General features: G+C 55.1%; 8 protein-coding genes across 10 annotated transcripts; 4 read left to right on the top strand and 4 right to left on the bottom strand.

Moving 5' to 3' along the window:
- The first annotated feature begins 270 nt into the window (after positions 1-270).
- Positions 271-3,067, top strand: SLC7A4 (solute carrier family 7 member 4). Its single transcript, XM_065889884.1, has 4 exons — positions 271-1,374; positions 1,787-2,427; positions 2,683-2,791; positions 2,895-3,067. Exons 1-4 carry the CDS (start codon positions 393-395, stop codon positions 3,065-3,067), a joined length of 1,905 nt encoding a protein of 634 aa, XP_065745956.1. The 5' UTR covers positions 271-392.
- A 2,424-nt stretch (positions 3,068-5,491) lies between these two features.
- Positions 5,492-14,139, bottom strand: P2RX6 (purinergic receptor P2X 6). The gene is made up of 12 exons (XM_065889489.1): positions 14,006-14,139; positions 13,186-13,336; positions 11,282-11,353; positions 8,341-8,416; positions 8,057-8,150; positions 7,868-7,948; positions 7,649-7,790; positions 7,451-7,560; positions 6,044-6,137; positions 5,910-5,975; positions 5,664-5,741; positions 5,492-5,575 (listed from the first exon to the last, which is right to left on the bottom strand). The coding sequence occupies exons 1-12, from the start codon at positions 14,137-14,139 to the stop codon at positions 5,492-5,494; spliced, it is 1,182 nt and encodes a 393-aa protein (XP_065745561.1).
- A 788-nt stretch (positions 14,140-14,927) lies between these two features.
- LRRC74B (leucine rich repeat containing 74B) lies at positions 14,928-25,561 on the top strand. Its single transcript, XM_065889490.1, is given in 13 exon segments — positions 14,928-15,141; positions 15,733-15,889; positions 16,261-16,388; positions 17,217-17,423; positions 20,552-20,582; positions 20,584-20,660; positions 21,862-21,933; positions 21,936-21,975; positions 23,003-23,031; positions 23,034-23,074; positions 24,625-24,720; positions 25,428-25,500; positions 25,503-25,561. Coding segments are annotated over 13 exon segments (1,224 nt in total).
- Positions 22,777-35,140, top strand: LOC136133315 (tubulin alpha-3 chain). Its single transcript, XM_065890564.1, has 5 exons — positions 22,777-22,785; positions 30,331-30,553; positions 31,083-31,231; positions 31,527-32,207; positions 34,844-35,140. Exons 2-5 carry the CDS (start codon positions 30,433-30,435, stop codon positions 35,138-35,140), a joined length of 1,248 nt encoding a protein of 415 aa, XP_065746636.1. The 5' UTR covers positions 22,777-22,785; positions 30,331-30,432.
- A 646-nt stretch (positions 35,141-35,786) lies between these two features.
- On the top strand, positions 35,787-38,045 carry THAP7 (THAP domain containing 7). The gene is made up of 5 exons (XM_065890011.1): positions 35,787-35,821; positions 35,994-36,073; positions 36,391-36,546; positions 37,025-37,165; positions 37,365-38,045. The coding sequence occupies exons 2-5, from the start codon at positions 35,994-35,996 to the stop codon at positions 37,927-37,929; spliced, it is 942 nt and encodes a 313-aa protein (XP_065746083.1). The 5' UTR covers positions 35,787-35,821; the 3' UTR covers positions 37,930-38,045.
- Positions 38,046-40,240: 2,195 nt separating this feature from the next.
- LZTR1 (leucine zipper like post translational regulator 1) lies at positions 40,241-53,505 on the bottom strand. The gene is made up of 21 exons (XM_065889371.1): positions 53,306-53,505; positions 52,816-52,878; positions 49,418-49,474; positions 47,994-48,073; positions 47,513-47,621; positions 46,930-47,013; positions 46,080-46,137; positions 45,534-45,673; positions 44,875-45,076; positions 44,325-44,480; positions 43,833-43,943; positions 43,472-43,564; positions 43,289-43,384; positions 43,052-43,217; positions 42,711-42,880; positions 42,457-42,613; positions 41,684-41,810; positions 41,447-41,596; positions 40,774-40,879; positions 40,613-40,693; positions 40,241-40,357 (listed from the first exon to the last, which is right to left on the bottom strand). Exons 1-21 carry the CDS (start codon positions 53,503-53,505, stop codon positions 40,241-40,243), a joined length of 2,523 nt encoding a protein of 840 aa, XP_065745443.1.
- Positions 53,506-54,768: 1,263 nt separating this feature from the next.
- Positions 54,769-65,246, bottom strand: AIFM3 (apoptosis inducing factor mitochondria associated 3). 3 transcript variants are annotated; one of them, XM_065889373.1, is made up of 20 exons: positions 65,216-65,246; positions 61,593-61,806; positions 61,315-61,424; positions 60,984-61,093; positions 60,849-60,893; positions 60,505-60,601; positions 60,318-60,430; positions 59,891-59,977; positions 59,435-59,526; positions 59,221-59,351; positions 59,020-59,135; positions 58,859-58,930; positions 58,718-58,781; positions 58,066-58,142; positions 57,843-57,960; positions 56,527-56,625; positions 56,197-56,272; positions 55,654-55,758; positions 55,017-55,037; positions 54,769-54,808 (listed from the first exon to the last, which is right to left on the bottom strand). In XM_065889373.1, the coding sequence occupies exons 1-20, from the start codon at positions 65,244-65,246 to the stop codon at positions 54,769-54,771; spliced, it is 1,818 nt and encodes a 605-aa protein (XP_065745445.1). The 3 variants fall into 3 exon arrangements, with proteins under 3 accessions (XP_065745445.1, XP_065745446.1, XP_065745444.1); XM_065889374.1 differs by lacking the exon at positions 55,017-55,037; XM_065889372.1 differs by lacking the exon at positions 55,017-55,037 and having other exon boundaries at positions 61,593-61,839.
- An 11,043-nt stretch (positions 65,247-76,289) lies between these two features.
- CRKL (CRK like proto-oncogene, adaptor protein) lies at positions 76,290-104,513 on the bottom strand. The gene is made up of 3 exons (XM_065890445.1): positions 104,203-104,513; positions 92,837-93,302; positions 76,290-76,424 (listed from the first exon to the last, which is right to left on the bottom strand). Exons 1-3 carry the CDS (start codon positions 104,511-104,513, stop codon positions 76,290-76,292), a joined length of 912 nt encoding a protein of 303 aa, XP_065746517.1.
- Between the last annotated feature and the right edge of the window lie 7,759 nt (positions 104,514-112,272).

The following is a 112,272-nucleotide window of genomic DNA, read 5'->3' on the forward strand; positions in this document are numbered from 1 at the left end:
CTACGCCCGGGGCTGCAGCTCCGCTCCCGTTCCGCATCCTGGAGGCCTGGCCCAGCTCCCGGAAAGCCTCGGGTTTCCACCTCGCTCTGGGATCCCAGATCACAGGGGCTTGGTTCCCAGCCATGCTCCCTGGGGCTGCCCCCTTCTCACCCTCAGGGTCCACCCCCACCCCCACCAACAGGCCCAGATTCGGCTCCACCATGGAGCCCCTGAGGCAGAGAGGGCCTCCCACCCACCCCTGTCCCAGCCCTGCCCTCTGGCAAGCCAGTGTTAAGCGGCTCACTACCCCTGGGTGGGATCAGAGGGAGGACGGAAGGCTGGGCAGCCGGTGACTCCCCTCTGGCCCTGGTAGGTGCCAGCAACTGGCTTGGTGCTCCTCTCAGCTGCCTGCAATGGCTTCAGGACTGCCCAGCACTGCTGGCCTGGCGCGCTTCTGCCAGAAGCTGAAACGGCTGAAGCCGCTGGAGGAGGCCACCATGGAGACATCGCTGCAGCGCTGCCTGTCCGCGCTAGACCTGACCCTGCTGGGAGTGGGGTCCATGGTGGGCTCGGGCCTCTATGTGCTCACTGGTACCGTGGCCAAGGAGATAACCGGCCCGGCCGTGATCGTGTCCTTCACTGTGGCCGCGGTGGCCTCCCTGCTGGCGGCCCTGTGTTACGCTGAGTTTGGGGCACGCGTGCCCCGCACAGGCTCTGCTTACCTGTTCACCTATGTGTCCATGGGCGAGCTGTGGGCCTTCCTCATCGGCTGGAACCTGGTGCTCGAGTACGTCATAGCTGGTGCTGCTGTGGCCCGCGCCTGGAGCGGCTACCTGGACGCCATGTTTGACCACCACATCCGCAACTTCACCGAGGCCCATGTGGGCATCTGGCAGGTGCCCCTCCTGGCCAGATATCCTGACTTCCTGGCTGCCGGCATCCTACTTTTGGCCTCCACCTTCGTCTCCTGCGGAGCCCGTGTCTCCTCCTGGCTCAACCACACCTTATCTGCCATCAGCATGGTCGTCATCCTCTTCATCATCATCCTGGGGTTTGTCCTCGCCCGCTCACACAACTGGAGCAAGGAGGAGGGCGGCTTTGCACCCTTCGGCTTCTCCGGTATCATGGCCGGCACTGCGACCTGCTTCTATGCCTTCGTGGGCTTTGACGTCATTGCCGCCTCTAGTGAGGAGGCCCGGAACCCGAAGCGAGCCGTGCCCCTGGCCATTGCCATCTCGCTAGGCCTCGCAGCCAGCGCCTACATCCTGGTCTCCACGGTGCTCACCCTCATGGTGCCCTGGCACAGCCTGGACCCTAATTCAGCGCTCGCTGATGCCTTCTACCAGCGGGGCTACAGCTGGGCTGGCTACCTCGTGGCAACTGGCTCCATCTGCGGTAAGTGGGATCCTGCCCTGGCCTCCCGGGGAACACATCTCCAGCTGGGCCTCAGTTTTACCAGTTGTATAATGGACCCGGGAATGGGCTACTTATTAGACTCCACCCAGGCTTGTTGGCAGAGACCTACTCAACCTACTCCCCGTTGTACATGGTATGTCGGTCTGGGCGTGTGCTTCTGTGTCCTTTCCTGGACAGAGGTACTCAGCCTTCACCAGATTCCCCAGTGGCCTGTGACCTAAACTGAGGTGTCCCACTCCTGGGTTGGGGTAGTGACAATCCTGCACCCTGTAGGCACTCAGGCTCACTCTGAGAACCCAGACAGACTCGTGCGCATGCTCCCGAGGTGCCCCAGCTGTGGCCCGTGGGGTGTCTATGTGCCATGCTGACCAGCCCCCGCCCTCTGCTGCAGCCATGACCACTGTCCTGCTCAACGGTCTCTTCTGCCTTCCCCGCATCATCTACGCCATGGCCGCCGACGGGCTATTCTTCCAGGCATTTGCCTACGTGCACCCCCGGACACAGGTGCCTCTGGTAGGCATCCTGGTGTTCGGGGTTCTCACGGTTTTGGTGGCGCTGCTGCTGGACCTCGAGGCATTGGTCCAGTTCCTGTCCATTGGCACACTGCTGGCCTACACCTTCGTGGCCATCAGCATTATCGTGCTGCGATTCCAGAAGGCCCCTCTGTCCAGTTCCCCAAGCCCAGCCAGCCCCCGCCCTGCGGCCAAGGAGTACAATTCCTTCTCAGACCACATAGAGCTGGTGGGCACCGAGCAGGTCCCAGCCCCCGAGCCTGGGCAGCTGCGGCCAGCCCTGAGGCCCTACTTGGGCTTCCTGGATAGGTGCAGCCCTGGAGTGGCCGTGGCTTCAGCGATCTGCGTCCTGGTGGCCTCAGCCATCACCCTGGGCTGTGTGCTGATCTTCGGGGACTCAGCCCTGCACCTCCCTCGCTGGGGCTACATCCTGCTGCTTCTGCTCTGCAGCATCATGTTTCTGCTCAGTCTCCTCGTCCTGGGGGCCCACCAGCAGCAACGCCAGCAGGACACCTTCCAGGTACCTCTTTCCACTCCCAACACCCACTTGCTGTCAGCCCACCAGCTCCCTTCTCCCCCGCATCCTCTGCTGCAGCGGGATGACCACGGCTCACAGGCTGGGGAGGCAGCATGCACATCCACCTGTGTCTGTGAGTGGGCCCTGGTCTCCAGAATCTCCAGAGGCAGAGAAAGGCTCTGAGGCCTCTAGAGCAGTTGGGCCCTGGGCCAGCAGCCTCCCCTGCAGCCCAGCCCAGCCCTACCCTTGCCCCTTCAGATCCCCATGGTGCCCCTGATTCCAGCCCTGAGCATTCTTCTCAACATCTGTCTTATGCTGAAGCTGAGCTACCTGACCTGGGTGCGCTTCTCCATCTGGCTGCTGGTCGGTGAGTGGGGGGCCAGGCTGGTGTCCTGGGCCGGCTGCAGGAGGAGGGTGAGGAGGGCGAGCAGGGCTGAGACCTGCCATTCATGCTCGCGCCACCCCTGCAGGACTCTTGGTATATTTCGGCTATGGCATCTGGCACAGCAAGGAGAACCAGCGGGAGCTGCCGGGGCTGACCATCACACACTATGTGGTTTTCTCTAGCGGCAGCCTGGAGGAGACAGTGCAGGTTGTGCAGCCCCCCAGCCAGGTGCCAGCCCAGGACCCCAGCAGTCCATGAGAGCTGCCTGCCCTCCATCCAAGGCAGCTCCGGTTTGCGGGCCTGCCCACGCTAGGGGGGTCCTTTGGACTGTAGTTCAGGGGCCGAGCTTTGAGTCTTTGGAGCCGGTGTGGCCAGCGCTGGTGTGGTGGACTCTTTGTGCAGTGCCTTCCAGTTTATGTCCAACTCCAGCAACCTGGGCAGCTGGGGTAGGGCGGGTGGGGAAGAAGCCCCAGCCTCAGGAATCCATGATAATAACTGCTTAGCCAGCCATGTGGCCTGTGTTGTGTCCATTGTTCTTTGCGGCACTGAGTCCTCACCTGCCCCCAGGAACCACACGCGATTGTCCCCAGTGCAAAGCAAAGGTGCAGAAGTTCTGCAAGGGGGAGATGCCAGCCCTGGGACAGCCCTTAGTCGAGGACACTCAGGCCAGTGCCCTCTGCCCTGCTCAGAAGGCACTATACATACACCCATATGCACTAGGTACAAGAGGGGCAGTGTCAGGCTCCCCTCCTCTGGGGGATGGGTCCAGACAGAAGTGCCCGGGCCCCAAGGAGGCCACCTAGAAAGGGCAGCAGAGTTCGGGGTCCCCTTGGTTTCTCCAGAGCATGGCATGTGCCTGAGGCCTGCCTAGGGAGGCAGAGGCACACGCACACAGGCACACACACAGCTTCAAGCATATATCCACGTGCCCGCGCGACTACCCTGGGGTGCGCACTGTGTACAGACTGAGGCAGCAGCTGTTTCCAATCTCAGACCCTGGTGCTGCTCTCCAGCTGCCCCAGGGGATGCGTGCGCAAGAGCCTGAACCTGCCCCAAGTGCCTTCCAGCCCCCCTGGTCCTTGGGGTGGGGTCCCCAGGCCCACCCTGCACTGCCCACTCGTCTCCCAGGTGATGCTGTGCCCACCACAGGCACCACTAGCTCCCGTCTCTGCCTGTAAGGAGCACGCAGGAAGCTGCTGTCAACAGGCTTTACTCCTGGACCCTGAAGCCATACATCAGCTTTCTTTGGGCCCCGTACATGGGACCCCACCCTGGTAAAGACCTCAGGGCCATGTTCTCTCACCCTGACCTTTGTGGCCTGCCTCCCCAGAGACACTGCTCTGGGGATTGCGAGGCAGCAGGGACCCCAAGGCTTTGCTGTGGCTCCAGATGCCAGATGGTTCCAGATGCTAGCCCAGCCTGAACCCCAACCCTGCCCTCCCCAGCTGGCCCATGTCACTGCCCCGGCAAGCGGCCAGCATGACTAGTCACCGGGCCCCATGAGAAAGCAGCCCCTCGCCTCCCAAGTGTGCACTCCCAAACCCCTGCCGCTCTCCTGGGGCCAAGACAGGGTCAGACCCCTGCAGCCAGTTCCTCCCTCCCAGCTGTAGGCTCCCTGGCGCATGGGGAGTTCTCCAGTGGGCAGGACTCACACCCTGTGAGGACGTCACAGCCAGATCCAGGCCAGCCTGCCGGGGCCTCTGGAATTTGTTTGGGGCATTCCTTCTGGCCACTGGGCTCCACCCGAAGCGAAGGACAGGGCCTCCTTCGAGCAGTTGCCTCGGGCTGGTTCTTAGGTGTGTGACCTTGGGTAGCAGTGAATTCCAGATATACATTCTCCCCACCCCCACAGTTCCAGAAGGTTGAGCTGGGTGTCACCAAGGAGCACACAGATGGTCCCAAAGGACCCAATGACCACTAACTCAGCTTCTCCATTCTCTTCTCCCAATCCCAGCCCTCCACAGTCTGAGGGCTGCCACCAGGAAGGGCTGGTGCATGCGCCATTGCCAGGTCCTAGTGGGTTGGGTCATCTGCCTGCCCCAGTCTGAATTCCATGGATGACCCCCCCAAACTGGGTGGGGACGAGCCCCAGGTACCCAGCACCAGAGCAGCGGAGACAGCCAGCCCTCTTGTCAGACCTCTTTCTACCCTGCCCTAGACTACAGCAGCACAGACCCTGGAACGGCGCTGAGAGGGTGGGGGCTCTACCTACAATGGGGGTGCTGCCAGGGGAGAGGGCTAGAGCCTGCACAGCCAGTGGAGGGTCTGTGCTGACCACTGGTGAGTGAGCCGTTGCTGGAAGCCCTGGTGACAGAGCTAGGAGAGAGTTCTCCAGACACAGCTGGAGCCCTTGTGACCAGCGCCCTGGGACATGTTCCGCTGCAGGTGTCTGTGCAATAGTAGCTTCTGCTGCTCCCTGGGCAGTACCCTGCCGAGGCCAGAGTCAGGGTAGGGACAGTGTGCCTGGGAGTTGAAGGATGGAATTCTCCCACTCCCTGCCCTGGTCCTGCTGGGGCTCCATCCATGAGGCTCCCAAGGCGAGGCCCCTCCCTTCCCAGCCCCGACCCCTGACAGCAGGGAACAGGCCTCAGGAATGGGCCAGCAAGCAGGCGCCAGGGCCAAGGCTTTGGTGTCCAGCTCCTGGTAGCAGCCCTGGCTGTTGGGACAGGCGCTGGGGCCCCTCTAAGGAGCCTGGGCAGCCAGATGCAGGGGTGCAGATGCCAGTTTTGTCTGCTCAGGGCTGGCGGTCACCTTTGGAGCTTTTGCCTGCAGATAAGGACAGCAGGTCGGGGCTCAGGCCGACATTCCCCAGAAGTGTAGCAGAGCCCAAGCGCCAGGCAGGCCAGCAGCTTACCTCCTCATACTTGGTCCTCCAGTAGAAATGAGCTTCTCCATCCACGTACAACAGCAGCAGGTCACACAGGAAGGTGATCTGGGAGAGGCAGGACTGACCTGTGTCCCGGCCCCCAACCCGCCCTCCTGCCACCTCCCCAGACCTCCCCCCAACTAGACCTAACGTCAGGGGGCTCGGCTGTGCCATCGGATGGGCCTGGGCCCACATTCACCGAAGCCAGAGGGAGCACACTTTAGCCAGACTCACCACGCCCAGCCAAGCTGCTCCTGTGCCCAGAGTGATGAGTGTGGGGATGAGCCCGAACTTCCCTGCCTGAGAGACCTGGGTAAGCCTCTAAGCTGTGCCTGTCACCCCCCACCCACCCGCCCCTGCCCACCTACCCGCCCAGTGACGAGGATGTCAAAACGGATCCCGTAGAGCTTTAGCAGACTCCGGACCTCCACACCCGAGGCCTCCCACCAGTGAGTGGCCGTCCTGGGGACAGGAGAGAGTCTGGTGGCCTGTTCTGCCCGCTTCCCGGCCAGGCTGGCCCTCCCAGGCCTCCATCTTACTCACCCACTGACTCCACAAACCCCCAGCCCTACCCTGAGTCCTGGGTTTTTTGTTGAGGATACAGGGAAAGAGCAAGCAGGACCCGCCTCTCAGGAGCTCCCTGCCTGCTGAGGGGATGGGGTAGAGGGGTCTCTAAATAGACGCCTGCAGTGGGGGCAGGGGGAGCTGGGGGGCAGGCCCAGGGCTGTGAGGGTCCAGAGGGGGTAGCTCACTCTCCCCTAGGAACCAGGGAAGGCTTTCTGCAGTGGGGACATGCAGGTTGGTTTTCCAGGGATCAGGAAGGAGTTCTAGACAAAGCAGTACCAGCGAGAGCACAGAACTAAGGGGAGCAGAGCACAGGTGGGGGCCAGCTCCACATAGCTGCAAAGGGCAGGGGAGGTCAGTGAAACCAGTCCAGGCAAGGTCCGCTTGTGTGTGTGTGCACGCAAGTGACGAGGTGACATGAGGTGGCAGAAACATAGGATCCCACTGGGCAGCAGCAGGGGAAGGTCTGCTTGGGAGACTCAAAGGCATGAGAATAAATGCAATGCAAGTTCCTTGAGTACACCCTGGACTGGAAAATAAAAAGATTTCGGACTATTATTGGCACAATTGGGGAAATTTAAATATTAGATTCATTCTGCCAGTGTTAAATTTCTTGAATGTGACAACAGGACAGCGGTCACTTGGGAAAGGTCCTTATTCTCAGGACAGCCTGTGGAGGGGTGAGTGTCTGCCGGACATCTCCTTACTTTCAAATGGTTTGGTCTGAAATCTATCTAAATATATCCAGCTCAGTCTAGAGAGGAGAGAGAAAGCAAACGTGTCAAAATGGTAAAAACAAAAAAAACCCTGGTGAGCCCAGATGACAGCTATATGGGTGTTCACGGTACTAATCTTTGAACTTTTCTATAGATTTTTGTAATTTTTTGGATAAAACCTTAAGGGAAAAGTAAAAAAGAAAGCACCCCGTGCAGTGGAGGGAGGTGCTAGAGGCAGGATGGGGGAGGAGGGGCTGGGGGAGGGGTCCCAGCAGCAGCAGGGGTGCGGGGTGGAGGAGATAGGGCTCAGGAGGGAGGCTGGATGGAGCCTGTGTTGGGGGTCGTGGAGCTGAGACCACCTCCTCCTTCCCCTGGGCCGCCCTCCCACATACAGTGGGCATCCAGAGTTCTGGGAGGGGTGGTCTGTCCCGGCCACCACAGGAGGACAGGCAGAGAAGAACCTGGCTCGGAGCAGGTGGGCAGTGGGGGCCGCACCTGAAGTTGTAGCTCCGCTCCTGCAGCTGGAAGGAGTAGTGGGGCCAGCAGTCAGAGGCCCTGGTGTCCAGGTCGCAGTTCCAGTGGACGTGGATGCCCATGGCACCGCCCTGCACACGGCACAGCACTGCTCCACCGGCTTGGGGCCCGGGGCCCTCTCCCAGCCCTCCCGGAACCCTGCCCCCTCCACAGACGCACCAGCAGCGCCAGGTCCTCAAAGACCCCTCCAGCTGCGGCCATGAGGTCCCTGATGCGGAACACAGGGCAGGAGGGGCTGGAGCGCGGGTCGTAGCGGCAGCGCTTGAAATATGTTGGGTCCTGGGTGTCCAAGGCGTTGGACCTGAAAGGGGTGGGCGAGGGTCAGGCCAGGCAGGGAACACAGAGGGTCTTCGACCAGCCAGGACCCTCCCACCTTACTTGGAGAAGTTAAACTTGCTGAAGGTGACGGTGTTTTTGATGAACAGCGTGAAGTTCTCGGCCTGGACCAGCAGGGGCTTCCTGTGGGGCAGGGGACAGGGCGGGGGGGGGGGGGGGGGGGGGTGGGCGGCGGTGAGTGGCAGCCTCTGTGGTCCTGGGGCAGGGATGGAGGATGCGGGGGAGACTTACACAGGCACAGCACCACTCTCCACTGGGCACCAGCCCCGGATCTCACAGGTCCTGTGGGTCCCATTGAACACTACGCACTGGCCCGTTTTTATGCCTTGAAAATGCAAGACAAACTCCAGGCCCTCAAATCTCCATGGGGCCTGGGGAGGGGTGGGGAGGGGGCCGTTGACAGAGAGACGCAGAGGCACCATGTGCACTGGTGAGCCACCCAGGGTCCCACCAGGCCCCCGGAGCCCCCACTCCAGTGGAAGCACTGCAAGGTGGGGGTTGGGGGGGCCGGTTACCGTGGCTGTGGGTCCCTGTCTCCCCTTCAGGACAGTCCTGGTCGGCCCAGCAGGTAGCCAGCGGGATGGAGGGGTGCTAGGGGTGAGAGAACAGACTTGTCAAGGGCTGAGGGATGCCTCCTCCGTGACCTGCCCTGCAGTCCACAGGGACACGCCCCTCCCTGCCTTAGCCTCTCAGGGATCCCTGAGTTTGGGGGCCCAAGAGAAAGCTGGAGGGTGCAAATGAAAGGGGGGTGCGAACAGCCCTGGCTGGGTAGGGGTGCAATTGCTGTATTCCAAGGCTGAGCAAGACTCCTGCCCTGCTACTTCTGTGCAGGCAGAAGTGGTTCATCCAGGGGGACTGCCCTGGTGGTGCAGTGGATAAGACTCTGCGCTCCCAATGCAGGGGGCCCAGGTTTGATCCCTGGTCAGGGAACTAGATCCCATATGCCGCAACTAAGAGTTGGAATGCCGCAACTAAGGAGCTGGCGAGCCACAACTAAGGAGACCGCCTGCAGCAACTAAGACCCCACACAACCAAATAAATAAATATTTTTTAAAAAAGAAGTGGTTCATCCAGGCCTAGCTCCTCTGGTCCAATTCAGAGGACAGAACAGGGAAGATGGCAGGATGGTGGGGAAGGTGAGTTCATGCCAGGGCGGAGGTGCTGGGGGCTGACCAAGGGGGCAGCCCTGGTGGGAGGGGCCTGGGAAGTACACAGGCTCCTCCCTTCCCTGCTGGTTCTTCTGTAAAACAGGGACATAGGTGCCTGCACACAGCGACAGAATTCTGGGGATCAGCCAAGAGGGGAAGGTGGTGAGCTTTCCGGGGGTCCCAGGCCTCGAAAGAAAGGCACAGCCCACGGACGCAGTTCTGTAGTTCTGTCCCGGCTGAGGCTTGACGCTGCTGCCCAGGGCACCCAGTTCAGGGGCAGCAGGGGGGACACAGCATCTGGTGGTAAAAAGGGCTCAGGGGCTCTGAGCCAAATGTGATTAGAGGGCAGAGGACAGTGTGGAGCCACCTGCTCTGCCTTGCTGTCCCTACCTGTGTCCTGAATCTGCCCCTCTTCTCCACCCTGGCTGGGCCACCATCTCCTTTGTCCAGACCCCATGGTGACCAACATGGGTCCCCATCTCGGCCTCATTCTCCTCCATCCAGCAGCCTGAATCATCCTTCCCAAGGCACAGAAGATGAAGCGCCCCTCCCCTGAGCCCCTCTGCGCTCCCCATGCTCCTGTGATCAAGCTCAGCTCCACAGCAGGGCTCTTGGGGCCCTGATATCTTGGGCTCCACCCTTCCCACTCCAGTCCAAACAGGCTCCAACCCCACTGAGCAGCAGGTGACCCCAGAGATGCCTCACCCCATACAGCAGGGGCCTTTGCCCACGCAGCCCCCTCTGCCTAGATAGCCTCAAGATCCTGACTGAGTCTCTGAGTCCAGTGGGAAACCCTTCCTGAGGCCCTGAGCTGGCAGAGGAGGCGCCTCCCTGGGGCTCCCAGCTGCAGCCTCTGCCCCTGTCGCAGGACCTGGCATCGTGGCTGGGCTGTCTGTGCAGAAGCTCCTTGGCGTATGCGGGCTGGACTTCTGCAGCCCCGGGGGAGGCTCAGCAGGTTTCTGAAGCTGTAACACTACAGGGAGCGCGGTGTGCTGGGAGGGACCAGACGACCAGGACCCTCAGAGGAGCTGCTCTCAGGAAGCCGGGTGGTCAGATCTGGTGGTCAGTTTCATGGGACAAGCCAGAAGCTGGGACACAGGGCAAAGAGGAATCCCATGGATTCCAGAAAATGCAGAACCATGGCCCCAGAAAAATTTCAGGACAGTCCACACACTGAACAATAAATAGGCGTCATCTGAGCATTTGGAAAGGGAAGGACATCATGCGTTTGCCCAGTGCACACACATCACCTCCTCTGAGGATGGGGCCGACCAGGGGCATGTGACATCCCCAGCAACTGTGGTGGGACCAACGACCAGGACTTAGGGGCAGGGACCACACAGTTACTCTCCAGCCCAGCAAGCAATTAACTTTTAGCCTCGATTAAAGAAAGATGTCACCATGGAGGTAGGCTTCCAAGGCTATGTCCTGGTTCCTGACTGTTCAAACAAAATCCACAGCTAGGAAACTGTACACTTAAAAATGGTTAAGATTGTAAATTTTATGTTACATGTATGTTATCACAATTTTAAAAATTGGAAAAAAATCCACAGCTGGAGAGAAGAGTCAGTGGGCTCTGTGACAGAGGCTGGATCCCTGGGACATCCCTAGGCAAGGGGAAAAGGTGAGATTTCAGGGGGAGGATCTGCATTTCTGGATAAGAAATGGATCTGAAGATGGCAGGAGACGGGCTTGACCACAGTTGTAGTGAAAAGTACCCAGAGACCATAAGGGACCCTGAGTGCAGCATGAGCAGGAGTGTGCTGTTTGCGCACAAAAATGGAAGCTGCCCCAGCACACATTAATAGAGGCTGTGCGTAGAAAAGGGCTTGCCTGGTTTTTTTTGTTTCCACTGGGTCTTCGTTGCTGCGTGCGGGCTTTCTCTAGTTGTGTCGCGCGAGGGCTACTCTTCATTGTGGGGCGCGGGCTTCTCATTGTGGTGGCTTCTCTTGTAGCAGAGCATGGGTTCTAAGCACATGGGCTCCAGCAGTTGTGGTGCGTGGGCTCAGTAGTTGTGGTGCAGGGACTTAGTTGCTCTGCAGCTTGTGAGACCAGGGATCGAACCCGTGTCCCCTGCATTGGCAGGCGGATACTTAACCACTGCACCACGAGGGAAGTCCCCCAGCTTGCCTCTTGCTATTATAAGAGCCCACCTGAGCACTGTGCCCCATTCTGGGTGTTACCCTGACAACCTCCAGAATGCCCAGAGGTGGGACCAGGATGTGGAGGGGCCTGGACACCTCATGGGGGACAGCAGCAGGAGATTCTGGAACTAGGAACCCGCTGGGAAGCCCTCAGGCAGCCTTACCTCTGGGCATCTGCCCTGAACTTGTTCTGGCGTCACAAGGAAATTGGTCACCAAGAAGAACACGTTCTCTCCCTAGAAGACAAGTGTCAGGGTTGGTCTCTGCTCCCCGCTCCCATCGGGAGATGCCAGAAGCCGGCAGCTTGGCTTGTGCGGGAAGGGGCCCTGGCCCCATAGGGTCATCAGCCCTGAGCCCCAGGAAAACGCTCTCCAGTGAGGCAAGGGAGGCAGAGACAGGAGGTTGGCTGGGCTGCTGGCCATTTCTGAGCCCATGTGTGCCTCCCACATTCATTTAGTTGCTCAACCAGAATTTTCCAAGAGCCTCCTGCTTCCAGGCACTGAAGATCCAGGCTAGTGGGGAGGTGTGCCCCTCACTGCAGGCATGGCCAGGGGCCAGGGGAGCCGGAGGTGTGCCCCTCACTGCAGGCATGGCCAGGGGCCAGGGGAGCCGGAGGTGTGCCCCTCACTGCAGGCATGGCCAGGGGCCAGGGGAGCCGGAGGTGTGCCCCTCACTGCAGGCATGGCCAGGGGCCAGGGGAGCCGGAGGTAAGCTCTGTTTGGACAAAAGATGACTGGAGCCTCTGTGCTGCACACGAGAGCTCAGTGGGTGTGGGGGATGCACACCCAGGAAGGGGAGGCGAGGGCTGGGCAGAGGCAGAGGCAGCGGTATGGTGGTAGTCAGGATCTAGAGGGGCTTCGTGGCCACCATCATGAAAGGAAGCCTCCTAAGGGTCAAAGGTAAGGGCTGGCAGGCTCAGCCTGGATGCCGCATGGGGACCCACCAGAGACCTCAGCCATTCAGGGATGGTGTGAGCAGTTGTGAAAGCTGTTAGGAAATGGTATGAACAGGAGGGAGGGACGGTAAGGCATCCAGCAGGTCCAGCCTCGGCACTGGTGGATGTCATTGGATGACAAAAGGCCACACTGGGAGAGGGAGATGATTTCTCTTTGGATGTGGCGGGTGTGCACCCAGGAGGCAGCTGTGCTCAGGGCAGGTGGTCACCGGGGTTAGAATTTGGGCACCGGCAGGACAGAGGAGGAAACTAAGGTTGTGGACAATCGGGTGGAAGGAGAAGTTGCCGGAAATGCAGCATGGGAGGGGCAGAGGAGGAGCACTCGACAGCAGTGTTCCAGGTCAGAGAGGAGGCGTCCAGGAAGCTCCAGGTCTCGGCACCCTGCACGCCTCTCACCCCACCCTCAAGCTCAAGCCTTGAGCTCCTAGACACTCCTCTCCTTTCCAGATGCAGACTTTTAATTTATTTCTTTTCCATTATGGTTTACTACAGCATACTGAATATAGCTCCCTGTGCTATACAGTAGGACCTTGTTGTTTATCCATCCTGTATATAGAAGTTTGCATCTGCTAATTCCAAACTCCCAATCCATCCCTCCCCCACTACCCTCCCCCTTGGCAACCACAAGTCTGTTCTCTATGTCTGTGAATCTGTTTCTGTTTCACAGATAAGTTCATCTGTGTCATATTTTAGATTCCATATATAAGTGGTATCATATGGCATTTGTCTGTCTCTGCCTGACTTACTTCACTTAGTATGATCCTCTTTAGGTCCATCCATGTACCTGCAAATGGCATTATTTCATTCTTTTTTATGGCTGAGAAATATCCCACTGTATACATGTACCACATCTTCTTTATCTACTCCAGATGCAGACTTTGTAAATGCATCCCTCTGGTCTGGCTTCCCAACACATCACCTCCTCTGCACGGAAACCTCTTACACATCCCTGAAAGCCCTGTCCAGACACCACTCCTCTGTAAGGCCCTTCTCGAGCGTGGCCCTGTGACAGCACCAGCACCCCCTCTGGCATCACATCCCTCTCTCACACACACTCGGTGCAGGGGTGGTATCAGAGGTGCCAGTACCTGGCAGCAGCACCAAGTCACCCACCTGTGGTGGCTTCACGAAGTCAGCCACATCCCACAGCCGGTTCCCCAGCTCCTTGATCTGGGTTACGGAAACCCCTTTGAGTTTGGTGATGACAGAAATCTGGGGGTCCAGGTCCTGCTCCTGGTAGCCTTTTTTGGCGAGGAGGGCCCACCTGAGGAGGAGGCAACAGGTGGTATGGTATGTCCCTGGCACACGGCAGATCTGGGACCACCTGCTCAGTCTCTCCCCCGATACCCTCCAGGCTCCCACGCCAGCATTCAGGGGCCCCACCTCCTCCCCACCTCATTTCCCACACCAAACACCCTGCATAGGCCAGAGGCTCTGGCCATGCATAGGAGAGCCAGTACCCTCACCAGGCACCCATGGGCTTGGAGATGCCCACCACCACCTCCTTCACCAACCAATCCCCTCCTCCTGCCCGGCCTAGATCCAGCTTCCTCTTTAAAGACTACCCTGACCCAGCTTAAACTGGTGGTCTCTACTGGAGGCCTTAGTGCTTCAGCTCTCACAAGTGTCAGGGACTACCTCCTGCCGGCCGGGGGCCTCCTGTGCAGGGATGGGGGCCCATCCTGCTCTGTGCCCAAGCCCAATATGGGTCTGGGAACAAGGCACAGGAAAGAATGCAGGTGGGCACCCAAGCACACAACCTGCTCTTACACCCCACTGGCCTCTAGACAGATGGAGAGCCTTCCTTCTGCCCACCTCCTGACCTGCTCCACAACCACCAGCCCAGCCCCTGAAGAGTCAGACCTTCACCCCTCAGCCCAGCAGGACCAGTCGTGATCCCTCCGGCTAGCATGCCCAGGAGCCGTTCTCTTACCCCACCACGTAGACCATGACCCCCAGCTGCAGCAACCTCTGCAAGGCGCCCACCCGCCAGTTCCGGGTCCTCACATACTTTTCCGTTTTGTAATCCAGAAGCCCCCAGCCTACCACGGCCCCTGGGGAGCCCATGCTCCCAGATCCTGCCGGCGGCTGGGGCGCGTGAGTCAGCACAGCAGCTGCAGCCACAGCTGAACGGGAGGTAAAGCAAGAAGCAGGCGCCAAGCCGGGCCAGGCCAGCAGCTATTAAAGGGACACTCAGGACAGGATTCAGCCTCCACCTCCCAGGCCCAACCCCCAGTTGCCCTGGGCCTCCCATCCGCTTCAGACTCCCTCTGCTGGGCCCCAGACACACAGAGAGGAGCAGTCTCTGTCCACTGCCCTCTGGCCTCACCTCCTTGGGGTGATGACAGGTGGGATAGGTATTGTGAGAGGGCCAGCAGGAGCCCAGAGGAGGACAAGGAAAGCTTGCGGAAGAAGCAACCTCTGAACTGACACTTGCAGATCTTAAGTTCAACAAGAAGCATTGGGGAGGAATGTTCTCGGTGGAGGGAGCAACATATGCGACGCTAAAGCGTGTGAGAGCTGGGACTCAGAATGGGAGCGAGACCCTGGCTCCAGAGAGGAGTGGCCAGGCCCTGCAAGGTCCCCCAGCCTCCTCTGCGACGCCCCCGAGGAGCTGCCCCTCCCCCAGTCTCTGGAGTGGAAAGGGGGCGATGCTGGAGCCGCCTAGGGCGACGGGAAGACAAGCCCGCCACGCGCCAATCGGTCCTGGCTGCGAGCGGGTCAAGGTCAGCCCGGGGCTGCAGTGTTGTCCGCAGCAACCAACAACTCGGGGTCGCCTGGGCAACTGCCGCCCGGGAGGCTCTCTATTGGCTGCAGCGGACGCCTGTTCGCCATGAGTCGCATCCGATAGGTCGATGCACCGGAGGGTCCGCCCACATCCCCTGGCTGCGCTCCCGATGCAGCCCTCGCAGTCCCGGCCTCGGTGTCCGCGAGTGCAGAGTGGAAGTAACCATGAGGGGAAGGAAGAGGTGGAGGAAGGGGCGGCGGCGGCCGCTGGGCGTCCTGCAGGGGTCCCGGAGGCCCAGAAGGGTTCGGACGCGGATTCGAACTCCGACCAGGAGAAAGAAGGTGCCTACGGGTCGGGGGGCAGGCTGGGGCCAAGTAGGCAGGGGACCCTGTCCAGCAGGAGCGCATCCCTCCGTGGACACCTTCGGGGCAGCCGGCGGCCGCTCCAGCCCTGTGCCATCTCCGTAATGTTCCTGGAGGCATCAGGAGTTCCACGATTAGAACAGGCTTCCAGAATGATGTTAAGATGCAAAAATCCTGCCAAACAGTCTAAGAAGGGCTGTCCCACCCTGACATGGGATCAGGGCTGGGTTTTCCCAACCCTCAGGAGAAACTAAAGTAATGGATGTATAGAACTTAGAATTGCTTCAGCTTCCTTCCCCATAAAATGTTCATAAAGCGTATGTGGTCTGCAATCCAGCGGAAGACACAGCATGCACTTTGGTGTCAGACAGGCAGGGTAGGGCCAGGATCAGCTGCTATAAGCTGCATGACTTTGGGGAAAGGATTTGCATTCTCTGAGCCTCAATGTCCTTGTCTGTATGTGGGGGCAACAGTCCCTACTAGCAGGAGGAAATGCCTCTAGAAGGAAAACAAGGCTGCGTAGTGATGGAGGCAGGGGAGGGGTCCACATCCATCCCTGTCTCCTATCAGGCACCCATAAGCTTGGAGAACTGGGCAAGGACACCCTCTACCTGAGGTCTTGCTGGGCCCACAGCGTCCTGCCTGCTTCCTGCTTTCTGCACCAAGGGAGCACCCCAGAGCTCAACCTGCAGCACCGTGGCCTGGGGCCCCAGCTACCCCTGGAGGGATCCTGGGGCCAGGCTTGGAGGGCAAGGACCTGGGAGCAGCAGCCATGGGTGTGGTCCCTTCCTGAGCCCATCCACACACTCCTCGGCCTTGCTCTGTACCAGGCATGTCCCATCCCCCACAACGGGTGACAGATGGGATCGGGGCTATGACAAAGTTCAGTACAAGGGCTGGGGAGCCTGCAAGCGGCCCATAACTTGCTGGAGAGTCAGCGAAGCTCCTGGGTGGAGCCTATAAGGAGAAGCAGGTGTCCCTGGGCCTGTGGGAAGGGGAGGTCCTTCCAGCTGGAGGGCACTGAATGGGCTGAGCCCTGCAAACAGAGCCTGGGGCCCTCAGCTCTGGGAAGGGCTCAGGCCCTTCTCTGCCCCAGACTGCCCAGGCTCTGGCTTCTGTGTTGACCTCCAATCCCTACATCCAGCGGCTGGAACTTCGGGACAGTGGGCTCTGTGGGGCCGGCACGGAGGCCCTGGCAGGTGCTCTGAGCAAAAGCAGTATCTGTGGTAGGTGCCGTGCCTGGGACAGGGGGGCAGGCTACCCCCACACCGGGCCTTGTCACCCCCCGACCTGCCGGTGTTGCTGGGGGCAGAGCCTCATCACAGGGTGGGGAGGGTGGGGTGGAGTTAGACCCTCTGTGGTGCACCCAGTGCTGGACCCCTCCTCTACCCTCTTCTGCTAGCCAGCACCCCTGCATACGTCATCCTCCCAGTGCCTGAAGGCAGGTGGGAGAGTGCGGCACAGAGGGTCAGGGGCCGGGCAGTGCGGGAGGCAGGGTGCTGGAGTTTGTCAGGGCTGGATTCAAATGCCGCCTCTGCGGCAGGGTGACCCTGGGCAAGGAGCCAACCTTGCTGAGCCTGTTTCCAATCTGTGAAGTGGGCCCAACAATGCCACTTAGACCTTGGGTATGTGGGAAACATATGCTCAGTGGAGTGTCTGCTCACATATGAGCTCCACACACAGCCACCTGGGCTGTCACTGCCAGTCCCCGGAAATATGGCAGTGGGGGCTTCTGTGGGTGGGCTGTGTTATGCCACGCACAAATCATCAGCGGGGTGGCTGCATCTACATCGCAGACGTCCTCCACAGCCCCACAAAGTAGGTGGTTTTAGCCTCTTGACAAAACTCGTGGAGACATGGAGTGGGGGTTGAGGTCTGGGAAGCTGCCTGGGGCTGGAGGGGACCCAGCTGATGGGTGGCAGACTCACCATCCACCCCTGGACAGTCTGACTGCAAGGCCCCTCCTGCTGTGTCAGGCCTGGAAGGTGTGCGGGAGTGAGGAGGGTGATGCCTGGCTTTGGATCCCACCACTAAGGAGTGGTGCTGGCCCCCAGATGTGGACCTGTCGGAGAACCAGCTGGGAGCGGTGGGAGCCTGGGTTGTCTGTGCCGCCCTGGCGGTGAACCCGGCTGTGCAGAAGGCACAGCTGGCAGGGAATGGCCTGGAGGAGCAGGTGGCCCAGTACCTTGCTGAACTCCTGCTGGCCCACACAGGCCTGAAACCCCTGGACCTGAGCTATAACCAGCTGAATGACCAAGCAGGTAACATCCGGCCACTGGCCAGGGAGACCATGGTGGCACTCATGTCCATCTTCCTGGGGCAGGGTGGGTGGAGTAGGCAGGACCACTCTGAGCATCCATGCTGTGGATCCTGCTCCCCACCCATCCCCGTACAGAACTCTCGGCCCATTCCCCGAATGTCTTACTGCCCACCACTGCATATGCTGGGTGCTGACAGCCACTAGGGATCCAGCCATGAAGTATATTAAGTCCCTGCCCTCAAGGAACACACATTAACAAGATAACTCTCCATAATTATTGTGTTACAAAAGAAACAAACAGGGCTTGATTCTAGAAACGAATGTGGAGCCCCTCCCCGCTTTAGAGAGGTGACCACTCCGGAGGACTCTGTAAGGAGGAGATGTTTAAGCTGAAATGTGCAATGGGGGAGGAATCAGACATGGCAAGACCAGAGGGAGAGCATTTCAAGATGAGGAACTATTTCCCAGGCACACAGACACCAGTGTGACTGGGCTACTATGCCAGGAGAGAGGGTCCAGCTGTGGGATGGAGAGACAGCAGGGCCACAGAACTACAAATCATGGCAAAAGGCATGAGGATTTCATTCCGAGTGCTGTGGAAGACATCAGTGGAATTCCTTGATCTTACCACTTTTGTTCATGCCCCAGGGCCTTTGCATGGGCTGGCTGCTTTGCCAGGAACATGCAGTTCTACCTGCCTGTCCTCAACCACCCCAATTGATTTTAAGAATCACCTGGGACCCTGGGTTAGGAATACAGATTCCGTGGGCCTGGGCCTCCTGAACCTCTGTATCCTCTTGGGGGAGATGTGGGTGCATCTGCATTTTAAAAAGAGACCCAGGAGATTTGTCTGATCCAGAAAGTTCGGGGATCACTGTTCTGACTGCTTAGTATGAGTGGGGGTGGCACCAGCCTTGGCTTGGGCGAATCAGCCCTAGAGTTTAACCGCCAGAGAGACAGTCTGCCTTCTAAGAAAACTGTTGTGAAATCAGTGAAATTAAAAGAGAAACTCTCGGGCTTCCCTGGTGGCGCAGTGGTTGAGAGTCTGCCTGCCGATGCAGGAGACACGGGTTCGTGCCCCGGTCTGGGAGGATCCCACATGCCGCAGAGCAGCTGGGCCTGTGAGCCATGGCCGCTGAGCCTGCACGTCCGGAGCCTGTGCTCTGCAATGGGAGAGGCCATAGCAGTGAGAGGCCCGCGTACCGCAAAAAAAAAAAAAAGAGAAACTCTCCTTGGTGGTTCAGCGGTTAAGAATCCGCATGCCAATGCAGGGGACACGGGTTTGAGCCCTGGTCCAGGAAGATCCCACATGCCGCGGAGCAACTAAGCCCGTGTGCCACAACTACTGAGCCTGTGCTCTGGAGCCTGTGAGCCACAACTACTGAGCCCACTTGCCACAACTACTGAAGCCCATGTGCCTAGAGCCCATGCTCTGCAACAAGAGAAGCCACCGCAATGAGAAGCCTGCGCACTGCAAGGAAGAGTAGCCCCCACTTGCCACAACTACAGAAAGTCTGCATGCAGCAACGAAGACCCAACACAGCCACAAAAAAATTTTAAAAAAGGTAACTATAAAAACATTAGTTCAAAAAAAAAAAAAAGAGAGAAGCTTATTTAAGACTTTCAACAAACTAAGGGTAGGCGTCCCTCTGGGCTTGCACGGTCAGAGCGTTAGCACAGGAGAGGCAGTGAGGATGGAGGGGCTGGAAGGCAAGGCCCCACGAAGACTGCATGGCAGAGATGGGCTGTTTCCCCAAATGGGGATCTGTGGGAGGGACAGACTCCCTTAGGGGTCTCAGTCTCCCCACCTGACCCAAGGCAAGGGTGGCACCTACCTCATGGGTTGGCTGCAGGGGTCATGAAGAACAAGCATTGGAACTACAGGAGGCCAATTCATGCGTATAGAACTTTCTCACCCTCCAGCTGTTCAGCAATGTGGCGGACCACTGCCCTCCTCTCCCAGCCCTGGAGTGTCTGAGGAAGAGCAATGTACATGTCTGAGAACCTGCGGGTGTCATATCCAGGGCTGGGTGCAGGGTGTGAGCCCCCTTCTCTGGGAGGTTCCCTGGGAGGCAGCCCAGGGAGTCCTCACTGTCCTGCAGGGAGCTCTCCTAGGTGCTAACACTTCTGTGGAACTGGTGGCTGAGCCCTCTGCTCTGGGCATTTCTTCAAACCAGCCTGTGCTGGGTGCCGGCACCATGGACAGGGGTCAGATTCAGATCCCTCCAGGGGCTCCCAGGTGTGTGGGAGAGACAGGCCAGGCAGAGAGGTCTAACAGCCAGAGCCTGGAAGGATGGAAGCACAGTGGACATGGGGTCCACAGTGGCCCGGCCCAGCGGAACAGGCAAGGCTTCCTGGGTGAGGATGAGGAGCTCTTATCCAGGTGAAGAAAGGGATCAGCAGGTCCACACGGGGGGGCAGCTGGAGGCTGAGAACTGGGACCAGGTCAGACCAGCTAAGTGTTGACAGAGTGGAAAGCGGGGTGGGTGGGTAGGACTTCTGCCCATTTTATATGTAAAATATCTCTCAGCTTTCTTACCCACCCAGCCCTGCTCTTTCCTTTTCTACACCACTGCCTCCTCACTGCCACAGCTGTGCTGGCCCTGTCACCTCTTGTGTAGACAGTGGCACAAGCCATCCAACTGGTCCCCTGGCCTCTTGTCTCCGCCCCCTCCCACCCACCTTCTCACTTCTTAACGCATCTCTCGAGTGCCCGTCACTCCCACCTTCCTCCACTGGCTTACCTGGCCAGCCCAGCGCCAGGCCTGTGTGCATTTCCACAAGCACATCCGCTCCTCCCCAGATCCACTCTCCACGGTGCCTGCCCACGTGCACAGTGTGTCCCTCAATCTTCAAGGTTCTCTCTGCTTTCTTGACCCCCTAGGCAGGGTTGGCCCCCACTCTGTCCCCACACCTCCCTGTTGTGGTCTGTAATAGCTAACATCCCATTAACTTATATTTATAGCTTCTCCAATAAATGTGAATTCCTTGAGGGCAGGGCAGGCCCACGTGGGGTTCAACGCCCTGACGCTGGTGCGCAGCAGAGACCCCAGCCCACAGCGGGCATCGGTATCACTTTTTGAAGGAATGAACAGAGTGAATAAAAAGTCTGTCTTGGTGTTTCTGAAGGGGAGATGCTTGGACCAGCCCTGGCAGAAAACAGGACTCACTGAGCTTAACATAAGCTGGAATCACCTGCGAGGCCCAGGAACTGTAGCCTTCGCCAGGGGACTAGAGGTTATGAGGCCTCGCCCAGTAAGCCCCTCCGGCCTGTCCTTTGGGGGCAGGTCTCCCAGACGCCAGCCCCCCATCTTTTGCAGCTCTTCAGAAATGAGTCTTGGATCTTTTCAGCAGAGCTCAAAGAATGTGTTTTGTTTTGTTTTGTTTTTTGTGGTACGCAGGCCTCTCCCGTTGCAGAGCACAGGCTCCGGACACGCAGGCCCAGCGGCCATGGCTCACGGGCCCAGCCGCTCCGCGGCATGTGGGATCCTCCTGGACCGGGGCACGAACCCGTGTCCCCTGCATCGGCAGGCAGACTCTCAACCACTGCGCCACCAGGGAAGCTCTCAAAGAATGTTTTTTCAGGTGATTTTCATTTTCCTGGCTCTACTTAAGGACGACAACATGTGGTCTCCCTGTGCCCACTCTCATGTCACTAAGTGAGGCGTCCACAGCTGAATGTCACACACCTTCTGAGACATCACATACAGGCGGCCGGTGGGGACACTATGCAGTCCAGTGACACATGCTCACCGCTGGGCAGATGCAGATGCTTCCCTGAGATGACAGCCTTGCGCCCTGGGATCCCAGCACACACTCTCAAACACCCTGCCTGCTCCCTTGGGTCTTGTGGTTCGTAGGCCTTGGGAGTGGGCAGCACAGGCGCCTGTGATGCTTCTGGTGGCGGCTGCCTCTGTGGGATCCTCCTCAGGGAACAGCAGCCACTGCCTTGCCCTCTGACAGGGCTGACCTGGGGTCCTGCCCCACAAGGTGACAGATCAGGCTTTGTGTCCCCAGGGCACCCACGAGCTCCCACCCTCCTCCCCATCACATTTTCCTGGGTATGTTTCATCCAATAGCCCTTCACTGGGGTGCCCTCTGGGCCCTGGGCTGTGCTGTGCCTTGGGGGCCCTGCCCTTGAGAGGTCCCCACTCGGGGCGGGGGGAGCTTGATCACTGTGTCTCTGGGGCCTGCTACCCAAGGAAGATGGCCCAGTCCTGAGGCTCACTCGCATCCACACCCACCCTCTGTGCTTGCTTCTGGTCTTTCCACTCTGCCAGTCACCATCGTCCAAGCCCCAGGGCTCTCTTCTGGAACCTCTGTGGTCTTCTGTTCTCTGTCCACGCTCTTTGCTCCTCGGGCCTCCTGGGCTCGGAGGCTGGGGACTGGCTTCCTCCACCTTCACATGTGGTCCCATGGGGTTGCTGCTTTGCGTCCGTCAAACATCTTCCCGAAGGTCTTGGACATCTCGTATAATGGCTGTGGGGATCCGGGAGCCTCCGCGCTGGGGGAGGGCTCAAGACCAACAACATGTTGGAGGAGGTCTACATGAGGTGAGAGCACGGGGTGCCCCGCCCCTGCCTCCAGGCCCGCAGCCACCCAGGGACTGGGGCTTATCTTGCTGCTGTTTACCACTTCGTGCCCAAACCTGCCACACGCACTCATGGTGGGGCTGCAGCCACAGCCCAGCTCCATCCTTCTCACTCAAGTTCCTCCTTTGTAATTGGGACTCCTAACGTGTACTGTGAGGCCAGGGGCTGGGAAGTACAAACTAAGGCATCTTCAGCAGAGCCTGGTGCGGGGGTGGGTGGCGTGTGTGCTCCACACGAGTTTTCCTCCATTTCAGGAGGAGTGGTCTTCTTTGCCCAGCACACGGCTGCTGAAGGGGCCTGCCATGGGTGGGCTGCTCCTCCAGGCCCTGGCAGGGTCCCAGGCCTCTTGGGAAAACCAGAGCGGGAGCCACAGCCCAGAGGGAACGGAAGATGCCAGACAGGTCATGGGCTACTGCGGCTGAGTCTCACACCAGGGCTGCCGGAATGAGCTGGGCCTGCCTGCCATTGGCAGGGACATGTGCTCCATCCTGCCCACTTTTCCTCCTTATGGAAGGAGCCATGGCCAGAGGAGAGATGCTGAAATTCAAGGTCAAGCTGGGGTCTAAGTTAGAGGGACATGGGGCTGACTGTGGAAACAGAGTGGCCGAGAGCAGTGCTGAAGCCTGGAGTTTGTGCCCATCAGGAGTAGGAAGAGGTGGGGAGGGAGCTGGGTGGCTGTCATGGGGATAGAAATGGGGTGCCAGCTGGGGCAGGATGCGTGGGAGTACCTGCTGAGTGCTGAGGGCCAGGGAGCAGCAGCTGGTGCAGGAGGTGGGGGGAATAACACTCTAGGTGTGTTTGCTGGGCAATCTTGAACACCGAAGCCCTCTGATGAAGCTTTTACACACTGACCTGCCCAGGGCCCCTGGCGTGTGCGTGAAGCTGGACCTGGGGGCTGCACCAGCAGCTCCAGCCAAGACCCTGGGGGCAACCTGGCTCTGCACAGTTGTTTGCAAGGCAGTACCATGCACACGCCTTTCTGTTGCAGCAACAACCGCATCTCTGCAGTGGGAGCCCTGACCTGGGCCTGCACGTCAACCAGACACTGAGGATTCCTGCTGTGAGTGCTAGCCTGATGGGGAAGGCCCCGGCACAGACCTGCCTGTGCCTGTCCACACAGACCCTTCCCCCACTACATCTCCTCAGCCCAGTGGCAGTGGGTACATGGGTCCCAGAGCCCAGGTGGGGTAGGGGGCCCCCTGGCTTCCTCATGTGACCACTTCTTCCCCTTGTCATTCACTCACCCATCTCTGGCTTGACCCAAGAACTCCTTCAGACTCCTCCCCCTCCATCCTTCCCTCTCAGCTGCCCCTCCCCCTCAGCCCACTGGAGTTGTGCTCTGCTGAAGATGGCCAGGGCCACCTGGCTTCCCCTCACCTTACCCTGCTCTTCCCCTGGCTTTGCTGGAACCCAGGGGCCATCCAGGTATTCTGTCTCCAGTGGGGAGGGTGTGGCTGATCACTGAGAGCAGAGAACAGAGAAGGGAGGGAGGAGTAGGCCCACAAAGACCACTGTACCAGCAGCTCTGGGGGCATCCAGCCCTGCGTGGCCCTCTGCTGGCACAGGAGCCCCCAGCAGCACCCCCTTCCCCAGCCTGAGGCTCACTCCTCTCCTAGCTCCGGCTGAAACCCAGACCTCTCTCTAAGCTCTGGGTCCCCATTTCCAGCCACCTGCTGGACCATCCCCCAGATGGGAATAGGCACGTTGGATTCTGGGAGTCGAACCTGAACGTGTCGTCCCCCTGAAGGGCTGCCTCTAGGTGGGGGTTCCTTCCCACTGAGTCAGAAGCTGGGGGCTCGGCACAGACCTGCCTGGGGTCCAGTGCTGAACCCTCCCTTTCCACATCTTCCCTCCATCTCACCTCCTGAAGAACAGTGTGGGGAGGAGGGGGGAACGGGGCTGCCTGCTTCTCCTTCTCACCTCCTCCTGTTCACTGTCTTGGCCCTTCCTTCCCACCTGCTTCCAGGTGATCTTTCTACACCAGAAACATGCCCCTGCTTTAAATCTGTTGGGCACTCCCCTCTGGACAAATCCAAGCTTAGCGTGTCATTCACAGCATGTGGGCTCTGGGCTCTGCCAGCAGACCCCCCACCCCCCCGCCTTGAGGCACATCATTCTCAGCCCAAGCTGCTTGCAATTCTCCTACCACACAGTGCAATTTCTCAGCCCTGCTTTGATCCTGAGGCTCTTCTTACTGAAATGCCCAGCTCCACCCACCACACCTGTAAAGCTCAGCTCAGGGGTTTTATCCCCGCCCACCCTTTACCTCCCAGGGAGGGTTGGTGCACCCGGTCTCATGGCACTCTTCACATTATACTTTTATGTTTCCTTTCCTCTCCTCCCTGTACCGGTGAGCTCTTTAAGGGCAGGGTGTGTCTTGTGTATCTATGTCTTTGGCTCCCAGCACAGAGTGGGTGAAGGGTGGGGGCTCAGTCAGTGTCCACTCCCTTCCTTTCTTCCCCGACTCCAGTCTCACCATGGGCATCATGTCTGAGGGAGGTGCCTTCTGAGCTGAGGGAGCGGGGCCACCCAGAGCCACATCAACAAAGATGAGGGACCCCTCCCGCCTCCCTGGGCTCATCGTCTCTCACCTGTGTGTGTATTTCTCAGGTGTCCAGGAATCCCATGCGAAGTGAAGGCTGCTTTGGTGTTCTCAGGTCTGTCCAGGCTAATCCACTGTCTGCCCTAGAGCTGCTGGATTTTTCTGTAAGAACTTCCCATAAAACTCATCTCTGATCCTCCCAACAGCCCTAGGAGGTATAATTTCCCCCATTTTAGAGGAAAAAAAGTGGGGATTAGAGAAAGAGTGCCCAGTGCAGATACATGGTGTGGCCACATCCAAGTTCAACCTGGGTCATGATGCCACTCGGACTCGCCTCCCACTCCCGTGTGGGGTATCACGGTGGTCTCACCTCAGACCCCTGCCTGGGTTCTTCATTGGCCGAGAGAGAATAGGTGGCTTAGGGGCACAATGCTCACTGCTCACCAATGTTTGGATTTGCAGGTTCAGCTCTTGCAAGGTGGCCCCTCTCCCTGTCCAGTACTGGCTGCAGGTGCTGGAAGATTCACTTGGGGAACTGCACAGGAGATGAGAACCCCTTTTCACTCAATTTTGCCTTTTTAATATAGAAAAAATGTCACTCTTTTCTAAGGTGGTTAAACATTAAGGAGAGAATCCCCAAATACAAATTATGAAAAGCGTCTAGTCACAAATCACTGCTTATTCTACCTCTGATTTTTTTCAACCCAGGCCTGAGTCAAAGCCTTTCCAGAGATGTGTTTACAGCTTCAATCCTTCAGGCTTGGGACAACTAATGCCCTAATAAGCTTCTTTGATACCTTGGGTACATAAGTAAAACAGTCAAGTTCTCAGAAAGTGATAACGCACAGCCTTGTAATGGGTTTCTCCTCAGGATATCCATGTGAACAGAGAGTTTGATGACCTCACCAGCTCAGTGAAGGTCATTCTTCCAGGGCTTTACATAAAGCTGCCCACAGAGTGGAGTACAAAAAAGAATTCCTGCCCGTCTTCAGACCATCTCAATGACTATGTTGTATGGTTTCCTCATCTCTCCCATTGGCCACTTCAACTTTGAGATGCCTTTCAACACATGAGTCTGCACCGAGTCCCCATGTCAACTGGGTGGCAAGTCCTATGGAGCCGGCCTTCATAGTGACTCAGACACTGGTACTAATCGGGGCCTTCCTTTGCTCTCACTCATTCGTGTAACACGAACTTGTATTATATGTTGCACACTGAGCTGGGCATGGGGTCAAAGATGCCCAAACAAGACCCTGCCCTGGAGACCTTTGGACAAAATTAAAATATAAGGTGGTCTGCAACTGGCATTCTCAAAGTCAACTTGGGAGAAGGCAAATGGACACAGCTTTTTTGGAAGGCAATTCATCATCATGCACCAAGAGCCTTAAAACTGCCTGTCCTGCGATCCAAAGTTCTGACTAATCTGCTCCACAGAAATCACCAGAGATGCATGGAAAACCGGATGCCCAAAGATGCACATGCAAATGCTGTTTATGATATGAAAATTGAAAATAATCTAAATGCCCAATAACAGGGGATTGGTTTACTACAATTTGGAATTCTGTAAACATTAAAAGTCAAGTGTTCGAAGAACATTTAACAGTTTGTGAAAATGCACATGATTGATGTTAAGTGAGAAAATCAGGATAAAAAAATCACATGGTTTGTCTGGCAGCTCCTCAAAAGGTTAAACATAGAGTTGACCATATGACCCAGCAATTCCACTTCTAGAGAAATTAAAACACACAAAACATCTGAACCATCTGAACACAGATGTTCATAGCAGCATTGTTCATAATATTCACAAAATGCAAATACCCACCAACTGATGAGTGGATAAACAAAATGTGGTATACCTATACAATGGAGTATTATTTGGCAATAAAAAGGGATGAAATCTGGGGTGATGGAAATGTTCTAAAATTGATTAAGGTAATGGTTGCACAACTCCATTGACATACTAAAAGTATTTGAATTGTATACTTTAAACACGTGAATGGTATGGTATATGAACTGTGGCTCATAAAGTTGTTTAAGAGAAAAAGGAATGAGGGACTTCCCTGGCAGTCCAGCAGTTAAGACTCCAAGCTCCCAATGTAGGGGGCCCAGGTTCGATCCCTGGTTGGGGAACTAAGATCCTACATGCCGCATGGTGCCACCTGAAAAAAATAAAAAGAGAGAGAAAAAGTAATGAAGTCCTGACACATGTGACAACATGGATGAACCTTGAAAACATTATGCTAAGTGAAAGAAGTTAATCATAAAAGACCACATACTGTACTTCATTCATATGAAACGTCCAGAATAGACAAATATACAGAGACAGAAAGAAAATGACAGGTTGCCTAGGGCTGGGAGAGGGGAGGAATTGGGGATTGACAGCTAAAGGGTATGGGTTTCTTTGGGGGATAAAAATGTTCTAAAACTAATGGTGGTGGTGGTTGCACAACTCTGTGAATATACAAAAAAACCACTGAATTGTGTACCACCTTAAATGGGTGATGTCTGATATGTGGATTATATCTCAGGAAAGCTATTAGTAAATAAATAAATACATAAAATCATGTTGTTTGGCCCAAATTGTATGGATAACAAATGTATACATGTATATACATACTAGCAGGAAAAACAAACAAAACAACCCTGGTATATTAACAATGTTTGTCTCTAGGTTGTGGCTTTATAGATTTTATTTCCTTTCTGTTTTTCTGCATGTTCCACACTTTCTACTCTATAAATGTGTGTTACTTTTACAATCAGAAAAATTAATTGTACTTAAGAAATGGCGGGTGGCACAAGCTACAAGTCAGCTGCGCGCGCTACGGCCTGAAGGAGGGCACCCCCATCCCCAGGACGAGGCCCTAACGCCCTGAGACTGTGTTCGGAGCCGGGAGGTGACTGAAGGTAAAGGCCCCCGATCCCGCGGGATAAGCGCCCCTGAAGCCTGCTCTCCCCGCCCCACGCGGGGCCGCTCCGGACAGCGACCCTCAGGCCTCCAGAGCGGTGAGACAATCTCGCGGTTTGAGCGCGGGGGCGCCGGGACCGGACCAGAGGCGGGAGGACCCTCTCCTGCTTCCCCAGAAGACTCTGCCTTACTCCAGCCTGTCGTTACGCGACTGCCCGCGCCCTCAAGATAGGACACCGAGCGCTGCCCAGCCCGGCACCTCCCTCCCCTCCCCGCTCCGCCCTGCGGGCTCCCTGCGGCGGCCCCCCACACCCACCCCCGCCAGCGGACAACAGCCAGGTTCGGCTGCGTAGACAAGGTCAGGCCTCCTCGAAGCCGCCTAGCTGGCGTAGACAGAACAGGAAACCGAACACCACTCCCACCTGAAGGCCAAGATCTCGCGGGAACACCCACTTGCGCTCATCCTTCGGCGTCCTCGCAGCCTTCCCGCCAAATCCACGTCCAATCAGAACGCGCCACACTCTGGGGGTCGCGTGCTGACCAATAGGGAGCGGGATTCCAGACCTTGGCCCGCCCCATGGTGCTCCAGACCAATGGGCGTTGGCGGCGGCGCGTCCTAGGAGCGCGCGGCGCGGCAGCATCAGTTGGGCGGCTGCAGCTGTTGAGGTCGGAGTGCGGTGGTGGCGCTCACCATGGTACAGCCGGGCGGGCGGGAGGCCTGGAGGCCGTGTCCCGGGCAGATGGGTGGGGGCCGGGTCTGAAAGGATGCCAGAAGAGCCTCGTGTGGGCCTCCGCTCCCCGATCGCGCGGCCAGAGCAGAGGCTGAAAAGGAGAAACTGCGAAGGCGGCGTTCTCGGCCGTGGAGCCACAGTTCCCACGAGTAACAACGTCCGAGTCCGAGAGCCACAGCAGTCAGCTTGCCTCGGCACGTTGTCTCTGGGCTTAGGGGAGGCGGGCAGTCCAGGCTGCAGTGGTCGGGCTGCCCGGTGCATGGACTGTGGGCACAGCGGGCAGGGCCGGCCTCCGGGGGTTGCGGGGGGCCGTGCTGGGGAAGGAGGTCATCTGCTGAGAAGGGGACACAGGACTTGGTCTGGAGGAACTTTCAGAGAGGAAATAGAGCCGAGTATAGAAATGTAAACAAACTTCAGCAATCCAGGCAAGGTCGGCAGTGCGCTCGCTTTCTGTTGACAGCGAGGAATGACATCCCCGAGCACTGCAATTCCTTTCACTGTTAGACAGTCAGATGGACGTGGCCTTACAAACCACGGAGCTCCCCAGCCGCATTTTGTAAATGAAGACATTGGGGTATTTCTTCGGATCACAGAGCTGGCTCTGATCACACTGGGGCTGAGAGAGTAGAAGGACACAACAGGCATCCTGTGAAATACAGTGGATCTGAATTCAAAGCGAATAGTGTGCATTTGAAAATGGTGCGGTTGGGCTTCCCTGTTGGCGCAGTGGTTGAGAGTCCGCCTGCCGATGCAGGGGACGCAGGTTCGTGCCCCGGTCCGGGAGGATCCCGCATGCAGCGGGGCGGCTGGGCCCGTGGGCCGTGGCCGCTGCGCCTGCGCGTCCGGAGCCTGTGCTCCGCAACGGGAGAGGCCACGGCGATGAGAGGCCCGCGTACGGAGAAAAAAAAAAAAAACAGAAAATGGTGCGGTTGGGTGGATTTCAAAGGACTTCCGGGGTGCCGATGGAGTCCTCCTCTGGGGAAGTGATTTCGTTGTCATTGGAGATCTTTCCCAAACCGAATGCTTCCCTCTGGGATGATGTTCGGGGATTGCTGCATCAAGCTGGTCTCTCCTGCTCTGAGATTTGGTGCTTGTATAATAGAAAACAGGACTGTATGTAAGTCAGAATTTAGTGTGGGTGGCACACCTCAAATTTCATGTGATCACGTCTGTGTATTTGTAAGGATGATGTGTCTAAAATCAGACATGTGATTAGGGACTAGAGTTAAATTCCCGGCAGGAAAGAAACGGTACATTCAAAATAGATACTCACAGGACAATCTTTAAGAAGATACTATTTATAAAGATACGGGCAGGGTTTAAGGAAACCACCAAAGGATAGTGCAGTATCCCAGCACTTGTGCCATCTGGGAGCCATTAACTCCTAGGCTGGAAGAGGTGAGGGGATGGAGTGCTTATGAGAAGCTCAGAGGGTAGGTTTATGACAAGCGCTGACTGCTGACACTCTGTGCCCTTGTAAAGGAACTCAAGCGACCCAAGGCAGCCCGGCAGGGAGGGAGCCAGGGTCAAGCACCCCGACCACTCCTTCCTCTAACCTCCAGCTCTTGCTGGTGCCTGACATTGGCTAAAGCAACCAAAAGCCAGGGGGCACAGTCCACATGGGTCAGTCTCCTTGAGCACAGAGCTGGACAGAGAACAGAGGCTAGACCTAGAGGGGCAGATGAAACACACACAGTGACCACCCATGCTTGGGCCACGGTGGCCTCTGTCCCAGTCCACTTTTCCTTTCCCAACTCAATTACCACTTAACCTTATCATTTGGTCAGAACACAATAAAAACTGCTATATTCTTCAGAGAATTACCGTGACTAGCCATAACATGGAGTTTATTATTGACATTATACAGCTTGCAAAATTTTAAATAACCGAATTTTTGTATAGTAGCAAACACTTAGGTTCTGGGGCTAATTCTGGCATTCACTATCAGCTAGATGGTTCAGGGCAAGCCAGTTTTCACAGGGATAAAAGGGTCACATAAGCCTCTGGAAAAGAAAATAAGGTATGAGAAAGCCCCAGACACTCTGAAGCACATACAAACATTTAATTATATTTTGCCTGCCACACAGTAATGGCTGCCTTCAAGACAAGGGGCCTCACATGTATATTCTGGTTCCCAGCGTGAGTGCATCTCTATCCACGTGGGACAGGCGGGGGTCCAGATCGGCAATGCCTGCTGGGAGCTCTACTGCCTTGAACATGGAATTCAGCCCGACGGCCAGATGCCAAGCGACAAAACCATCGGCGGTGGGGATGACTCGTTCAACACGTTCTTCAGTGAGACCGGGGCTGGCAAGCATGTGCCCAGAGCCGTGTTCGTGGACCTGGAGCCCACCGTGGTCGGTAGGTAACCTTAGAAGGGGAAGCACAGAACCTTTGCTGGGTTCCTCCAGATCAGAAGCCTGAGGTAGTTTCCAAGGGGAGCTGCCAGGAGAGAGCACCTTTCAGTGGCGGCCACCCAGGAGAGAACAGAATGTCACCTTAGAGCCCGTGAGACCCAGGCCACAGAGGGCGCCCGGCAAAAGTCACGCTGATGTCTAGTATGTCAGGGCCATTTCAGCAACACCCCGGGTGTAGCTGTGGGTGTGAACAAAACATGCACGCGCAGAACCGCCTGTGCGGTGTGAGCATTCCCTCGCCTTTGGGAACTGGCCACACTGGCATTTGTTCCTCGGGTTGACTGGACCTTCCCGGAGCCATAAACAGCAGATGAGGCATGTGTATCACACGGAGACCTTTTCTGTGAGACGCTGACGCTGCTGGCCTGCGAGGCGCAGCACATGCCTGTAGAATTGAAGGTTTCCCCGGACCTGGCCATCCCGGTGAGTCAGCGACCGTCCTTAGAGTCTCGGGCACGCTGTCCTCTCTGCAGATGAAGTGCGCACGGGGACCTACAGGCAGCTCTTCCACCCGGAGCAGCTGATCACCGGGAAGGAGGACGCGGCCAATAACTACGCCAGAGGCCATTACACCATCGGCAAGGAGATCGTCGATCTGGTCCTGGACCGGATCCGCAAACTGGTGAGAAGGGCCCTGGGAAGGCCTCCGGCACAGGAGGGGAGGCCCGGGATCTCCCCGGGACATCACTTTGGCAAAACCCAGCAGAACCATGAGTGCAGGGTCTTCCTTTCCGGTGTGGCCGCAGTGCGTCCACGTCTGTAACTGCTAAGTGTGATGCGTGTTCCCTGTGGATGGGTTGAACCCGTATAGTGAACCTGCAGAGGAAGAGTGTGCCGTGACCGGGGCCTGTGGGGGCCCGTGGGGGTGGTGGCACGGCTCATGCGGGCGTGGCCTCACGGCCTCTGCTCTCCCGCAGGCGGACCTGTGCACGGGCCTGCAGGGCTTCCTCATCTTCCACAGCTTCGGGGGCGGCACCGGCTCGGGCTTTGCGTCTCTGCTCATGGAGCGGCTCTCGGTGGACTACGGCAAGAAGTCCAAGCTGGAGTTCGCCATCTACCCGGCCCCCCAGGTGTCTACAGCTGTGGTGGAGCCCTACAACTCCATCCTGACCACGCACACGACCCTGGAGCACTCGGACTGTGCCTTCATGGTGGACAACGAGGCCATCTATGACATCTGCCGGCGCAACCTGGACATCGAGCGGCCCACGTACACCAACCTTAACCGTCTGATCGGGCAGATCGTGTCCTCCATCACGGCCTCCCTGCGCTTTGACGGTGCCCTCAACGTGGACCTGACGGAGTTCCAGACCAACCTGGTGCCCTACCCCCGCATCCACTTCCCCCTGGCCACGTACGCCCCAGTCATCTCGGCCGAGAAGGCCTACCATGAGCAGCTGTCCGTGGCCGAGATCACCAACGCCTGCTTCGAGCCGGCCAACCAGATGGTCAAGTGTGACCCTCGTCACGGCAAGTACATGGCCTGCTGCATGCTGTACAGGGGGGACGTGGTCCCCAAAGACGTCAATGCGGCCATCGCCACCATTAAGACCAAGCGCACCATCCAGTTTGTGGATTGGTGCCCGACTGGGTTCAAGGTAGGCTGGGCAGTAACGCGTGTTCACCTTCCCGCCCACCGCAGATCCTGGGACGGGTGCTGCCCCTTTGTGAAGGGTACCCTGTTCCAGGGCACCTGCACAGCAGGGAGAACAAGTTTAGTAATTAATTTGCTAGGTGCCTTGATCTTTAGCAAGGACTTTATGTACCCTTATTTCTTACAACCAACCTGTAACACTCATGGGCTACTACTACTACTATCTTACAGTTTAGAGACTGAGGCTGAGACAGCTTTTAGTATCTAACAGCCTCAGGGGCAGCGAGCAATGGAGGGAGCTTTCAGGGACGTCTGACTGCAGCATGTCTGTCCTCCACATTTTCCCACTCTTGCTCAAGAAGCCTGTCAGGGTCTATGGTATCATTTTGTGTTAGAAATCATGGTTTTTAGATTTCACATTACTTCAGTCACCAGTTGTCACTGCATTTTAGGTAACATTTATGTTTTTGTAGACAGAATTTTAAATTCATTATGCAGTGTTTTCTGTGGGGCCAAGGGTGGTTCACTGCTGTTACTCCAAACCAGACTCGGAACACTGCCTCGCACACAATATCACACTGATAATTAGGTGGCTCCTTCAACCGTGTTTAGTGTCACGATGAAACGTCTACCCAGAGAAAAGCAACATGTATCTGGAAGCCAAGTAACATGTTAGACCTATTGTGATCACCAGGCTAAGTGCCTCGCCACACCTGGGATCCTTAACTCTGCCCCCTCTTCTTCATTAAAAGTCCTTGTTCACAATTGATCTTCCACATTAGAAAAAGTGCTAGATCCTGCACTCGTGAGCCCTGATGAGTTCCTGAGGTGTTTGGGGAGTTGCACGTTCCAGGGTCATTGCAGATTGAAAATGAAGAGAAGTAGAAGCAATATGTGTCATCGTATTGTCATTTGGAAAGGCCAGAGCTTGCCTCTGACTACAGACAATTGTTGCACCCACCTGGCCTCTGTCAGCCCCACTTCAAGACACCCTGGCACAGACCATCTCCGAGGGTGTAAGACCGACAGATGCAAAGTGACTCACAGAAAAGAGTAAAGTCTATAACAGGTTTCACCAATCTGGAAATATTAATTACACCTTCCGTAAGAGGTTTGCAGACCTCAGAGGTTATAGGTGGGGGTTGAAACCTTCCATTCTTGACTTCTCCTTTCAGTCACCTCACCATGATCTTCAGAAGGCAAGGACATCCAAGGCAGCCGCAGCTGGGTAGCACTTTGGGGGGTGCTGTGCCCTCTGCCCAGGCTTTCCCTCCTGGCTGAGTCTCTGTGAGCCAGTGGGGAGGCCGGTCTTGTGGGGAGGTACAGGAAGTCACAGCTTCTGTCCCCACAGAGGATAGTTCTCCCTCAGATGGAGCATGTTGAATTCTCATTGCTCTAAGTTCCTTTTTGTCAGTCTGAGTGTGATTTCACCATATGTTCTTTAATAACCATTTGCTCAGGGGCGCACTATTGTCAAGAAGTCTTTCCCATATTTATGTTTAGTTTTTTCATTATAAATGTGTGTATGTGGCAAAATATTAAAATGACGCAGAAGGCTGAAAAGCTGAAGTCCTCTTCCCCTTCCAGAGCTTTGTCCCTCAAGAGATAGTCTGTGCATATTCACATTACACCTCTTGTTATACGGGTGACGTTGACAGAAAGGAGCCAGCGACATGGGCAAAGAACATTCTTTAAAGGTAGGTGACAGACTCCACTCATGCCGAAGAGAAACGGAAGCTGGCAGCACTCCCACTTGGAGGGGCTGGCTGGCCTGACCTTAGTGCTGTGTGAGAGCACCCCGCTATCAAGTCAGAACCCCCTGTGCCCTTCCCCCTGCTCATCCCAGCTCTTCTGGAGACTGGCTGTGTCCAGCTGCTGCTGACTGCTAGCTGCTCACTAGGGCAGGGAGGGGTCACAGCGTCAGCCCTCTCCCCGTTGTTTGTCCTCCTCCAGCATGATATTCCCTGAGCTGTCAAAGACTCTAGCTGGTGTTTAATACTCTACAGGTATTTTTAAGCATAAATCGAATTAAAGTTGCTTTTCTTTTTAGCAAGTATACAGTATACCTTGGACATATTTATATGCCGGGACAGATTTCTCATTCTTTTCTATGATCATACAGTGTTCTACTGTAGGGAGTGTATGATAATTTAACTAGTTTCCACAAAGGACATTTGTTTCCAGTTTTGCCATTTCAGATGGCGCTTCACAAAGTGAAAATATGAAGTCAACGGATATTAGATGTTGGCATATATTGGTACAAAACAAAGTACCAATTCCTACAGGGCATAATTTAAACTGGGTCCACGGCCCCCGTTTTTAAAAATAACCTACAGGGCTTCCCTGGTGGCGCAGTGGTTGAGAGTCCGCCTGCCGATGCAGGGGACACGGGTTCGTGCCCCGGTCCGGGAAGATCCCACATGCCGCGGAGCGGCTGGGCCCGTGAGCCATGGCCGCTGAGCCTGCGCGTCCGGAGTCTATGCTCCGCAACGGGAGAGGCCACAGCAGTGAGAGGCCCGCGTACCGCAAAAAAACCCCACAAAAAACAACCTACCTACAATTTCTGAGGCCACAGTATAAACTTCACCATGAAAAATAAATAAATAAAATAAACTTCACCATGTTCCCCTTCTCTGGCAGGTGGGCATCAACTACCAGCCCCCCACGGTGGTCCCAGGGGGAGACCTGGCCAAGGTGCAGCGGGCCGTGTGCATGCTGAGCAACACCACGGCCATCGCCGAGGCCTGGGCCCGCCTGGACCACAAGTTCGACCTCATGTACGCCAAGCGCGCCTTTGTGCACTGGTACGTGGGGGAGGGCATGGAGGAGGGCGAGTTCTCGGAGGCCCGGGAGGACCTGGCAGCGCTGGAGAAAGATTACGAAGAGGTGGGCGTGGACTCGGTGGAAGCAGAGGCCGAGGAAGGGGAAGAGTACTGAATGCGAGGGCGCGGCTATAGGCCCCCTGTCGCCCGACTGTCACATTACAGATGTGTTTACCTATTAAAGTTTCTGTATTGAGCACAGTCTGCCCTGTGCTGCACTTCGACCAAATTCCCACGCCAGATACTTTCCTTTTCCAAGTGAATTTCTAGGGAAACTATGTTACTCCCGAACAGAAAAGATGCAGCAGGTCCGTACGTCTGTCTCGCTACACAGAGCAGTCAACTGCCGCGTTACCCCCGGAAAAAGGCTTCAGTGACGGGCGGAGAACCGGGAAGCGCTCTCCGCCTAAACAACTGGAGTCCTTCGCGCCGGCCAAGGCGCTCCTCGTGGGCCGGTTCTGGTCGTCGGAGTCGCGGGCCAGACGCGTTTGCCCCGCCCCGCACGAACACACTCCCGCGCCCCACCCCCGGAGGGACCTGGAACCTCCCGCCCGGCCCAGAAGAGGAACCTCTCCCGCAGGAAGCGTGCGCGCCAGCTCCGCCGGGCTCGTTCCCGTCGTAGGCGGTTCCCGACCCGGGCGGTGTGCGAGATCCCCGCGACCACTCCCTGGGCTCACTCTGCAGTTTCCGGGACCCGCCCCTCGGCGAACGCCGCGCACTTCCGCGTTTCTATGGTACTGACTTCCGCCGCGAGCCAAACCTCGCGATACTTCGGCGGCGCAGCAATGGCGAGACCGTGAGTGCCGCAAGCGGGAGTCTGGAGAACAGGCTGGGACGGGGTTCGGGCGAGATCGAGCCGGGGAAGACCCGCCACTCGGGGGCCGCTTGCAGCGGGGTGGCAGCCAGGGGCGCGAAGCCCCTCCCGGCCCCGACAGCCGCCCGCGACCGAGCTCCCGCCTCTTCCCCAGATGCCGCGTCACTGCTCCGCCGCCGGCTGCTGCACACGGGACACGCGCGAGACGCGCAACCGCGGCATCTCTTTCCACAGGTCAGCGCGCGTGCGCGCCGGCGCGCGGAGGGTCCCCTACGCATGCGCCCGTCCTGCCGCCTCGCGGAGCCACTGCGCACGCGCTTCTGTGGTCGGGGCGGGGCTTGAGTGGGAGGCTGGGTGGGGGAGGAGGGGCGGTCCGCCAGCCCGGGCCTGGTGCTTCGAGTCTCACCTACGTGATGATGTTCAGCGAGTCTCTTTTCTTCTGGAGGCCTCAGCTTCCTTGTCTGTGCGCAGGCAGTGTCAGCGCGAGGTCTGGGGGCGGCATGAGCGGGGCCGGCGTTTCCCGTCGGGCTCACGGGCTTGTGGCCCCGCAGGCTCCCCAAGAAGGACAATCCAAGGCGGGGCTTGTGGCTGGCCAACTGCCAGCGGCTGGACCCCAGCGGCCAGGGCCTGTGGGACCCGGCGTCCGAGTACATCTACTTCTGCTCCAAGCACTTCGAGGAGAATTGCTTTGAACTGGTGGGAATCAGGTGAGCCTCCTGGCAGCTGGCAGTGGACAGGGCCTGGGCAGTGGGGTGGCAGCCGGCCGGTGGGGGGGTCCCCGGAGCAGCAGCCCTGGTTTCTCCAGCTGGGAACCTCAGCTTCCTCTCCCGACAGACCAGGGCAGTGAGACCCACCCCCTAGGGATCACTGTGCCAGAGCGCACTCCCTGCAACCCCAGCCCTCCCTACAAGTGCACAAACGGAATCAGTTCTTTTGGCTGGGCTACCCTGTTCTGGTGGAGCCTTTCCACACTCTTTAACTCTGAGGAGTTTTGCATGGAAGAGATTGGTGGGGGCCTTAACTTGGCATTCCCCAGACTCATTGTTGGCAGGGTGCCTCCCACCTCCCACAGAGCTAACCCAGCAGCTTGCTGGAGTGCTGGAGGGCCTGCTGGCTCCATGCCCTGCGGGTCGGCTTGGGCGGCAGGGATTTGTTCCACCTCATCCAGACCGCTCTCCCTCGCAGTGGGTATCACAGGCTGAAGGAGGGAGCAGTTCCGACGATATTTGAGTCTTTTTCCAAGTTGCGTCGAACAACCAAGACCAAGGGGCACAGTTACCCCCCTAGCCCCCCTGACGTCAGCCGACTCCGGCGATGCAGGAAGCGGTACGTGCTGCAGCGGAGGGGGAGGTGCCCCACTGCACCCCAGGTCTGAGGGACTGGGCTTTAGGGTGCCTGACAGCAGCCTTGCTGGACAGGGTTCTGAGCCCATGGAGTGGGTTCAGGGATGGGGGTTAGATGACCTGGTGAAATGGGGTCGGCGAGCCCTGAGCCTGGCCTGTCAGTCTCTCTCTCTTCCCCCCAGCTGCTCTGAGGGCCAAGGGCCCACAACTCCATTTTGCCCACCTCCACCTGCTGACATCACCTGCTTTCCTGTGGAAGAGGCCTCAGCACCTGCTGCCTTGCCTGCCTCCCCCACCGGGAGGCTGGAGCCTGGCCTCAGCAGCCCCTTCTCAGACCTCCTGGGGCCCCTGGGTGCCCAGGCAGATGAAGCAGGCTGCAGCACCCAGCCTTCACCTGAGCGGGAGCCAGAGCGACAGCCATCTCCACTGGAGCCGAGGCCCATCTCACCCTCAGCCTACATGCTGCGCCTCCCGCCGCCCGCCGGAGCCTACATCCAGAATGAGCACAGCTACCAGGTGGGCAGCGCCCTGCTCTGGAAGCGGCGGGCTGAGGCTGCACTCGATGCCCTGGACAAGGCCCAGCGCCAGCTGCAGGCCTGCAAGCGGCGGGAGCAGCGGCTGCGGCTGCGGCTGACCAAGCTGCAGCAGGAGCGGGCACGGGAGAAGCGGGCACAGGCCGATGCCCGCCAGACTCTGAAGGAGCACGTGCAGGACTTTGCCATGCAGCTGAGCAGCAGCATGGCCTGAGTGAGGGCCGCCCAGCAGGGCTTCAGCCTCTTTCTCCCTCAGTATCCACCTTGAGAGGATCTGATCTTAGCTGCGTCCACCAGCCCTGCCAGGTGCCATAATAAAGTGGATTCTAGAAAGAAGCGCTGCTCTCTGGCTCAGCTGGGGGCTGGGGCCCTTCCCCTGGGTACCAGGCCCGTTTCCCCAGATTGGCTGTAGCGCCCAGAGGGCTCAGGCCCTGTAGTCCAAGCCCTTGGCTGTGGAGAGCAGAAAGCCCTCACTGTACAGCTCTGTGTCCGTGTACTGTACAGGGCTCTCTGAGGGGTCGTGTGAGTAGAGGTTCGGGGGCAATACTGGGCACCCTTTCCTTGGTACCTGAAACAGCCTTGACTTAGCCAGCTGGTCTCTGAAGACACCCATGAAACCCAGGCCAGGCTCAGTTCTTTTTCAGGGAAACAACAGGCTTCCGTCCCCAGATCCAATCTGCCCAGCAGTCAGACCTGGCATGAGCTCCAGCTGCTGGTCAGGCCCCCACTCACCACCAGGCCTGTCCCATCTGAAAAACGGACAAGAAAGGCGATTACTGACCTGGGGTTGCTATGCTTGGCAAGTAGTGAGGGCCCCACAGTGACCATTCTGATCCCCAGAGGTCTGGGATGAGGCATGTGGGGAGCAGAGGGCCAGGCACTTGGGCATCAGTCCTGGTGTCGCCTGTCTTCATTTTCCTTCAGTTCAGCTGGAACGTGGCAGGCCTCCCTGCATCTGTGATCAGCAGCTCCGTGTGTGAGGCACTTAACCACACACTTGATCTCCCTGCTGGGCCTCAGCTACAGCAGCCCCAAGAGCACCGCTGAATCCTTTCTAGTCCTGGAAAAGGCCACACTGTGTTGTGTGGTTTGCTTTGTGGGGCCCTTGGAGTGAAACTTCGTTTATTCACGTTACGCACAGTCAAATGGCCATTACAGGAGGCAGACGCAGAGAGCAGGGTCACAGGTGGTTCCCAAGCCTGCGGGCCGGCCGAGGTGCACCTTGCACAGGCCATTTCCTAGCTTGCTGGGCCTACAGGTGAGCACCCCTTGCCCAAGAATGTCCACCTGGGGCTTCTCAGCAAGGCCTGAGGAGTGGCAGATGCTGCGATTACGTGGGGCACAACTAGAGGCAGGAAACGAGCTCTAAGGCTCAGAAGAGAGAGACTGTGTTTCCCCCAAAGTGGCTTCCTGGCAACCAAGGCAGAAGGGTTCTTGTTCCCAGAAGAGGGGCAGAATGGTGCCTTCCCCACTGGGGTGGACTTGGCACCTTCTGTCGGGACAGGGAAGGACTCAGTGGCCTGTCCTCAGTTTCTCGGAGCCTACAGGGCAGCCCAGGAGCCAGGAGAGCCAGCTCCCGGCCCCCAGGGCTCCCCTCAGGTGGGGAGAGGCCAGAGGCTGGCCTGCATTCCTCCCACCAGCCCTCCCACTACGTGACTGGGGCACCCTGGGTGGGGGTGGAGAGCTGCTGGTATGAACAGAACCAGGCAAGACTGGCTTATCCTGAGCCATCGGGCCACATGGCCCAGCTTCAGCTCCAGGAGGACGGAGGGCTGGAGCCACCAGTGGGGACTGCACAGTGAGGTTTGGTGCAGGTGGGACTGCTGTGGCTTTAATGGAGGCAAGCCTATGACAATAAATACTTAGAGACAGATGCAGGCCTGGAGCATCTCTGACTTCTCTCTGGAGCAGCCCAGGGCCCCCACGCACACACAGGTGGGTGGGATCCCACAGCCCCTCTGGATGTCTGGCCCAGTCCGCAGTAGCTGACCCTGCAGGCTGGGAGCTGACCTTAGGGCCCTTCACACCTCAAAATTCACCTGGAGTTGGACTCCATCTACCCAAGTTCTGGGTAGCAGGAGGAAACCCTTACACCAACCTTGATGAGGGTCTGGGGGTGCTGTGCGGCCCCCACGTTGAGGGGTCTTGGCAACATGACCCAGTGGCTGGATGCACAAGCCATGCTGGGTCCCTGCTGTGTAGGGGGCCCAAAGCCAGCTCCCTGGTGGGCTCATCTCCCTCACTGGGCCCTGGCCAGGCCCCTGCCTCCTCCTGCAGTGTCCTCACCACTAAGCCCTGGCTTCCCACCCACACCTCCACCCTGGGAGAGGGTGCCGGCCAGGATCCCGCTTCACCGTCTGCTTCCTGTGGGACCTGTGTCCTCAGCAGTGAGATGGGGCATTTGGAGTCCCCCACTCAGCTCCCTTCGGAGGCCCTGGGCACACGACCCCTCAGCCGCAGGCCCGAACGTGGCCAGCACAGTCTTTGCAGTGGGCGAGGCAGGGTGGGCAGCACCACGTGGGCCCTCATATGTCGGCACCCAGCTCTGCGCACTGCTTGTCTGAGATGTGGGAGGCCAGGGAGTCGATGATGTCCAGCAGTAGCTGCTGGCTCAGCGAGCGCAGCGTGGGCAGCTTGGAGACCTGCGGAGGCAACCAAAGGCCAGAAGGATGGAGCCGTGTTCTTGCCAGGGCCAGGTGGCCGAGGAGTCTTCTGGGGACTTGACCAACGAGTACGGGGTGAGGATCAGCCAGTGGGTGGACAGCTCTGCCCGGTTATCCCCAGAACCCACTGGTGCACAAGGCGGCCAGGGCCCCTCCCACCTGGCCCAGGCCACCGCCAAGGGGAGTATGTCCTGCAGACGGGGCAGGCAGCGCACTGGGTGGGAGGACCCTGACCTTGGTGAACTGGTGCACGATGATGTGGAGGCAGTGCCGCTTCATGTCCAGCGCCTGCGTCTTGTCTGCTGCCTCCAGAATCTGGAACGGCAGGTTCCCTGAGGCACTGCCCCTGCCCCGTACACCGCGCAGGCACAGAGGCCCAGGGCCAGGGCAGCTACCTGCAGCACGTTCTGCACCGTCACATTCATCTCCAGGTTCTGCTTGCAGTACGCCTGCAGCCGGTTGTTGTAAAAGCCGTAGTAGTAGGGCGCCGCGAACAGGTAGCTGAGGGCTGGTTAAGGAGCTGTGGGCCAAGAAAGCCTTCCTCCCACCCAGCTGCCCTCTTCCCGCTGGGGAGCCACCAGGGACGGAGAAGCCCTGAACCAGGGCTGCTGCCTCTTGCTCAGGTCAAGGGGGGCCCACCCACCACAACAGCCAGGCTCCCATCCAGGCAGAGCCTCTACATGGGCTTTGAACCACTCAGGTGTCCAAAGTTCCATTCAGGATCCAAAGAAAACCACAGGTTCCTCTCCCCAGGAAAGTACCCACATGCCCATCTGCTGAAACATCCACGGCCTCACAGAGCCCTGAAGGGCATCCTGGCCTCCCATGTTCAGACCCCCACAGACATGACCTGGCCAGGAATCACCCCACACGGAGCCATGACCCCTTCCTCTGAACCCACCCGTCTCTCCTGACTGCAAACCTCTCTGAGCCAGCCAACCGACTGTTCCAGAGAACCCGGAAGGGACTGGACACTAAGAAGTCCTCAGGAAATCGCTTGGCCAGGCCAAGCCAGCAGGGCCCAAAGCTGTCCTGGGAATGACCCGGGAGCCCCAGAGGTGAGGATGCAGCGAGTCCTCGGGCGGCATGTTGACCTCGCCGTAGTAGATGTAGCGCAGCATGGACTCGAAGGCCTGCCTGCTGGGCACCATCTCCCCAATGGAGATGTTCACCTGGCCGTCCTCGGGCATGAAGGACCGGAACATGGCCTCAAAGTAGCTGCAAACGGTGGGCCGGCCCTTAGCAAGTCAGCCAGTGGCCCAGCTGCCCACCCACCCATCCGCCCACGAGACACACCCCACCCACCTGGAGCGGGCTGCCAGAATGGCCTTGTGGGCTGGCCGCGGGTGCCCATCCAGCAGCAGCGTGATGTCACAGAACTCTGCGCCCGCCCCCTCCAGGTATGCCTTCATGTCCTGGATCAGAGACGTGCCTGGGGGTGTAGAGGGGGCCTGAGCCAGAGGGCAGCTTCTGACTCAGGATGCAGGACCCCAGGGCACTGCCTCCTGTGCATCTGCCCGTGTTGCCCCCCTGAACGAAACTCCCAGATCAGAGGCCTTACTCTGGCCCTTGAGGCTCTGTCCCCCCAGAGTCTGACCTTCTCCCGGACTCGGCCCCCTGCGCTCTCTCCTGCCCCAGTGCTGGCGCCCCCTCAGCTGTGTCACCTGGAGCCCATGGCCGAGGCAGCACAGGCCCCAGGGCCAGAGGGTGAAAGAGTCTGTGAGGTCCCTTCCTGGCTGGGTAGGGATGGGACAGGGAGGCACCAAGCGTCTGAGGACTGTGCCCACCCCTCACCAGGCCCAGATGTGGGCCCACCTAGAAGAGAAGCTGGGCAACTAATTGTGGGACCCTCAGCTCGTTGCTCGCTGCAGACCCTCATGCCTGGCGTCCCAGTCAGGGCAGCACTCGCTGGACAGGGCCCATGTTCCCCCAGGAATAGTCCTGGGAGATGCCACCCTGGCACCCAGCCCGCTGAGCAGGTCTCTGCCTTGCCCGAGCCTGAGCCACCTGCGGTAGGACCCTGTGCCCAAGGTGGCTGTGCCCTGTCCACCACTCTCGGGGACCAGGTGGGTCCCTACCGATGTCCACGGGCTGGTCCGAGGGGGCGCGGGGAGGCGGCTGCTGCTTCCGCCGCACAATCTCCACGATCAGAGGAGATGAGAGGCGCTCGAACTCCTTCATCATGATCACCTGGTTGAAGTGGGACTCCTTCACCACGAAGTTCAGGCAGTGCTCCTGGACAGACAGGCCGCAGGCCACTGGGTCAGGCCTCACCGGGCCTACCACAGCAGGTGGGGAGGGGGCACAGGCTGCCACGGCCCCCACCCCGCACCTTGAGCTGGCCCAGTTGCAGCCGGGCAGCGCTCTCACACACGACCAGCACGTTCTGCAGGTCCACGGAGGCCTCGATGTACTGACGACACAACTGCTCTAGGCGGCACAGCTGGAAGCCCAGTGCCAACTTGTACACGTCCATGATGAGCAGCACGTCCTCCACGTGGCCTGCGCCCAAGAACCCCTGAGCCTCTGGGGGGGGTTTGGGGGGGTGCCCGGGCTCCCTCCGCAACGAGGTGGCTCAGCCACAGGTGGGGTGAAGCCTCGGAGACCCCGGCCACCCCCTGCCAGGGTGGCCACACCCCATCCCGTTCCCTCCCGCCCACGGCGCAGGCCGACCTTTCCGCGGGTACTTGATCTTGTCTGTGTAGAGGAACTGCATGAGCACCTCGAAGGGCCGTGCCTCGGCCTCGCGGATAGCCACACGCAGCAGGGGTGGCCGGGCCCCACCCGCGGCCCCAGCGGGGCCCTCCCTGAGTGCCGGGGCCGCCTCCTCCTCCAGCTTCTGTGGGCAGAGGAAGGGGCGCTCAAGAACACCCCACGGAAGCCTCTGCCCAGGCGGCGGGCGGCCCTCACCTGGGTCAGCCGCTCCCGCGCCTGCACGATCTTCCTGCGGAGCCAGCGGCTGCGTGCCGTGACGATGGCCACGTGGCCCTGCACGCATTCTTCCTTCTGCCGGAAGAGGGACACCTTGGTGGAGGGCGGGGGACCCTCACCCTGGGGGCGGGGGCCGCCAGCGGGCACAGAAGGGCAACCCACCTCACCCAGCACGAACTCCACGTCGCAGAACTGACGGCTCTCCCACAGCCGCCCATAGTCCTCGTGCAGCGTGCACTTGGGGTAACAGGAGAACTGCAGGCAGAGACCACGCTGCTGGACAGGTCCGCCCAGCCAGCCCCCCACAGGCTCTGCGGGGGGCCACTCGGCCCCCCCCCCCGGCCCCTCCCGCACTCAGGTTCCAGAGTACCCGGGCCCAACCGCCCGACCCCTCAGAGGGGTTGCCGGCCCACCAGGTGCAGCCTCGGCTCTAGCGCCAGACAAGCCCCGCCCCCGCAAAGCCCCGCCCCCAGGGGCTCGGTTTCCAGTTTCCGCCTCAGGCCGGCAGCGTGGGCTGCCCCACCTGGAACCTGTACATCTCCCCGCTGCGGATATTGTTGTCCACGGTGCCCCCGAAGATGTACATGGCGTCGGAGATCACGGCAGCCGCGTGGAAGAGCCTTCCGCTGGGCAGCTGGAGGGGAAAGGACAGGGCGGGGTCTCCAGCAGCAGGGCTGGCTGAGGCCTGGCCGCGGCCAGGCTCTAAGCAAGGAGGGCACCGGTGGCCTGGAAGGAGGGGCCACAGGGCAGGACCCCCAACCCCCCCACCCCGCACAACCATGCGGGGGGGCGGGGGGAGGCGGGGCCTGTGTGGGCCCACAGACAGGACAGGCCCTGTGGCCCCGCCAGGTGGCAGAGGGTGCTGGGTGTCATGTGCTGCACCCATGTGGCCCGTCCACCAGGGCATGGGCTCCCGGCCTCGCCTCACGTGCTGTGTAAGCCCTGAGCCTTGGCCTCTTCAGCACAGGACCAGCTTCAGGGCGTGAGGGGTAGGCATGAGGGTGCCGGCCCTCACCTCTGAGGCTGGCAGGGTGGGCTGCCTGGTGGTGCTACTGCCAAAGTCCAGGCCGAACACATCCCGGGACTTCTTGCAGCTGCCCCGCTCCTCGGAGCCCAGGGCAGGTGCCTCCTCGGAAGCAGATGCTCGCTCGGGCATTTCGGCTCCACTGACCTGGGGGAGACAGGCAGGTGCACGGCCCCTCAGCAAGGGCCGGACAGGTGGCCAGAGACCACTGCTGTCCCCGCCTGGGGTGGGGATGGGTGCTGTGGGGACAGTGTGGGGGGAAAGTGACAGGATGAGGGTGCTCCCAGCACAGCCAAGATGGGAGCCTGGCTGCGGTCAAGGCATGCATCCCGGGAGAACATCCCCAGCACAGCGCCAATGCTGGGCCATGAAGTGTTAGCCCATAGGTGGTAAGATGGAGAACAGGCCAGAGGGGCCCAGGCCGGGGTCGGGCCAGGGCAATGTCCAGGACTGAGGGCCCCAGGTGTCCCAGCCTTGCTCCTGCTGGCTGTCTGGAGCCCCTGGCCCTGGGCCCGCCCACCTGTGGACCAGCAGCACTCACCTCACTGTCCGAGCTGGGCTGAATGACCTCCCAGGTCTGGAAGTCCACGTCGTAGCAGTGCAGCTCGTTGGGGAGTGTGTTGTCAGCTGCGCCCCCAAACACGTAAAGGTGGCGGTCAAAGGCCACCATGGTGTGCCCGTAGCGCCGCTGCGGGGGCGGCGGAGAGCCCCGGAGCAGGTGCTCGGTGGGGATGCGTGTCCACCTGTGATGTGTGTTCACGCTGCATGTGAACCAGCGATGGGGTGGGGGTTCGTGCTCCCCTGCAGCCTCCACCCGGGCTCTGAGCCCCCCACCCCATTTCATCCTGGCACCAGCACTGCCTGGCTCCTCGCAGCCCATCATGGGGTCCTGTCTCACCCTCGTCCCCCAACATAGAGCAGGCAGCAGGGGCAGGGCAGGAGGGTGGCACCTGCCCGGCGAGGCAGCTGCTGGAAGGGGTAGCTGGCTGTCTTCACACTGGGACAAGGAGGGAGGCCACCTAGGCCCCAGGATGCTGGGCTGCAGCCACCCCCCAACGGGCCTGCGGGGTCTCAGGTCCAGGCTGCGTAAGGGCCCTCACGGCCCCGCTCCCAAGGTGCTGGCTGTGTGTGGAGCCCACACAGGCAGCCCTGGGCACTGGTGTGGTGTGCTAACGGGGGCCCCACCAGCAGGGCACTCACGTCTTGTTCTTGAACTCGAACTGGAAGAGATTGTTGGTTATCTTGGCCCCGCTCTGGCCTGAGAAGACAAACATCCTGTCCCTGCAGACGGCCGCTGGGAAGTTGCAGCAGGAGGGCGGGATCTCGCCGCTCTGGGCCACCTGCGTGGTTGGGGAAGCCATGAGCCCTTCTCCTGGTGCGGGGCCGACCCGCTGAGCTAGGGCTACATTCACTCCTGAACCTTCCGTGAGTGAGGGGTCATGGGTCCATTTCTGTGGAACAGCTTAAAGCCCCCATATGAATGGGCCCAGTTTTGAACAGTTGGGGCTGAAGTCTTCACTACAGGTGAGACAGGGCAGTGGTTAGACACACTGCCCAGGACCCCGACAGTAGCCGCCCCCACTGTGTTCAGAGAAGGGTGGATCAGCCCCAAACTGCACCAGTCACAGGCTCGGAGCCCGTAGTCATTGGGTAACCACTGCGGGGACTGTGAGAGGGCTGGGCCGGATGTCAGGAGGGCCTGGCGAGGCCAGGAACAAAGCGGCCTCCCTGGCCCCAGCCCCTCACCTCCTCCCAGCACGTTAGATCCCGGTCCTGGAGGCCGATGGTCCACATGTCGTTCAACCTGCATTAGGACAGAGGGGTCGGGACCCCACAGCTGGGCTGGCGGTCAGCGTGGGCCTGGGCCCAGCCAGGAGGGAAGGCTCCAGGAGGACAACGCACCAAGGGGGCTTCTGACCAGGGGACTATGGAGCGGCCTCGGGGTAGGGGCTTCGGCTGCACTGAATCCCTGCTGGGCCGGGCCCCCTGGAGCCAGGAGAGGCCCTCACAGAAGCCACCACTAACCCTGCAGCACTTGGGGCTTCGGTAACGCTGAATTCCTGGGGAATGATCGTGTGCTGTTTTTGTAATCAGAAAAATACAGCAAAGCCAATGTTCTACAACAAGGAGGAAAGGGCCCATGACACAGGCAGGCACCTCTGCTGCCCTCCATGGGGCGGCGGGCCGGGTCTGAGCCCTGCCGCTGCCACCCTCCTGCTCACTCAGGTCACTGCTCACCGTGGGACCGAGTATCCTCACCCCAGCCATTCGAGGGGCCACCACCCGACCCCTGGCTCTGATGACACCCAGCTATGGCCTCGGGGCTGTGGAGCCAGCACATCCTCGACCAGCTGCACAGACATGGGTGGGCTCGCCACCCCCTCAGTCGCCCCAGGGGGCTTCAGGGATGCCATAACTTCTGTCCCCTGTGAGGGTTGGGCAGGGGCTCCACTCAGTGGCCCTTGTCCTGCCCATCTTCCTGTTCTCCCAGCCCTGTCTACACACCCACCCTCCTGAGAACCCCCAGCTCGAATCCCCCCTCCCCAGCGCAGGAAGGCTGCTCTGTACCTTGGTGCACTTCCGGGCTGCCACCTACCTGGCGTTGCCGTCATAGCCGGCAAAGATCCACAGCTTGTCACTGTACACTGTGGCGCCATGGGCTGACCTAGCGACTGGCAACCTGGGGCAGGAGGAGGGGGTGAGCAGGGAAGCCACCCCATGCAGATCTGAGCCTCATGGCCCCATGAGGCCAGGGCCACAGCCTACGAGTGCCGCCGCTGCTGGGCCCTGGGGCTGCTGTGCCCACACCTGGTGACCGGAGCTCTGGGGACTCCAGCTGGGCCACTGGGAATAAGGGACCGTGGCAGAGGCTGAACTCATGAGGCTGGGGCAGCTGGACAAGGATTCACATGTTCAAGGGCACAGAGCCCCTTCCCAGCTCCCACCCAATATCAAAGGGGTGTGTGCAAAACAGGGCCAGAGAAGTGCTATCCACAGTACACTTATCCCTTCTACCCTCTGGAAGGAGGGTATCTAAGAGCCGGGGGAGGCGCAAACAGGAGCGACTGGCAGTTAATGCCCATCATCTGTAATTCTACAGAGCTGATCCAGGCCTGCTGCCCCCCGAGACCCAGCACGGCAGCCTGCACAACCCCAAAGGTCTCAGCAAAGTCTCTCACCGTCCTTCAATTTTCCACTCCGTCCACTGGCCAGTTGCAAACTTGTACTCAAACAGGTCATTTTTATTCTTCAAGTTGGAATTGGAATAAATGTCCCCAGTGTAGCCCCCTGTAAAGGGAGTGAGAGGCCATCACATCCAAAGGCAGCAACTCAGTCATCAAACCCAGGGGGTTGGGGCAGGATCTAGCCTCAGTTAAAATGTACTCTGGGACCCCTCTGACCCTTGGGGGCACCTCCTGCCTGCCTGCCCCTGCTCGAGGCTCTGGTGACAGAGGAGCAGAATCCCGTGTCCTGCCCCTGGTTGGGGGACACCAGCCTGGCCACAGAGGCAGACGGTTCCACCCCCAGGAGATCAGGACGGTCAGGGAAAGGGGCCCATGAGAGGGCCTCAACCCAGCCCAGGAACTCAGAGGACAGTACACAGAGAGGCTGGCCAAGCACAGCACATGGTCGAGGCTTGATGGGAGGAGGGCCGCTCACCAAAGACGAACATGCTGCTGCCATAGACGACGGCCGAGTGGTGGTAGCGGGGAGCAGGAGGGGTCCCAGTGGTGAAGGCCCTGGTGGGAAAGAAGGGGCAGTGGGTGTCGGCAGGGGGCAGCCCCCCTCACCCCCAAACTTCTTTTTGCTTTTGTATTTTGAGGGTAATACCTGTCTCGTTATAGAAACCTTAAAATATTGCCAATAAAGAAAACCCCAAAAAACAGCACTGAAACATATGTATAATTCCTTTGCCAGAAACCACCATCCACACCTTGAGCGTGCCTCCCCACCACCTTTCCCAGGCATATTTATGCGTCTGAGTAATTGTTTTAAATGGATCATGTGGTAGATGTCCTTGCTACTCTGGAACCATCCACACCTGCATCCCCACAACTGCACCATATCCGGCAGCATGGGTGGTCCACACATCTTATTTATTGAATTAAAAACCGGTTTATACTGCTTTCCTGGGGCTGCTCCTTTTCAGAGTGTTATACTTAAGCAATTTTTAACAAAGAATTATAAAGTCTTGAGAGTGATTTTTAAATTAATCTGTAACTCTTGGACACATTTTACAATCAAGTGTGAGAGAAACAACACACAAACTTCCAAAGCAATCCAGCACCACCCGGGTGTCTGGGCAAGGGGTGATGCCACCTGTTGGGCCACATTCAGCAACTGTGAGTACTGGGCATGGACATCCTCCTCTGTCAAAGCGGGGCAGTGAGACACCCCAACCCAGAGAGCAGCGCCCAGAGCTGCCGCAGAGCCTGGTGCCGAGGGGCTCCTGCACAAGGAGCTGGCACAGCTCAGGAGGAAGCCCAGCACCTCCTAATCCTGGGATCTTTTTCTCTCCTCAGCTGTGAGCTGCTCCCAGTGGGGGCTGGACTGGAGCAGATGGGCACAAATGTGCAGTGCTCAGAGATGACAGGTGTCATGCCCAAGGCCACACAGCTGGGAAGGGAAGCCAGGACCTACAGGCTGCCCACTGCCTGTGTGGGGTCTCCTGCCAGAGGATGGGCCCCACAGGGCAGGGAGGGCAGGGGAGCCACTGCTGCCAGCCTCTGGGCGGCACCCTGCAGCAGCAGAGACCATCCTGGAACGCCCCATCAGCTCATGGTCCCCCTGTCGGCTCCAGGAGACAGGCCTGGTGACTGAAGAGCTCTCCTGAGGCAGAATCGAAGGACCCACAGCTGGATCAAATAGATCCCCTTAAATAACAGGATCCAGAAAAACCAATCTCAGCTACAGACCAGAAAAGAAAGCCAGGAAATAGAGGGGATCACTAAGAGCAGTCCTGGGCGCTGTCATCTCCTCCTCGAAGCTTCTCTAGCTCTCCATGAGCAGGACCTGGCTGGCAGTCAGGCCCCAGTGGTGCTCCGTGTCTAGAGAAAAACAGGGCTGGAACTGGGGGCACCCACCTGCACCAGGAGCAGTCCTTCACGTCGAAACGAAGGAGGTCGTTGAGCATCGTCTTCCTGAAAGACAGCCAGGGACCCGGGAGATGGACACTGTGCCCGGGGGTGGGGGCAGCTGTTTGGGGGACTCAGCCAGGGCCAGGCAACCAGCTGATGCCAGAGGGACCAGAGAGGTGACCCCAAAGGAAGCTCCCCAGCTGGTGCAGAACCAGCCTGCCTGGGGTCAGGACTCAAGCATGATCCCAGGCTCCTCACGCCTCACCCCCTGTTCCAGAATCCCCACCCACACGCCCACTTGTGGGCTGCAGCACCCTTTCTCCGAGGCTGCGCCATACGATGCAGACGCTGGCTCACATGTCAGAGGAGGTCCCTTGCCTTCTCTCTCTTCCTGCCACCTCTTTATTGCAAAGCTAATGTAATAACTACATTAAAGATACAATAAAGCAGGGCTTCCCTGGTGGCACAGTGGGTAAGAATCCTCCTGCCAATGCAGGGGACACGGGTTCAAGCCCTGGTCCGGGAAGATCCCACATGCCGTGAAGCAACTAAGCCCGTGTGCCACAACTACTGAGCCTGCGCTCTAGAGCCTACGAGCCACAACTACTGAGCCCAACTGCCACAACTACTGAAGCCCATGCACCTAAAGCCCGTGCTCTGCAACAAGAGAAGCCACCCAACGAGAAGCCCGTGCACTGCACCGAAGAGTAGCCTCCACTTGCCGCAACTAGAGAGAAGCCCGCGCACAGCAACCAAGACCCAACGCAGCCAAAAATAGAAATAAGTTTAAAAAAAAAGATACAATAAAGCAGAAAGCAAATCCACTGGCCATCCCACCACCTAACAAGACCCGCACGTTGGGGCGTCCCTGGTGGTGCAGTGGTTAAGAATCCGCCTGCCAATGCAGGGGGCACGGGTTTGAGCCCTGGGCCAGGAAGATCCCACATGCCGCGGAGCAACTAAGCCCGTGCACCACAACTACTGAACCTGCGTGCCTAGAGTCCGTGCTCCACAACAAGAGAAGCCACCGCAATGAGAAGCCCGTGCGCCACAACGAAGAGTAGCCCCCGCTAGCCACAATTAGAGAAAATCCACGCACAGCAACGAAGACCCAACGCATCCAAAAATAAATTAATTTTAAAAAAAAAGACCCGCACATTACCACCCAGCCCTTATCAGTAAGAGGGAGAAGGGCGTCCACCCAACAGGAGCCCAGCACCCCAGCCTCCTCATTTAGCCTCCGCCTCCAGGAAACAGCCTGGGAGACCAAAGGGCCTGCCTGAGGCCACGGAGCCAGGGGGCTGGGGCTGGGAAGCACAGGCATGACTGTAGTCCCTCCCCTTTCTCATTTGTACCCCCCACCCCAGCTACATTAGCACCTTTGTAGCCAGTCTGTACAAAGTTGCAACTAGAATGAGACAAATTCCTATCCTGTTTCTTAGTGTCACATTGTACAGAAAATGTTTCTGCTTCTCGCTACACAGTTGTCACTCAAACTCCACCTGCTACAGAACACTCCAGGGGGATGTCCCCACCCGCTGCCCTGCGCTGGACACCAGGCCTTTTCTGGTTCAGGGGATTCTCATTAAGGCTGCAGTAAACATCTGTGGGCAGATGCCTCTTCCTCATTTTATTCCTTCAAGTGACAAACATTTATTGAATTGTCTGGGTGCTGGAATACAGGTCCAGCCCTGGCCGAGGAGACAGACATGAAACATCTGTGTGCCTGGGGGCCAATGGAGCCAGTAAGAGGTGCAGAAGGGGAGGGGGCGCTGCTGGCTGGTCCGGTTAGTCCAAGGGGTGGGGGAATGCCTCACTCACAGGAGATTTAGAGGAGGGGCAGGAAGGGTGGGAAGCAGGGAACAGCCAGCGAAAGGGGCTAACCAGGAGGATGCTTGGTGCAATCAGAACACCGCAAGGCAGAGGTGTCACCCAGTGCAGCACAGACAGAGGCAGGGGAGCCGTGGGTGCAGACGCGGGCAGGGCCTCACAAACTGCCAGGAGGGCTTGCATTTTTACTCAGAGGGAACCATCCCAGGGTTATGACTCAAGAAGGAACACACTAGCTGGCTGCACATGGGGAGAGAGACTGAGGAAGACAGGCTGGAAGCCAGGGGCCACGCCCAAGAGACCCTTCTACCCAGTCTGAAGGTCCCCGTGGGGGCTTGCCCACTCTGTCAGCCCCAGGTCAGCTCCTCCAGGGAATCCTGCAGGACCATGGCTGCAGCACCAATCAGAGGCCAGCCCTGCCTGGGCTACAAGCCAGAGCCTATGGTTGAGAGGCAGGGACAGGACTCAAGGGCAGGATGAGTTGTGTGCCAACACCACACCCTCAGCACAGGGACACCTCTGTCCTCAGCCTCTCACAGCCCTATGCTCACTGACCCTCAGGAGCACCCTGCAAAAGCAGGGCAGAGGCCCACCCCCTTCTACAGAGGAGACCAGGGTGCAGTTGGTGGCTTTAAGCCACCTGCCCCAAACCACAAAGCTGTAACCTGAACTGAGCCCTGTCTGTCCAGGAGCCCAACTTCAGCCCCACATCAAGCAGGCTCCCAACCTTCCAGAGCCCTGGTGGGCATCCCTAGCCTCTCCTGAGCACATGAAGGGGTGGATGAGGGACAGAAGCCCAGTGGATGCCGGGCAGCACAGTTCTACACTCTCCTACTGCTGGGTGGTTGCCCACACTGACCCCTCTGCTCGGGACACTCTTCCTCTTTTGCCTGGCTCACTCCTACTCATCTTTCAGGTCATCAGCCCCCCAGGAAGGCTTCCCTGACCAGACCGGACCAGACCAGACCCTGCCTCCTGGTGCAGAACAAGCCTGCCTGCTGTGCCCGCACCCTGCACTTGATGTGGTCCCGCCCTCGCTAAGACAGCTCTTTCCCTCTGGGGTGGTCCAGCTCCTGGGAAAAACACTCCAGGAGAAGGATGCGGCTGCACAAACCAAGGGTTCACCTCGGCCATTATTTCACCAAAGGAAACCAGCCACTGGGAACTGTTCGTGGGATGGAGATGTGCTGTCAGGAAAAGCTGTTTGCTGGGAATGTACAGCAAAATGTGGGAAAACCCTTACAAAAGTGAAAAATGGGGGAAGGAAATAAATCTGTATCCTCCAAACCTTCTCAACTGCCATGTGAGCATGTGGATGAGGCCCAGAGGGAGGTGCAGGGAAGAAGTGCCTGGCAGGGGTGGCAACCATGGCAAATGTGTTTCTTTCAAGGCTGTGTCCACTCACTCAGAACAAGAGGGACATTTCCGTGTCCTGAGTGTGCTGCAGTGCTGAGGGAGCCTCACTGATTTGGAAGCTGAGGCCCAGTGCTTAGCTAATATCTGGAGAGATGGCAGTGGAGCTGCAGAGACCCAGTCCCCACCACTGTGCTTCTCCCTCCTCAATCCAGACTCACCCGTTGTCTCCACCAAATACATAGATGGCATCTTTATAGGCCACCACTGTGTGCTTGCTGCGCCTGGAAAGAGAGGGGTGGGTGGCGGTCAGGCCAGGACCCTCCTGGGGGCACCCAAGGAATGAGACTTGGCACTGAGGCTGCCACAGAAGTCGGATAACACCTCTCAACTGCCAAGATCGATGGAGACTCCTGAATTCCACCCGTACCCCCAAAGGACTCTGCATGTGGGGACCCCTTACACTCCCACCCCACTACCGAGCACCTGGGGCCCCAGCTCGAGACCCACAAACACAACTTAACTCTAGTACCCTGCCCGGGGCCACCCCGCTCCGGGACTCCCTCGGAACCCCTCCCCTGCCGTGGACAACCCCCCCACCCCGCCATTACCGGGTCCCGCTCCGGGACACGGCGGCCCGGCCTCGCCCCAGCACCCCGCCTGGGACCTCCTCAGACAGCCCCTCCCCAGGACCCCCACGCCCCGCCGTACCGGGCCCCCACGAACTCGTCGCAAGGCGGGAGGCGCCGCCAACGATGCACTGTCTCAAAGGGCCCGAAGTTGAGCGTCAGGTACTCGACACTGTCCGAGCAGCTGTGGTCAAAGTCCACGCTCGGGGCCACCTTGGACCGCGCGCCACCGGCCAGGGCCCCGGTCCCGATCGGGCCGCCCGAGCCACCCGGCCCCGCCATGCCGGGTCCACGCCCGATGGGCCACCGGGTCCGCGGGACGTGCGGCCACCGCCCCGGGCCGCCCCCGAGGGACTACATTTCCCGGCGAGCCCTACACCGACGGCGCCGCACTTCCGGACGGTGGCGCACTCCAGAGCGCCCTCACTTCTGGGCGAGCTTTGGAGTCCTAGTGACTCTGAGGGCCCGACTGTGCAGCGAGCTCCTAGTCTTTCGAGAAGCATTCCCCGCGAAGTGCGGGCACGCTGTACCCCGCTCCAGCGCGCGCGGGTCCCCGGCCGCAGCCCCTCCCGGCCCGCACTTCCCCGGCGCGGCTCCCGGCATGCCCTGTGCGCGTGGCTCGGCCTCGATCGTCCGCCGCGCCTGGGATCCCGGACGGAGGGTTCCGGCCTCGTATTGGCCTCCGCGTGCCGCCCCACCATCCCCTTCCTGCTGTGTCCCCGACCCGGTCCCCGCGTCTCCCCTCGGCGTTCCTTTTGGCTGTGAGGCAGCGTGGCGCAGAGGCTCTACTCAGTCCTACTCTAGCAGAGCCTCAGCTACTTCACCTGCGAAATGGGCATTCAGGAAGCTCAGGCTGCCATGAGAAGCGTGGGTCTGTCTTGGGACCTGCTCCTCAGTACTGATTGGGCCAACGCCGCCAAACTGCCAAACCCGAGCTGCCTCTGACCTCTGAAGAAGCACTTCCTACCTCAAAACCTTTGCGTGCGCTGTCCCCTCTAACTGGAGTGCCCTTCCTTCAAAATCCAGATCCAAGACATTGGTCTGAGGAGCGTTCCCTAACCCCGGGGACAGCAAAGGGGTTGCTCCCTCCTCTGGGCGCGCACAGACCGAACTTCCTTGGTGTGACACTGAGCGTTCTGTGGTCTGTGGTCGTGCCTGTCTCATCATCTTTCTCCCTCATGAGAGTTTGCCCAATTACAGTGGAAGTCACACAGATCTGCAAATGTGTGAGTTTTAATTTTAAGATAATGTCTAATATGTTGCAGGGTCCTACAGGGGACCAGTCCCAATAGAGGAAGAAGAGGCAGGGTCTGTCCCGCCTCCACTGCAAGCCATCAGTGGCACTGGACGTCTTGGGGGCTGAGCATCTCCTGGAGGCCGCTGAGGCCTCTCGGGAGGTGAGCCAGGCAGCCGAAGGCAAGCACTGAGAGGGCTCAGGTTCTGCCCTGGGGGCTCCTGGGGAACTGGAGGTTGGCACCTGCCCCCCAGGCTTGGCCTCTGTCCCTGATGCCCCAACATGCTTGCCCGAGTCCGCTGCGTGCAAGCTCAGGATCCTTTCCCTGTGAGCCAGGACATGTCGCCAGTCCTGCAGGAATGAGGGAGGAGGAGTGAGGGTAGAAGGGAGCAGGTTCCCCTCTGGACACCAAGAGCAGCTAGCCCTTGAAGACAGCAGGGAGCTGTGCGAGGCCCTGGTGCCCAGCAGGGATGTGCACTTGGGCAGAGGGGGGAGACCACCAGGCATAGGCTCTGGGCTGAGATGGGAAAGGCTCGGAAGAAGGAGAGAACACACGTACTTGCTGTGCAGCACAAACAGCCTTTGCGAAGGCAAGAGGAAGAGACAGAGAAGGCCGGGGAGAGAGTGTGTCATTCCTGTCCCCCCTTGGTTCTCCGTTTCCAGTCTGAGCCCCCCCGCCCCCATCCTGTGGCCTCCAGGCTTTCCTCAGCCCTTGGTGGTGGTGGTGGGGGTTCTGTAGGCCACTGAGTCCACAGGGTGACTCCAAGGAGCACCATGCCAGGATGAGGGTAATGGCTGGTGTCCGGTGTTCTTCAGACCCTGAACAACACCCCACAACTCTGTCAGGATGTCCCCAGGGGCAACACTAGCTGCATTTCCCCATGGTTGTGTTCAACCATGTGCAGTGGGGTGTCCTGGGCTCAGTGACTGCCCAAGCAGTGGGTCTTAACCCTTCCCCACAGCACTGGTCCTGCCCTGGACACGGCCTCTTTCCCTTCTACCCACCAAGAGCATAAATAACCACCCCTCTCCCAAACCACAACCCTTGCCCCACACCACACCATAGCCCTGGGAGCCTCAGGCTGATTGATGGGGGGCGGGGCCGGGGAGAACACTGGAGGACTGTGGGGGCAGCTAGAACCAGCACCTCGGGGGACTTCTCCCCCCTCCCCAAGGCACCCAGTGCCCACACTCACTCCACCTCCCGCTTCCGGATGGTGCGGCCGGAGGCCAGCACCTCCGCCACCTTAGACACGATGGGATCGTAGTTCATGCTGGCCACGGAGATCACCTCGTCGCCTCTGCAGGGAGAGGTGGCCGAGCCTGAGGACTGCCCAGCAGCAGCCCCTGTCCTTGGAGACCCGAGTCCAGCTGGGGCCCAGGGAGGCTCTCGCTCAGGAATGTCCTGAGCGCCCAGCATGGCTTCTGCTCCTGCAGGACCCCATAGAGGCTCCAGCCTTCCTGCCCAGTGGGGTTCAGGGCTGGAACCTGTTCTGAGATCCCCACTCTCTACCTGTGTCACTTTTCTCGGTGTAAAAGTAGGGTGTCAACACCCCCCTCCAAGAGCTGTCCCCACCTCCTCCCCTTTCCTGGCCGGCCCCTGCCTTGCTGCCTCCAGTGCCACTCGGTCCACCATCCAGGGAAGCCCCCTCCTCCGGAGCAGAGCTTCTCCGGGACGAGCCCCCTTCCCGACTGAGTACCCGCTGCTTCCCGCCCCCGCCCCACCCTGTTGCTCTCACTTGGTGTAAAAAGCCACGAACTTCAGCTCGTCCAGATCCCCCTGGATAATGACGTCGTCGAAGCCTTCTCCGTACCCTGCGGGCCGGGAGGAAGGGACTGGGCTTCACGGGGTCCGCGCCCAGTGCCCTTCCAACTCTGCCCTGGACCCCAGGCCCCGCCCCCGCGTCCTTTTAGGGGGTCCTGGCCCCGCCCGCAGGGAGTTCCCTGCTTCCACCTGCGGCCGTCATGGCCCCGCCCCCTGGATGCTTCTAACCCCGCCCTGACGTCCAAGCCCCGCCTCCTCACTCTGCCACACCTGGGCCCTGCCCGCGTCCGGGGCCCCTTGTTACCTGCGTAGCGCAGGCTCTTGCTGAACATGGCGGTCCATAGGTAGGGTACCGTGCTGATCTCCGCCTCCTGCGCCAGCATGTTCTGGGCCGCCACGCGCCCTGAGGGTCCCGGGGTCGTGAGAGCCCCGCCCCGAGCCCTCACCACCCCTCCACTGCCTGCCCCGGCTCTCTGGGGACGCCTGACAGGTGGGGCTATTCCCCCCCACCCCAGAGGTAAATCACTGCCCAGCCCACTGTCCACCGCTGCTCGCAGATAATGGGTGCAGAGAGGGACACCAGGCCCAAAGCTGCCCACTAAGATGAAATGCCTGGACTGGGTCTGGAAGGGCTTGGCTTCCCGGGACCATTTCAGATGTGACACAGGCAACTAACCGGACAGGTCAGGTCTGAGGAGGGAGGCGGGCGAATGGGGCACCAGTGTCCAGGGAAGCAGAGCTGACAGCCTCACTCAGAGCCCAAGACAGAATAGGGTGGGTGGCTCCCCAGTTTGGACAAGGCCCCACTGGACCCCTGTATTTGGAGGTCTGTGACAGTCCTTGGACCCTCCCAGTTAAACCTTAATTATACTCAGCTGATGAGTAGCTTTTGGTTCCTTCAAACCTAGCACCAACTTTAGACCTTGGACCCGAGCAGAAATTGGTACCAGGAGTGGGGTTTCAGGCACAGATGCTCAGATAACGTGAAGGCCGAGAGAAGGGAGGAGGGTGCAGCGGGTCTGGCCGTCCTCTCTCCGAGGCAGCTAACTGGCTGTACCTGCGGCTGAGGGGCCCAGACCAGGTGTGCACAGGGACCGCCCAAGGGGAGGGGGAAGGTTGTTCCTCAGAGACCACAGCAGGTCCCCACTGAGCCCAGGTTTCCAGGCCCAGACGGCCACATCCCAGGGGCCTGCACGAGGCAGCTGGGTTCACAGAGCCAGTCAAGTGGCCCAAAGGGTAGAGTGGGGAGCTGGCCCGGGTTCTACTAAACCCCTCTCTCCCTCCCTGGGTGACTGCACAGGTTGGTGAGGAATTCTGCAGAACATGTGTCTCTGAGGACAAAAGGAAAGGAGAGGCTGGCTGGTGGAGGGACCAGCGAGGTGGGGCACTGTGGCTGGTGAAATGGGATGTCGAGAGGGCACTGGACAGAGGTCTGAGATGGGAGGTCTCTGTGAGCCGCCTTGACCACCTGCATGGGGCTGGCTGGACAGGCTGCCACAGAGCCTTGAATGGCTGACCCAGTGAGCAGGACCCAAGGCCAGCAACTGAGGGGGTTGGCCTGGGGAAGGCTGAGACTCTGGGACAGCCTCCCACCCCAAGCTGCTGCAGGGCTGGTGGTACCCTGGGCATGAGCCATCTGCCAGTGTGGGATGTTCACTTTCCGATTGTTCCTCCAGGCCAGGGGGAAGGTCACAGCGTCGCCAGCTGCAAACACACCCGGGACATTGGTCTGCATCATCTGTGGGGAGGGGACCGGGACTCGTAGGTAGGACTGGCACCCTGAGCGGGACCTCCCACCACCTCCAGCCCCAGCACACTGCCCGCCCTCCCCACCCAGCCCCACCTTGTTGACAGGGATGAAGCCTCGGGAATCCAGACCTATGCCGCTCTGCCTCAGGAAGCCCGTGGCGGGCACTGCACCTGGCAGGACAGGGGCCACCGTGTCCACTCCCCAGCCTCTCCCTCCTCCTGCCTCACTGCTCTGCACCACCACGCCCTTCACTCCCACAGTCCAGCCCAGACCGATCACCCAGCAGGTGGCACACCCTGTGCCTTCATGTCCTGTCTTCGTTGCCTGGAGCCCCACAGACCTCGGGGCTTCTCATCAGGCCTCAGGTATAGCCTCCTCTGAGAAGCTCTCCATGAAGCCCCTGGTAGGGGTTGGCATGCCAAGCCTCCCCAGCCCATGCTGCCACCTCCCAGCTTTGTCCCTCCCAGGACTGGCACCTCAGCTGGAGCAGGGACTAATTAGAGGCTTTTCTGTGTCCTGCAGCTGCGCAGGGTTACTGGACAGGGGTCATTGGGAGTGTCCTCCATGCCAGGCCAGGCTAAGCTGGTACCATCACCCCCCCAACAACCCTGCCAAGGGGGTACGGTTGTGGTCCCCATTTTACAGAAGTGCAAACAGGCTGGGGGAGGAGAAGGGACTGGCCCAAGTTCACTGTCGAGCGTGTGCGGGTGACTATGCTCACTGCCACCGCCTGCCCCCCACTCACCAATGCCCACCACGCAGACGTCAGCCCGCAAGACCTTGCTGCTCTTCAGCACGACCTCCTTCAGCTGCAGAGAGCAGGAGTGAGCAGCTCCCGGGCACAGGGAAAGGGACAGAAAGCGGCGGGGGTTGGAGAAGGGCCCACCTTTCCATCCTGGGCCCGCAGCTCGGACACCTCCGTCTGCATGTAGAACTTGACCCGGTTGCTCTCAAACATCTGCCAGGTGGATGGGTGGGTAGGCAGGGGTGAGAGCCGGGGGGGGCAGGGCGGGTGCCCGGGGCGGTGGGTTCTGAGTGGGGTCTCACCTTCATGAGGGCACGACCAACGCGCTCCCCCAGAAACCTCCTGAAGGGCGTCTCCTCCAGCTCCACCACGGACACTGAGTGGGCCTTCTCAGTCAGGTAGGCAGCCACCTCCATCCCTGGGGCCAGGCGGGGAGGGCTGGCACCCTGCACTTCCCAGGGCCATTGCTGCCCCAGGCCCAGCCCGCACCCCCAGCTGCTCACCCAAGAAGCCGGCTCCCACGACCACAGCGTTGCGGCCCCGGGCCAACCTCACCACACGGTTGGCGTCCTCGGGCGTCCGGATGGTGAACACATTCTCCACGTCTTTGCCTTTGCAGCTCAGGGTCTTAGGGCTGAGACACGGCAAGAGTCGGGGCGGGGCTCCCGGCACCCCGAGCCCTCCGCATACCGGCAGGGGCGTGGGGACCCCTCCCACCTGCTCCCGGGTGCCAGCAGCAGCTTGCTGTACTCCAGCTTGAAGCCATCCTTGAACACGGCCTTCTTGTTCCTCACGTCCACTGTGACCACCTGTGACCCCGCCGGGCAGAGCGAGGCCTCCGGGTCCCGCCCCACGCCCAGCTCCCACGAGGCCCTCTGCGAGGCTCTGCCACCTGGATGAACCTTCCTCCCTTTCCTGGCAACCTCTCCTGACCCTTTAAGTTTCAGGCACCACCTCCCCCTCAAAGCCCTCCTAATGCTCCCAAGTCCCAGCCCTGAGCAGACGGTCCGTGGCCCCACACACTGGGGCCCATGACCCCCTAGGCCTGGAACACCCCTGGTGCCTGGGCAGCAGGGCCAGGAGGGCAGAGCATACCCATACTTCCAGGGGCCTCACGCCCTTCACGGTGCCCATGAAGCCTTCCCCAGGCCTGTTCCCCAGCATTGTCCATACCTGGGCCTCAGTGAGCACCTCGATGCCATGGGCTCGGAAGAACTCCTTGGGCCTCAGGGCCAGCTGCTCCAGCTGTGCATCCAGAGACTGCAGGAGACGCCGGCTTGAGACAGGACCCTGCACCCCCAGGCTCCCACCCCTCTGCAGGCCCGGCCCCACCTGGCCAGTGACCAGGTGGCCACTGACCCATTATAACCAAGATCCAGGGCCTCGGGGTCTTGGGGGCTGGCAGCCTCAGTCACACAGGAGCTACAGGACAGAGCTCGACAAACCAGATCTTTCAGGGGCACTGAAGATGGGCCTGGCACGAACAGAGAGGGCAGCTGGCCAGACCCCCAAGGGGCGGCAAGCAAGGGTCCCAGTGGACCTAACTGTGCCCAGTGGGACATGGCTCTGGCCCTGCCTGGCCCCGCTCACGCTCACCCACCTTGCTAAGCTTGGGCCGGTCATAGGGAAGGTGCCGGTCCAGAGTGCACAGGACGATCCTGTCTGAGAAGCCCTCCTGCCGCAGCGTCTCTGCACACACCAGACCAGCTGCGCCTGAGTGGAGGGGACAGTGGGTCAGGAGCCCCCCATCCCCCACCCCACCCTGCACCTCACAACCCACCACCAACCTGCGCCCACGATGAGCACGTTGGTGCTGCTGCTGTGGCCGGCGCTTGGAGAGATGCACGTGGCCATCACCTTGGTCCTTCGCTGTAGCTGCAGGGCCTGGGGGTGGCCAGCGAGTGGGGGGCAGCTGGAAGCTGGGGTCATTGCCAGGTTCCCTGTGCCCATCCCAGCAGGCCAGGTCCTGCTGCTCCAGTGCCACCTCATCCCCACCACAGCCCTTCACTCTGCTCCCCAGCCACACCCGCTAGGCTCCCTCCCACCACAGGGTCCATGCACATGCTGTTTTCTGGGCCCAGAGGCCCTTCTCACCTCTCTCTTTTGCCTGAGCCCCAAGCCCCCCCCTCACCTGCTTGCTGGCCCGGACGTACACCTTCTCCTTCTCAATCTTCACCTGCAAGGGCTGTGTTGTTCAGGGCTGGGCTTTGGGGTGCTCCAGACCCTGCACCCCCAGGCTCCCACCCCATTGCATGCCTGGCCCCACCTGGAACTTGTGCAGACTGTCCAGGCCAGGGAAGTCCTCCAGGTCTCCGGTGCTGATGTTGAAGCAGGCGCCATGCCAGGGGCAGCGCACCCGTCCACGGGACAGCACTCCTGGGAGGGGGCAGTGCTGGGCTGGGCCACCAGCAAGAGCTCCTCTCCAAGGACCCCTGTATCCAGCACCACTGGCCCTTCCCCACGGCCCAGGACACGCCACTAATAGACGGGGGCCTGGGGCCCAATGGAGCGGGGGCTGAGCTTCCCTTGTGATGGGGGAGCCGCCAAGCCCCTGTCGGGGAGGTCCCACCCTGCCCCCGTGGGCACCGACAGCTCACCTTTCACCAGGGGTGCACCATAGTGCGGACACTTGTGGCCCAGGGCATGGAACTCCCCGTTGTCTTTCACCAGCAACACCTTCCCCCAGCCCAGCTCCACTTCCCGCATCCTGGGAGGGGAGGGCCTGCCCTCAGAGGTCAGAGGTTGGAGAGCAGCCCCAGACCAGCAGGAGCCACAGAGGTGGTGGCCCCGGATGGAGCCAGTCATGGGTCCCTTCCAGGCCTCCCAGCTGTCTTCCCACCTCAGCCTCCCACCCCCTCCCAGGCCCAGCACCCACTGGCCGTTCTCCAGGTCTTTGATGTGGCAGACAGCAGCCTCCAGGCAGTCCTGGGCACCAGGGTAGGGGTGGGGGGCGGGCAGGCGTTCCTCTGCATGGAAATGGCGGGCTGTGCCGTTGCCCTGGTAGGCCCGGGGGCTGCCCTTCCCGCCGGCGGACAGCTCCTCCTTGCCCCGGTCCTTCTCTGGCAGCACCACCTCGATCTTGAGCTCCACTGTGGGTGAGCAGGGGGGATGGCGGTGAGCCCCTAGCCCGGCCCACCCCATGAGCTCTGAGTGCGGGTTCTCCCCGGGCCTCCAGAAAGCCATCTATCTGCACCACCAGCAAAAGGCAGAGCCAGGGTGCGGGGGGGGTGGGGGGTGAGGGGGGCCCTGGGCGAGCTTAAATTGATTTCTGCGTGTTCTCTTTTCCCCTACCAGAATTAGTGAGGGGGCACAACAAAGTTTATTCAACCCTGAAGTGACCCTTTCTCCAGGAATCCATGTGGAGGTGAGAACTCAGTGCTGGAGCCTTGCTGACCTTGAGGGAGTGGCCCCCATAGAGGACTGCGTCATCCCTGAGGACTCAGGGGCACGTTTGGGGCCTGAGAAACAGTGTGTCCAAAGCTGGACGCAGCCCAGTGCATGGCCTGTGAATCTGGGTAACGGGGGAATCGAGGGTTCCAGAGATTTGAAATTTTTTCAAAATTAAAACAAAAAAAGTGTATGCAGCATAATTGCAACTTTAGATAGCTGCTCTCGCCAGTTTGAGAATCCTTCATTATTTGCCAGGCGCTGGGGGCAGGGGCCTTGGGGGTGAACCCCAACTGGGTGGTGCATGCAGAGGGCACAGGGCCACCCTCACCAGTGGGGCCTCCTCTGGGGGGAGTTAGTGAGATTATCATTTTCTTCTTTATACTTCTCCGCATTTTCCAAATTCCCTACCACGTGCCTGGGGTATTTTTCTAATTAGAAGGGAACAATAAACAGAATTTTTAGCAGTGATAATCCGGCCTCCTGGGCTGCTGCTGCAAGGAGCGTGGAAGCTGAGCCGGGGGCACAGCGTGGGCCAGGGCCGAGGCCTGGGCAGGAGACCCCCTCCCAACTCCCGAGGCCCCTGAGCCTCCAGGCCCCTCCCCCACAGACCTGACCCTCCAGAAACAAAGAACCCGGCTCACAGCTCCGGGCCTTAGCCCCTGCAGTTCCCTTGGCCTGGGCTGCTGTCCTGCCCTTCCCGGCTGGGGCTGGGCTCACGCCTGCCCATCCTCTCCCCCAGCCTGGTCTGGCCCCTCATCCTTCCTGTCCTAGCCCCCCTCCCCCCACCGCCGCCTCCCCTAAGGCTCAGGCAGCAAGAGACAGGGCTGAAGGTGGCTCCCTGATTCCAGCTGGGCAGGAAGGGCCCAGGAACACATCACGCTGAGGCTGTTGTGTCAGGTGGGGGGTTATGGGTGGGGTGGGTTTTTTCCTTCATTTTCCACACTTTATGTAATGGTGTTAGAATGTTTTCAGAAGAATTAGAGAGACAGCTCACAGGAGCAGCCTGGCAGGGGCCCAGAGGACAGCCAAGCCAGGCTGTTTTCATCCTCTACCTCCTTCCAGAAGGCCCTGAGGTGCTCGCTGGTGTAGTCTAATGGGGGAAGACGTCAGGTCAGGAGCCTCAGGAGCTGTGGTGGATCCTTTAGACCCTTTCGGCAGACACCTTCATTATAAAATGGAGAGAACAGTGCCTACCTCTTCTGGGACAGTGGATACTGAAGGAAATAATAAATGTAACTCAGAGTAGATGCTCAATAGGTGAAGTTGGGTAGCTGTGTTTTATTGGTTAGCTCCGAGCCTCCTGGCTGCCATGACAAAGAGGGAAAGCCTTTAGGTAGCACCAGTGGCCTAATAAAAGGCAGGTGACCAGATGCCAAGAGACCTGCACTACCTCCTAGTTCTGAGCTTACAAAGGACTGGCCTGGAACACTTCCTGAGGAACATGGGGCCCCTGGAGCACAGGGCACACAGAGGGGGCTCAGGAAGACTGTTCTAACATGCTCTAAGCCACAGGAGCCAGTGAGGTGGAAAGTGAGGAATTTGCAGAAGCCTCTTCTGCTCGTTCTGGTCTCCCTGTGGTCCCTCCTGACTCTCACTGAACTGTCATGGCCAGAACGCTCTCACTCCCACACGATGATATTCCCCAAGCCTCACCCCAGACCTGCCACCATGGGCACCGGGGGCCCAAGCTCCTGCTCTCCTGCCACAGCCCACAGGAAGCCCAGCCCCCCAGAGAGGGGATAACACCCTGTAAGTGCCTCCTACGTGCCAGGCCCATGCCAAGCACACTAGCCTGCACAGGGGCACAACTGTTAGTCCCATTTCACATATGAGTACACAGAGGCTCAGAGAGGTGAAGTCACCTGCCCAAGGCCAAATAGCCAGGAACAGGCAGGGCTGGATTTGGGCTCAAGAGCCCAAATTCTTAGCACTGTCCCTGGTGTGATAGGAGTGACCAGCCCTATACCAGGGGTCCTGGGGCCGGGGGTCCTGGGGCTTGGGGTCTGAGGCAGACCAGCCCTTTGGGGTCCTTTAAAGGAACCTACAGGTGGCATCTTCTGCCAGGGCCTCCTGTCAGCTCTGCAGTCCTACAGGAGCCTGATATGGGGCAGCCAGCATCCTCCTGTCTGCTTCTGATGGGAGAGAGTTGGGGTCAAGACAAGGGACATCATTTGCCCTAGGGCTGGGTGTCCGCAGCATGGGAGTCATGGGGCAGGCGCAGGTGGGTCCCTCTGCCTGGCAGGGCATCGCAGGTCTCCTGTTGCCTGCAAGTTCTCCCTCAGACCCAGGAAAAGGAGAAAAGGCTCATGGGCTCCAAGGTAATGGAGCTGATGGGTATCAGGTAAGGGGAGCTGGGGCGAGCTGGCCAGCGATCCCTGGGTGCACTACAGAGGCCTCTCTCAGCCTTGGTTTCTTCATCTGGGTCAGGCCTGCACACCCCTGCCTTCCGGGTGTCGTGAGGAGGGAAGAGGGAAAGTGGGGGCTGGAGGGAGAGCCAGCACACAAGGGTCTCCGTGGAGAGCAGACCTAGGCATCCCCCAGCACCCTGCCCGCCCCCCAGCCCTGGGCTGGGACTGCTTGGGCCAGCCAGGGTGGGGATTTCCTCTACAAATGGGGAAGTGTGTCCAGAGAGGCCCAGGAGGCGGCCCAAGGTCACATGGGGTCAGAAGAGGTGAAAAGGGCTAGGACATGTCCACTCCACCTCATAGCAATTTTGAGAGGTCAGGCTTATTTTTTAGGGGTAGAAGGTGAGGCTCAGAGGGGTATCTTGCATGCCTTTGGTCATGCAGTGGCTGAGGATGTCCCCGGAGCCCCCTTCCCCAGCGCTGAGGGAGATGCTCCTCTTTCCGACCCAGCAGCAGGAGGAACCCTCCCTTCCCCTTTCCGAGAAAGATTCCGCTGTTATTCCCACCACCAGCACCCTAAGCCCCAAATAAAGAGGGCTCCAGCCCCCCCCACTCCTGCCCACAGCGTTAACATTCGGCTGCAGCCCAGCCTGACCTACTTCGGAGGCCGGGGGAGGGGCAGGAGGAAGGTGGCAGGAAGAGGGAGGGAGGGAGCCAGCGACAGAGGGAGGGGGAAGGGAAAGGGTGAGAAGAGAGGAGGTACCTGGCTTGGGCTTGGAGAAGCAGCCACCCATGGTGAGTGGCCCGAAGATGGGTGGGGGGCAGGCACACAGGCGGCTGGCTGTGGAAGGCCTAGGGTGCCCCCTGGGGGGCTGGACCCCCCAAGACCCTTAGAGATGCTGGAGCTGCCATCCCAGCTGGAGCTGCCTGCAGGGAGACAGGAGCATCTATGGGGACCAGGGCTTTGATGAGGGCTGTGGGTAGAGACACAGAGAGACACGAGTGGGGGCACTTCTCAAAGAGGCTGCGTTGGAGCTGGGAACCCTCATGCGTAGGGGAGCCCAGAGGAATGGCACCTGGCACCATGGACGGCACCTCCCTTCCAGGCCCCGAGGCTCAGCACCCTCACTCTCCTCCCCCTTTGCCTGGGCCCCTCTGCCCCAACCTCAGCCACATTTTAGGCCCAGGAAATCCTCCCCGATTTCTGCTGCCCCCTCAAAATCCTGAAGCCTGGAGCCCTGGGACCCTCCATTCTCCAGGGAGGCCACCATGCCTGGGGTCAGACCCAGGTCACCTTGGCAGACCAGAGCCTTCCTGGTACTCGGGGGTTTCTCCCTCCTCAATGGGGCAACATTTAGTTCTCCCCCCTGCTCCCACCCTGGTGGGCAGCCCTGGATACCCACCTCTCCAAGGGCAGCCACTGCTTCTTGCTCCCAGCCCAGCAGTGGACCGAGGCTGCCCGGCCCTGGAAGGCAGGGCAAGGGGGCAGGGGTCCAGGAGGCGGCCCAGCCTCCCCCCCTCCCCCCAGTGTGAGCTGTGGCCAGGAGGGGATGGGGGCGGGGCTGGGCCAGTCCATTGGTCCCCAGGGAAACCCAGCTCCATGTGAACAGAAGTGGGCGGCCAGCCTGGGCCTGGTGGGGTTGGAGGAAAGGGAGGCCAGGCACACAGCTCCGGCTCCCTCCCCCTCCCCTGCTCTTCCCCAAAGCCCCTGATGTTGAGGTCATGCCCAACAGTAGATGGAGAAACTGAGGGGCCAAGGGATTGCCAAGATCAAGCAGCAGGTAGGGGCAACCAGGTGGTGTCCCACCTCCCTCCCACCTTAGTTACTTCCAAGACAGACAGGGACCCAGAAGCCCCTGTATCACCCTGCAAGGCATGGGGCTGGGGGAGGGGTCACCCCATCAACAAAGAGGTCCCTGCAGCCAAGGAGCCCTCAAGGCCACAGCGTGAGCCTTCCTTAACATGCAGCTTGCAGACTGGACTTTGGAAGGCCCAGGACAAAGGTGTAGCTGCCTTGTTTACACTGACCTCCCCACAGTCCACCCCACTGTTATCCCTGCGGCTTCCTCCAGAAGTTTTTCCTGGAGTTTAAGTGGATGAGGCCCACTCGGTTTTGCCCAGATCCCAGCAAGGGCCCTGGGTGGGTGCTTAAGAGCAAGGGGGCTGAGAACCAGATGAAAAGGTTGGGGAGGGACTGTCTACTGCCCAGCACCTGGTCTCGCCTGCCCTAGAGGGCCGTCACAGGTGAGGAGGAAGTGGTACCTGAAGGCCACTTGGGTATACCCATGCTCTTTCCCCCACTCATTGCCAAGGCAGGTCCGTAAAACTGGGCCACCACCTGCCCACCTGCCCCCTACCTGGGCACAAGGCCCCTCCACAGATCCTGGCTTTCCCTCTGGCTCAGCTCTGCCCACCTCCTTCCTGCCTGGCCTCAGGCCTCACCTACTGGGCCACAGATCCCAGAAAAGGTGGGACCTCAACTTGCCACCAGGTGCCTGTCGAGGCTGTTCCCTCCCTTCCCAGGTACCCAGGTGTTCAGACCTTCCAGGGCCTTGGGCGTGGAAAGAGATTTGCTGGGCACGGAACCTTCTCCAGGTCTACTGTGTGCCAGGCTGGCATGTAGCCCTCCTACCTCCTGCAGGCCCAGACGCCCCCACCCAAGGCAAAGGTCCTCACCAGGGGCATGGCGAGAGGGCACCCCAAGTTTTGGCAGAGTGCTGTCCCTTGTCCACAAACTGCCCAATGCAAAAAGTTGTAACAGTCCCCGAGTGCTGACCACCTACAGGAGCCTGCGTCCTGTCCCCCGGGACCAGCCCTAGGGCCCCTTCTGGTGCAGGCTCCCCACTCCTCCGGGTCCCACGCTCCGCCAGGGATCCCGTGGGCCCTTCCCACACCCACCCGAGGGACTCCTGCTCAGCTCGGCCCCCAGTGGCTTCCAGTTTCCTGGGACAGCATCTGAGCTCCACAGCCGGCCCTCAAGTTCGGGGTGGGGGTGGGGGGCTGTGGCCCGCACCTCCTCCCCAACGGGGCTAGAGGCAAACCTCCTGCTTTGCATGTGCAGCCCGTCTCCCTGGGAAGTCCTTCCAGCTGCCTTCCCGCTCCCTCGGGCCGGGTCCCCCCACCGGACCGGCAGCCCAGGAAGGGGATCCGCACACAGCGGGGCCCCGAGGCGGCGAGCGGGCGGCACGTCAGGAGAGCGAGGGAGCTCTGCCTGGCCTGCCCCCTCCCCGGTGAGGCCCCCAATCCCCGACGAGTCGGCCCGGACCCGCGGGCTCACCTGCGCTCGGCGCGGACCTCCGCTCTGGAGCCGCCGGGGCTGCGGCGGGGCGGGCGGGGCAGGCGGGGCGGGGCTGGCGCTGCGGCGACAATGCGGCCGGAGCCCGAAGCCCCAGCACCGCCCGGCGGCCGCGCAGGTAGGAGCGGCCCGGGTCGGGATGCGAGGCTGTGGGAGGCAGCGGGGCCCTCTGGCCCTGGACGCCGGGCGGAATCTGGGTCCCCAGCATCCTCGCGACCCCCGCGGGGCGCCAGGCTGGGCCGCGCGCCGGGTCTCAGTGTTTTTCTTCTTCTTTCTTTCCTAAGTCTTGGAACCAGGGGCAGGCGGGCAGCGAGCGTGGGGGCAGGTGAATCACCCGCAGAAACCTCCCAAACCGCGCCTGACGCCTTGATTGCTTTGAGGGTTCAGCTCCGTCCTTCCGTCCACTCTCCCCACATCAAAACGTTCTACTTTATATTTTATGACATTTTCTCTTTCCCACATGTCATTATACCGGGAGAACTTCCTGGGTCCCCATAAATCATGGCCCACCCTGGTGGGTGTTGTGTCCCCTCCTCCACGAAGCCCTACCCTGAGGCGCCTCCCCAGACTGGATCTGGCCCTGCTGTTCCAGCTCCCGGCCCCTCCCAGGATTTTACCGTGTTGACTCTCCAGACTCTGCCTTGTGGTCAGGCAGGGCTTGTCCCTCCAGCAGACTGGGACTCATGACTGTGTGGGAAATGAATGAAGGGCACGTTCCAGGGAAGTGGTGTCTCATCTGTCACTAAGCACATGGGGCCATTGGGCCCGACATCAGCCACTAACTGTTGTCTCCTTCAGTGGCTGGTGTGCCCTCTTTTTTGCCATCTCCCCCCTTTCTGGGCCTCGCTCCCTTCTGGTTAGGATGCCAGGCTGACCGGCCTCTGAGGCAGTCCCTCTTTATGCCCCAGGCTGCCCAGGGGGGCAAGCACATCTCCCCTCATTTTACAGCTGGGGAAGCTCGGGGAGGCTGCGTGGCGCCCAGGGGCAGGAGCAGGGCCTGAATGGGTCACACTCATCCACCCCTCAGTCCACCCCTCGGGGTGGCCAACTGCCACAGGAGAGGCCCCGTCACTGGGTAGAAGGTGTCGCTTGGCCTTGTGCCCTTGGCCTCCAGTCAGCCTGCCCCTACTCCATCCACACTCTGCTGACCTTGCAGCCCTGCCCCTCACCCCACAGCCCCCAGCCAGGAAAACACTGTGCCCTGTAAAGAAACGTGGCTGTGGCTTTATGTGCATTTATTCCTTTGCTCTTCACAGCAGCCTGAGGTGGAAGGTCCTCTGTGTCATCTCCATTTTACAGATGTGGAAGCTGAGGTTCAGAGAGGTTAGGGACTCCCCAAGGCCACGCTGCTGGTGAGTGGCAGAGACGTGGGTCCTGGCTGGCTGGCTGTGCTGGGCTTACAAAGCGGAGCTTGGGAGAGAGAGCGGGGAGGCCTGTCAGGCTCGGCCAAGGCTGCCACGTCTCCAGTGCAGATTTCGAGTCCTGATCTGTGACCTTTTTGTCAGTGAGCCCCTTCTGCCCCGGATTCCCCAAGAATCTGGGGATAACTGCAGTGCCTCCAGCTGGAGATCCTCCAGGACACCAGGACAGGTTCAGAGGCAGCACAGGACACAGGATGTGGGGTGGGGGCTGCTGAGCATGGGATGCCAGAGATGGCATTGAGGGGACAGCTCAGTGTGGGGGGCTGTAAGGAGGCCAACGACCTGGGTAGATGCCCTGCATGGGGCGAGACCATTGTGGCCGCCTCCACCCTGCGGATGGACTCGAGGCTCTGGCTGCCCCATGGTGGGGCAGAAATGACCAGATCTTCATGGAGCAAAAGCTGAAACAGAAGGTAGGTGGGTGGCCTCACCAAAGCCCCGGGCTCGAAGGTGGTGCATGTGGACACCGGGACCCGGGGAGACTTAGGATGCCTCCAAGTCTTGGGCAGCCTGAGGTCCTGATCTTGCCCCGAGGATGATTCTGGCAACATGGTAGCGTTCATCCCAGTGGCCTTGACAATACACAGACCCAGCAGACACCCCAAAGGCCAAGGTGTGAGAAGCAGGTGAAGGGGTGATCCCTGGGCCCCCCAGCATGCAAGCCTGTCCCTGTCTTCCTCACACCCACCCCACTCCTCTCAGCCTAGGGTCTCCAAGCTCTGACGTGCAGGGCTGTCCTTTTTAAGGCCACAAAGTGAGAGACCAGCAACGTCTAACATTGGGATTGACTCTAGCGCCCCCTGGAGGCCTACCTGAGAGTCCACAGGGCCCACCTGAGCCTTGGGGTTCAGAGGGCAGAGAGTGGACTCTTCCCTGGGGACTTAGGTGGATTTCCAGATGGGGAGACCTCGATTTGATTAACTGGTCCCCAGGAAATGCTGGGGGGTCTGATATAGCACAGCCAGCATCCTAGCTGAGGCTGGCTGTGTTGAGGGGCAAGATAGGCAGGAATGGTGCCCTCAGCTACCCCGAGACTTATTCTTATGGAGGCAGACGCTGGGGGATCCCCAGGCTGGGGAGCCTTGGCTAAGCCCATCCCCATCGCTCCACTCCCGGCCTCACCCCTGACTCCCTGGCTTGCTCTGGTTGCTACAGCCCAGCCTCCCTGCCCACATCCCAGGTGGGTCTACACAACCTGACTGCCATGTCTCAGCACCCCCAGGGTCCTCGGAGGCTCTCTGACCCCGTGAAGCCGGCTCCCACCAGCCTGTTTCAGCCCAGCCTTGACCCTCCCCAAGTTGCTGGTTTGTCATGAGTCCTGTCTTGTCTCCGGGCTCAGGGTTGACCAGTTCTAGTTCCAGTCCCCATGGAGGGAGGGAAGGTCAGAGGGCTTTCCTAGGAGGTGGCAGGAGCCGAGGACAGATGAGCCCTTTGGAGTTCAGCAGAGAGAAGGGCGTCCAGGCAGGAGAAGTGTGTGGCAAAGACAAGGAGGTATGATGGCCAGTTCTGGGGACTCAGAATGTGTCAGTCCAGTCTGGCTCAAGTGCTGGGCTCTGGGCAGCAGCCTGGCATGGAGGCATCTCATAGGCCAGGGAGGAGCGGGCTAGGGGTTTTCATCACATGTGTCTTTGGGGAAAAAATACCAGCAACTAGGACTGGCACTGGACAGGGGGCAGGGGGGCCGGGAGGCACCTGGGTCAAGGACTGGACCAGAGTCAGCCCAGGAGCTGGAAGGTGGGCCCTACCCCTGCAGCCCTTACTTAGACCTGAGGATTTCCTATCATCAAAACATTGGGGGAACTCCCTGGCAGTCCAGTGATTAGTAGGACTTGGCACTTTCACTGCCAGGACCCGGTTCAATCCCTGGTCAGGGAACTAAGATCCCGCAAGCCACTTGGTACAGCCAAACACAACAAAAAAACCCCACTGGCAAAAACTTCCACAGCCAGGACAGACAGATGGGCTAGTATAAGGTGCCTCAGCCACATAGTAGAATACTGTTTAGCCATAAACAAGGTATCTACAGAGTGTTTGTAAAAATGTTATATTTTCATATATTATACATCACTGGCGAAAGTGTAAATTGAGGCAATCCCTGTAAGAGGGCAATTTAGCGACAGCTCTGAAAACTGCCAGTGCCCAGAGCCTTTGACCCAGCAATCCCAGTCAGAGGAACTCACTTTAATGCATCTGCCCACCTGAGATTGGAAAGGACCTACATGCCCATCAATACCCGAGGTGGTTACCTGAGTAACAGCACATCCACCTCAAGGAACACGACACAGTGATGGAAGAGAACAGAGGCTCAGCTCTAAACAGACTGGGAGAATAAAGCAGGGCGCAGAACAGTAAGTGATCTATGCTGCCTTTCTGTAGAGAAAACATTAAAAAAGAGTACTTACAGATATATTTACTTGTATGTTGTAGAGTAACTCTGGAAAATACAATAATAAACAGGCAACAGGGAGACTGGGATGTGGAGTCGACAGGGTGGGTGGCCTTTCTCCAGACACAGGGCTTCTGAATACTGTGCCCTATGGGTGTTTTCCCTCTAACCTCAATGCCAAAGCCGAACTCTCCCAACTCCTCGGAGGGCCGGCAGGGGCTTGGTCCCCCTGCTCCTGGCCCTGCCCTCCACACAGCTACTGGGCGGACCACCCGATCCACTGGCCAGCTTTGGCCACTGGGCAGCTCTGGGAGCCCACCCCAAGGGCTCCCCTTCCCGACCCCTCCCTCGGACCTCTGAGTTTGAATAGTGGGAGCCCTGGGGCTGTCTCTGGCACGTGGGCCTGGAGGGTGTAGCTGAGTCCCCTCCCCCTGCCCCCGTTTCAGTGCCAGGCTGCAAGGCACAGGCTACCTTGGGCTACAAGCCTGGGAGCCTGGGGAGAGTGCGATGGTGTCCCCAGGGCAAAAGGCGTGGGCAGGGGATGCCCCCCAATCTCTGCAGCCCCCCGTTGGACACAGGCCTCAACCTCCTGCCGGGGAGCCATGAGCAGGGCCAGGGCTTGAAGGGTGGGTCACTCCAGGCCAGGATGCAAAGACGCTGTGGGGTGTCAAGACCTGGGCCCTGACACACACCCAGTGGGGAGGCAGCTTCACTTCCCAGGGGTTCCCATCACAGAGGAATCCAGCCCAGCGTTGCTGAGCAAAATTTAACTTTCCAAGCAGAAAGTACTCTTCAAAGGCATCTCTGAGGCCTTCCTTCTTCCAGGACGAGTGGACCATTTGGAATCTCTCAAGCTTTCCAGCAACACAGCTCGAGATGATCCAGGTTGCACCTTCCTGGAGGTTCTACCACGACGACACTTGGGCCTCTCTTGGCACACAAATAGGTGCGGGACAGCACTGGCTGGGGGGTGGCAGGGAAATCAGCAGGACCCCCAACACCTCCAGTTGAAGGTCCCGGAGCCTGTCAGGAGGGCCACAGACAGGAACAGAGGATTTAAGAAAGGCAGGTGAGTCTCATGCCCTGACCAGGGACAAGGCTGCTCCGAAACTTATGCTTCAGACAAGGCGCCCATTAGAGGGAGGACACCCAAGTTCCCTGGAGGATGCCGGACCTGGAACTGCCACCCCGCCCCCAGGAGGCCAGGGTGTGAGTGGTGCTGGTGCCAAGCCCCACCCCTCCACTCAGTCCACAGCAGCAGGGCTGGGCAGGGCAACTTGCAGAAGCACCAGGTGGCCACTGCTTCACAGGTGTCCGGGCAGGTGCTTAACTGCTGGGGGGGCTGAGGGGGGGCGTGGGCCTCCAAGGCAGCACTGAGGAGACACCAAAACACGAAAGCCGCTGCCACCGCCGGCTGATGCAAGTTTTATTGAGACAATGTACAAACAGGCCATGGAAACAAGGGTCTGATGCCGGGACCAGTAACGTAAAATGGAATACAAAAATAAAAAGGCACTGATCTGTTAAGAAAAGACACTCCATGTATTCTAAGAATATAAGTCATTTAATACTGTTAATTTTATAGCACAAAATAAAACAAGCTATGATCCCCAAAAATAATTTTAAAAGCTTACACATAAAATATTATTGCCTGAAGTTTATGATCTTTAAGTTACAGGTCAAAAGAGTTTTGTGTTGTGTTGTTGTCATTTTAAAACACACAGTGAAGACCGTCAAGAAGCAAGGCCACTGTTCCTCCCGCAGAGACCACGACCCTGTCTCAGAGGACTGTCCTTCCACTCCGTGAGAGCACACGCCCAGCTCGGGGCCACTGGCTGCAGCCACAGGGACACAGGCCTCCGGTCCCAGAGGGTGGAGGCTGAGGGCGAGCTCGGTGGTGTCTCGGGTTCGGTGTGAAAACAATCAGGATTCACTCATTTTAAGAGGTTAATGAACATAATATTATTAAAGGATTAAATTATAAACACCTGGCACAAAAACACCATCCCTTTTCAAAAATAAAATGTTCATATTCCTCTGAGCAAACTTAACAAGAGCAGTGGCCGCCGGTCCCGGCCCGCCTTGTGTGTAAACAGCTGGAGAAGGGAGTCAGCACAGGCCAGATGCTCAGGCTCAGGAGGGAGCAGCTGGCCCTCTCTCCTCAGGTTCCTGACCATGAGCACAGAAGGGGTCTTATCTGGGTGACAAAGTCGTCGAAGGGCAGGCAGTCCATCCACATGTCCTTCTCTTCATTAGCTGTGTCCCCGGGCAGCAACACTGGGCAGAGGTGACAGGGACAACTCCCTTTCCAGGATAAGTACATTTTTAATCAAACTGTCAATTCCTTTAGCATATAATTTGTTCTCTTCCCCAGTGAGCTACTTTAACATCCACACATTTTCTTAAGTGACACACAGTAGAGCAGAGCAAGTAGCAATAATGGACAGTCCTAAGAGGAAGCCTGCCCAGGAGGGAAGTCCATGCCTCTGGAAGATTTGAGTCGCTTTCTGAAGCACAGTCTTCCCAGACCCCTGGGGAGCCCAGGCCCAAAGCCAAGGTAGTGGGCTGTTTCTTATATATTTAGTGTGGAAAAAAAAGAATTACCCTGGCTGATTAAAAAACTAATAAGGTTCTAAGTCAAAAAGGTACTACTTTCGGCACACATCTCCAGTTCAGAGCTCAAGGCTCACCTAATTTGGGGCTCTGAATCTCTGGGGCAGCCCTGGAGACATGCACCTGGGCTGACGGACTGAACAGATGCCTTCTGAAGTAAACCTACATTTGCAGGTGTTCTGATTCTGAAGTGATCCCCGTGAGGTGGGTCACGCTGTTTACTGGTCAGCAGACATGGCTGGAAGGAAACCTTGCTTTCCAAAAGGCCATATACTTCTTGTACTTGAGCCAACTACTGGCATCCAAAGGTGCCCAGCCTCTCGGCTAAATGTGGTTTAACAAGGCCTTAGGGTGTGTGCTCTCTTTGGACAAGGCACACGTCCCCCTCTTCTGTGAGAGACCCCCTTGGGTACTGGGTTACAGGCCACAGGGCAGGCATCATCCCCAGGTAGAGGGCAGGGGCCCAGCCACACACGTGCCACTCGCCGTGGGGCTAGGCTGGGCCTGGACCCAGAACAAGAGGTGACTGCAACTCAGGCACCTTGGGAGCAAGAGGTGGCCACAGCTCTCACTGATCAGGAAGAGCCCACAAAGAAGCCTTTTCCAGGAAAACCACAGAGAGACAGGGCTATGTGAGCACCCTCAAGAGTCTTTAATATGATGGTTACCTACCTGATGGAACATTTGATTAAAGAGAAATTGAAACATGTGGCCTTGCTGGTTCTGACCAGAATAACTGCTCGAAACCTCAAAACCCAAGACCCCTGGGAGCCAGGGCCGAGGCTACAGCAGATGCTCAGGGAGGACAGTTACTTATCAGGCTGAGACCACACCCCCAGGGCTGCTGGACGCATTCTCAGCTGAGGCCTGTCTTCAGCAGGGTCCAGAAGGGCGGGCACACTGAACTGCACAAAGGTTCCAGAATTCTAGTCGGCCGTGTGCTATAGACGTGGCATCGGTCACACACTGGTACCAGCTGACTCGTATGAACAGGCCTCTTTTAGCCAACAGGGAAAACTTAACATCAAATAAGTAATGGTTAATGATGCATTTCATTAGACATCAAATGCATCAACCAAGGCCCAGAGCTTACACTTTCTTGCTGGACAGCAGTGTGGACACAAGAACCATGGAGCCAGCATTAGCAGCACCATCTCTCTTGGGCAGCCTGGGGAGCTTGCTGGGGCAGGGAGAACTGGGCCTCAGTGAGTGGAATTTAACGATTCCTTAGTGAATTCAACGACTTTTTAAGGAAACTTGGGTCCTATACTTTCAAGGGGTGCATTCACTGAAAGCCTGGACAGGAAGCCAGCAAACAAGGTGAATCACACCACCCCCTGGCCCCTGGCTCTGATGCCTGCAGGGACAACGTCGTCCAAGAGGCTGTGCACGCAGCTTGGAAGCCCACATCTGCTGGGTGGTGGTGGTGGTGGCTGTTTGCTATCTGGCAACACAAGGTACCACCGGCAACCAAGACAGTACAGGCCTCTGCCTCAGGGCTCTTTTTCTTGTGCTCCTGCGGTGACAGCGGCTTCAGAGGCACGTGCCATCCCTCGTCTCACCACAAAAGCTAACCTGCTACTTAAAAACCTGTTCAGAACACACCAGTCTAATTAATTAAGTCTTCTAAAACCAAACCAAACAACAAGAGGGAAAAAAAAAAAAAAGCCTGACGTGGGGAGTTTAGGGCAGAATTCCCTCTCCTGAAGGGTCCACTTCCTCTGCTCTTCACAGAAAACCACGCCGGCGACGGCACCACCCATGGCTCCCAGTGGCAAGGCCTTGCTGTGGGCCCGAGCTCCCCTGGGACCCTGGGTCAGCCCAGGAACAGGCGGGGCGCTGGCCGGAAGGGAGCCCTGTCCTCGGCACCTCCTCTCACCTGTGTGCCTCCACCAGTGTTTCCAGTTTATGATCCAAAGAATTCTAAAATCAGCTACTCTTTGACAACACGACTATGATACAAATGCCGGGGCAGCCACTGTGAGCATTCCAATGTGTGGGAGGCTGCCCGCTGCAGAAGCTGGACGTTGGCAGCGCGTGTGACCTGCCCGAGAGGACGCTTTCCCGCTTGAAGGAGGCGTGTGGGGCAGGACGATGAAGCAGCAGGCACAGGGCAGCAGCATCACTCGTTTTCATCCGGGTTCTGAGGGTCGATGATTTTGACGTGCGTGAAGGGGAAGAGCCCTTTGCGCCCGTTCACCTCGCCTTCCCACTGGCCGTTTATGTTCATCCTTGTGACTTTCACGATGTCACCCACCTGTAAGGGGGAGAAAGAAGACGAAGTCAGCGTTTTCTCTGAAAACTAAATCACACATGCTATTCCACTGAAAGGAACCAACACATTTTCTTCTTAGGACTCTCATTTTTCTCAGTGCTTAGACCTAAAATCATGCCGTGGGCTTCCCTGGTGGTGCAGTGGTTAAGAATCCGCCTGCCAATGCAGGGGACACAGGTTCGATCCCTGGTCCAGGAAGAGTCCACACGCTGCAGAGCAACTAAGCCCGTGCGCCACAACTACTGAGCCTGTGCTCTAAAGCCCACGAGCCACAACTACTGAAGCCCACGCGTCTAGAGCCTGTGCTCCGCAACAAGAGAAGCCACCGCGATAAGAAGCCCGCACACTGCAAGGAAGACCCAACGCAGCCAAAAATAAATAAAATAAATTTATTAAAAAAAAAAAAGAAAAAGAATCTGCCTGCCAATGCACGGGACATGGGTTCCAGCCCTGGTCCAGGAAGATCCCACATGCCATGGAGCAACTAAGCCCATGTGCCACGACTACTGAGCCTGAGCTCTGTAGCCCGCGAGCCACAACTACTGAGCCAGCACACTGCAACCACTGAAGCCCGTGTGCCTAGAGCCCGTGCTCCACAACAAGAGAAGCCACCACAACCAGAAGCCCGTGTACCACAATGAAAAGTAGCCCCTGCTCGCCGCAACTAGAGAAAGCCTGCGCGCAGCAACGAAGACCCAATGCAGACAAAAATTAAATAAAATCAGGCCGTGCCAAAGACACAAGGTGCTACCAGCAAGCCAGGGTGCTTCTGCTCAGCTGTGAGAACGTGCTCTGAGGCAGCCTTTTCCCCCCAGATTGGCTACTAACTCCAATGGCACAGAATGAACACCTGACTCTGAGAACGGTTCAACTCACGCAAAAAGTGCATTAAAAGAAACAAAGCGGGACTTCCCTGCTGGCGCAGTGGTTGGGAGTCCGCCTGCCGATGCAGGGGACGTGAGTTTGTGCCCCAGTCCGGGAGGATCCCACATGCTGCGGAGCGGCTGGGCCCATGGGCCATGGCCGCTGAGCCTGTGCGTCCGGAGCCTGTGCTCCGCAACGGGAGAGGCCACAACAGTGAAAGGTCCGCGTACCGCAAAAAAAAAAAAAAAAAAAAAAAAGAAACAAAGCCATCTCCACCCTTTTTCACGGGAAGGAGCTTCTACCGCCAAGAACACCCTGTCCGCTGCCTCCCCTGCTGCAGCGTCTCCCACCGGCCAGTCTCGGGGGAAGGAAGCCCAGCTCAGAGAACCTTTTCAAACCAACCTTCAGCTTCAGGGTGGTAGGAATCCTACCTACGGCCAGAGGACAGGCACCAGCCAGGGGCTGCTTTGCTCATCAAGGGGAGGCAGCAATTTTGACCTGGGTGTGGTTTTCAAATTGTCTGCAGACCCTGAGCTCTGAGGAGGTGCTTTAAACTCCAACAGATGTCAGACTGGGACTTCAATCTTGTAAATGTGTATTTTATAAAAGTTATAATCAGAAGCAGTCAAGCGTGTTCCTGCCCCATTACTCCATGCTGCCCTGCTGGCTGCTGCTCATGTGCTTTCCTTGGAACGAAGCTTCTGTCCCATGTGTCTGATGGAAGGCCCCCGAGAATAGCAAGGTAAAGGGCAAAACACACCTCTCACTGCACGCAACAAAGTACACTCAAAAGTGAGCTGGTTGGGCTTCCCTGGTGGCGCAGTGGTTGAGAGTCCGCCTGCCAATGCAGGGGACACGGGTTCGTGCCCCGGTCCGGGAAGATCCCACATGCCGCGGAGCAGCTGGGCCCGTGAGCCATGGCCGCTGAGCCTGCGCGTCCGGAGCCTGTGCTCCGCAACGGGAGAGGCCACAACAGTGAGAGGCCCGTGTACCACAAAAAAAAAAAAAAAAGTTATCTACCATTCACGTTATTTCCAATGTTTTCTGCCCATTGTAAAAGTCGACCACCCCCCCAACTGCCTTCTTAATCCTTGTAAATCTCAATTTACAAAACACCTTTATATTAAAAAACTTTTAATCTGACATCTATGGGGTTCCATGCAGTATTTCATTTTGGAAAAGGCATCTTCTGCTAAAGCTGCTGGGCTAGAGAGCTGACTGCTGGCCCGGAGTGACCAAGGGCCCCGGAGGCGCCCGGGGCCCCAGGCAGAGCCACACCTGCCCTTCCTGGCTCCCAGGCGTTCAGGTTACAGGGCCAGCGACTGCACTCTTAAAACCAAACTCCAGGCTCTAAGACGGCTCCTGGTCTACACAAGACGAGCCATTTGTATGGAAGCACCAGGACATCACTCGGCTCACGGGGGTGGGAGACGCGGTGCTTATTAGGTGATGCCGGTGCGAAACAGAGGACTGAACACTGTGCCCGTGCCCACCCAGTCTGTCCAGGTGGTGATTTCATCCTGACTTGTGCACGAAATCGAAGGCTCAGGCTGGGGAAGAGCTGGGGACGGAGAAGGAAACACACCGCCAGCAGCTGCTGTGGGGGCCAGAGTTCGATTCAGCAGACGCTGCGTGTCAGCAGCTTGGCTGTGTGGCCGCCTTTTCAGAGGGTTCTTGCTGCAGGGCTCAGCCTTGATCCTCCACACATTCCACCCTCCTGTAAGGTAGGCTGGAGCAGGGGGGCCAGGGCAGCACAGCCCAGCTGCACGAGGACCCCTTGGCTCCCCAGCCACTCTCTGCCCTAACGTCGCATCCCTGCCCTGAGGTCTCCCCCACACCCAGCACTGCTGACTTCATCAACCCACTTGCTCACCGGGATGCTCGAACCAGCACACCAACTGCTTAACTCCCCAAACCTACTGTGGTCACACTTACATGGACAACAGCGCTATTACCAAATGGAACCTCTTGCCTTGTGGAGACCGGCTTACTTGGGAGTACTTGCCAAAATGACAACGGAAAAGAGTGTTATCCCCTGAGGCTCCCTGGTTAGAACACAGTATAAATTCAGTTTAAATTTTAAAAAATGGGGGGGGAGGGTCCCTAAGTTCCCAGTCTGAATTCTGACTCAAACTCCTCTTATTTAGGAAAACTACAAATTCAACTTTACTGTAATACAGCTTGTAGAGTTAGTCCAGTAATTAAGAATTAGATTTTATATAATGACGTCGCAAGACAAAAATAAATGCACTATAGTATTCAGATTTTTGTAGCCAAGTACTAGATATGTATATGAGAAAAACAAGGCGTAAAAAGCTAACTACACATATTTATAAATTAAATTATTATATTTATTTTCAAACTTATGTCATCACTCAACTTTAACACCTTAAGTTGGTGGAACAATTAAAATTTGAAGGTTAACAACTGGTAATTCTATTTTAAGACTTGTATTAAAAATTAAGTTGTAAAATACCTCAGTGGAAAAAAAAATTACAACTGAAAAGACATGTTTTCTCTTGTTTTGCCTTAAAAGGAAATAAAAATTTGGGGGGGGCTTCCCTGGTGGCGCAGTGGTTGAGAGTCCGCCTGCCGATGCAGGGGACGCGGGTTCGTGCCCCGGTCTGGGAAGATCCCACATGCCGCGGAGCGGCTGGGCCTGTGGGCCATGGCCGCTGAGCCTGCGCGTCCGGAGCCTGTGCTCCGCAACGGGAGAGGCCACAACAGTGAGAGGCCCGCGTACTGCAAAAAAAAAAAAAAAAATTGGGGGGAAAGAATAAACTAATTTAATATAAGAGTTAAGTTTTTAAATGTCTTTAGTAGACTTCTAAAATACAGATTGTTTTAAGATTAGTGCTTAGAGTTCAAGTATTGCTCCCTTTCTCCAAGTAACAATGTTTTTATTCATAGGTGGCAGGAAGAGAAATGTCTTTCTTATTCATAACTAGGATATCACACCAACGATTCTGATAATTAAGAATAAATTCATGTTCTTTGAAGTGTACCAAAGATTTAGCTCTGTAATATGTATATTCTTTTCCTACCATACAGAAGTCATAAAAGAGGAAAACTCTGATTATGACCACATTGCTATCTCTAGTGAAGATATTTGCCAGATCGGATCCAAGGAAAGCTCTACTGCAGATGGAACCTTGAGCTGCAGTGGAGACTGTGCAGAAATCACAAAGCTGAAGATCAAAGGGAGCTGAAGTCAATGGGGATCTGCAGTCATGACTTGTGTCCAATCTGTCTTATTCCATTAAAAAAAATATTTAAGCACAAACTTAAGACATGAGATGAAACTCATTTAACACAAAAATTAAGATGGGGCCTATGTGAACATAGAGAATCCTCTGCAGGCAGGAGCTGCTGGGATACTACAAACCCAGGCCCTGCAGCCACCCCCACCCCTACCTCCCCCAGACCCCTGGCCTCCTCACGTCTCCACTGCAGGAACCAGCTGTCTCGTGCCTGGAGCACAATAAGGCCACCAATGTGGGGAGCCTCACTGGCACATTCTCTCTCCAACATATGAGAGCATGTTCTTTCCTTATTTCCTTTTCAGCTAAGAAAATGATTACCTGTCTTTATTTTTTAAATAATGAAATAGGAAAGAAATGAAAATTCATGGATATAAAACTACTGACACCATTACAAAATGACTTACGGAAAATACAATATAATCAATGTACTGAAATAAGTATAAGAAAAGGCAAGGACATGAGACTTCCCTGGTGGCACAGTGGTTAAGAATCCACCTGCCAATGCAGGCGACACGGGTTCCAGTCCTGGTCCAGGAAGATCCCACATGCTGCAGAGCAACTAAGACCGCGTGCCACAACTACTGAGCCTGCACTCTAGAGCCCGCGAGCCACAACTACTGAAGCCGTGCGCCTAGAGCCTGTGCTCCGCAACGAGAAGCCACTGCAGTGAGAAGCCCGCGCACTGCAATGAAGAGTAGCACCCTCTCACCACAACTAGAGAAAGCACGCATGCAGCAAGACCCGATGCAGCCAAAAATAAATTTAAAATTTTTCCAAAAAAAGCAAGAAAGAAAAGGCAAGGACAAATAAGAGGGTGTGTGAGTGCGTGCCTGTAAAGAAGATGTGGTGAGCAAAGGGGAGAGGGACCAGGTGAGCTAACGCCCAGGTGGACGCTGTGGTGCAAAGGGATGATGGCCTGAGGGTCCCTGGGCAGTCTGTAGGCAGGCCTGCACTCAGAGCCAGATCAGACTCTGACAATGATGTTTTTTAAAAAAAAAGACTAAGGCCAGAATAGCTCAGACTAAAAAGAAACAAATATAATGCAGTTTTGGCTGACAGGTGCTGTTGGCAGATGTCAGGATCAACGGCTTCTCCCCAAGACTGAAGTTTTTGTTTGCTCCACTCATTTGACATCCTACAAAAAATACTCTGGGAATTCTGTCTTTTATCTATGCTTTTCTATCTTCACCTGGACTCTGGATGCCCAGAGTGCATATATTTTGCCTCAAGTTTGTAATCTTAGCCTGCCTTATCTGATGTTTGATAAATGTGCAAGAAAAAATCTCACTTTCCTGAAAACCTGGCCCCAGCAGCCCTCTCCCACATCCTGGTTGAGCTTATTCCTCCAGTCCGAGGGCCAGGAACACGCTGAGACCTCTTGCTAATGCCCCCTCTCCTCCAGGTGCCCCCCCCCCAACGGCCTGGCTCTACCAGACCAGCCACCTTCCATCCCCTGCCACCCTTGCCATTCAGCCCAGCTCCCAACCCTTCCTCTCCCCCAGCCTGGCCCCCACCTACCACCAAGGAACTCCTGGGGCCCAGGTCAATGGCCCCGGGCCAGTCCCCTCCCGCTGATGCCAAGGCACCTGAAGCAGGAGACTTCACCTCCCTCTTGCTCTGCTGCCCCTCTGCCCCATGGGGGCTCCATTCTGCTCGTCCTCGTCCCCCACCCCCACACAGCACTCTCAGAAGGAGGAGGCTGGTCTCGCTCATTTCGCATTCCATGTCACAGGGCTCTTGTAAGCTTTCCAGGGAAGTCTGCAGAATCAGGGAAAAGAGAAAAAACGACAGGCTGCTGTCCGCACGTGCTAGAGACAGATGGCCAAGTAAGCAGCAAGGTTCTGAGGACAGAAGTGACAGGCACAAGGGCCTAAGGACAGCAGAAGACAGACCTTTTGAAAACATAAAGATAATTAGGTCACTGCTCTGCCTCTGAACCCCCCACACCATTTATTTGCACAAGAGCACCATCCAAACTCCGGTCTCCAAGGCTCTGCCTCCTCTGGTCCCCAACTCTTCCTATCTCTGACCCTCACCCCAATCACAGTGGCTTCCTTTCAGTTTCTCAAACCTGCCACGGTCTTGCCCAGAGATGGGCTGTATGACAGATATAGGGACGTGATGTACTGGAAGTGCGACCACACGACTGCACAGCGTAAGATGTTAAAAACCATGTTCCAGGCTACTGCCCAGCACCATCAAGCTTGTCCTAAGAAACCTTGGATCTCTGCTCTGCTTCCACAACTGAAGGAACATAAGCAACCCTGACCAAAGTCAAACACACCTTAAGGACAATCCCAGCTCCCATAAACGGCCTTATAAAGCTGCACACGCCGCCACTGAGAGCAGGAAGGGCTCTGGGCGGCCGCCACTGGAGATGGGCTGGATTCTGTACTGTGTACTCAGGACACACCTGAAACTAAGATCTAAGATCTACAACAGCGGGAGGTAAGCAGTCTCTGCTTAAAGCAGGTTTAGGATGGCACCATGCGGTGACTCACGCTATGACCTTTGGAGTGGGGCAGGGCTGGACCGATGTTCTGGTTCTGCCACTTTTAGGGCTACATTACTGTGACAAACTGTTCAAGTTGTCCAAGTCTCCGTTTTCTTTTGACTTCGGAAGGTTCTTGCAATAATTAAAGGAAGTACTAAATGGAAGTGTTAACCACAACACCCAGCGAAGTAAACAGTAGCTGCTATTGGCATAGAGATTCCTGAGTAGACCCAGTCCCCACCCCACGATCATGCCCCCGACCAGCTGTCACTGTCCTCTGGCTGGTACCGGGGAGAACTGGAACCAGCAATGGAGAAGCACTGTACTGAAGTGGGTTTTCAACCCTGTCAGTAACAAGGGTCCTCTCCAAACCGACAGGGGATGGGAAGGATGCCTGTTAGAGAGAGGAGATGAGGGGAAGGCCTGGAGACTCGAAGTCTGATACGTCACTGTGAAGGGTCCCAAGCAACGAGGAAGACCACGGGAGGATGCAAAGGAAGGTGCCAGAACATCCCACCCGCACCTCTGCCAATTCACTCCTGACTCTGACGGTCTTCACGGGATACCTTCTGCTAATTCTGCCTAATCAGTTCAGTGAGATGTGCTGCACATCGACTGCAGCTCCTACCCTCTTCACTGTGAGACAGACAATAAATAACCCACTGTCTAGACGTGGCAGACACTCAGCAAATGTCTGTTAGATGATAAAAACAGTGCAAAAAGCGAGTGGCTGAAAAGCAGTATTGAGTCCATGTTGCAGAGCACAGGAGCGAGGACGAGGACTTCGCCTGAGGGACCCTGAGTAGCAGAGCGCGGCTGGGTGCAGCCCAGGAGGGTAGAAGGGCTGGGAGACTTCTGATGGCCACCTGACCATTAATGCCACACTCTGGCCTTGCAGGAGCCCTCACATGTCAAAACACAGCCCGTCACTCCTTGTGCTGTTTTCTACCTCAGTTGAAGTCCCCCTTCCACGGGTCCGAGCCCCAGAACACCACACATGGGACGGGGCTGGCTGTGGACTGGCTTCTTCCACGGCTTGACCACACAGCCCCTCGGGTCCAGGGCCCAGCATGGTTGGGAGCTCTCAGTGCTGGTCCGGTGCCCTTCCTTGGGCTTCATGGTAGAAGGGCTGAGCCGAAAGCAGCACTCACTTTGGAAGGCAGATAAATCTTGAAGTGGTTGGGTACCAACTCAGCTCAAGGACCAATGTGAGCCTGGAAGGCGTGGCCAACCCAATCAACAGATCGAGAAAACATTCCTTACGTCCTTATGTCCTTTACTGTCACCCTGTGACAGTCCTCCTCATGATAAGAACTGCCAGCGCACTGGGGTTTGCTTCAACTCTAAGATGGAGCACACACTAGCAGGCTCCATTCTGTGTGAGGCTGACACGAGGGGTAGGAAGAGGGAGACGCCAAGAGGATACTTCCTGATGTGGCCATGGTCTCCTGGAGCCCTACCTGTCCCGAGTGTGAACAGGAGCTCTGGAAATTACTCTGCCGCCTGTCTTCTGGCACCTGATTCAAAGAGCAGTCCTCCTTGCAGGAGGCCCCAGCACTGGCTGCCACAGCAGCTTTCTGCTTCCCCAGTCAGGCGCCATAAAAACAAGATCAGGAGTGCAATGGGTTACACTGGAGTCAGAAGTCCTAACTTCGGTGACAGGAATGGGTCTCAGATATTAAAGATCCTCAAAGTATATGCAGAACTATATGTAAATACATTAATATATGTTGTTTTTCTGGAGAAAGAGTCCACAGCTTTCATCAGATTCTCAAAGGGGTCCGTAACCCCAAAAAGATGTAAAACAAAGCAAAAACCCACGTGCTACAATCACCAGGCAGCTTTCATCCTGCCGTTTGTGGCTTTCATTCGTTCACTCATTTAACGCATGCTGAACATCCATGTGCCAGGCCTGGAAGGACACAAGACAGAAAGAAGCAGACAGCCCACCTGCCCTCATGGAGCTGCCTGGGCCCTTTGCCTGCTCTAACACCGCCCCATGTGCTCTGGGCACCTGCACCTGAATCAAACCCTCCATGTCCATGTGCCCTGAGCAGCCATCAAGTGGCCTCATGTACCCTCACCTACAACCGGATGCTACTGACTGGTGCTTTTTTTTTTAAAAATGAATTTATTTATTTATTTTATTTTTGGCTGCGTTGGGTCTTGGTTGCTGTGTGCGAGCTTTCCTTAGTTGCAGTGAGCGGGGGCTACTTGTCGTTGTGGTGCACGGCCTTCTCATTGCAGTGGATTCTACTGTTGCAGAGCACGGGCTTCAGTAGTTGTGGCTCGTGGGCTCTAGAGTGCAGGCTTCGTTGCTCCGTGGCATGTGGGATCTTCCCAGACCAGGGCTCAAACCCGTGTCCCCTGCATTGGCAGGTGGATTCTTAACCACTGCGTCACAAGGGAAGCCCTACTGACTGGTTTTTAATATTGAAGACTCAGTCTCTTTAAAATTGCCATTATCCTTCAGGGTATTAACTTGGTTCAAGAGGGCTACTTACTGGTTAACATTTCTTATGAAAACACAGGGGTTTTATTTTAGGATGAGTCAGGGGTTAAAGGTATGCCATGGTGCAAGAGAAAGTGGGCTATGGAAAGGAAGAAGTAAAACCATCTCCATTCACAGATGACCTGATCCTATATGTAGAAAGATTCCAGAAGAAAGCTATTAGAGCTAATAAAACTCAGCCAATTTGCAGGGTACAAGATCAACACACAGTATCAGTTGTGTTTCTATACACCAGCAGTGAGCAAATAAGAATGTAATTCCAGGGAACTCCCTGGTGGTCCAGTGGTTAGGACTTGGCGCTTTCACTGTCGTGCCAGGTTCAATCCTTGTTGGGGAACTGAGATCCCGCAAGCTGCGCAGCGCAGCCAAAAAAAAAAAAGAATGCAATTCCATTTACGATAGCATCTAAAAGAATAGAGTAACGGAATAAATTTAACCAAGGTGACAGACTTGTACACCAAAAATTACAAAACACTGCTAAAAGAAATTAAAGAAGACTTAAATAAATGGAAAGACATCCAGTGTTCGTGGATAGGAAGACAATATTTTCAAGATGTCAACACTACCCAAAGTCATCTACAAATTCAACACAATTTCTATCAAAATTCTAACAGCTTTTCTTCCCCCCAGAAATGGAAAGGCTGATCCTCAAATTCATATAGAACTGCAAGGCATGCTGAATAGCCAAAACAATCTTGAAAAAGAAGAACAAAGTTGGAGAACTCATATTTCCTGACTTCAAACCCACTACACAAAGCTATGGAAATCAAAACAGTGTGGTCTTGGCACACAGACAGACATATGGATCGATGGAATAGAATTGAGAGTTCATAAATAAACTCATACATCTCTGGCCAACGATTATTATTATTTTTTGCCACATCCTGTGGCTTGTGGGATCTTACTTCTCCGACCAGGGATGGAATCCATGACCCCTGCAATGGAAGCACAAAGTCCTAACCACTGGACCACCAGGGAATTCCCTGGCCAACTGATTTTTGAAAAGGGTGCCAAGTCCATTCAATGGGGAAAGAACAATTTCTTCAACAAATGGTACTGGTACGACTAGATTTTCTACCTGCAAAGAAAGAATTTGGACGCCCATGTCAATCCATATACAAAAATTAACTCAAAATGGATACACGACCTGAATGTAAAAGCTAAAACCATAAAACTCTTAGAAGAAAACATGGGGGTAAATCTTCATGACCCTGAATTTGGCAATGGATTCTTAGATATGACATCAAAAGCACAAGCAGCAAAAGATAAAATAGATAAGATGAACTTCATCAAAATCAACAACGTGCATTAAAGTATACTGACAAGAAAGTACAAAGACAACCTACAGAACGGAAAAAAGTATTTAAAAATCATACCTCTGATAAGAGTTTAATATCCAAAATATATGAAAAACTCCTAAAACTCAACAACAAAAACCAAACAACACAATTTTAAAACAGGCAAAAATAAAATAAAATTAAATTAAAATTAAAATGGGCAAAGCTCTTGAACATTTTCCTAAAGAAGATATAAAAATGGCCAAGAGGCACAGGAAAAGACACTTAACATAATTAGTAATTACAGAAGTGCAAATCAAAACCACAAGATGCCACTTTATAGCCAGTAGGATGGCTATAAATTTTAAAAAGAAGGAAAATAACAGGTGTTGATGAGGATGTGGAGAACTGTGGATTGCTTGTGGGATTGTAAAATGGTGCAGCCACTGTGTAAACAGTTTAGTTGGCCTCAAAAGTTAAAGAGCTACCCAGCAATTCCACTGTTAGGCATATACCCTAGAGAACTGAAAACAGGTATTCAAACAAAAACATGTACATAAATGTTCGTAACACTATCCTCAATAACCAAAAGGTAGAAATAACTCTAATGACCATTACCTAATGAATGGATAAACAAAATGTGGTCTCTATCCATACAATGGAATTTTACTTAGCTATAAAAAGAATGAAGATACTTGCTATAACATGGATGAACCTTAAAATATTATGCTCTGTGAAATAAGCCCAATCCAAAGGACAAATATTTTATGATTCCATTTATTATATGAGGTATCTAGAATAGGCAAATTCATACAGATAGAAGGTAGACTAGAGGTTACCAGGGCCTCAGGAGAGGAGGGTAGGGAGTTACTGCTTAATGGTTATAGTTTGGGGTGAGGAAAAAGTTTTGGAAACAGTGCTGATAACTGCACAACACTGTGAATGCAATTAATGCCACTGAATTGAACACTTAAAAAGGGCAAATTCTGTTATGCACATTTCATCACAATTTTTAAAAAATGAATAATTTAACATGCCAAAGACCACTAAGTTGTACACTTTAAATGGGTAAATTGTATGATATGTGAATTTTATCTCAATAAAGCTGTTTAAAGAAAGACTGTGTGGGCTGAGTCCTAGCTCTACCACATACCAACTATGAGACTGTCAACAAATTAAACAAACCTCAAGTTCTAAGTGCATAAAATGGGGCAGCTATGAGGATCAACTAAAATATTCTCTGCGAAGCCCTAGCTGATGGTTCTCCTTACACAGTAGCTATTACCACGTATGGAAAACTGAGGTTAGCTTAATGACCAGGCTGGGACTGGCCTTGTCTGAACCACACTAGGGCCCCAATTTCACAGTACTCTCACTCAATTTACATAGTAAGAAAGAGGAACAAAACCCTTTTAAGAATATTCTCTAATTCACAATCCAATAAGAATATGATATGCTAGAAAAAAAAAATGTTACCTTAGGTACAGAATTCCTAAAACTGGATGCTGTTAAGGACAAGTGACACATCAACGACAGAAGGATGGAGAAGGAGCCCGGCAGCCCTGATGAAAGTCCTTAAGAAGGTGGGTGTGAGCTTGTGGGCATCTCTGACAAGCCTTGGTGAGGAGGGGAATCGCTGAGACAGAGCAGCCCCCTCACGCTGGGAGGCAATGCCTCTGACCCTTACAGACCTCCACATGCAGACCCGACATCACTGTGGGCATAGAGTTCCAGCCACAGGAACTCACAGCTGATCCAGGAGAGCAGAAAAACACAATCAGCACTGAGGAAACCTAGATTTGCCTTGTAGATAACTTCCTCTCAGTAAGTAGAAGCAGTGATGAAGAAACTGCTAACGCGAACACTTAATTCTAACCAATGAAGCAAAACCAACTTGTGGAAGCAGAAATCTGGGAATTCTAGGCCAGTCAGTGAAGGAAGAAGTACCATGGGTCTTAGGAAGGTCAATTCAAAAGATTCAGACCAGATGCAACTCAATGTCTAGGGGTTTTCAAAATGGGGAGTAGACACCCAAGAAATGTAAACACCACAATCGCAGATGACCCCAATGGGAGTGAAGAGCAGGTTTCTTGAGCATGCTGGTGAGCTCACAGAAAAAATATGCACCACAGATGAAAGGATGGCCTCATGCTGATAAGGACAGATATCCAAGTGCTGACCAAACACACTGGCAAACAGGACCAGTCCAGTGCTGGTCATCTGCCACAGAGAATTACATCACAGAACACTTGCAGGCTTAAGAAGGGTCAAGTCTCTTGGTTTTTGTTCTAACAGGGATAATGGCAAATTCTATGAAATGCAAAAGGTGAGCTTGAGATCAAACCTGGACAAAATTCTGGATGCAATTAGCAGACAGATGGTTTATGAGCATTTAGAATGGGAAATAGGGTCTCTAGAAGGCAGCATGGGCTCAGTCAGGAACAAGTCACACCAGACCAGCCTCACTGTCCTTTTTTAGATATCAGACATGGATCAGGAGAGGCTGCAGAGAAGGATCTGGATCGTGCATTTATGAAATGTGCAGATAACATGAAACCGAGGGGGTGATCAATATGCTACACAATGTAATCAGGATTTTAAAAGACCAGAAGCATACAGGTGGGTAAGACCGAAAAAACCAAAACCAACAAACAAAAACCTCAAGAGGGACAACTGCAGGGGTCCACACTGAGCGAGGCTGGTACAGGACAGGGATGAGGCGGCTGGTTTCTCCCTGGTGGGAGCAGAGACCATGTCATGAGACTGTGTCCCAGGCTCCACAAAGACGGGCCCTCTGCGTTGCTCCCCGCTGCACTCCCCACTCCTACAGCCACAGCCAGGCACTCAGGAAACCTCTGCTGAAGAAGGGAATGTTTGTGGAGGTGTCCATGGTGAGGGTGAGGTAGGAGCTGAGGCATCAGGAAGACAGAGCTAAGGACCACCCCACTTGCCCTCCTCGACTCTCTCGATCCATCCCCACTCCCTTCACACCTCACCTGCAGCCCCTACCCCACTTCACCACCGTTCCCTTAGCCCACACCACGGGGCACTGCTCCGTGAGGCTCCATTCAGACTCCTGGCTGTGCGTGCTCAGAGCTAAGTACAACTCTGAAGGTGCTAACAAATTTCTGCCCTTTTCTAGTCAGGAAAGTATACTGGAATATGAGTATAGGAGACTGATATTATTATAGGGAGACTCAAGCATTTGCTCTAAATTACTTAAAAATTAATCAATAAAAAGGTAAACTGCCCACCTGCAAACTTCAGAACCTCTAACAGCTGTGAGAAACTGGCGATTTCATGCCTCAATGAAGGCCACAAGAAAACTGTTCACCTCCTCAGCTTTGCTCTCTGCTGATATGGTCACAGCTCGCGTCCAAGCTTTTGTCTTTTGCCCAACACACCCAACACTCTCAATGACCTTCAGCTACACAGTGGTGTTCTCTTGTTCCTGCAAGCTCTTCCTTCTGCCAGGAATGCCTCCCCCCACTTCACCCAGCTAACTTCTAGTCATCCTTCAAAACTCAGTTCAAGGGTCACCTCCTGCAGGAAGCCTTCCCAGACCAACACCCACCCACATTCCCATCTCCTACCTCCATCTCTGCTCCCACCTATTCTGTGTTATCAGATCACTTACCACACTGCTGGTTTCTGCCTCTAATCTTTCATTAGGTGGCAAGCTCTTTGGTGGCAGGACCCTACAAGGCACCCCTCACAGGTTGGATGCATGAATGGATGATTAACAAACAAACATCAACTCTCAGAGCCAGGGTGCCTTTTAGGCTTAGAGAATTTGAGAAACGTGCCCAAGATCACACCAGGAACAGCTGGGACTCGAATGCGGGCCGCTGTGTCAGAGGACACAGCTTGGACTGCAGGTTATTTTGTAATGACCACAGCACCCCTGCTCCAAACATTCTCTTCTGCCAACGATCTACCTTTGGAAAGGCCTTCGCCACTCCCCACCACCTGAGAACACCCCTGCTTCCCAGGAGCCCTTCCAGCCCTGCTCCACCAAGGGCACGGGAGGCTCCCCTTTCAAACCAAATCCCAAGGATAAACTCGTTTCCTAAAAAGAGGTAAGCAAGAGAGCAAAGTGTCTAAACAAAGACCTCTCTTAAAATATCTCTTCGCGTGCAGGAATGTTCTTTCAAAACTCAAGTTTTATGAAAAAACCTTGTGAACTAACTCAGGAAGTAAAGTTCACCTGAACCATCCTCACTTTGTAACACCATCTCAAGGGGAATAACGAAGCTTCAATTACTGGCACATTTTCTCCTACTTGTCTCACCTTTCTTATTTTAATTTTAATACTTTTCCTGGTAACCTAATTGCAACAGTCCCAAGAGGGGAGTGTTTTTAACAAGATCCGACAGGCATCAGTTTTAGAAGATAACATAATTCACAGACATACTTATTTACGGCATAGCTGAAAGTCTCATTTAAACACACAGCACAGGAAATACCATGAAGTGGAATTTGGCAAAGGTCTATTTCTTGGGTCCACTAACACTCTAATTACCTAAGGCAGCCTTTCACGAGGCTGACATGGCTGGGCTGGTGTCACGAGGAGGCTCAGGTGTGGAGACCTGTCTCTGGGGCCTGAGGCTAGAAGAGCAGTGTTAACAATGAGAAGATGGGTTATCTTCAAATATGCTTCACGAACCAGGCTCCTTCTCCTCACCCCGGCCTCCCTAAGGCACCCACCTATGTATCCACTCCCCAAGCTCTGAGTGATCCCCTCTACAACCCCCTGTGCACACTCCAAAGAACAAACATGGGAGACAGGGATTTCTAAACCGCACATCTTAGAGCCAGAAGTCAACACACAGGCATCCTAAAGGGAGTGAGGCTTTAAATCCTGGCTCAGGTAAGAACCCACTTCCTGACTTCCTTTACAGGGCTTGGAATTCTGACTGGGAGCCTGGACCCCCAGGATCTCACCCTGGTGTGCCAACCGTCAGCTGCATAACACAACTCTAAATCCTAGCTCCCTACTCCCATGAGGAGACCAGAGATGTGGAAGTGCTCCCAGAGCCTGAAACCACTAAGCAAACTGGAAGGTATTTAGAGCCCAGAACCCCCCAAGTTATTTCAGGGTGCTGAGGTGTGTACCGTGCAGGGGCAGCTCTGTGTGGGGATGAGAAGGCCAGCAGGCCTACTCAGCCAGGCCTCCATCTGTGGAGGGAGCCTCTCTGGTTCCCTTCCTGTTGTGAAGTATAAAAGCACCGGGTCCTCCCCAGTCCCGGTCCCCGCCTCAGATGCTCTTTCCTTAGAGCTAACATGAGAGGGAGAAGTAACCTCAGACTCTGAACCAAACCTCCAGGTGTAGTTCACTTGGGTATTACTCTTGGTCCAAATAAACCTGAGGATAACCAGTGAAAAAAAACACACAAAAATCACAGCTCCCTTTGAATCTGAGGGCAGGCTACTCGGAAGCAACAGGCCCCATGACTTCATCCTCCTGCCATGCACCTGGGCTGCCTCCCAGCTCTGCCCTACTGTGACCTCGGGGTGAACACACACAGAACAAGCAATAACTTAATCTCAGTTTCTCTAACACACATGTGATGTAATGATACTAAGAAAGAGTATAAAACCGTACTCATAATGATACTTACATTGCAATGTGTGATTCACAAACCATTTTCACAAGTTATCAATAAATGACAGAGCTGGGGAACTGTGGTACCAAATCCCATATTCTAATACAATAATATTTAGGGCCCACCTCACTTATGTAATTTATATAAATTTATACATCAGTAAAAAAATAACACACAAAAATATATGGGACCATTCTTCTAAAAATATGCATTTTTAGGGAATTCCCTGGCAGTCCAGTGGTTAGGACTCCGTGCTTCCACTGCCTAGGGCATGGGTTCAATTCCTGGTCGGGGAACTGAGATCCCCGCAAGCCATGGCCAAAGAGAACAAAAACTGAGTGTCAAAGGACCCAAAGAACCAGCCTTAGTAGATTTTACCTCTAATGCCAGGGCGGTCTTGTCATAAGCACAGGGCACTCTTTTCTGAATTGCTTTTGCAAAGACAGGTCCATTCTGTGTGGATGGCAAAGGGCTGACTGCTGTCCCAGGAGTGCTGGAAACTGCAGGCAGAGGAGCCGTGGTCTGAGGCTGAGCATACGCGTGAGCAGGTTCTGGGATCCCGTAACTGTTGGAATTCCTATTCCCATGCTTTCCGTGTGGCGAGGACCTCACAAGCTTTTCGACATAAGGGACGGGAATCATCCCCACCCGGCCATCCTTGTTCCGGGCACTCCACCACTGTTCTTCCGGCTTCTCTATTATCACCAGGATCTCACCCTTTTTAAAGGGCAGGTCTTCGGCATCGTTCCCAAGAAAATCATAGAGAGTTCGTACATATTCCAGATTTTCTTCTGCTGTAGGCAGGCTGGGTGCTGATACAGATCCCATTGGTGGGCTCGGATACCTTCAGAGAGAGAGAAAATTAAGAGAAAAATCTTACTCTATGCCAGTGTTTGTCAAACTTTTAAAATAAACCAATTAACTCAATAACAAATTATTTCCCTCTCCATATTCTCAGTCATTAAGAAGGTCCTGTCACACTGTTTTACCCTCTGTAGTTTGTAATGCAATCGAAGTTAACATCCTGAATATTAACGTTAGATGCACAGCACCCCTCCCACATATCTCTGTTTCATAGGAAGCTTTTGTTTACACATACAGATACCTGGTCTGAATTTTTTAAATTATTTTTAAATCCTCAGTAAGTTCAGCTGCCTCCTTCCTTAGGCCCATCACAACCACCACATACTCTTCCTTCTGGTCCTAATCTAGGGTGTGCACCCTGCACACTTCCCCGGGCACCCAGAGAGATGACAAAGGCCTCTGTGCCCCTCAAAATATAAACACCAGAAAAGGGAGTATATACTTGCATTATAATTTAAAAAAAAACACCCATACTGCACCTTGTACAGGAATCATCATTTGAGCCTCAAAACGAAAACGTGAAAATTTTCACGGAAAAGCTCAGACGCAAGAGCTCTCACCTAAGCATCACACCCCTGGCCACCCGCTCTCGGAGCCCCCCTGTGAGTCTGCCCCGCACACCCGGAACCACCTAGAGGCGGTTAGAAAAGCACTGTCCCGGGCTTCCCTGGTGGCACAGTGGTTAAGAATCCGCCTGCCAATGCAGGAGACACAGGTTCGAGCCCTGGTCCAGGAAGATCCCACGTGCTGTGGAGCAACTAAGTGCATGCGCCACAGCTACTGAGCCTGCGCGCCTAGAGCTCGTGCTCCGCGAAGCCACCGCAATGAGAAGCCTGTGCACCGCAACGAAGAGTAGCCCCTGCTCTCTGCAACTAGAGAAAGTCCATGTGCACAGCAACAAAGACCCAACACAGCCAAAAATAAATAAATAATTTTTTTTTAAAAAAAGGAAAGAAAAGCACTGTCTCCCTTCTCTTCAGCAACACCCCATCTGGAATGCCCCCTTCTGCAAGAGAAGTACAGAGGTCTCTCTTCACCTAAGAAGTGTTCTGGAAAGTTGCGAATACATGAAGCTTTGGGAAAACCTATTTTGCTGTTAGCATTTCCTCCCCTTAACTTTTTTGAAGCACATAATCTACACCAGAGTAACTTCACCCAGAGTCTCCACCTCTTTAGGGGGTGATGCCTGTAGAGTCATCACCAAGGCTGGTTCTGGAGCAGCCTGAGGGAGAATGCTGGGATAGGGCCTATGCCTGCCTAACCACTGACTACAGTTGTTTTGTCTTCCAGTAGATCATGGCCATCCCCTCTTTTTCCCCCAATTAATGACCTAAAAAGTTGTTTCACATAACAACATGATCTCCTAAGTTGAAGCACTTTAATTAAAAAAAAAAGTTTCTTTTTAAAAAAGTGTTGCCATGTTACAACGTTCAGCAAAATAAAGGAAAACAAAAGAGAAAAAAATCCCACAGTTCCTGCCCCAAGGTAGCTACAGTTCTCCTTCCCTCCTCCCTCCCTCCCTCCCATCCGCCCACTTTGCGGCTTGCTTTCTTTTTTTAAAAACATCTTTATTGGAGTATAAATGCTTTACAATGGTGTGTTAGTTTCTGCTTTATAACAAAGTGAATCAGTTATACATATACATATGTTCCCATATCTCTTCCCTCTTGCGTCTCCCTCCCTCCCACCCTCCCTATCCCACCCCTCTAGGTAGTCACAAACCACCTAGCTGATCTCCCTGTGCTATGCGGCTGCTTCCCACTAGCTAGCTATTTTACGTTTGGTAGTGTATATATGTCCATGCCACTCTCTCACTTTGTCACAGCTTACCCTTCCCCCTCCGCATATCCTCAAGTCCATGCTCTAGTAGGTCTGCGTCTTTATTCCCGTCTTACCCCTAGGTACTTCATGACCCTTTTTTCCCCCCTAAGATTCCATATATATGTATTAGCATACAGTATTTGTTTCATTCTCTTTCTGAGTTACTTCACTCTGTATGACATATTCTAGGTCCATCCACCTCACTACAAATAACTCAATTTCGTTTCTTTTTATGGCTGAGTAATATTCCATTGTATATATGTGCCACATCTTCTTTATCCATTCATCTGTTGATGGACACTTAGGTTGCTTCCATGTACGGCTTTCTTTCTTAAGAGTCCCACATACAGGACTTCCCTGGTGGCGCAGTGGTTAAGAATCTGCCTGCCAATGCAGGGGACACGGGTTCGAGCCTTGGTCCAGGAAGATGCCACATGCCACAAAGCAAATAAGCCCGTGAGCCACAACTACTGAGCCCGTGTGCCACAACTACTGAAGTCTGCGCCTAGAGCCTGTGCTCTGCAATAAGAGAAGCCACCGCAATGAGAACCCCGCTTGCCGACCGCAATGAGAACCCCGCTTTGCCGCAACTAGAGAAAGCCCACGCGCAGCAATGAAGACCCAATGCAGCCAAAAATAAATAAATAAATTTTTTTTTTTTTAAAAAAGAGTCCCATGTATGCATGCCAGGGGCAGTTTTTCTGCGTTTCCCCACTATACTGCTCTTGCTTCATTCGGTGAGCCTGCTGCAAACAAGCATCCCTGTGTTTCTGAAGGGTTCTTCTTTCTCTCTGTTACCATCTTCACATACTCTTTTGAATTTAATTTCCCTGCACTGTATTTCTTGTAAAGCCTAGATTCCTGGATTAAAGAACAGGAACGTTTTCACGGCCCTTGGTACATTTTGCCACACTACTCTCCAAAAGTCTGTCTTTGTAATTTGGCAAAACTTACATCTTTTTAATGTAAATGACCAGCTTCACAGTAGTCAGGATATCTTGGTGGTTGGAAGAGTGATTTAAAACCTCAAAGGCCTTATTACTTATTAACAACCTGACAACAAAGGGGCAGACTGCTTACTATCAGTGTATCTAAAAAAGAGTGAGCAGGAACAGCAAAACAAAGAAAAGGCTGACACTTATACCTCCATTGGGGACTGCCTGCAGTCTTGGCAGACAGTAAATTATTGAATCCCCACAGCAATCCTGGGAGGTACAATGCCTTCCACTTGGATTTGCACAAAGCAGTGTCCTCACTCACAGCCTCTCAGCTTGCCAGCCGCAGGGACAACCCGTGGGTCTTTCAGGTGTCTGAGAATTAACGCTGTGCGTGAAACACCCACAACAGTTCCTGACCGGCACTAAGCACCCCATCAGCTCCTCACCCCCCACCCCTGAACCTAATTCAAGGGCCACGGAGATTCTGTGAGAGTTTGGGTCACACTAAACAAAACTCAGATACTTCACCAAGAGCACACTTGGTTCCACTGCAGACGTCTTCAAGGGTTATTTTACTGTTTATACAGTTAAAAGTTAAAAGCAGTTCCACAGACCGTGAGAACACTAGTACAGCTTCAGTAGGGATTAACACTAATGACATCCATTTACCCAGGTACCCACTGGCCTTATTATGTACTAAGAACTTGGGGGACAAACAATGAATTAAAACCAAGTTCCTGCTCTCCAAAGACTGCAAACTTAGTAGCGACAGAGACTGGAAGGCAAATGAGAGCACCAAGTGTCATTCATGTGTCCCACAGAAGTTGACGGGGTCAAGTTCTGCTAAGGGTCAGAACAGGCAAGGGGATGGTGCAGAAAAAGCCAAAGACTAGCCCCCTTTAAAGCTGAAAGATTTCGTGGAAGACAGGCTTACGCGTTCTGATTCTACATCAGAAGACTTAAGAGGCCCAAAGGTTCAAACGCTCCCTTCCCAGCTTCCCCACAGCTCGTGGGGCTGGCTGGTTCCCACAAGCAAGGCCAGAAGCGGGCTGGCCGGCACACATTTGAGGCTTGCTGGCTACATATGGCCTTTGTCAGATAGTCTTCTTTTCATATAACCCTTAAAAAAGTAATGACCATTCTTGGCTCCAGTACACTATACAAAAACTATCTGTGAGTCCGGCCAAGGGGTCCACAAACTATGGCCTGCAGGCCACCGGCCCACCAGCTGGTTTTACAAATAAGGTTTGAGTAGAATCCAGCCAGGCCCATGCGCTCATGGGCTGTCTGTGGCTGCTTCCGCAGTACGAGGGCAGAGCTGAGTGGCTGGGATGGGGACAACAGGGCCCACAAAGCTTAAAGTGCTGAACAGCTAGCCCTTCACCGTGAGTTCGCTGAGGCCTGGTCTAGATAGCCGAGGCGGAGCTGGGGAGGGTGCTCATGCAGACCTGACAAGAGGGAGGACAGCTTACACTTTTTCCACCACTTCACTGCTACAGTGACCTGGAGCTCCTTTCCTGATTCGGCACACGCACAGACATCCCTAAATATGACAGGAAAGAAATCAACCTCCCAGCCACACCCCTGACAAATTCAAAGCCCTCCACTTCCCATTTTCTCAAACTCGTGTATTCATCAAAATCCCCTGCAAATTACACATTAGTCCCACTGCAGAGATGAAAGCATGATGATGCCAGGTCAGAAATACTTAACATATTAGAACCCACTGCCCAAAGAAATAGGAAACATAAAACTGGAACAACTCATTGTTTCTCAATTGTTTCGCAATTTGTTCCTTCATCAGGACTGTAAATAGCATTCAACACACACACAGTTTCCCGAGCCCATCAAGCACACCAGACCCATGCTGCTTCTTCTCCCTCTCCCTCTCCCGCCAGCTCTGGAAGAGAAGCCACTCCTCATCGAATGACAATGAATCTCCCTCCTCCTTTGGTTAAAAGCATTCTCAGCTGCATGTATAAATCACAGATATAACATTTTATTTAAACTTCAGCTTTAATGCCTTCTATGCTTACAATCACCTTATTCCTGTTAAGGAAGTAATACAATCAACTTCTGGCAGGAGAGAGTTTCAAAGGTCCTGTTCTAGTTGTTTTGTTTTGTTTTTTTTGCGGTATGTGGGTCTCTCACTGTTGCGGCCTCTCCCGCTGCGGAGCGCAGGCTCCGGACGCACAGGCTCAGCGGTCATGGCCCACAGGCCCAGCCGCTTCGTGGCACGTGGGATCTTCCCGGACTGGGGCACGAACCCATGTCCCCTGCATCGGCAGGCGGACTCTCAACCACTGCGCCACCAGGGAAGCTCCCTGTTCTAGTTTTTAAAGGGGGTAACATGGATATGGAAGATTTTCCTTATTATATACATGTATACACATACTCTTGTGTATGTATGAAAAATTTCACAATAAAAAGTTGGAAAACAAAACAGATGGTAAAAGAATCAATTCCAAGAAGACTGGCTAAGTACCCGTCTGCTCAAAGTGCTTCCAGCGCTTCTTATCCCTCGGTGGCCCTGAGCACGGAGGACTCTCCCTCCATCCCTGGCTTCGCACCTTCACCAATGGCTCTCAGTCTTCAGGGGCGCCTGCCTCTGCACCTCCGCCTCTGCACCTCCATCCACAGCTTCTCTGCCTCTGCTCATTCTGCGGATTCCACCAAAGCTTAGACCCAAATCTGTATATTTGGCCCCCAACCCTCTTCTCGTTAACAAACCCATCAGATTGCTGAACCCCGCCTGGCTTCCCTGTTGAAAACCATCGACCCCCTCCTCCCATCCCTCCTCTCCATTCTCTCAGAGGCACCATTCAATCATCCCTGATGCCACAGCTCTCCACTCACCTACAGGCAACTGCCCAGCGATGGCTGTCATCGGCTTCCACCTTATATTCCCAACACAAGAGATCTCAGTTCAGCTTCTCACAATCCCTTCCCCTTTAACAGCCCTTAATTAACCCCACTCCAGACTCTCACCACCCTGCCCACACCAGTTTCTAAAAAATAAAACTGACCATGACAGTTCTCTTCTTAAAAACTTTAGAGGGCTCCCACTACTAAACTCATGTACAAAGCACAGAGGCCCTTCACAGTTCAGCATTCTTAACTTCCTAGCTCGTGGCCCCTCACTCACATGAACCACACCTGTGCCTTTCCCAGCACCTCTTCTACCTCATACACTTGTTGTCATCCTTCAAGAACCAGTTCATGTGAAGTCAGAAAGAGAAAAACAAATACCGTATGCTAACACATATATATGAATCTTAAAAAAAAAAAAAAAAAGGTTCTAATGAACCTAGGGGCAGAACAGGAATAAAGATGCAGATGTACAGAATGGACTTGAGGACATGGTGAGGGTGAAGGGTAAGCTGGGACGAAGTGAGAGAGTAGCACTGACATATATACACTACCAAATGTAAAATAGCTAGTGGGAAGCAGCCACATAGCACTAGGAGATCAGCTTGGTCCTTTGTGACCACCTAGAGTGGTGGGATAGGGAAGGAAGGAAGGAGACACAAGAGGGAGGGGATATGGGGATATATGTATACATATAGCTGATTAACTCTGTTACACAGCAGAAACTAACACAACATTGTAAAGCAATTATACTCCAATAAAGATTAAAAAAAAAAAAAGAACCAGTTCATAGAGCACCTTCCCTTTCAGGCCCTGCATGACCCTTTAGTTGACCAGCCTTGCTTTTAAGCTCCCATGGTATTCTATTTTCATTTGTTCAGTATACTGAGCTTCTCAAAAGCTAGGGCCGTGGTTTACTTCCATTATATGACTTGAGTCTAGCATTGGGCTTTGGGATACAGTAGGCCTCAATATATTGAAATTCCTGCTAAAATTAAAATGCCCAAGACACAGGGGAGCATTTCCCCTAAGCCTGGGTTAAATCTGTTCCACAGACAAGGAGATCCCGTGTGCCACCAGGTTTGCTGTCCAAGCCTCTTCGCCTCACCACCGCAGAGCTCACACTCGGCTGTGCTGTCGTTCCCCACCAGCTGCACATGCCTGATGGTCCCACCTTACTCCTTGTGACCTTAACTCCGACTCCAGGATAATCACCACTGCCCCCTTTCACTTATTAGAAAGAACTAAAATATTTTAGCCTGAAGGAACCTTAGCACCTTAGAACCTAGTCCAACTGTTCAGATCAATAGCAGAAATCTTAGATAAAAAGTTCTCTGAATTTGAGTCTTAAACAAGAGAAAGGTCACAAAGCAAATGGCTATCAGCACTTTACTTGCCATGGGAACACAATTCTCACCTGGGCGAGACTCCATTCCCAGCGTAATGACGTTTATGGATACCATCTAAATTGAACTTAGGTGATTTAAACTATTGGTAAGAAGAAACTCAAAGGTTTATCCACAGTGTCCAATTCTATGCTAATCAAAATCACTGTTAATCCTTCTCCCCTACTCCTAATTACAAAAGTTCCCTTAAATATTCAGACAGGGGCCGTGGGGGGAGGCATGGCCATGCTACCTGGGGTACCCTCCGGTCCCCCACGGTGTAGCCTCTGTGGCACACGTGTGAGGGTCCCCTCAGGATGCTCAGGTTAGGCTGCACATCCTTTCTCCGCCCTCCCACAGCTACTGTCTGTTTCAGATGACATGAATTTGGCCTTTTAAATAAAGTCTCAGTAACCAGGAAGCTCCTCAAGAGCATGACAGGGACTGCTGAGTCAATGTTAGTTCCATATTACCAGCACATGCAATGAGCAATGTCTGCTGAGTAAAAAACAGGGTTTTCTCTATGGGTCAACTTGCCTCAGTTTTTCAACTTTTACTTCTCATGATTTTTCTCCCAGCCATCATATAGCTACATAAGCTAGAACTGGAAAATTTTATAAGCAAAGCAAGCTACGCAAAACACACTTTCAATTTCCTAAACCGTAGGAAAATGTATTTCACAGCTAAACTAAATCCACTCAGAAACCTGAAACACTCTGTTGTTAAACTGGAAATAGCCTCTATTAAAACAGAAACAAAAAAACCAGTAGCGCCTACCTGAATACTAACTATAACCTAATAAATGGAATCTTAAAAGTGTTTATACTCAAATAAAATGGAGGTGAAAACCACAAGTTTTCTGTTTATCAAATGATTTTTAATATAAAAATTATACCCATATGCAGAAAAAGAATCCTTTAGGGTCATTCAAAAATCAAAAGCCACTGATATACCTTTCGTGTTTAAATTTAAAATCTAAGACAGAAATGAATACCACAGACAAACTCATAAGACAATAAGATAACCCAGAGAACAGACAGCTACAAATATACCAAGTCATCTTTGTCTCTTCCTTTCTCTTCCCCATCATCCCCCCTCCCACCAGCAACTTATTTTCAAACCACAGCCATCACTCAGTCTACATAATGTCTCTATGATGGACAGATGGGCGACTCATCAGTCACCATCGTTCTGACCTGGATTGCAGTAACAGCCTCAGGTCACTTCCTGGCTTCAAACCCCTTCCACGGCACCCAATTTCCTGCCTTTGACCATTACCTGTCCAAACTCTTCTAGATCTGCATCTCAGAGCCACACTCACATCACATTGCTGTCTTTCCCAACCCAGAACCTTGCATAAGCTCTCTCCCTCCTCGCCCAAGCCTTGCTCCTCCTCCCTTCTGCAGTTTCACGCTTTCTCTGACCTCACCAGCTCAGGTAAGTCCCTTCTACTAGATCCTCTCAGCCTAGATTGATTTCCTTCATAGCATTCACAAATCTTGTAGTATTTTATTTTTCTACTTTTCTGTCTGTCTCCTCCACTAAAATCTAAGTTCCATGACAAAGAAAGCATGTCTGTCACCCCTCTTTCCCAATACCTATCACTGGAACATAATTCTCCTGTAATATTTGAATAAAAATATAAAATTAAAAGTTAAGGAACATTCCAATAAAAAAGATCAGACTAGCACAAAACAAGCACCAGTCCTTAAATTCTGAGGAAGTCATACAGTTGTGACCTTTCACTAAGCAAAACAGACCCCCCAAAAGAACTATTAGCCAAGGGGCATGAAACTCTGGCTTCAGAAGCTCAGTTTTGAGGCCTAAAAAAGCTAAACCACTTTATTTATCCTGTCTGGGGTGTGAAAATGCATCGCCCTGATTTCTGCATTTGGCCAAGGCTTGCCTGGTGTAGTCTCCTACAGTAGGTAACACATCAACCAAATCCTCAGGAGAGGCAATCCAGATTTATTGTGACAAAGTAAATCCAGCCAGGATCTGATTCAACCAGCACTGTGACAGCCCTTGGAGACAGCAGGGAAAAGGAAAAACTAAACTACAGCAAAATGCCTGGGGCAGAGGGCACAGAGGGGAAACAATCAAGGCTGAACTCAAGGGGGTCAGGTAAAGGCCCCAGCACCACAGGGAGGATTTCCGCAGGTGAGGAACCGGTGGAGGGAGGTGCTCCACGGAGGGCCAGCAGTCAAACGAAGGCCCGCAGGTGTGCATGGGCGTGCAGGGCTGGCTCCCGGGAAGGAGGATGAGAGGGGTGAGGGCAGGCACCACACTCACAAAGTTACAAGGGCACCTGGGAAGACGCCCGAAGGGGAAGTTTGGGGTCGTTTCTGCGGGAAGCCGCTGCAGCACAATCCTTTTTCTCCACCCAGAAGGGGATCTAGTTATTCACTCACAGCTGCACTATAGTACCTGTCACCTCAAAGTGCACACACCTGGCACACAACATGGCATGCTAAATGCCTAAAATTAATGATATAATTCACCTCCACAAGCTAGGTAAGTAATTTACTTAAACGTATTTAATATCTCATTACTGTGGGTTCTAAGAGTCTCTCCAATCCCTTATATTGGAATTACATGTGCTGAAAGTTGACTCCAGTCACCAGTATCTTCCGGGACCTGGAGGTTTCACCAATCAGATTCTTCTTCGTGTCTAGGTCTTCGTTATACACTATCTGATTTATAATCACTTTCTCACCAGTTTTTAAAATCCATTTAGTTCTGCAGTTAACCTCAAAGTCATTCCACTGTCATGCTGTTCCTTCTCTATCTCTATTCCACAGAAGCAACGCTGAGGCGTCCAGTGGGTGCTCCTTAATTAATATAATACCTTTTAGTGTTTAGAGCTCAGAGTAGAATCCTGTCAGAAAATCTGTAAAGTCAGAAACACCTCATCCTGAAAAATCTGTCCTTTTTAAACAAATGTTTAAGAAATCAACTGGGCAGTGAAATACCTTTTACTTTTAAAATTCTAGGCAATCTCTTCAGCTCAAATTTGGCGTAATTTAAATAAAAGAAACCTCTAGCAAAATACTGATTAAGGCAAATAATCAAATGAAAAGAGGATGCCTAATGATCGGTGTCACTCTGGGTTAACTTTAAAATAGATACTAAGTCATTAAACTTAACACAAAAAGTACATCTGAAATTCAAGTAAGATAGAATTAAGATGAGTGTCATTCAAAAAAATTCCCTTAGTAACATTCTAGCCTCATTCCTCCTTGGAATTTAACCAAATGGATTTCCAGTCTATGGATGGTCCAGCTTGGGGGGAAACTGTTAAAAAAAAAAAAGTCTTCGTTGAAGCCAACGCACCTTCTTTTACAATTTTTGTAATTAATGTATTATAAAATAGATGCCTAGGTTATTTCAAACTTGGCACCAGGGTATCAATATATAGTTCTGGTATTTCACAGTTAAAGGTATTTGTTTCTAAACGCTAAAGCATTTTCATCTGCCCAGTGTTCCAAAAGCTGCAGTCCAGGAGGTCTTAACCTGGATGGAGTTCAAAAACCTTGAAAGGTGTGCAAACTCGTGTGTGCTTGCGGGGCGGGGGGGGAGGGTAAGCTAGCTTCAGAGTCTCAATCCGTGGCCCAAAAAGGGTTTCAAAAACAACAACAAAATTCTGCTTTAGTAGGGTAATTAAACCAAGAACGTAACGAAGGCAAAAAGCGTCCATTTTCAACTAGGCACCCGCAACTCAACACATTTAAGACGCACCCCTTCATCAACAATGACCCAGATCCTGACACTGCCTTCGGTTCGGAATGCCCTCCGGAAAGTAACCCGGTTCCGAAAAGGGGGCCACGGGTCCAGCCCCGACCCCCGCCCGCACACGCCCTCCGCGCACCTGGGCGCCGGCTCGATGAGCGTGGTGGTGTCCAGGTAGTGGATCTTGTAGAACTCCAGCAGGGCCGGCAGATGGTCGAACTCCTGGTCCCCGATCTTGAAGCGGCGGTTGGGCAGCGAGTTGATGATGTAGTGAGACACCCGCGAGTTCTCGGACACGGACAGTACGTAGTCCCCGGGGCAGGTGGACGAATCGCGGACCAGGAACACGCCGTGGCGCTGGCCCTGGAGCCGGGTCTGCGCCTCCTGGCGAGACACGGGCCCCATGTACCAGGCCGAGCGGTCCGAGGAGTCGAACCTGGCGGAGGACATGGCGGGCCGGGCGATGGGCCGGGCGGGCCGGGGCTGCTCTGCCTGCGCTGGACGCTCCGCCCGAACCGTCTGCGGGCCGGGCCGGGCCGGGCCTCTGGCTCACCGCGCGCCTACTGGGCCGAGCCGGCACCTTCCTCGCGGCCGCGGGCCCGCAGCATCCTCCGCACCGCCCGCCTGCTCCGGGGCCGCTTCACGGAACGAGCCGGCTCGGGGGTGCGGGCCCAGCCGGGTCGCGGCGGTGAAGCCAAGCGCGGCAGAGGCCAACCGGGACCCTCCGGTCGACACTCCTGACCCGGCGCGCTCCGGCCCCGCGCCCCCGCCGCTCCGCACCGAGCCCCGAGGCCAAGCCAAGCACCGGACCCCCGGGAGCGCCGCGCCGCCAGATCCGCTTCGCCCAGCCAGCTCCCAAGAGCCACAGCAACAAAATGGCGGACGCGGGAGAAGCAGCCAGCCACCTCCCCCTCCGCTCAGCGCCCCCCGTCTGCGCACGCGCGGGCGGCGGCTCCCAGCGGCCGCCGGGGCCTCCCGGTGACGTCACGCGGCGCGGCCAATCGGGAGCGCGGGCATGCGGGACGGGCGTGCGCCGCTCGTGCGCGCCCCCGCGCGCCCTCCCAGGCAGCTGGGGGGCGCTGCCTGGAAGCGGCTGGGGCTGGGCGCGCGCGGCGCTTCCAGAACCCGCTCTGGGAACAAAGCGGGAAGCGCAGGCTGGGTTCGGCCGGGGGCGTGGCCCCTAGGTGAGCTGACGGGCGCGATGGGCCCCGTGGGGCCGGGGTGACCGCAACGGGACGGCCAGGTTAAGGGGTCGCGGAGCCGACTGTTGCTTACGCTCAGGTGGTGCTGGGCAGGTGCGAACGCTGTCGGGCATAGCCCCCCTGGAACCCCGGACCCCGGCCGCCCCCACCCGCACTGGACAGTCAATTTAAGGGAGCAGGGTCTGGTCTGCCTCGCCTCGTTCAGCTCTGGGCCTGGCGCACCGTCCCACCCTGAGCTGATTCTCAAATCTTGGTGGAATGAATGACTGTTGAGGTAAAACTGCAGCCCGGAACCGGACAGAGGAGAAACAGTGTCCGGAAAGGGAGACGCTGGCAGCACGAGCCCATTCTTAGACCCCTGGTCATCGGACTCTCATTGTGGCCCTTCGCACCTCGGGGTTGAGCCTGGCCTACATTGTAGGGTGATGGGTGATGTCTGTTCCAGTGTAAACTCCGGGGGAAGTGTCACGGTCTAGTGCATTTTGTAACTCAGCAAAGCAGGTTTTCAGCTTCCCCCACCAAAGTTTCGTGTTGTATTAGTTTCGGGCACAATTTGAATAGCTCAGAATTTGGAGGTGAAGGCTTGGGTTGCAATCCTAGCTCAACTGACTAGCTGACTGAATCGTTCCATGTCTTATATATATTTTTTTCATTTTCTAATGTATTTCATTTATCTTCCAGTTTTATACAGATATAATTGACATACAGCACTGTTTATGGTGTACAGCATAATGATTTGATTTATGTACATCATAAAATAATTATAACAAGTAAACATATAGATACAAAATTAAGAAATAGAAAAAATATTTAGTGAGCATCTCATAGATCCAAAATTAAACCTCAGAGAGGTTAAGTGGCTTGCTTACATAAGTTATTGTAAGTTACATAATTTGCAAGAGGCACAGCTGGCACTTTTTTAAATTTTTATTTATTTATTTATTTTTGGCTGTGTTGGGTTTTTGTTGCTGTGCGCGGGCTTTCTCTGGTTGCAGCGAGCTGGGCTACTCTTTGTTGCGATGTGCGGGCTTCTCATTGTGGTGGCTTCTCTTGTTGTGGAGCAGGGGCTCTAGGCGTGAGGGCTTCAGGAGTTGTGGCACGCAGGCTCAGTAGTTGCGGCTCGCAGGCTCTAGAGCGCGGGCTCAGTAGTTGTGGCGCACGGGCTTAGTTGCTCCGCAGCATGTGGGATCTTCCCTGACCAGAGCTCGAACCCATGTCCCCTGCATTGGCAGGCAGATTCTTAACCACTGTGCCACCAGGGAAGTCCCACAGCTGGCACTCTTAATCCAGGTCTTTTGACTCAAAGTCAAGGGCTCATTTCACTGTTACACAGTTATTGCCTATAATTTAGTCCATTTTCCTTGTTTTGCTTATAGGGAAATTGAGGCCCTCTAAAGTAAATTCTAGCACCAGATAGGAATGTCAATCTTGGAGTAGGGTGGAGGGGTTGGATTTCAGATACCGCCACCATTCTGCTGCCAGAGTGTCACGCTCCCCTCTTTAAAAATTCCTCCTGGGGGCTCCCCTGGTGGCGCAGTGGTTGAGAGTCCGCCTGCCGATGCAGGGCACGCGGGTTCGCGCCCCGGTCTGGGAAGATCCCACATGCCACGGAGCGGCTGGGCCCGTGAGCCACAGCTACTGAGCCTGCGCTCTAGCGCCTGTGAGCCACAAATACTGAGCCTGCATGCCACAACTACTGAAGCCCATGCGCCTAGAGCCTGTGTTCTGCAACAAAGAGAAGCCACCACAATGAGAAGCCCGCACACCGCAACAAAGAGTAGACACCGCTTGCCGCAACTAGAGAAAGCCCGTGCACAGCAGCAAAGACGCAATGTAGCCAAAAATAAATTTAAAAAATAAAAATAAATAAATTTATTTTTAAAAAAATAAAAGAAGAATCCACCTGCCAGTGCAGGGGACATGGGTTCAAGCCCTGGTCTGGGAAGATCCCACATGCTGCGGAGCAGCTAAGCCCATGCGCCACAACTACTGAGCCTGCACTCTAGGGCCCGTGGGCCACAACTACTGAAGCCTGCGTGCCTAGAGGCTGTGCTCCACAAGAGAAGCCACCGCAATGAGAAGACTGCATACTGCAATGTTGTAGCCCCTGCTCACCACAACTAGAGAAAGCCCGCGCGCAGCAATGAAGACCCAACGCAGCCAAAAAAAAAAAAAAAAAAAAAAGTCCAGTGGGGAATAGGGTGTGGATTGGATCAAGGTGAAACAAGAATGGCTTTTTTTTTTTTTTTCGCTGCACCCCCTGGCATGTAGGATCTTAGTTCCCCGACCAAGGATCTAACCCATGCCCCCCACAATGGAAGTGCGGAGTTGTAACCCCTGGGCCACCAGGGAAGTCCCAAGAATGGCCTTGTTGATAATTGTTGAAGTTGGAGACCTGATGTGCTTGTGGCGGGGGGGGGGGGGGAGGGTTTGTGTTAATTATATTATTCTACTTTCGTATATGTTTGAAATTTTTCACAGTAAAAAAATTAAGTACTTTAATTTTCCTTAGCACACCTGAGACAAGCTTAAAATTTTTTTTTCCAGAAAACGTTCTAGATGCTAAGAGATAACAAAATGGAAATGAATGGACAAGCAACAAGGAAGCATTAAAAAAAACGGCTAAAACCTAAAGATTTGTGATTCTGCCTTAGCTTGCTCATTCCCAGGGTTTCCAGATGTCATTATACTTACACTTGTATTCTAAGATATTTATGGTTTAGATTCAAAGGACTGACAAGGCTTTTTGAGCAACTTGCCAGGATTCCTGACTTCCTATCCCCGAGGCCGCCTCTGAACTGAGGACACAACCTTGGGACCCGCCATTGACTTTTTATTCTCCCCTATCTGCGCAGGTCCAACCCTGCGGGTGATGGTTAAGGCCAGGCCAACTTCCTAGATTGCTGCCTTACTGAGGACCCAGAAGAACAAGCATCTGTCCCTCCCTCCTGCCCTGGGTTCTTTCCTAACAATGATGCTGAGGGTAGAAGAGGTGTGACTGTGTAGGGGGAGAAGCAGGAAGTATGTTTACCACACTGACTTGATCAGGTCAGCGGTTCTCAGGTGCGCTCTCCACGAGGACTGGTTGACCTGTTTCTACTGCATTAATTAGACTTGTCCTTGGAGACCTTTCCCTCTGTGCAGTAAACTTTCCCTCTGGCTCTGCAGTTCTCAGTTACTACTTCCCCATGTTTCATATATATTTCCAAGCTTATCTCCCTAAAACAAAAAAGGAGCTTATTGATTATTTTCTTTTTCTTCCCCGCCTATTAGTTTGCTTCTGCAATACTAATAAAATAGTGTTCACATCCCCATTATAATTTTCCATGCCACATTATTTTTTTATTTTTATTTATTTATTTGGCTGTGCCAGGTCTTAGTTGCAGCACGTGGGATCTTCGTTGTGGTGTGCGGGATCTAGTTCCCCCACCAGGGATCAAACCCAGGCTCCCTGTATTGGGAGCACAGAGTCTTAACCATTGGACCACCAGGGAAGTCCCATGCTACACTATTTAAAATATCAACTTACTAATCACTTATTTCTGAGGGTGACATCTCTGAACGAGGCTTGGCTGCCATATCCAGAAGCTCTATGGACCCCTCTAGAAAACACTGGCCAACGTTACTCCAGTGTTTTAAAGTGTGGTCATGGTCCCCCTGGCATTTTCTAATTTAGTTTTAATTGCTCTACCACCTCTTTTATAAAATGTCTACTTTCATGTCACTTGAGCCAGAAGGCAGATTTTCTTGTTTCCTCTGGATTTCAGAGCACTCTGGAGTGCCTTTAGTGAAATTCACTCAGGGGAACACTGATTCCCCTCTCACACTTATCTCGAAGAAGTCAGTTCTGTGCAACCCTTTAGTCCCGGGGCGGGGGGGGGGGGGTCACCAAATTTTTCTGTAAAGGTCCAGATAGTAAATATTTTAGGCTTTACAGGACAAGAGGAAAATCAAGAAATATGTAATCCTGCTCCAGTCTCCTGCTTCTCCTCACTGGCTCCTATAGAAAATCCTCTAAAACAGGAGCATCTTAATACCTCACAGTATTTGCACCACCTGTTTTACCTATCTGGAATGTTCTCTTGTCTAATGACAAAAATTTTTTTCTACAATTTTTTTGAAAATGAAATTCAAAATATCATAGTAATTGAGTGTAACTTTTTTATAATCCAGGTATACTGATGAGAATAATGGAATTCTTTTGAGATAATATTTTGCTTAATTGGGTTTCAAAATCCATGACCCTGTCATCAAATATTGAGCTGTCAATGCTGAGCTGTAATGAGACTTTGTATATTTCATCTTTGAAAATGTCTCTCAGCCAGATGGTACTGCCAATGCTGCATGATTTTAATTGAGCATATTCATTGTGGGATGGCATGTATAGAATTATCTTAGATTCTTCTCTGGATATTTGCCTTTTAGCTTGTTTTTACATTGCAGTTTAATCCTCTTCAGTTGAAGGTTGGGTGGAAACTCCTCAATTGCCCAATTAAATAGATTTTGAAATATGGAAATTTCCATTGCACTTGGCATCAAGTTCTGAAAAATTCTGCTGGAACTGTAGTTGGAGCTCAGAAAATATATCTGCTGCAAATTTGTGTGAGAATGAGATCTTGCTTCTTGTTTTAACTTTTGACAGCACAGGAAGTGTATAAAGCAGCTTAACATTCCTTGTGATTCAAAACAACATTAGTTATTGTCAAAATGACTGCTGCGGTATACATTTCACATATAAGCACTGTTTTTCCCTGTCATCTTATTTTATTTTACTTTTCGTTTTTGTTTTTTGGCCTCACTACATGGCTTATGGGATTTCCTGAACCAGGGATTGTGAGCCTTGGCCCTCAGCAGTGAGCGTACAGAGTCCTAACCACTGGACTGCCAGGGAATTCCCATGCCCTGTCATTTTAGGTTGAATTCACTGAGAAACATTATCAAGTCTGTAGCAAAAACTAATTTCCAAGGCCATTAATTATTCAGTGATAATGGTTTAGAATGGTGCTCTGTTGTGAAAAATTTCAGCCTTGGCTCTGAACTGAAAAAAACTGCAATAAAACTTGATCACTGCTAAGCCATCAAACTGCTATGTGGTGGGGCAATTCAGGCTATTCAGCTTCTAATTCTAACAAAAATTCACAGATCTGATGATGGATTAAAAACAACAGCAAAGGAAGTTTGCTGTGGGTAACTCTAGTTCAATAACACATGAATCAAATATTTTCTGCAAATTAGCTCCTGATGAGTAATTTGAGTACAATGAATAACCATAGGCTCTAAACACCTTACATTTTCTAGAGCTTTATAAATTTGTCCAAGTAGGCCTCTTTCTGCTTCACACATTTTTATCTCTAGCAAACTTAACACATCTTAGCAGATTCCCCTTCAGGTTATGTCTAATTAGTGATTTCTCATCTTTTCTGAAAATATTCTTGCCACTAGTTGTTCTGTGCAAACTCTTCAAAGAGACTTTTTCTTTTTTAAAGATTTTTCTTGATGTGGACCATTTTTTAAAAAGTCTGTATTGAATTTGTTACAATACTGCTTTTGTTTTTTTATGTTTTGGTTTTTGGGCTGCGAGGCATGTGGGATCTCAGTTCCCTGACCAGGGATCAAATCCACACCCCCTGAATTGGAAGGTGAAGTCTTAACCACTGGGCCACCAGGGAAGTCCCAAAGAGGCTTATTCTTTGGTGACATCAAACTCAGCAGTGACACCTCAAATAAAAGCAACTGGACAGTATTGGTGACATCTATCAACTCATTGATAATCAAGGAAAATCACTCACAATAATTTGTCCTGTTTTTTGTTTTTGTTTTTGTTTTGCTGCACCAAGCAGCTTGTGGGACCTTAGTTCCCCTACCAGGGATCGGGCCCATGGCAGTGAAAGCACCAAGTCCTAACCACTGGACCGCCAAGGAATTCCCTATCCTGTTCTCTAATTGACCATTGATGGTGTTCCCAATATCCTCAAGTCTTTGAGCAACTTTCTCACTGAATGTCTAAAGCAAGTTTATTTTATCTGGATACCTTTCTTTGGCTGCTAAAATCAACACAATTCAATTAACTTATCATCAGTAAGTGGCTCTCTCTGGCTAACAAATCAGACACTTGGAAACCCACTTTGGTGGCAACCTCATTTTCATTTTTTATTTTTGTGAAGAAATTCCAGTGAGATATTCCATTTGAAATTTTCTATTTTTTTCTAACTGTTGGTTTCCTCTGAGTTGGGAATACAATGATGACTGCTTTAGTCTAAGTTGTTGTGTATTGCATTCTTTTAGCACAGATGGAGTGTCATTGCATCATCAACCCAATGTTTTGCTGTCAACTTCAATAACAAAATAATCTACACTCCACTTTACCTTAAAATTGTGATATTCAAAGTCTGATTTTCTTCTTTTGACCATGGATGTGCACTGGCAATAAAAAAATAAGATGCTGTGAGACAGTGATAACGTGGCATTCAAAACGCTGTTGAGTCATCGCTGCAGAGGATGAGAGCAGCTCACCCGGCCTCTGTCACACTGCTCAGATCTGCCATTGCAGTGCAAAAGCAGCCACAGACGACATGTGGCTTTATTCCAATGGATGTGAGTGTAGCTTTTTTTTTTCCTGGAAATTTTATTTTATTTAAAAATTTTTATTGGAATATAGTTGATTTACAATGTTGTGTTAGTTTCAGCTGTACAGCAAAGTGAATCAGTTATACGTGTACATATATCCACTGTTTTTTAGATTCTTTTCCCATATAGGTCATTACAGAGTATTGAGTAGAGTTCCCTGTGCTGTACTGCTATACAGTAGGTCCTTGTTGTTTGTCTGTTTTATATATAGTAGTGTGTATATGTCAATCTCCATCTCCCAACTTATCCCTCCCCCCCTTACCCCCTGGTAACCACAAGTTTGTTTTCTACATCTGTGACTCTACTTCTGTTTTGTAAATAAGTTCATTTGTACCCTTTTTTTTAGGTTCCTCATATAATAAATTCCTCATATTTGTCTT

Source organism: Phocoena phocoena, chromosome 13, assembly GCF_963924675.1.
Source record: "Phocoena phocoena chromosome 13, mPhoPho1.1, whole genome shotgun sequence".
In the NCBI taxonomy this organism is placed as follows: domain Eukaryota; kingdom Metazoa; phylum Chordata; class Mammalia; order Artiodactyla; family Phocoenidae; genus Phocoena; species Phocoena phocoena.

Coding starts and splice junctions, on each gene's coding strand:
- SLC7A4 (XM_065889884.1), top strand. CDS start 393: ATGGCTTCAGGACTGCCCAGCACTGCTGGCCTGGCGCGCTTCTGCCAG. Junction 2,428..2,682: donor GCCAGCAGGACACCTTCCAG/GTACCTCTTTCC, acceptor TTGCCCCTTCAG/ATCCCCATGGTGCCCCTGAT. Junction 2,792..2,894: donor CTCCATCTGGCTGCTGGTCG/GTGAGTGGGGGG, acceptor CCACCCCTGCAG/GACTCTTGGTATATTTCGGC.
- P2RX6 (XM_065889489.1), bottom strand. CDS start 14,139: ATGGGCTCCCCAGGGGCCGTGGTAGGCTGGGGGCTTCTGGATTACAAA. Junction 13,337..14,005: donor GTCATGGTCTACGTGGTGGG/GTAAGAGAACGG, acceptor CCTCCTCCTCAG/GTGGGCCCTCCTCGCCAAAA. Junction 5,576..5,663: donor GGAGGACCAAGTATGAGGAG/GTAAGCTGCTGG, acceptor CCTTATCTGCAG/GCAAAAGCTCCAAAGGTGAC.
- LOC136133315 (XM_065890564.1), top strand. CDS start 30,433: ATGCCAAGCGACAAAACCATCGGCGGTGGGGATGACTCGTTCAACACG. Junction 30,554..31,082: donor CCTGGAGCCCACCGTGGTCG/GTAGGTAACCTT, acceptor TCCTCTCTGCAG/ATGAAGTGCGCACGGGGACC. Junction 31,232..31,526: donor TGGACCGGATCCGCAAACTG/GTGAGAAGGGCC, acceptor GCTCTCCCGCAG/GCGGACCTGTGCACGGGCCT.
- THAP7 (XM_065890011.1), top strand. CDS start 35,994: ATGCCGCGTCACTGCTCCGCCGCCGGCTGCTGCACACGGGACACGCGC. Junction 36,074..36,390: donor CGCGGCATCTCTTTCCACAG/GTCAGCGCGCGT, acceptor GTGGCCCCGCAG/GCTCCCCAAGAAGGACAATC. Junction 36,547..37,024: donor TTTGAACTGGTGGGAATCAG/GTGAGCCTCCTG, acceptor TCTCCCTCGCAG/TGGGTATCACAGGCTGAAGG.
- LZTR1 (XM_065889371.1), bottom strand. CDS start 53,505: ATGGCGGGGCCGGGTGGCTCGGGCGGCCCGATCGGGACCGGGGCCCTG. Junction 47,014..47,512: donor GAGTGGAAAATTGAAGGACG/GTGAGAGACTTT, acceptor CTCCTGCCCCAG/GTTGCCAGTCGCTAGGTCAG. Junction 45,077..45,533: donor TTCGAGTTCAAGAACAAGAC/GTGAGTGCCCTG, acceptor CACACATCACAG/GTGGACACGCATCCCCACCG.
- AIFM3 (XM_065889372.1), bottom strand. CDS start 65,246: ATGGGTGGCTGCTTCTCCAAGCCCAAGCCAG. Junction 60,431..60,504: donor CGTGCTCATCGTGGGCGCAG/GTTGGTGGTGGG, acceptor CCCTCCACTCAG/GCGCAGCTGGTCTGGTGTGT. Junction 55,759..56,196: donor TTCGTGGCTTTTTACACCAA/GTGAGAGCAACA, acceptor CTCTCCCTGCAG/AGGCGACGAGGTGATCTCCG.
- CRKL (XM_065890445.1), bottom strand. CDS start 104,513: ATGTCCTCCGCCAGGTTCGACTCCTCGGACCGCTCGGCCTGGTACATG. Junction 93,303..104,202: donor CTCATCGAGCCGGCGCCCAG/GTGCGCGGAGGG, acceptor CTCTCTCTGAAG/GTATCCGAGCCCACCAATGG. Junction 76,425..92,836: donor AGACCGCCCTGGCATTAGAG/GTAAAATCTACT, acceptor TCCCCCTTACAG/GTGGGTGACATCGTGAAAGT.